Source organism: Schistocerca gregaria, chromosome 3, assembly GCF_023897955.1.
Source record: "Schistocerca gregaria isolate iqSchGreg1 chromosome 3, iqSchGreg1.2, whole genome shotgun sequence".
In the NCBI taxonomy this organism is placed as follows: domain Eukaryota; kingdom Metazoa; phylum Arthropoda; class Insecta; order Orthoptera; family Acrididae; genus Schistocerca; species Schistocerca gregaria.
This window is the reverse complement of record NC_064922.1, coordinates 630180130-630324308: the sequence shown is the minus strand read 5'-3', so window position 1 is coordinate 630324308 and position 144179 is coordinate 630180130. Positions and strand designations below refer to the sequence as shown.

The 144179-nt window shown below is 40.5% G+C and overlaps 4 protein-coding genes across 5 annotated transcripts; 2 read left to right on the top strand and 2 right to left on the bottom strand.

The window, feature by feature from the left end:
- The first annotated feature begins 18781 nt into the window (after positions 1 to 18781).
- LOC126356320 (EKC/KEOPS complex subunit TP53RK) lies at positions 18782 to 21460 on the top strand. 2 transcript variants are annotated; one of them, XM_050007286.1, is made up of 2 exons: positions 18782 to 19273; positions 19355 to 21460. In XM_050007286.1, exons 1-2 carry the CDS (start codon positions 19078 to 19080, stop codon positions 19861 to 19863), a joined length of 705 nt encoding a protein of 234 aa, XP_049863243.1. In that variant the 5' UTR covers positions 18782 to 19077; the 3' UTR covers positions 19864 to 21460. The 2 variants fall into 2 exon arrangements, with proteins under 2 accessions (XP_049863243.1, XP_049863242.1); XM_050007285.1 differs by having other exon boundaries at positions 18937 to 19273; positions 19340 to 21460.
- Positions 21461 to 76462: 55002 nt separating this feature from the next.
- Positions 76463 to 108241, bottom strand: LOC126356318 (dehydrogenase/reductase SDR family member 4). Its single transcript, XM_050007282.1, has 6 exons — positions 108099 to 108241; positions 107644 to 107899; positions 96101 to 96247; positions 95565 to 95699; positions 79999 to 80054; positions 76463 to 77232 (listed from the first exon to the last, which is right to left on the bottom strand). Exons 1-6 carry the CDS (start codon positions 108239 to 108241, stop codon positions 77118 to 77120), a joined length of 852 nt encoding a protein of 283 aa, XP_049863239.1. The 3' UTR covers positions 76463 to 77117.
- Positions 108242 to 108443: 202 nt separating this feature from the next.
- On the top strand, positions 108444 to 132257 carry LOC126356317 (ganglioside-induced differentiation-associated protein 1). The gene is made up of 5 exons (XM_050007281.1): positions 108444 to 108597; positions 108746 to 108938; positions 109013 to 109195; positions 109277 to 109477; positions 131796 to 132257. Exons 1-5 carry the CDS (start codon positions 108490 to 108492, stop codon positions 132101 to 132103), a joined length of 993 nt encoding a protein of 330 aa, XP_049863238.1. The 5' UTR covers positions 108444 to 108489; the 3' UTR covers positions 132104 to 132257.
- A 6354-nt stretch (positions 132258 to 138611) lies between these two features.
- Positions 138612 to 143325, bottom strand: LOC126356319 (acyl-coenzyme A diphosphatase FITM2). Its single transcript, XM_050007284.1, has one exon. The coding sequence runs from the start codon at positions 143323 to 143325 to the stop codon at positions 142195 to 142197; it is 1131 nt and encodes a 376-aa protein (XP_049863241.1). The 3' UTR covers positions 138612 to 142194.
- Positions 143326 to 144179: the final 854 nt, after the last annotated feature.

Below are 144179 nucleotides of genomic sequence, written 5' to 3'. Positions count from 1 at the left end.
AAAAGCGGAACTAACCGAATATGTATCCGTCAAAATCGACACGAAACAAAAACAAGTAGATTTGTTTCCTCATGTAATACAAGCTCAAAAGGACATACAGTGTTCCATAGCTATGATACCAGAAATTATAGAATCCCAAGATAATCTAAAGAAGCAATTTGATGAAGTGAAGGAAAAACAGAAGACAGTGGAACATAGAATGAATGTACTTGCAGGAAAGTTTCCAGAAATGACATTAGAACGGCAACAGTTTCCTTCGGAAACGATAGAAGAAACTGCGAAAGTAGCTTTACAGTCAATTCCGAGGAGAATTTTTTCAACAAAGGGTTAAAGGAAGTTAGTGAACAACTTGGCAAAGAGTTCTCGCGTTGGAAAGAAAATATAGATAGATCACTAAATGTCTCGCAGTAGGATTTAGAAACAGCGAGAAGCAGGAAACAAAATTCTCAATCTGCACGTGACATTCCACCCACGTCAAGATCCGATGTAGACAGAACTGGAACGTCACCAGTTAGATTCGATATAATGGATAGCCACAGGGAAAAGTACGAACAGGATGATTTTTGGAATCGTAGTACCGTTGAGGAGAAGATGATTAAACAGAGACAGTTTCAAATCTTTAACCCTGACAAAAAGAATGTTCATCCGGTAGTCTTTATTCGAAGTTTCAGAGGTCTATTTCCAAGATCTTGGACAAAATGGCAAAAGATTAGTTTTGTATCTGGATATATACAAGGATCAGGAGCATTGTGGGCATCCGAACAAACAACTTCTTGTAAATGTTATAAAGAATTTGAGCAGGCTTTTCTAGCAAAATATTTGTCTGCTGGAATACAAGAAAGACTTAGGCAGGAAGTTTTATATCCTGAGCCTTTCTCATTTTCTAGAGGACCTCTAAAGAGATATTTTGAGAAATACACTCCTGGAAATGGAAAAAAGAACACATTGACGCCGGTGTGTCAGACCCACCACACTTGCTCCGGACACTGCGAGAGGGCTGTACAAGCAGTACAAGCAATGATCACACGCACGGCACAGCGGACACACCAGGAACCGCGGTGTTGGCCGTCGAATGGCGCTAGCTGCGCAGCATTTGTGCACCGCCGCCGTCAGTGTCAGCCAGTTTGCCGTGGCATACGAAGCTCCATCGGAGTCTATAACACTGGTAGCATGCCGCGACAGCGTGGACGTGAACCGTATGTGCAGTTGACGGACTTTGAGCGAGGGCATATAGTGGGCATGCGGGAGGCCGGGTGGACGTACCGCCGAATTGCTCAACACGTGGGGCGTGAGGTCTCCACAGTACATCGATGTTGTCGCCAGTGGTCGGCGGAAGGTGCACGTGCCCGTCGACCTGGGACCGGACCGCAGCGACGCACGGATGCACGCCAAGACCGTAGGATCCTACGCAGTGCCGTAGGGGACCGCACCGCCACTTCCCAGCAAATTAGGGACACTGTTGCTCCTGGGGTATCGGCGAGGACCATTTGCAACCGTCTCCATGAAGCTGGGCTACGGTCCCGCACACCGTTAGGCCGTCTTCCGCTCACGCCCCAGCATCGTGCAGCCCGCCTCCAGTGGTGTCGCGACAGGAGTGAATGGAGGGACGAATGGAGACGTGTCGTCTTCAGCGATGAGAGTCGCTTCTGCCTTGGTGCCAATGATGGTCGTATGCGTGTTTGGCGCCGTGCAGGTGAGCGCCACAATCAGGACTGCATACGACCGAGGCACACAGGGCCAACACCCGGCATCATGGTGTGGGGAGCGATCTCCTACACTGGCTGTACACCTCTGGTGATCGTCGAGGGGACACTGAATAGTGCACGGTACATCCAAACCGTCATCGAACCCATCGTTCTACAATTCCTAGACCGGCAAGGGAACTTGCTGTTCCAACAGGACAATGCACGTCCGCATGTATCCCGTGCCACCCAACGTGCTCTAGAAGTTGTAAGTCAAGCAAGATCTGGCCAGCAAGATCTCCGGATCTGTCCCCCATTGAGCATGTTTGGGACTGGATGAAGCGTCGTCTCACACGGTCTGCACGTCCAGCACGAACGCTGGTCCAACTGAGGCGCCAGGTGGAAATGGCATGGCAAGCCGTTCCACAGGACTACATCCAGCATCTCTACGATCGTCGCCATGGGAGAATAGCAGCCTGCATTGCTGCGAAAGGTGGATATACACTGTACTAGTGCCGACATTGTGCATGCTCTGTTGCCTGTGTCTATGTGCCTGTGGTTCTGTCAGTGTGGTCATGTGATGTATCTGACCCCAGGAATGTGTCAATAAAGTTTCCCCTTCCTGGGAAAATGAATTCACGGTGTTCTTATTTCAATTTCCAGGAGTGTACATTAATAAATCTTTGTATTGGGATGTACAGATTCCTTCGCCGGATATATTTAGGATACTCAAGTCCAGACTACCCACCAGTATAAGGAATCAGCTGTTATATATAAATGATAAGGATGACTCATTTATGACTACGCTTGATCATATTGATATAATTGAGGAGGACAATAAAAGGCCAAGAGAAATGTCATATCAAAGAAGGGTAATAGAAGCGAATCTGAGCTGCAACTCAAACGGGAATGGCAGTAATGGTAGCAGTAACAATAATCATAACCAACTGCACTCTCCAAGGAGACTTAGAAATGGACAAAATGCAAACAATAATTATTACCATAATGGAAACTTTAGTAATGGTGCATCGAGGGGCTATTTTAGGAACAATTGGAATTTTAATCGATATAATCCAATCTACATCTACATCTACATCCATACTCTGCAAGCCACCTGACGGTGTGTGGCGGAGGGTACCCTGAGTACCCCTATCGGTTCTCCCTTCTATTCCAGTCTCGTATTGTTCGTGGAAATAAAGATTGTCGGTATGCCTCTGTGTGGACTTTAATCTCTCTGATTTTATCCTCATGGTCTCTTCGCGAGATATACATAGTAGGGAGCAATATACTGCTTGACTCTTCGGTGAAGGTATGTTCTCGAAACTTTAACAAAACCCTGTACCGAGCTACTGAGCGTCTCTCCTGCAGAGTCTTCCACTGGAGTTTATCTATCATCTCCGCAGAATTCAAGCAGTGGGCGAACAATGCATGGCAATGCATGGCAACACAGGACAGTTCTACCAACACCAGCAGAACAACACCAATAATTACATGAATCAAGCAAGATAATAAAGACCAAATTCACCATAACAACCGATAATCGCTGAAGTAGCTGAAGAGACAAATACCAATCGGACCAACAATCAGTCAAACAAAACGTGACCGCATCGTGCTCAGAGGAATGGTCAGGGGATCTGTTAGGGGTGAAACAGTAAAATTAAAATTGTTACGATACAATGATGGTGAGTTGTTGACTGAAGAGTTAACAAAGGATTTAATAACGTGTCATAATGACAGATCGAGTGTTCCGGTATCGGAAGTATTTGTTGAAATAGAGGAAGTTCCAACGAATGTGATATTAGACACTGCCGCTTCCGCCAATGTCATCTCAGGCACTCTTTTTAGGAGAATTATTAGGAAGAAGAAGGTACCGATTTTGCCGATACAGAACTGCAAAATCATCGGAGCTGTTGGCGCACGCTCTCCCAATGTCAAAATACAAACACAATTAGAGATGAAAATGGAAAATGTAGCAATAAAATGCATGTTCCTTGTAGTGGAGAAGTTATTAGTGGACTGTATTCTTGGTATTGGGAATATGCAAGAGTACGATTGTCAGATTGATTTTTTGGAAGGAATAGTTAAATTTAAATTAAATGGAGAAGAGATAGCACTGGATTTAAATAGAAAGGAAACTGTGCATGAGAAATATTGTTGTGATGCCATAATTCAATTAATTAACTCTACAAACGGTCGTTGGAAGGAGCTTTCAAAGGATTTGATGCAACAGGAGGTCTTTAACCAAAGAACAATGATAAAAGCTAGTGAATCATTATTTGTTAGAGGCATATGAAGAGATTTTTGATGAGAATTCAGGAATTAACAAACGGTATATTTGTCACCTACACGTGAAGCCACATCAGACGTACTGTTACATGCACTATCCGATCCTCTGCCGTTTAAAACAATCTGTTCAAAGAGAGATAAATAGAATGTTAGAATGGAACTTGATTGAGCCATTCCAAAACCTGTACAGATTAGCAGACTGCCGCAAAGCACGAGCCTGCAGAGAAGAAGAATCATCGCCTGATTTTATTCTAACAAGTAAAATTTCTGAATCATTTTGAGTGACTGAGCTATGACTGTTCCTATCATGAATGATTGATCGCTCGAACGAATTGAGAACTACATAGATAGGAGGAAAAATTACATTATATTTAACCATATTTTGGCTGTCCTTCTGTAGAAGCGCTTGCTTCTTCCATTTCCTTGCTCTTATTTACAAGCACTGCACTGACAGCGCGTTGTGAACAACTGAAGCTGACGATAAATGCCAACTGGCAACCTGCAGGACATGGTAATCCCATAACGGTCCCTGAGAGAGAGGATACGGCAAGAGTCGTGGTCATAAGGAATTTCAACTAGGAACCCCAAATAGAATTCACATTTGTAGAAAGTTTGCTATGATGAGTTACTTATTTGGGAAAAAGAAACACACAGAATAGAGGATGTACCACCAGCATGGTACCCGTACACCTCAGCCGCTGCGCTATGCTCACTGTATTGAAATAAGTGGAACGCTGCGGGTATAGGAGCTACACATAAAACAACAACACCGATTTTCTCGGAAAATGTGGGCATCACATGGAAAGCTTCTAGGACAGTTCACTCAACAACGTACATAAGAGTCATCAGAATCTACGATTAACTGGTCTGAAGGGTCCCTTGTAAGTCTAAATGCAAACCGCAACTAATGAACATCAGAATGAAACATTGGCAGCTAGTTGCAAACACATTATAGATGGCCTTCCAGTGCCTCAGTATTCAAATGGACTGCAGTTCAAATCCCAGTCGAGCCATCTGAATTTAAGCTTCCCTTAACCGTTTAAGGTGCAAGTCAGAACGATTCATTTCTAGATCCAGGCTTGTGTGATGTCCCTAATGGCATAATCATCGAAATTATGTTAAATCACGGATTTCTTTTTACAGTGTCTCCTCCACCACGAAAAACGTTTCTTCCAAAGTGAAACCTCTAATGTCATTTTGTCTTGATTTCGCCTGTTTATAATATTTTCCCCACAACCATGAAGCATTGACAACATTTGTATGGTACCGTACAACTCACACACACAAGTTACTGTCACCTACACTGAACAAGTACGCCTTCGCCATGAACAATGTTTCTTCCAAAGTGAAATCCTTACCGTTATTTTGTCATAATTTCACCTATTTATAATATTTTCGCCACAACCCGGAAGCATTAACACCATTTGTATGGTATGGTATACTGCACACACACTCATTACAGTCACCTACACTGAACAAGTACACTTACATATCATATTTCGCTAAGGAAAGGTACCTGCGAAAGCGAAGTATAGGGAAAATATTTCCAACTGGACAACTGAACCTGCCATACATTTCACTTTAAAATACCTTAAAGCATACAGTTCACATATAAAGTTGAAATACTTTTGGAATTGTATACAGTGTAATGAAACACGAAGTTCTTTTTATTGTCACTTTTAACACCAATATTAGAAAAAAAACAATGTATTGTATGACTGTGACCCTTTTTGTACTTGTGTAAATGCGACAGGGTAATTGTGTATGTATTGTTACTGCAGACCCTCATCTGTGATTTCGCCACATTGAAACTGTATTGGAAGCACTTCTGAACTTATATACAAATGGATCATGATGTGAACTCTGCTGACAACTTAATAACACATCTGAATCTAACTGTATCAAGAATGAATGTGAACGTTCAGCCTACTATTGTGAGCCACCAGAACATAGTGACTGAAAAGAAATACTGGACACCAGGCACCAGACATTATAACCCAATAATGAATGCCACTTTTACCAATAAATTGAATAACCTACTGCAATTAACATAAAACTAAATGAATGTACATTTAATTAACTAATTGCCTGGGTTTCATTAGAAAAAACTTAATAGATTTATAAGGTCCTGTAAAAATTTTTCTAAACTCAAAGGCAATTTACTTACATACAGGTTGTGTGCTGGAACAGGATGTATTATTAAATTTTAACTGGTCGAAATTTCACTAAATATTGTTGTTGCTGTGGCCATGTAAACGTTGGAAAATTACCTTGGTAGGTCCAACAGTTTGACTGGTTACACCAGAACGTACTTATCACTGGCCCATCCCCAGAACTTTTACATCTAGTGCTAATGCAAGCAGTTTATTTCATAACTGACTACCACAGAGCATGCCGAGCATAAATCAACTTAAGACCTTCAAGAGAAAACTGAAAGAACATTTCTTCTCTGAATGTTGATATAAAGTGAAGCAATATCTGCAGGAAAATTCATAGAACAAAGGTAAATTAAAAACTGCAAACGGTATAAAACACTTCTTCTTCATGTGGAAACCAACTTCCTGGGGAGGGGAAAAAAAGGAAGACCAACTACAGTGCTGAAATTACAGAAAGAGAGAATTTACAGCCTTTGTAAGTGAGAAACTGTGTTTTCGATGATGTGTATTTGTGTAAATATGATCTAAAAATAGTTTTTCAGTTTGTATAAATGTCTAAATATTTTTATAATGTATGTCATACTTACATAACTTGTATCTTTACTTTATGCCTACAAGGTTGTGGGTAAATTAGCATGGGATTATCATTGTTATGTATTACTAAATAATTTTGTTTTCTTTTTGTTTTATGTTGTATCTACAAAACATGGTTTTCAGGGTGCAACTTTATAGTCATGTTAGAAGCCTGTGGCCATTGTATGAAATTTCACATTTTAAATAATTTATAATATGAATCCCTGGTTGTTAATGACTATTTACCATCGTTATTATTTTCAAAAATTGTTATCAATCGTAAATTTATTACCAGTATATAACTTGCAACCTGACATGTCTAACATCATTGTAAAATATGATCTATGAACAAAATTATACAAGTATGACTATCGCCTATAATCCTACCATCGTTTAGAAGACGCCACTGAAGTTCTGTGCATTATTCATTTTGCATCTCCATATTTGGAGCTGGGTTTGACCCACAGTCCAGACTCCATTTTCCTGATAAAACTCAAAGTAAGGAAAATGTATAGGGTAGATCAGAGCTAAGCAGCTACACAACAATGACAGTTGCCAATAACAATACTACTACTACTAAGTAACTCTGTTAGTAGTAACTTAGTAGTAGTAGTAGTACTGTTATTAGCAGTAGCTGTACTAGAGGTAGGAGTGTGAGTAGTCAAACCTAATGCAAACAGACATTAATGAGAAACACTTCATAAACCTTGAAAGCAACTTGTACATATAAAACAAAACTTTCATCTTAAAGGCACTTAAATAAAGAATCAGATACATGCTCTTTCACTGATAAGAAATATACTATCAGATCATAATCATCCAAACATCCCTTGTAACGCAGAATTGACCCCTAGATGTTACTTAGAAGGGTTCGCCAATAAAAAAGGACGCCAGTAGAGGAGCAGTAACAGCAAAGTGGTCGGTGCGGAGAGCTCAGTGACTTCGAATGTGGAATGGTCAGAGGATGTCACCTGAGTAACAAATGCATCAGAGACAATTCAAACCATCTAAAGTTGTCGACTGTTAGTGACACGATTATGAAGTGTAAACACGAAGGAACAACCAGAGCTAAACCGAGACCAGGCACATGTTGAGACACGGCCATCGAGCATTGTGGAGAGTGATTGTGAAAAGTCGCTTGACATCAGTCGAAGAAACCACTCGTGAGTTTCAAAGTGCTACCATCAGTCCTGACAGCACAATGGCTGTAGATAGAAAGTTAAAAAGAATGAGTTACAATGGTCGAACACTTGCGAGCGACACTTGAGGCGCTGTAAAGAGTGACGTCAATGGATAAGAGATGACTGGAAACGAGTGATTTGGAGTGATGAATCACGCTGTGCCCTGTGGCAATCCAATGGAAACATTGCCCGCCATCATATGCAGTTTAGTGTAGTGCCTGCAGAGAAAGTGATGTTATGGTAACAGGGAGGGAGTGGGGAGGGGGATTGGTGGATAGCGTGTGGTTCCCTTTTTGCACTTAAGGAAACGCTATATGCCGAAGGATATGAGCACATTTTACAACATTGGGTAGTGTAGACAGTAGAGAAACAATTCGGAGACGATGATACTTTGTATCAGCATGGAAATGCGCCCACTCATAACTCAGCGTCGGCGAAGCAATTTTTTGTGGCCAACAACATTCCTGAAATGGACTGACCTGCCTGAATTCTCGACCTGAACCCAATGGAACACATTTGGGATGAGTTAGAACGTCGACTTCGCTGCAGACCGCAGCATCTGGCTCCTGAATAAGGTGGGCTGCCATCTTCCACAGACATTCAGACACCTCACTGAAAACGTCTGCAGAGTCCGAACTGTCATAAAAGCTAAGGACGAACACACACCGCATTATTGTCCATTAGTATGTACTGGAAACTTTTGATCAGATAGTGTACCAGTATGTATTTCGAATAGTGTACCAGTATGTATTTCGAATGGTCAGAAAAGACCGGCAGATTTTCAGTTCCAAAACTTTTGCATGCAGATCAGCGGAATAATTGTGGCAGATCCATGATGCTCTAAAGAAAAAGCAAAGAATTATCATGTCTAAGAAAGGCGATAGATATTACAAACTGGTGATGTTCAGTGAATGTTATATTTTTAATAGCTTTTACACTCATGAATTAATTATGTTGCCTACTTTTCATTGTTCACCATATGTCCCAAACCTCTACATGCTAATACTTCGGGTTTGCTTCATAAAATCGTGCTCCATTCACTTTCTTTGCAGTTAATTTGGGGGGGGGGAGGTGTAGTGGAGCATAAACAAGTAGTGTACCGATATGCAATTATCTTCAATAAGAATTTTACAACACCACAGGTAAGACCACGTAATATAGTAGTCCATGAGCTGTGGTGGTGCAGATAATCTCTTCAAAATTTATTTCTCCCACCAAACTAGCTCATAGATTTCCACAGTCTTTGTTGATATAGGTCACAAATAATGAAGATACTTCTACTGCACCAGTTGAACCTACAAGGAGCAATTTATTGTAGTTGACACACTATAGTGGAAGTTTACAATTAATGTTCTACTGCAATTTAAATTTCAACTGTGTTACTTTCAATGAACCACCATTTCATGTTGCGCTTTGAAGAATTTCTGACTTCTACATCTACATCCATACTCCGCAAGTCACCTGACGGTGTGTGGCGGAGGGTACCCTGAGTGCCTCTATCGGTTCTCACTTCTATTCCAGTCTCGTATTGTACTTGGAAAGAAGGATAGTCGGTATGCTTCTGTGTGGGCTTTAATCTCTCTGATTTTATCCTCATGGTCTCTTCGCGAGATATATGTAGGAGGAAGCAATATACTGCTTGACTCTTCGTTGAAGGTATGTTCTCGAAACTTCAACAAAAGCCCATACCGAGCTTCTGAGCGTCTCTCCTGCAGAGTCTTCCACTGGATTTTATCTATCATCTCCGTAAAGCTTTCCCGATTACTAAATGATCCTGTAACAAAGCGCGCTGCTCTCCACTGGATCTTCTCTATCTCTTCTCTCAACCCTATCTGGTACAGATGCCACACTGGTGAGCAATATTCAAGCAGTGGGCGAACAAGTGTAGTTTAACCTACTTCCTTTGTTTCCGGATTGCATTTCCTTAGGATTCTTCCAATGAACCTCAGTCTGGCATCTGCTTTCCCGACGATCAACTTTATATGATCATTCCATTTTAAATCACTCCTAATGCATACTCCCAGATAATTTATGGAATTAACTGCTTCCAGTTGCTGACCTGCTATTTTGTAGCTAAATGATAAGGGATCTATCTTTCTATGTATTCGCAGCACATTACACTTGTCTACATTGAGATTCAATTGCCATTCCCTGCACCATGAGTCAATTCGCTGCAAATCCTCCTGCATTTCAGTACAATTTTACATTGTTGCACATCTCTCGATACTCCACAGCATCATCTGCAAAAAGCCTCAGTGAACTTCCGATGTCATCCACCAGGTCATTTATCTATATGGTGAACAGCAACGGTCCTATGACACTCCCCTGCGGCACACCTGAAATCACTCTTACTTCAGAAGACTTCTCTCCATTGAGAATGACATGCTGTGTTCTGTTATCTAGGAACTCCTCAATCCAATTGATCTGATAGTCCATATGCTCTTACTTTGTTCATTAAACGACTGTGGTTGGTTGGTTTTCGGGGAAGGAGAACAGACAGCGTGGTCATCGGTCTCATCGGATTAGGGAAGGATAGGGAAGGAAGTCGGCTGTACCCTTTCAGAGGAACCATCCTGGCACTTGCCTGGAGTGATTTACGGAAATCACGGAAAACCTGAATCAGGATGGCCAGACGCGGGATTGAAACGTCGTCCTCCCGAATACGAGTCCAGTGTCTAACCACTAAGCCACCTCGCTCGGTTTAAACGACTGTGGGGAACTGTATCGAACGCCTTGCGGAAGTCAAGAAACACAGCATCTACTTGTGAACCCGTGTCTATGGCCTTCTGTGTCTCGTGGACGAGTAGCGCGAGCTGGGTTTCACACGACCGTCTTTTTCGAAACCCATGCTGATTCCTACAGACTAGATTTCTAGTTTCCAGAAAAGTCATTATACTCGATCATAATACGTGTTCCAAAATTCTACAACTGATCGACGTTAGAGATATAGGTCTATAGTTCTGCACATCTGTTTGACATCCCTTTTTGAAAACGGAGATGATCTGTGCCCTTTTCCAATCCTTTGGAACGCTTCGCTCTTCTAGAGACCTACAATACACCGGTGCAAGAAGGGGGCAAGTTCCTTCGCGTAATTTGTGTAAAATCGAACTGGTACCCCATCAGGTCCAGCGGCCTTTCCTCTTTTGAGCGATTTTAATTGTTTCTCTATCCCTCTGTCGTCTATTTCGATATCTACCATTTTGTCATCTGTGCGAAATCTAGAGAAGGAACTACAGTGCAGTCTTCCTCTGTGAAACAACTTCAGAAGAAGACATTTAGTCTGTCATCCTCTGTTTCAGTACCATTTTGGTCATAGAGTGTCTGGACATTTTGTTTCGATCCGCCTACCGCTTTGACATAAGACCAAAATTTCTTAGGATTTTCTGCCAAGTCAGTACATAGAACTTTAATTTCGAATTCATTGAACGCCTCTCGCATAGCCCTCCTCACACTACATTTCGCTTCGCGTAATTTTTGTTTTTCTGCAAGGCTTTGGCTATATTTATGTTTGCTGTGAAGTTCCCTTTGCTTCCACAGCAGTTTTCTAACTCGGTTGTTGTACCATGGTGGCTCTTTCCCATCCCTTACGATCTTGCTTGGCACATACTCGTCTAACGCATATTGTACGATGGTTTTGAACTTCGTCCACTGATCCTCAACACTATCTGTACTTGAGACAAAACTTTTGTGTTGAGCCATCAGGTACTTTGTAATCTGCTTTTTGTCACTTTTGCTAAACAGAAAAATCTTCCTACCTTTTTTAATATTTCTATTTACGGCTGAAATCATCGATGCAGTAACCGCTTTATGATAGCTGATTCCCTGTTCTGCATTAACTGTTTCAGATAGTTCGGATCTGTTTGTCACCAGAAGTTCTAATATGTTATCGCCACGAGTCGGTTCTCTGTTTAAGTGCACAAGTTAGTTTTCAGATAAAGCACTTAAAAAATTTCACTGGATTCTTTGTCCCTACTCGAAATATTTTCCAAATTATCCTTCAGGTGCTCAGCCACAACTGCTGCTGAGCCCGGAGGCGTATAGAGACATCCAGTTACCATGTCTGAGCCTCCTTTAACCGTGACCTTCACCCAAATCATTTCACATTTCGGATCTCCGTCAATTTCCTTCGATACCATTGCACTTCTTATCGCTATAAACACACATCCCCCTTCACTGTCCAGCCTGTCTCTGAGGTATACATTCCAATCTGAGTTTAGGATTTCATTACTGTTTACGTCTGGTTTCAGCCAACTTTCTGTCCCTAGTACTATATGGGCGTTGTGACCATTTGTTAATGAGAGCAGTTCTGGGACCTTTCCATAGATTCTCCTACAGTTTACTATTAGCACATTAATATTGTTATTCCCTGTTGCATTTTGCCTACTCCTACCTTGCCGCATCTCAGGAGGAGTCTTGTCGGGCCTAGGGAGGGAATTCTCTAACCTAAAAACCCCCATGTGCACTCCACACATACTCCGCCACTCTTGTAGCCGCTTCCGTCGTGTAGTGCACGCCTGATTTATTCAGGAGGACCCTACGTTTCTCCACCCGATAGCGGAGGTCGAGAAATTTGTACCCCAGCTCTCCTCAGAATCGTCTGAGCCTCTGGCTTAAACCGTCCACTCGGCTCCAAACCAGAGGACCGCGATCGGTTCTGGGAACGATACTACAAATAGTTAGCTCTGATTCCACCCCGCGAGCGAGGCTTTCCGCCTTCACCAATTCCGCCAACCGCCTGTATCAACTGAGGATGTCCTCTGAACCCAGACGGCAGGAGTCATTGGTGCTGACATGAGCAACAATTTGCACTCGGGTGCACCCAGTGCTCTCTTTCGCCGCCGGTAGGGCCTCCTCCACATCTCGGATGAGGCCCCCCGGCAAGCAGACAGAGTAAACACTGGCCTTCTTCCCCGACCTTTCCGATGTCCCTAAGAGGCTCCATCACTCACCTAACGTTGGAGCTTCCAATAACTAATAAACCCCTCCCCCCGTGTGCCTGCTTGGACCTTCTGAAGGAGCAGCCACATGTCCACTCACAGGCAGAGTGGGCGATGCCACACAGACAGCCTCCACATTTACCCTCCACCTCGTGCGCCGCAAACGCCGCTGAACCCGCCACTCCCCTCAGGGAGAGGGTGGCCCAACTGCGCCCAGTACCCGCGTAGATGTCTTGACAGCAAGGACAGTGGGTGAAGCATGTAACACCTGGGGTGTACCTTGCGACGCACCAGGCTCCCCACTGCCGCTACACTACGAGGCAGCAGCCTGAAGACGGCTGACCACGGCCACCAACACGCTCAGCTGTTCGCGAAGAGTGGCCAGCTCCTCCTGCGTCCGTACACAGCAGTCACACATCCTATCCATCCTAAGTAATCAATTTACTGAAGAGACTTAATCAACTTTTAACTAGACTGCTAATTCACTAAAGGAGGCTGATTATTGACTAAACTGTGATTGCTAGCCACTTCTTGTAGAAAACAATGAAAATAGCACTTTCTTGTCATCTTCTCTGACATCCATCATAATTGTCAGATTGATATTAATGGGTCATGTTCAGTTGTCTGGAGGTAATATCATGGTAGAAACTGCTCTCATAATCTTGTACAAAGATACAGGTTCATCTGAAGGTTGTGTTAGTGCTTTTATGGACGCTATAAAAAATACATTAAACTCACTGGATGTGTGTGACTATTTTGTTTAATGACGAATTTAAAATAGTGCATCATCAGATGAATCCCAGAAGTAATACATTGCACATCATAGTAGTTAACTGACCACTAAGAACAACAGAGACAGAAATCTGAGTACAATGTGAAGACACACAAAGGTTAAGGAGAACATATCATACATAGGTATAGAGACATTTATCTTATCTGTAAGACAATGTGAAACTGCATTATTATGGCGGTTTCGCCACTTAGGAAGACAACTAAGGTATTAGGTGGCAATACTGGTGAGTATTAATAACTAGGACTTAAAGAAAATTATTACAATCCCACGAAGAATGACAAAGATATGACTTTTAGGTCATGCATAATTACAAAACAAATTTACAAGAAATCAAAAACCGTATAACAACAACAGTCATAAACGGAAAATCAAATTTCATGTTGTAGGAAAGGGAAGCCGATAAGGGATCGAGTTCTACAATTTTTTAAATCATTTGTCAGAAGCGTAATGGGGACACACAAGCAATAACTTTCCTATCATTTAGTTATATTCAGATGGGGCCAACTTTTTATATGGACATGATTAACCAAATGCATCATGACCAAGAGTAAGTTTCTTGATTCTTTTCACTGTGAGTTACAGGTTGGTTCTGACAACTCAACTTTTACAAGTAAATGGTGAGTTCTGCTTTTATTGATAACAAGATGCACCACATGATGAACAAGTTGCTGACGATTTGCTGTCATCTTTGGGCTGAAAAGACAACTAACACATCTGGGTAATATATAGACTACTACATCATATCAACCCACATGAAATTCTCAGAATATTCACATGTCTGTTACTTATACAAGGCAAAGTAACTGGCCATCTTGATGGCTCTTACATATTTATGTTTTTTAATGCGCCTGTACGCATTTTGGCCACAGGCCCTACCAGAACCTGTCAGATAAACACAACCAATTAGATGTAACATTTCTACAACAATGCATTGTATGGAAACAGAATGACGTAATACCACACTTTAAAAAGAGTGATACACTGTATTTCGTCAATTACACATACACTTGTACCATGACTATTTCTGTTCCATGAGGCAGCCTGCTTTAAAAAACGTTCTGTTGCCATTAGATGATGTTAAAAGAAACAGGACTTGTCAATATTAATTACAGATAAAGCATACAGTAATACCATAAAAGTAAAAAAATAATTATTTGAATTTATCACATTTAAATTCAAATTAATGTCAACAAAATGAGAATACATTAAAAAAGTCTACAAAAAATAATGAAAAGGATTTGATACATTAAAAATTCAAAGTTTTGTTACATTTTCATCAAGTAGTCATTCCATAAAAATCAAAATGGACCATTGTGTTGGTAAAACATATAGCTATAACGTTATACATGGCAGAGAGTAATGTAATTTTATCCACACTGTAAGATATGTAAGGCTATATTTCAACCTCTTTTTATTTTTGTAAGTTGAGTATATAAAAACCAATGAATTTATATTAAAGACATAGCAAGACATTAAAATATCAACATAGAAAGAACTATAGACTTTGGTACTATCAGTGACACTGCAAAGATGGAGATATCTCCCACGGCCACAGTCAACACACACACGATGGACAACAGACAAGCAGACTCCTTAGCCCAGCCTGACCCATTCATGGCTCTCTTACACCAGCAGGTGATGGAAAATCTCAAATTATCAATTCAGTCTGAAACAATATTAAATTGCAGCAACTGAACAGAAAAAACCCTTTTGCATGTTGCACATGAAGTTTTATTTTTAGTTGACTTGTGCATCCAGACATGTTTCACGTTATTTATAAGGCAACTTCAGTGGTTACCCTGAAATATTGCACGATTTTTTCGTTTACACATATTGGTTTGCAGATTTTAAACACCTCATTGAAGATTTTTATAATAAAATGGAAAGGTACTTACAAATCAGCGTCTAAGTCAAGCAAAACAACTTTCTCTCATGTACCATCGGTTTGAAATTTTAGTTTTCTTTGTGCTAACTATTTTCGACATATACCACTGTAAAGGCCACTTTCTTTCTCTAGAGTGTTGCCAGCTTTCTCTTTTTTTGCTTTCAATAGTTTTGTGTTTGATTCTATTTATGTTGTTGTAAGTTTCACGTGTATGTGTGTGTGTGTGTGTGTGAGTGTGTGTGTACTCCTTTTATTTTTTTTATTTTTTTGTTTATTATTATTATTATTATTATTGCTTTTGTTGTTGTTGCTGCTATTGTTGTTTTTCTTTTTCATGATTTTGTAGTTAGGAGATAAATGGAAATGTGATCTTCTATTTGTAATTTCTGTCTATTTTAGCATCAGTGAGTGTAAATAGTTCGTGGTTACACATTGGGTCATTTAGTAGTAGCTTCCTCTCAGCCTTTGTTTAGTATACATGATAATTTCCATATAACATTAGAAGATGTTTTTCGTTATTTATTCTATTTACGTGACTTCCAGTCTTGTAGTAGGTTTGTGATTATTTTCTGTTAAATGTTGTGCAAAACTTGAATGGCTTGGCCTAAATTTATGTTGTCTTTGTATTGGGTGTCGAAAGTCCTGCTAGTTAGTCCTACATACCTTCCACAATATGTGCTGCACTGTAATTGGTATATTCCTGCTCTCTGGAAAATGACTATGCCTTTTGTTATTTTTGGAATGGTACTTTTGGACTCAAGTGTCTTTTTTTGAATACATTGTTTATGCATTACCCTTTGAAAATGTTTATTATTTTACTTGTGGATCTGCACTTGCACTCCACTGTGTACCATCTTGAACTTCTTCTTTGTTTTCATGTAGTCTTTTGTTGTTGTTATGTCTCTGTGTGTGCTAATTTGTGATGTGCTTTGTGTGTTGTCGTTTCTGTCTGTGTATCTATTGTGTTTATTGGCTGTATTTATTACTTAACTTTTTTATTTAATTTTGTGATTAGACTATTATTGTACACGTGTTTGTTGGTATTTGTTTGATAACATTTAGTTCTTTCTTGTCGTTTTCTGTACTGAGTGGTACAGAGTTGTCTTCAAAGTATGTATTTGATCAGGAAGTGCAAAATGGCTAAGTAGGAATGGCTAGAGGGCAAATGTAAAAATGTAGAACCATATATCACTAGGAGTAAGCTAGATATAGCCTACAGGAAAATTTAAGAGACCTTAGGAGAAAACAGAACCACCTGCATTAAGGTCAAGAGCTCAGATGGGAAAACAGTCCTAAGCAAAGGAGGGAAATAAGGTGGAAGGACTGTATAGAGGGTAATGGAGATGTACTTGAGGGCAATATTATGGTAATGAAAGAGGACATAGATGAAGATGAAATGGAAGATATGATACTGTGTGAAGAGTCTGACAGATCACTGAAAAACTTAAGCCAAAACAAGTCCCCAGGAGTAGACAACATTCCATTAGAACTACTGATAGCCTTGGGAGAGCCAGCCCTGACAAATCTTTACCATCTGGTGAGCAAGATGTATGAGGCTGGCGAAACACCCTCAGACTTCAAGAAGAATATAATAACTCCAATCCCAAAGAAAGCAGGTGTTGACAGATGTGAAAATTACCGAACTATCTTTTTAATGAGCCACAGCTGCAAAATACTAACTCGAATTCTTCACAGAAGAATGGAGAAACTGGTAGAGGCCAGCCTCGGAGAGGATCAGTTTGGATTCTGGAGAAACGTAGGAACATGGAAGGCAATACTGACCCTGCGACTTATCTTAAAAGATAGGTTAAGGAAAGGCAAACCTACATATCTAGCATTTGTAGAATTAGAGAAAGCTTTTGACAATGTTGACTGGAATATTCTGTTTCGAATTCTGAAGGTGCCAGGGGTAAAATACAGGGAGTGAAAGGCTATTTCCAGTTTGTATAGAAACCAGATGGCAGTTACAAGAGTTGAGGGGTATGAAAGGGAAGCAGTGGTTGAGAAGGAAGTTATATCCTATCTCTGATGTTATTCAATCTGTATATTTAGCAAGCAGTAAAGGAAACAAAAGAAAAATTTGGAGTAGGGATTAAAATCCATGGAGAAGAAAATTTTGAGGTTTGCCAATGTCATTGTAATTCTGTCAGCGACAGCAAAGGACCTGGAAGAGCAGTTAGTTGAATGGAATGGACAGTGTCTTGAAAGGATATAAGACGAACATCAACAAAAACAAAACGAGGATAATGGAATGTAGTCGAATTAAATAAGGTGATGATGAGATTAAATTAGATTAATACTTGTTCCATAGATCATGAATACGACACTTTGTAATGATGTGGAACGTGTCAGGGAATTAGATTAGGAAATGAGGCAATTAAAGTAGCAGATGAGTTTTGCTATTAGGGGAGCAAAATAACTGATGATGGTTGAAGTAGTTAGAATATAAAATGTAGACTGGCTATGGAAAGAAAAGCGTTTCTGAAGAAGAGAATTTTGTTTACATCTAGTATAGATTTAAGTGCCAGAAAGTCCTTTCTTAAAGTATTTGTGTGGAATGCATGCATGTATGGAAGTGAAAAATGTACGATAAATAGTTTAGAGAAGGTGACAATAGAAGCTTTGAAATTTGGTGCTATAGAAGAATGCTAAAGATTAGAACGGTAGTTCGCGTAACTAACGAGTAGGTACGGAACTGAATTGGGGATAAGAAAAAATTGTTATACAACCTGAATAAAAGAACATTAATAGGACACATTCTGTGGCATCAAGGGATCACCAATTTAGTACTGACAGAAAGGGGGCGGGGTGGGGGAGGGGGGAAAATCGTAGAGGGAGACCAAGAGAGGAATGCAGTGAGCATATTCTGAGAGGTTGCAGTAGTTACTTAGAGATGAAGAGGCTTGCATAGGATAGAGTAGCATGGAGAGCTGCATAAGACCAGACTTTGGACTGAAGAGCACAACAACAACATATCAACGAATACAATAAGATTCTAAAATCTTGAAAGAGTGGCGCGTATACAGATAATATTTATTTGCTAGCTGCTTGTTAGTTTGCCATTGCAGACAGCATTGTCGTCTCTGAATGCTATTTCTTTTATAAATGTGTTTCTATCCCTTGTTTTATCTATTTTCGGATCCAGCGTTTGGTTTTTGTCTTCCTTGTATTTAACTCTTGTCACAGCTCTAAGGCCATAAGCTAACTAAAACATTCATATCCGCCCATATGATTTCAGTTGACACCATATTGCAAGCTGTGCAACTACGTAGAGTTTGTGGCATCCTGTGTGAACGGTAGATCACGATGCCATTACAACAAGTCACAAGCTGTGGCGTCACTTCTGATGTGTGTCTGAACACGGATGTAGTCTGTGTAAAACTAAAGTTAAAACACAGAGGAGGATCTTTGGAATGAAATGCCAATCGCGAAAAGACTATCTTACGTGGTGTAGATCTTTGCCTAGAAGTGGAACTCGTGGGCACGTTTCAGTGTAATTGTTTATGTTTACATCTTGTTCAATTGATACGCTGTAGAATGTAGAGCGGCATACTTATTCACTTTCATGGATTACATGCTTTACCATGGGATTTGAGCAGCATTTTACGCTGATAAAGCAAGGGGCAGAGGCAAAACTTTATAGAGGCTCATATCTCGGAAAGCCTACAATAGTGAAGGAACGATTCAAGAAGAGTTACCGCCACCCCGATCTGGATGATTACCTAACAAAGGAAAGAATAAAAGGCGAAGCTCGAGCTAATCTCCGGTGTAAGATGGCAGGTATACAGTTGTGCTTTAAGTTTTTTATATTAAAAAAGACGATTCGCATTCACCTCGTTAAAACAGTTTGTTTAATTTCAGGTTTACGTACTCCAGCAATTTATTATGTGGATTTTGAAACCAGAAGAATATTCATGGAAGACCTCCATCATTGTGTGACTGCGAAAGATTTCATAACGAATTTACAAGAGAATGGATCATCTGTCGAACATACTCGTACGGTGCTAGGAAAACGGCTGACTGATTTAGCACATGAGATTGGGAAAACTATAGGTATTATGCACGCCAATAACATAATACACGGTGACCTAACTACCTCGAATATTCTTTTAAATAACGAAGGGACTATTGTGAACAGTTTGGTTTTAATAGACTTTGGTCTTAGTTACATAGAGTCAAATGCAGAGGATAAAGGTGTTGACTTATACGTGCTTGAAAGAGCAATAATCAGCACGCATCAAAACGCAGATTTATTTTTTCAAGAAGTAGTGAATGCATATAAAAAACAGAACAAGAAGCAATCTGCTGACGTTTTGAAGAAACTGGAAGATGTGCGAGCAAGAGGTCGAAAACGGACAATGGTTGGATAATTTCTGTTTGACGGTTAGAGCAAATTGCAGAACCCAAGAACAAGTAATGAGACAATGGTGGCCCTGTGTTGCTTTCCCAGTACTATACCAAGAAATAAAACTTGACATTGATGTAGGCTTATGTGGAAAACTTTGCTTCAAATATATAGAACTACAGTTGCAATTTGAAATATTGTAGTATTTCTGTGACGTATTACATTCCCCTGATTGAGTACCTGTAGTAGTTCCATTCAATATTCATATTCCATATCTATTACCTGGACAAGCTCCGTGACTAACCACTCCAACTAATAAAGTGGCTCGGTGATTAAGACACTGAACTCACATTTGGAAGTCATATATAATTGAAAACTAAAAGCCTCAGGCAGTCCAGATTTAGGAATTTTGTGGATTTCTGAAATATTTAAGGCAGCTGCTGTGATATTTATATTGATAAAGGCATATCGAATTTCCTTTCCCATCATTGTTCAGTCTAAGGTTGTGCACTGTCTTTATTGACCCTTGATGATACTTTCAATTGTAACCATTTGGCATTTCCACCTCTCCCCACAATAGCTTTAAATTTGTTGCTTTATAGTGCCTGAATTGCGTTTAGGGCTGAATTTAGATGTATTATAACTTGTCATTGACCCATTCTCATTGTTGATTATCTACTGATGATATCTTAATGGTCTCCTCCTATACTGCTCACTACTTCAACCTTATTTTATCTTATCATCACTTATGTGAATGCCAACTATCTCACAAAGTTTCACATTTCCAGGCTAATATGTATTGCTCCTGTAGGGACTGCAGAGACAGAGTTACAACATTTACAGAGGCATTTCAACAGTCATTCTTCCCAAGCTTCGTATTCAGTTGAAATGGAAAAAAACCTTAACATGTGGTACATTTCTCAGACGCTCTGCTGAGCAGCTTACAGTTGTTTGCATAGTGTATATATGTAGGTATAGGTGTAAGCTGCCACTACCTTGCTGGGGCCTTTTGAGCTGTTCTTAATCATGTCTCACCATCCTCACTCACCTGTTATTTCCATATTTTCTTTTCTGCAACTAACAGTTCTGAGGCTACTACATACAAATGTGAAGCCACACTGCCAAGAGAGAGAATAAATGTGAAAGTGCTGCAGATGTATGTGCTGATTTAAGTATTAGCATTCGAAAACTTAAAGTTCAATATTCAACACTGTTTGCCTATCTTACACGTGACACTACTTATGTGTTATATATGGTCATTGACTGCTCACTCCATAGATTATCAAATGAATTTAATATACCAATAGCTCATGTTTACAAGAAAATAAATTTGATGCTGAAATAATGATTTTGACAATCATAAATAAATTGTATACAGTTTAGTTATCACACAATCTACTACTGAATGACGTAGTTTGTTGATTAATTTTATTGTCATTATAATTATTGACCACCTCACAGATACCTTGCATAGCCCGTGAAATAGGGAGGTGAAATGATATGCAATTAAAACGATGTTGCAGATGAGCAAACATCGATGTCATCTACCAGCCCATTCAGATGTAGTTTTGCATCCAAGCAGTTCTGGCTGTCACTGAAATAAAAAAGGTGTTTATATTTTATTTCCTTATTTTTTTATAGTGTCAGTTTGCCTATCCCTTTAGCTGGCAGTTCTGATTCTCCTCATTTTGTAATTATATTGTTCCTGCCATACTTCACATATAGATGGCAAAAAATGTATACAATGTGTATGTCTGAAAAAAAATTATTGGCTGTGAACTCCTAAGGGCAAGTTTAATCTAATACTGAAAATCATTTTGTTCAAGATAACAGATTAAGACCTCTGAAACATTTTTGTACAAAGCTGGATAAGATGTGCAGTTTAAAAATTCTTGTGGCACAAAAATTGTGTATAAAAGCTAAATCAGACAAGTGTTTGGCATAACAGGTTATTTTGTGAAATAATTTTTGTTGAGAATTTTGTGAGACTGCACTTTTAAAGATAAACCAATGTTACAGGAAGGAACAGTATAACTGTTTCACAGAGGAAGACCACACTGAAGTTCCTTCTATAAATCCTCGCACAAACGAAAAAATGCCTGACATCGAAATAAGTGTCCAAGGAATAGAATAGCAACTGGAATCACTCAACAGAGGAAAGTCCACTGGACTTGACGGGATACCAATTCGTTTCTACACAGACAACGCGAAAGAATTTGCCCCCCTTCTAACAGCCTTGTACCGCAAGTCTCTAGAGGAAGGGAAGGTTCCAAATGATTGGAAAAGAGCACAGGTAGGGACCATTCAAGAAGGGTCGTCGAGCAGATGTGCAAAGCTATAGACCTATATCTCTGACATCGATCTGTTGTAGAATTTAAGAACATGTTTTTTGCTGGAGTATCATGTCATTTTTGGAAACCCAGAATCTACTCTGTAGGAATCAACATGGATTCTGGAAACAGCGATTGTGTGAGAATCGAACTCACTTTATTTGTTCATGAGACCCAGAAAATATTAGATACAGGCTCCCAGGTAATTGCTATTTTCTTTGACTTCTGGAAGGCGTTCGATACAGTTCCGCACTGTCGCCTGATAAACAAAGTAAGAGCCTACGGAATATCAGACCAGCTGTGTGGCTGGATTGAAGAGTTTTTAGCAAACAGAACACAGAATGTTGTTATCAATGGAGAGTCGTCTACAGACGTTAAAGTAACCTATGGGGTGCCACAGGGGAGTGTCATGGGACCATTGCTTTTCACAGTATATATAAATGACCTAGTGGATAGTGTCAGAAGTTCCATGCCACTTTTTGCGGATGATGCTGCAGTATACAGAGAAGTTGCAGCATTAGAAAATTGAAGCGAAATGCAGTAAGATCTACAGCGGGTAGGCACTTGGTGCAGGGAGTGGCAACTAACCGTTAAGATAGACAAATGTAATGTATTGTGAATACATAGAAAGAAGGATCGTTTATTGTATGATTATATGATAGCGGAACAAACACTGGTAGCAGTTACTTCTGTAAAATATCTGGGAGTATGCGTGCGGAACAATTTGAAGTGGAATGATCATATAAAATTAATTGTTGGGATAGCGGGTACCAGGTTGAGATTCTTTGGGAGAGTCCTTAGAAAACGTAGTCCATCAACAAAGGAGGTGTCTTACAAAACATTCGTTCGACCTATACTTGAGTATTGCTCATCAGTGTGGGATCTGTACCAGATTAGATTGACCTAGGAGATAGAGAAGATCCAAAGAAGAGCGGCGCGTTTCGTCACAGGGTTATTTGGTAACCGTGATAGCATTACGGATATGTTTAGCGAACTCAAGTGGCAGACTCTGCAAGAGAGGCACTCTGCATCGCGGTGTAGCTTGCTCGCCAGGTTTCGAGTGGGTGCGTTTATGGATGAGGTATCGAATATATTGCTTCCCCCTACTTATACCTCCCGAGGAGATCACGAATGTAAAATTAGAGGGATTCAAGTGCGCATGGAGGCTTTCAGACAATTGTTCTTCCCGCGAACCATATGCGATTGGAACAGAAAAGGGAGGTAATGACAGTGGCACGTAAAGTGCCCTCCGCCACACATCGTTGGGTCGCTTGCGGAGTATAAATGTAGATGAAGCAAAGCAAATTAAGTAAATCTTTTGCTTTTAGGGTAAGTAATACAAGAAAATATTGAAGAAGTGGAGAAAAAAAGTAAAACGAGGAGAGGATAAAGCCACTCTGGATCGAAAAGAACAGAGGCACATACAATGTGAAGGAAGCAGCATTAATTTCTTCTTACTTCAGTACCACTAAAACTAAGTCTCTCTAACAAGGGAACCACTTCTGACGAGGCTTAGGTATCCGAGTAATGAAGGAATTAGTATATTTCATCAAAATATACAAAGTATTAGGGATAAAGTTAGTGAGCTGCTTATAGATGTTGACTCTAAAATTATTGGTATATCTGAACACTTCTTAAATAAGGAGACAATTCAGAGGCTTCCTTTACCAGGATGCAGGTTGGCTGGCAGCTTTTTTAGGCGCTCTTTGCGGTGTGGGGGAGTAGCCATGTATGTGAAAAACGGCATCCCATTAGAGTCAATTGATGTTTCAAAGTACTGCACTGAAAAGATATTTGAATGTTGTGCAGGTGTGGTTAAATTTAATGGAGCTAAACTTTTAACTGTTGTTATTTATAGATCCCCAGACTGATTTCGCAACATTTTTGCTAAAGCTAGAGGAGGTTCTTGGTTCACTTTATAGGAAATACAAAAAGTTAGTGATATGCGGTGACTTCAGTATTAATTGTATAAGTGATTATGCAAGGAAAAGGATGCTGGTAGACCTCCTTAATTCATGTAATCTTATGCAAACTGTATTCTTTCCAACGAGAGTGCAAGGGAACAGTAGAACAACCATAGAGAACATTTTTGTTCATTCCTCATTACTAGAACGGCATTCTGTTACCAAAAAGGTGAATGGCCTTTCAGATCATGATGTGCAAATTATAACTCTAAAATATTTTTGTGCTGCAACACATGTAAAATATAGTTATCAACTGCATAGGAAAGCTGATCCAGTTGCTGTAGAGACCTTTGTAAGCCTTATCCATGGACAAGAGTGGCAAGATGTTTATAGCCCTGATACAGTAGATGTTAAATATAATGCTTTTCTCGTGCTCTTTGAAAGTTGCTTTCTGTTAGAACGTTCAAAATAGGGTACTAGCACAAACAGGCAGCTTTAGTGGCTGACTAGAGGGATAAGAATATCTTGTAGAACAAAGTGGCAATTATATCAAAACATTAGAAACAGTCAAAATCTAAATGCAGCAGCCCATTACAAACAGTATTGTAAGGTGCTTAAAAATGTTATTAGGAAGGCAAAAAGTAAGTGGTATGCAGATAGAATAGCTAAGTCGCACAATAAAATTAAAACCATATGGTCAGTCGTAAAGGAAGTGGCTGGTCTGCAGAGACAGGTCAAGGATATAGAATCAGTGCATAGTGGGAATGTTCGTGTTACTGATAAGTCGCATATATGTACAGTGTTTAATAATCACTTTCTGAATATAGTAGGTGAACTGAATAGAAACCTTGTCCCAACAGGGAATCATATAGCGCTCTTAGAATAAAGTGTTCCGAGACTGTTACCTGAAATGCTCCTCCATGATACTGACAAGAGGGAGATTGACTTAATAATTAAATCACTAAAGACCAAGAACTCTCATGGATATGATGGGGTATCTTGCAGAATACTGAAGTATTGCTCTGTGTATGTTAGCTCAGTACTTTGCCATATCTGTAACTTTTCCTTTAGGAGTGGTCGGTTTCCTGACCGATGAAAGTACTCTGTAGTGAAGCCACTTTATGAAAAGGGAGTCAGGGATAATGTTGACAACTTTAAACCTATTTCCATGCCATCGGTGTTTGCTAAAGTTATCGAGAAGGTTGTATATGCAAGGTTACTGGAGCATTTAGATTCACATAATTTGCTGTCAAATGTACAGTTTGGTTTTAGAAATGGTTTAACAACTGAAAATGTTATATTCTCTTTTCTCTGTGAAGTTTTGGACAGATTAAATAAAAGGTTGGGAACACTGGGTGTTTTCTTTGATTCAACGAAGGCTGTGTTGACCACAAAATATTACTGCAGAAGTTGGACCATTATGGAGTAAGGGGAGTAGCTTACAATTCATTACCTCTTACTTTAAGAACAGAAAGCAGAAGGTAATTCTCCGCAATATTGAGAGTGGTAGTGATGTTCAGTCCCAGTGGGGCACTGTTAAGTGGGGCGTTCCCCAAGGGTCGGTACTGGGACCACTGCTGTTTCTTATTTATATAAATGATATGCCTTCTAGTATTACAAGTGATTCAAAAATATTTCTGTTTGCTGGTGATACCAGCTTGGTAGTGAAGGATCTTGTGTGTAATATTGAAACAGTATCAAATAATGTAGTTCATGAAATAAGTTCATGACTTGCGGAAAACAATTTGATGCTAAATCACAGTAAGACTCAGATTTTACAGTTTCTAACTCACAATTCAACAAGAATTGATATTTTGATCAGACATAATGGGCATATTATAAGTGAGACAGAACAGTTCAAGTTCCTAGGCATTCGGATAGATAGTAAGCTGTTGTGGAAAGCCCATGTCCAGGATCTTGTTCAGAAACTAAATGCTGCTGTATTTATCATTAGAACAGTACCTGAAATAAGTGACAGTTCAATACGAAAAGTAGTCTACTTCGCATATTTTCATACGCCTATGTCATATGGTATCATTTTTTGGGATAATTCTTCTGATTCAAAAAGGGTATTTTTGGCTCAAAAACAGGCTGTTTGAGCTATATGTGGTGTAAGTTCGAGAACCTCTTGTCGACCCCTATTCAATAGTCTGGGAATTTTGACATTGCCCTCACAGTATATATTTTCTTTAATGTCGTTTGTTGTTAGCAATATTAGCCTATTCACAAGAGTTAGCAGCTTTCACTCACTTAATACTAGGCAGAAATCAAATCTGTATGTGGAATGCACTTCCTTGACTCTTGTGCAGAAAGGAGTGCAGTATTCTGCTGCATCCATTTTCAATAAGCTACCACAAGAACTCAAAAATCTTAGCAGTAGCCCAAAGTCTTTTAAGTCTAAACTGAAGAGTTTCCTCATGGCTCACTTCTTCAATTCAGTCGAGGAGATCCTGGAAGAGCTAAAAAATTAAGCGAATTCCAGTGTTACATTGTTGATTTTCTTTATTTAAACTTACGACTTGTCGCCTGGATATGTTTTTATATTTCATTTTATCTGTTTCTACTATCGTGTTGTAATTTCATGTAGTGACTCATTCCATGACCATGGAGATTTCTCCTTAATTTGGTCCCACGGAACAATAAATAAATAAATTAATTAATCAGGCCTGATGTGTTGTTTCCTACATGCTTTTCACCACCACCTCAATTTTTTTTTCTCCTTGCACTGAAATTAGCTGTCACAAACTGGAATTAATGCTTTTTTAATTAATTTATTATTAATTTCATCTGTGCTGCAACTGATTCTGATAGCCATAATGGAGGTAAAGCAATCTGTGTTCGTAGCATTCTGTAAGCTATACATGCCTCCTGGTGTTGCTAAATGACAAGCACATTGGGGAGCTTGGTCTTTAGTGACTTAAGGTTTGTCAAACCTTGAGGGGCTGGTCAGTGCTAGCAGTCATCTTTAACGCTGATCTCTGGTAATGGAACATTGTGTACGCCAAGGGCCAGGTGCCTTGGCTTAGCCAACTAGGTGCTCAGAATGGCACAAAAACCTACATGAGAAATTTAAAAGAGTATAACTGAAGGTGCTTACAGAATGGTTGACTAGTAAGCCAACATACACAGACTAGTCATACTACCTTTGTGAAATACAGTGACTGCCTTTTAAAGCATTTTATTATATATTTCAGCCTCGCGTGATACAAGACATATCATTAACAGTTTTGAGTTATTACAAAGTAATTGTCATATGATGTACTAAAAAGAATAAAAGCTTTCTTTTTAAACAGATAATCTTATTATTTGATAATAAGTCAAAACAAATAATACCACTTGTGTGACCTGAGGCTGAAATATTTTGTAAAAAAAAAAAAGAGGCAAAATTATTATTGGACAATCACTAGAGCATCTTCCCATACTTCAGTGTGTGTCAGGCTTGGCCAGATAGCACTTTCTGGGTTGCCATTTATTTATCTATCTTCTCGGAATACAATGTTTTCCAGTTTCTCAAATAAAAACACGACAGATAAGACAAGTGTCTGTGTAGGAGCAACAACATCCAATCAATTAGGAGTCCTTTTGAAATTCCACAAAAAAAGCTTCAGCTCGGAAAATAGTCTCTGGCTATAACAGAGCACAAAGTGTTTCATAATTTTTTGTTGTTGTTAGATGAGGGGTCATTTTAAAAATTATGTGTATGTTATAGTCTCCATTGCGTTATAGGCATAAAATTATTAAATTGTCCTCAAAGTGGATCACTTGTAGTAGAAAGAGCTACCAATTTTCAAGTTAGGCAAATACAAAATGGTAAAATAATTGTCGAGTATCTCATAGCTACAATGTTTCACCAAACTCATAGCTGTAGTAAAAGTGAAAGCGATTGTATCATGCAGAGAACTAATGCACATTGGCATCAAATAATATAAGATTCTTGTAGAATGAAAATAATAATGAAGGTGTGGAACACATATAAGCGGATCAGCAATGAGTTTGAGAATATCGTTGCATTCAATTCACCATCTCTGCCGCACCACGTAATGGTTGGTTTCGTACACCTTGGTTAGGCTTTATATTCCCATTCCCTTGTGCTGTTGCAAGTGTCAACATAATAAACACATTACCAGTGCAGGCTGTGTGTAACTAGTGTGGTCAAGCTGCAGATGAGACAAGAATGTTCTGTACTGTGCCGAGCAAGTGTGTAAACTTGGGGGTGGTTTAAGGCCCAAGGGATAAAACCTACTGCTTGGGGCATAAGGCTGATAGGGCTGCAACGATTGTAAGATTTCTATATAAGGCAAAGCACAATTAGTAGCAGCCACTTGGGGCACCAAGTTGAGAAGGGTGCAAGCATCCCAGTGGGAGATTTGTATATGGAGTGTATCAATATTAGTAGTGAAAACGCATATGAAAGTGTACAAGGAAAAAGGGAGCACCAAATCATAAGCTGCTTGTGGGGAAAAAATGTTAATGAATTGATGCTGGCTTGAAATTACAGATGCTACAAAGGAATTTCGTATTTTAAGCTGAGGAATTTTATAAGGTGTATATAATACCTTTGTGTGCAGAAGACAATAAATTGAAGAGTAAATTCCTTAACACAAGCCCCATCGACAAAAGTTGCTATGAATGCATCTGTATGCAAATTTTCATGTAAAGATGTGCCTCTAATCATCCCATCACCATCAAAGAAAGTAAGGGTAAAGTCTGCTCAAGGGAACCCAAAGTCTGTCTGCCATCTTCCTAATCATTACAATCTCCTCAACTTGGCAGGAAGATATTAGGGAGATGAATAACAAAACTGTTGCTGGTAAGATAGGTCTCACACTGCGGTTAAACTAAGGTATATTCAGGATATATGGGAAGGAGCAGAAGCAACTAGTACAAAGTAAGCCTTTGTGTTTGATATTAAAACAGTCATAGGCTGCACAATGTTGTTTAATAACTCAAGAATGATGCATTTCGCCTGATTAGGACATCATCAGGTTGTCTCCATATAACCTGCGGTGAGAAGCAGAAGCATTTTGTAATTAAAGCTTATAAAAACATTTTGCCGAACCAAAATTTATTTTTAGAAGGAAGAGCATTTCTTCAACTATTTTTCTACATACTTGTCCTATTGTTCAAACAGTTGTCATAGTGGGAAAACAACTTTCTATACCTTTTTGATAGAAAGATGTCAGTGAAAACAGCCTCTGGTGAACAACGTTTTTTTGTGTAATCATCACTGTCGAAGCACCTTCCTCCAAAATCATGCTTCTAGTTCAAGAACAAGTGGCAGCCAGAAGGTGCAACTTCAAGAACCTATCTTTCACACATGATACTGGTGATCTTGAACTGAAAGCTTTTATAGGCTTACTTATGTTCCCAGTAATCTTCAGATTCCCCCACAAATTGATAGATAATCTTTTATCAGTGGATGGAACTGGCCATGACAGTTTTTGCAGTGCTATGACTAACAAAAACTTTTTGTTTATACTGGCAGTTCCTCAGTTTGACAGCCAAGATGTCACAAAAGAAAGGAAAAGAGAAGAAGCAACTGTCATGATGTCAAACATTGTTTATCAGCTTTGTTGAGAACTGCCGGCAGTGTTACTCTCCAGGATGCACTGAGTTTGTTGATGAAATGCTTATGCCTTTCTGTAGTTGCTGCGGATTTCAGAAGTACATGCCAAGAAAATTTGTGAAGTATCAATTAAAGATTATGTATTTGACAGATACTAGAACCCTGCACTTTTAGATTGCCTATGTTTATTCAGGGAAAGACAGCTGCGAACAAAATCTCTCCACACAATTACAGAGATTGAGTATCCCCATACAATGTGTACTGAAGCTTACCAAGCCAGTCCACAAGTTTGCCAAAATATGACTGCAGGTAATTGGTTCAGCTCCCTGAAGTAGTCAACAAGCTTCAGAGAATAGATCTCATGTATGTAGGTATTATTAGGAAAATAAAAGAGAGGTGCTGCCACTGTTTCAACGAAGAAAGATACATGCAGAAAAGTCTTCTATTTATGGCTTCACAGGGAACATAACATTACTTTCTTGCATACAAAAGTAGTGATTTTGGTGTCTTCCATGCACCACTACACGACAGATGATCCAAATACTTGTGAGTCAGGGATAATTTCTTTTTATAATTTAACCAATGGTGGTATTATCAGGTTAGATCTGAAGAGTGCAAGCTATACTTCCAGCAAAACAACTCCTAAATGGCTAAACACCACTTTTTTCCAGGAAGTTTCACCATTTTTTTACCACTGTTGATGGCAGACACGATGTAAGCACTTTCATTCTTTGTAAAGCCTACTTTCATGTTCAGAAGATGACAGGACTCTATTTTATGAGAACTCTTGCAAAGTTGGTGGTGTATTCACAAAGGCATCTACATCTGCATCTTACACCTACATCAACACCCCACAAGCCACAGTACATAGTGGAGGGCACCATGTACCACTACTAGTCATTTCATTTCCTGTTCCACTCGCAAACAGAATGAGCGAAAAACAACTGTTTATGTGTCTCCATATGAGCTCTAATTTCTTGTATCTTATCTTCTTGGCCATTGAGTGCAGTGTGTGTTGAAGGCAATATAATTGTTTTGCAGTCAGGTTAAAATGCCTGTTCTGTAAATTTTCTGTAGAATGTTGCCTTTTCTCCAGGGATTCTGATTTGATTTCCCGAAGGTTCTCTGTAACACTTGCATATTGTTTGAACCTACCAGTAACAGATCTAGCAGCACTCCTCTGAATTGCTTCCATGTCTTCCTTTAATCCGACCTGGTACAGATCCTGAACTCTCGAGCAGTACTAAGAATAGGTCGCACTAGTGTTCTCTAGGCAGTATCCTTTACAGATGAACCACACTTCCCTAGCATTCTCCCAAGAAACTGAAGTTGACCATTGGCCTTTCCTACCACAATCCTCACATGCTCATTCCATTTTATATCACTTTGAAAAATTATGCCCAGGTATTTAAATGACATGACTGTGTTGAGAAGGACACTACTAATGCTGTATCCAAAAATCCTTATGAACTTACATTTTTCTACATTTAGAGCTAGCTGCTATTCTTCACACCAACTAGAAATTTTGTGTAAGTCATCTTGTATCATCCTATAGTCACTCACTTTCGATACCTTACCATACACCACAGCTTCATCAGCAAACAACCACAGACTGCTGCCCTCACTGTCTACCAAATCATTTATGAATATAGAGAATAACAGCAGTCCTAACACACTTCCCTGGGGCATTCCTGAAAATACCCTTGTCTCTGACAAACATTCACCATTGAGAACAATATACTGGGTTCTATAACTTAAGAAGTCTCCAAACCATTCACATATTCGTGAACATATTCCATATGATCACACCTTTAACAGTTGTGTCAAATTCTTTCCAGAAATCTAGATGTATGGAATCTGCCTGTTGCCCTTCATTGATAGTTTGCAGTATACCATATGAGGAAAGGGCAAACTGCGTCTTGTGCAAGTGATGCTTTCTAAAAACATGCTGATATGTGGACATAAGCTACTCCATCTCAAGAAAATTTGTTATATTCACGTTAGAGACCTGAACACCCTGTGTTTTTTTTAGACTAGTAAAATGTGGTACTTTCGTGCCCATTAACCAAAGAAAAGAACAAAGTACCCATGCCAAAACCAATCTGCTTAGAGTGCACAAAACAAATTTATGGAAAGTGTTCTGCTAATAAATGAGAAACATAATACATGTGTATTTCATAAATTTGTAATATGCATCATACATTATTGTATTTTGAAACTGTTGTTCCATTTAGCATTCAAGTACTTAAGGAAGAAACAATGGTATATTATGTGACAAGGAAAATTGCTGCCTCTAATGAACTTTTGAAAATTAACATCAAAATGTGAATTTACCCTTGAATTTTTTCAACAATCTGGTTTTTATTTCTAATTCTTGGTTGTTTATGAAAGAATTGCAAAGCATATGATAAGTAATTAAAAGTCTTATTTCTAGATTTTTCAGAAGTGCAGTCAAGTCAAAGTCTTCTGAACTTGTGTATTCTCTGTATTTTTTCTTAGTTATTAACATTTTACTCTGTGTGTATTCTTTTGCTATCATATGTTTGAAAATATAAGATGTAAATATAGAGTTCAGTAAATAACATAAAAGGTAAGACAATATTGTATAATTCAACAGTAAACTTATAGGGTCTGACAGATACCATGATACCGATTAAAGATTAAGAATCATTCTCCAGCCCAATTCTGTCTCACCTATGCTCATTATTTATACAGGGGTTAAAACCCCTATTTATATAGGGGTTAAAACCCATCAACACAGGTTTGCCCCCATGTTGAATATGTTTTTAAAGTAATCTTTCTCAATGGGGTATAACAACATTTGTTGACAGATTTTATTTTCTCTCTATACTTCTCCATTTATGGAAATGTCGCTGTTATGGCTAGTTGAGATCTACCTCTTCATCTACATTTACATCTATACTCTGCAAACCATTATGAGGTTCATGGCAGAGGGTACATCCGATTGTATCCTGTTACATTCATGTATGAAGTGTGGGAAGAGTGATTGTCTGAATGCCCCTGTGTGTGCAGTAATTATCCTAATCTTATCCTCACAATCCCTATGTGAGCAATACCTGCTTTACCCATGACTGAACCTATGTGATTATTCAATTTCATATCCAAACAAAGTGTTACACCCAGGTATGAGTTGGCCAATTCCAACAGTGACTCACTGATGTTGCAGTCATAGGATAGTATGTTGTTGTGTTGTTTTTTTTTTAGTGCAAAATATTCCATTTCTGGACATTCAGTTCAAGTTGCCAATCTCTGCACCACGTTGAAATCTTATCAAGATATGACTGAATATTTATGCAGCTTCTTTCAGATAGTACTTTAGTATAGATAACTGAATCATCTGCAAAAAGCCTGATTTTACTATCAATATTGTATAGTTACTTCTACATCTGACGAGGACTCTCCATCCAAGATAACATGCTATATCCTCCATACCAAAAAGTCCTCAATCCAGTCACAAATTTCACTTGATACCCCATATGGTCAAACAATTGACAATAATCACACGTTTGGTACTGAGCCAAATGCTTTTCTGAAAGCAAGAAATACTGCATCTAGCCAGTTGCCTTCATCCAAAGCTTTCAGTATGTCATGTGAGAAAAGTGTGAGTTGGGTTTCACTTGATCAACGTTACTGAAATCCATGCTGGTTAGCACTGAGAAGGTCGTTCTGTTCAAGATATCTCATTATATTTGAGCTCAGAATAAGTCCTAAGATTCAACAACTAATTGATGTCAAGGATATTGGATGGTAGTTTTGTAGGTCACTTCTACTGCCCTTCCCAAAGACAGGTGTGACCTCTGTCTTTTTTCAGCAACTGGGCACAGTCTTTTGTTTGAGGGATCTACAACAGATTGTAGTTAGAAGAGGGACTAACTCCGCCACAAATTCAGTATAGGATTCCATTGGGGCCTGGAGCTCTGTTCAATTTTAACAATTTCAAGTTTCCTCACCATCACTGACACTAATTCTTATTTCATTCATTTTTCAGTGGTACTAGGATTAAATGGGGCAATTCTCCTGAGATTTCCTTTGTAAAGGAATGTTTGAAAACAGCTAAGCATTTCATCTTTTGCTTTGCTACCCTCAGTTTCAGTTCCTGTCTCATTCACTAGGGACTGGACACTAACTTTGGTGCCACTAACAGCCTCTACATATAACCAGAATTTCGTTGGGTTCTACAAAAGATCACTTGACAATGTGCTGCTATGGTAATCACTGACAACAGCATGCATCACTCTCTTGCAGCCAAATGTGTTTCATTAAGCATCTCTCGATCTATAGCCCTATGCTTTGTTTTATACCTATTATACAGTAATCTCTGCTTCTTTAGACGTTTCTTTACAGTGACTGTATACCATGGAAGGCCCCTCCATAGTGAACCGTTCTACTATGTGCATATCTGTCCAGTGTATGGCGAGCTATTCTTTTAAACCTGAGCCAGAGTTTCTCTACATACTCCTACCCTGTGCTGAAAATTTCAAGTTCCTCATTAAGAAATGACATTATTGATTTATTATCTAGTTTACCAAACATGTATATCTTTCTGCTCGTTTTACTTGTCCCTTGTACAGTCACATTCATTTCAGTTTTGGAGGATAGTTTAATGAAAGCTGCATCTTCACACACCAACTGAAAGCATATCATTGGTTGCACTTACATCTGGTGGCTCTTGTATTTCATGCAGCAATTAGTAAGGTAATGATGCATGTAGGTAACTTAAAACACCAATCCTTCCCTGTGAATTTCCCTGAAACCTAAGATTAACAATTTTGTCCACAAACACCAAGTTTACCAAGAGCTTGTTCAGCTTGTTGTATAAAGTACACCTTGAGGAAATGAATCTTGATTTGAGATTGTCTGTTAACAATGATAAAAATAAATGTCTTTCTTATGGAAGATATTTCTTGTTTGTGTTGTTGTTGTTGTTGTTATTGTCATCATCAGTCCGACATCTGATTTGCTGCAGCTCTCCACTCTATTTTGTGCAACTTTTATAGTTTGCACAGCTACTGCACCCTACCTCCATTTCAGCCTGCTTCCTATTTTCAAGTTTCAGTCTCCCTCTACAATTTTTATCTCCCTCCTCCTTCCACACTACCTTCAGCAACTAACAAACTATTCTTTGGTACCTCAGGATGTGTCCTATCAAATTACTTTTAGTTAAGTTGTGCCATAAAGCACTTCTCAACCCAATTCACACTTCATTAGTCATTAGATTTACTCATATCTTCAACACTCTTCTGTAACAAAACATCTCAAAAGATTGTAAATGTTTGTTGTCTATCCTGTTTGTCGCTCACATTCACTTCAATATAAGCCACACTCATAACAAGTACTTGTAGGAAAGACTTCCTAACACTAAAATTTATTGATAAGGTACTGGCACATTGTAGCCACACACTTTGACTGCCCAACCACAGGTTACTGATGCAGAAGTCAGCATTTTAATAAATTACTGGTTACAGACAAACTGCTATGTGCACAGTGTCTTGATGATGATCATCATCATCAGCATTAAAAGACAGAAAAAATAAAAGATACAATAAGCAGTGAAGCAAGTTTATTTAATTAGAAGCTGCATAACTACAAACTGACAAAATAGAGAGTGAAGTTTTAATGAAAGTGAAGTTTTAATGAGGTCAGGGTTCCTGAATGTCACTAGGATTTTTCAAGAACAGGATGTCTTCTGATTTGAATATTTAACAAACTAACAGGTTATTTAAACAGAAGTACAAATTGTTTAAAACAGAAAAATCAGGGCTACAAAACTCATTTTAAAACTGGAATATTATGGAATGCAAAAATGTTAAAAACAAATAACTTTTAAAATATTAAGGTTTCAACAAAAGGAATACATTTTCTTGAAGCAGCTGAATGAGAGTTTTCAAATAAGCTACTTCAATCTAGGAACAAAAAGTTTTCTGTGTTACTGAATCTTGACATTCACACAGTTTGCATATATAATTAACCATGAATATTTCTTTAAATAACAAGCTTCTGTAATAACTAAATATACTATTGTCACCACCAACTGAAAAACTATATTCTGAAATATAAAATTTAGTGAAATAACGATTGAATAAGAAGTTAGTTATATCACATGGCTATCATATATGTACTATTAATGAAAGAAATATTGATATCAGGAGTAGAATAATTCCACCTTGCTCTATTACAAGCCATCTTATCTTCAGCAGTCTTCTGTAGCACCACATTTAAGGAGGTTCTGTTCTCATTTATTCTCTGTATCATCCATTTTTCACTGTCATAAGAGGCTATACTTTTAACAATAACTTCACAGAAGCCTTTGAGGGAGAAGTTCGGGTTGGTTACACCAAACAAAGCCCATTTAGCATTAGTTCATTTATTCACCTAAACACATGCGAATTCATAACGATGCTGGTATCAACCTCATCGGCACCATATAGAACATCCCCCCCCCCCGTGCAGTACAGAGTACTCTTGAGTGTCAGGGGGGCGGAGTGCAGGAGCCGGACCACAGTCAGCTTGACAGCATCATTGGGGAGCTGTGTGGGTAGATGTTGTGAAGGAAGTCGTTGAACCAAGCCGGGCGTCGTACTGGGCATGCTGGTCGTGTGGCGAACAGGTAGGCCAGCGGTTTGCAGGTGGAATGGAGCGACGACGACAATGTCTCCGGTGGGCGTGGAAAACACACGAAGCATGTCGACCTGGACGGGCGGGAGGAGAACACATTTCACCAGTTGGCAGGGAATGGTGGGGGTTGTGTCATGAGCTCTGGATGAATAGAAACACACGACGAACAGTGCATAATCACACAGTATTATTGAGATGTCGTGGATTATGTCTGGGGGGACAGGCACAAACACCTCGAGTGAGGGCACGTTCAAGATGGGGGGGCGTGAGAAACCTCGACAGTGCGTGGCAGGTGGTGGTGGAGAGGTCGAAGGGACAGACAAAGGGCCCTGTAGCGAGGGTGTGATCGTAGGTATGCTCGATTTGGGAAGCATGTGACCACTCGACGGAGTGCGTCAGAACGGAGTAGGGGGTGAGGTTGGAGGACAGCTCAACAATTGGAACTGGAAGTCACTCGACAGAGTGTGTGAGACCAGCGTAGAGAGTGAGGTTGGAGGAGAGGTAGACGATTGGAGCTCGATCAAATGTGTAAGTCCGACATGGAGGGAGTGATCGGAGCGTCATGAGCCACGTCAGTGAGTGGCATGATTGTGGCCTGAAGGGGGAGGGGGGGGTAGAAGAAGGCTCGACATGAACGGGCTTAAGTCTGTTGAGAGAGACTATAACAGCTGAATCTTTCATCTGGATGTCATAGGTGTTGGCTGAGCGCCGGAGAACTCAGTATGGGCCGGTATATGGAGGTTCGAGGGGAGCACGGACAGTGTCACCTCAGAGCATGACGTACTTGCAATTGTCCAGAGATTTCGGGACGTGAACCTTAGGGCAGGAATGGCTGGCGGGCGGAGGGGTATGGAGGTTGATGAAGTGGTGTCTGATGCGGTCAATGAAGGAAGGTAAGTCAAACTGAGGGAGAGAAGCAGAAGGGCTCACAAGTATGGCAGGGAGAACAATGTTCTGGCCATATACGAACTCGGCTATGGTGCCTTTGAGGTCTTCCTTACGGATCATATGAATCCCGAGTAGCACAAGGGGAAGGGCTTCCATCCATAGAGAGTCGTGGCATTGAACAGCCACCTTGAGAGTGTGCTGCCAGTGCTCGACTAGCCCGGTACTTTGTGGATGATATACTGTGGTATGGATGCGCCGGATGCCGCAAATGTTACAAATCCCGTTGAACAGGGCCAACTCAAATTGTCTGCCATGGTCAGTCGTGATGATAGATGGATATCCGAAACGCGATACCCATGACTTGACGAAAGCTCGAGCAACAGTTTCTGCCGTAATATTGGGGAGGGGGGTCATCCTCGACCCAGCAACTTGTTTGGTCAATAGAAGAGAGAACATTATCAAAGCCATTAGAGGGGGAGAGAGGGCCGACAATGGCAATATGAATATGCTGGAAACGCCCAGAAGGGATTGAAAAGGAGCCGAGGGGGGTGGGGGGTGAAGTGTGCTTGTGTACTTTTCAGCTTTGGCATGCGACACAGGAGCGTGCCCATTGCTGGCAGTCCTAGTTGACATTTTTCCACACAAAGCTCTCCTCTACGAGGCGTGCGGACACACGAACACCGGGGAAGGCTAAATTATGTAATGTGTTGAAGACAGCTCGACAGAGCATGGTTGGAATGAGGAGGCGTAACGTGCCCATACTGTCATCGCACCAGGTCTCACCAGAAATGACAGGGAAGGTGGTGTGGACGAAGTGTAGTGAAGAAATAGTCTGAAATCAGGTTTTGTGTTTCCTCATTGGCGGGTTGGAGGTTAAGCAGTTCAGAGAGGTCTAGCAGCAAATGTACAGCATCGACTCATGAAAGGAAATCAGCAATTATATTGTCAGCAAACTTTATGTGTCTGACATCGATGGTGAACTGAGATATGAAGTCCATGTATCTGAAGCGGCAAGGAGGCATGTCAGCTGGCAGGTTTGTAATGGTCCATTAAAACATAGAAAGGACGACCCTCAACGTCAGTCTTAAAATGCTTGCTCGCTTCGTAGACCACAAGCAACTCCCTGTCCAATGCGGAATATTTCCGTTGAACATTGGTGAGCTTGCGCAAGAAGAACTGCAGAGTCGAAGTTTGGCCGTCGATTGCCTGGGTGACGACAGCACCGATGGCAGTATCGCTCGCATCTGTGGTTATGAAAAGCTTCACATGGGGATGAGGATGCGCGATGGTGCAGGCCTCGGCAAGAAGATTTTTGAGGGCAGTGAAAGAGTCAGTCATAGCAGGGGTCCATGGAACAGGCCAGAATGCAGAAGTGTTGATGCCTGCCAAGGCATCCGTCAGTGGAGCCTGAATCTCCACAGCCCGAGGTAGATGTTGGAGATAATAATTAACCGTCCCCAGAAAGCGCCAGAGCTCTTTGAATGATGAAGGTCTGGGTGGGTTTAGTATTGTTTGTACTTTCTCGGGGGGTGGTGAAATGCCGTCGGCAGAGACCCGAAAACCAAGAAAAGTGACAGCGGGTTGATGTAGCTGCAATTTGTCCTGGTTGGTCTCAATGCCTGCTGCCGTGAGAGTGTTCATAACAGTTTGCACATGTCGAATGTTGTCCTCGATGGATGAGCTGAACACAAGAATGACATCAAGATATGCAAAGCAGAATTTTAGTTCAAATAGCACTTCATCGATGAAGCGTTGCCAGGTCTGGGTTGCGTTTTTCAGACCGAAGGGCATGAATCGAAATGAAAATAACCCGATTGGGGTGGTGATTGCATGAATCGAAACGAAAATAACCCGATCGGGGTGGTGATTGCTGTCTTCTTGATGTCTTCAGGTGTCATGGGGATCTGGTGGTATGCCCGTTTGCAATCAGTGACAGAGAACGTGGTCGCACCTGCGAGGGAACTGGTAAAGTTGGCAATGTTGGGTATGGGGTAGGTGTCCATAATTGCTTGTGCGTTTAGTCGACAGTAGTTTCCGCACATGCACCAGGACCCATCTTTCGTGGGTGTCATATGTATGGGTGTAGACCAGCTACTGGTAGAGGGTTCACTGACGCCGGAGCTTAGTAGTTCAGAAATCTGATTTTTAAGGTCAGAGAGGTGCTCAGCACAAAGTCGACCTGGTTTACTGGAGATCAGGGGACCTGGCGTGAGGCGAAGCTTGTGAACCGTGCCATAGGTGACGACTGAAATGCTTCCGGCAGCACGGGAGGCAGTTTGTTTGCAATGTGGGGCAGGTGAGGCGTGGTCGTGGTGTTCGGAGCCACTTGGCGGATCCAATGGGAGCCGAGGGGAGTCAAGGTGACAAGATGGCCGCCGGCCCGAAGCAGTGGCACTGTGGTTGGGTGAGCTCAGTAGAGCTCATAAGCCGTTAGTGAGTCCATTATCCGAGGGCGCGGCCTGTGGCAGCACGGTCATGGGCGAAACGCTTGGCGTGAATGCACTGTTTATGTTGTCAGTGGCAGTCGCACGGCGGCGCGCAGGGGCCAAAGTTGCATAGTTTGAGGTACTGTCCGCAAGGGGCGGGCTAGGAGCCATCAGTTCAAGAACACGTGACACTCGTCGCGTATGCAAACTTGTGTCAAACCTAGTGTCAAATGCTGCCGTGTTAGGAGGGTGTGGCCCTCCAGAACTGTCAGTACATATTTTCTTGTCCCCCTGTGGGTTAGGGGGTTAGAATAGGCCTGCGGTATTCCTGCCTGTCGTAAGAGGCGACTAAAAGGAGTCTCAAACTTTTCAGCCTTATATGATGGTCCCCTGTTGGGTTTGACCTCCATCTCTCAAAATTTTCCGAAGAGCGAGCCAATTGGGGAAGGGCGCCTTACTTGGTGCATTGTGTCCATCTTGCGATCAGACCTTTCGCCAGCTTATACACCGTTGAACTGCAGTCCTGTCTGCTCTCCATCTCTTGGGCATGACTGTTTCTGCGTGCAGATAACACCTTGCACTGTGCAGTGCCTCTTCCTGCACCGACGGCGACCATGGACCACATGTTACCTAACATCCAGCACGGTAGCCAGTCCGTTGTGGTGGGGCCGCCATGTACCCTGTTGGTTGTAGCCCCCTGACAAAAAAGGGATTGCTCTACTGATGCCTGCGCCGTTAACTCCCCACGTATGCCAAGGAGTAGATGCCTATCCTCCTGGGGTATCGGGACTCCCGGCAACGGCCATCCTGCCATGTGGCTCTTGCCGTGGCAGGGTGGCGCCCGTGGGGAGGGCCCTTGGTCGGAGTAGGTGGCATCAGGGCAGATGACCCGCAATGAAGCGTGGTACATCGTCTCTTGCTGGTGGCCAGCCGCCAGCAGTCTCTAAGCGTTCTCGGGCTCAGTTTAACGCTCAGAAGTACGATCTGAAAACGTTCCCCTCCCTGGCCACACCGTGGGAGGAACGTAAGTCTCAGGATGGCAGTAGCAGTTATTCGCCCTGCTTCTTAGTTTGTACGAGGGTTGATGGGGAGTCTTTTCTCTCCACAAAGCCTCAGTTCTTCGTCGAGCACTTAGAGGACAAGTTTGGGGAGGTGGAGGGCTTGTCAAAAATGCGCTCTGGGTCAGTCCTGATACAAACGGCATTCTCTGCCCAGTCACTACGGTTACTCGCTTGTGACAAGTTGGGGGATGTTGCCGTTACGATCACACCCCATAAGAGTTTAAATATGGTCCAGGGAGTTATTTACCATAGGGATGTTCTTTTGCAGTCTGATGAAGAGCTGCGCACCAATTTAGAGCGCCGAGGTGTAGATTTCGTCCGGCATGTTCATCGGGGTCCAAAGGAAAATCAGATTGCTACCGGTGCCTTCATCTTGGCCTTCGAAGGGGATACATTACCAGAAAAAGTCAAGGTGATGGTCTACCGATGTGACGTTAAGCCCTATATCCCTCCCCCGATGTGGTGCTGGAAGTTCGGCCATATGTCTTCTCGCTGCACTTCCAGCCTCACATGTCGAGATTGCGGACGCCCATCAAATCCCAATACTCCATGTGCCCCGCCTCCCATCTGTGTCAACTGCGGGGAGCACCATTCACCTTGCTCGCCAGACTGCCGAATTTTCCAGAAAGAGCATAAAATCATGGAATACAAGACACTCGACCGACTAACCTATACTGAGGCCAAGAGGAAATACGACCGACTCCATCCTGTGAGAATGACATCTCCCTACGCTGCTGCTACAACACCTGTACTAGCCCCGTCTGTTTCTCCAATTGTGGCCGGATTGACGAGTAGTAAAACTCCTCCTGCCCCCTCGCCAGTGGGGGGGCTCTACCCACCAGGTTGCTCATGCGCCACATACCTCAGGAGCAACACCATCCCACCCATCGGGGACGCCCATCACCACTTCTAAGCCCGAGAAGTGTCCAACTTCTTCGGCTTCTTATGCTCGCAAGGGGTCCCTTGGGTCCCTCCCTTCCCAGGTTTCCGCCAGCGAGAAGCCTGACGACCGACTATGGCGTAAGTGCCCGCAATCAGCTGGTCGTAGGGCTTCACGATCCTCCTCTGTCCCGGAGACTGAATTGGTGAAGCCCTCCCAGCCGGTGCGACCCAAGGAACGGCGTGAGAAACCCAAGAAGAGCTCTCAGCCCAAGGAACTCGCGGTGGCAGCCATCCCACCGCAACCTTCCAGCTCTGCGTCTGAGGATGCGGTGGAGATTCTGGCATCTGCTGAGGACCTCGATCTCGCCGGTCCATCAGACGCCATGGAAAGCACTATCACAGGTGCTAAATCGGAGGCAGCAGGTGACCCAGCGGCGTAATCTCCCTTCCCAGTCCCGTCAAGCCTTTCTCAGCCATGGACAACACCATCCTCCAGTGGAACTGCAGCGGTTTCTTCCACCATCTAGCTGAGCTCCGCCAACTTATCAGCCTTCACCCTTTCCTCTGCAGTAAACTTGGTTTCCGGCAATGTGAACCCCCGCCCTCCATGGCTATCGGGGTTATTATAAGAACCAGGCAGCTTATGAAAGGGTGTCTGGTGGCGTCTGCATCTGTCCTGAACTCTCTTCACAGCGAGTCTGTACCTCTCCACACACCTTTAGAGGCTGTCGCTGTTCGGGTGTGGACGCCACAGGCTGTTACCGTCTGCAGTCCTTACCTTCCACCGGATGGTGATGTCGCGCAGCATGTCCTGGCTGCTCTGATAGCTCAATTGCCTCCACTTTTCCTGTTACTGGGCGACTTTAACGCCCATAACCATCTGTGGGGTGGGTCAGTGGCAACAGGTCGAGACGCCATCGTTGAGCATTTATTGGCGCAGCTCGATCTCTCGATCTTAAATGATGGTGCCTTCACACACTTCAGTGTGGCGCGTAGCACATACTCCGCCATTGACCTTTCCATCTGTAGCCCTAGCCTCTTACCGTCTGTCCAATGGAGAGTGCATGACGACCTGTGTGGTAGTGACCACTTTCCGATCTTTTTGTCACTGCCACAGCGTCAGTCTTCTGGGCGCCCTAGCAGATAGGCTATGAATCAGGCTGACTGGGACTTGTTCTCCTCCACTGCCGCTATTGAGCCTCTCTCTAACGATGCCATTGATGCAGTGGTTCAATCGGTCACCACCGGCATCGTTACTGCCGCCGAATCTGCCATTGCCCGTTCTTCTGGGTCCCTTCGGCGGCGGACTGTGGCTTGGTGGTCGCCTGAGATCGCTGAAGCGATTAAATCTCGCTGGCGGGCGCTCCAGCGTCACAAGCGACATCCCTCAATCTACCACCTTATCGCCTTCAAACGGCTGCGTGCGCGAGCCCGGTGCATTATCCGCCAACGCAAGCAGGAGTGCTGGGAGCGGTATGTGTCCACCATTGGCCCCCATGTCACTCCATCGCAGGTCTGGGCCAAGATTCGCCGCCTCTATGGCTATCGGACCCCTGTCAGTGTCCCTGCGCTCTCACTGAATGGAGCAGTTTGTACTGACTCCGACGTCATTGCAAACCGCTTGGCAGAGCACTTTGCTATGAATTCCGCTTCTGCCAACTACCCCTTGGGCTTCCGCTCCATTAAGGAGCGGATAGAACGTCGGAGTCTTTCTTTTCGCACTCACCATCCTGAATTGTACAATGTTCCATTCAGTGAGTGGGAATTTCGAAGTGCCCTCGCCGCTTGTCCTGATACCTCTCCTGGGCCAGATAGCATCCACTCTCAGATGCTGAAACACCTTTCAGTGGACTGCCAGCGACGCCTCCTCGATCTTTACAACCGCATTTGGGTCGAGGGTGAGTTTCTGTCGCAATGGCGGGAAAGTCTTGTTGTCCCCATTCTGAAACCAGGGAAGAACCCTTTGGAGGTGGACAGCTACCGTCCCATTAGCCTCACCAACGTTCTTTGCAAGTTGCTTGAACGGATGGTGAGCCGGCGCTTGAATTGGGCACTGGAGTCTCGAGGCCTTCTGGCTCCGTCTCAGGGTGGGTTCCGTAAAGGCCGCTCTGCCGCCGACAATCTGGTGAGCCTGGAGTCGGCCATTCGTACTGCCTTTGCCCGCCGTCAGCATCTGGTTGCTGTATTTTTCGACATGCGGAAGGCGTATGATACGACATGGCGTCATCACATCCTTTCTACGCTTCATGGATGGGGTCTTCGGGGCCCTCTGCCGATCTATATCAGCAATTTTCTGTCGTATCGTACCTTCTGCGTGCACGTCGCGGCCTCATATAGTTCCTCCCAAGTCCAGCAGAACGGTGTGCCACAGGGTTCTGTTCTCAGTGTGTGTCTGTTTTTAATAGCTATTAACGGGCTCGCTGCGGCCGTGGGAAATACTGTCTCCGCTTCCCTGTATGCTGACGACTTCCGCCTTTACTACAGCTCTATTGGCATTGCAGCTGCTGAACGTCAGCTACAGGGCGCAATCCGCAAGGCGCAGTCTTGGGCTGTAGCGCATGGTTTTCAGTTTTCCGCAGCCAAGACCTGTGTTATGCATTTCTGCCGGCGACGCACTGTTCACCCGGAGCCGCGGCTTTATCTTGACGCCGAGCTTCTTAAAGTGGTGGAGTCACATAGGTTTTTGGGGATGGTTTTTGATGCCCGGTTGACTTGGCTGCCTCATATTCGGCAGCTTAAACAGGCGTGTTGGCGACATCTAAATGCTATGCGATGCCTGAGCCACACCAGGTGGGGCGCCGACCGATCTACTCTCCTACGACTTTACCAGGCGTTAATCCAGTCCCGTCTGGACTACGGGAGTCTGGCTTATGGCTCAGCATCCCCATCTGCGTTGCGGGTGCTGGACCCAATCCTCCATAGCGGGATACGCCTTGCCACTGGTGCCTTCCGAACCAGCCCTGTGGACAGCATACTTGTGGAGGCAGGTGTCCCTCCACTGCGGTTACGACGCCAACAATTACTGGCTGCTTATGCTGCCCATGTTTTTAGCTTGCCCGGGCATCCAAATTATCGTGTCCTCTTCCCGCAGTCAGTCGTTCATCTGCCAGAACGTCGGCCCCGGTTGGGTTGTCCGATCACCATACATGTCAAACAGCTTCTTTCCTGGCTTGGGTGTTTCCCTGTTCCACCTCCTTTCCGGGCCGCTCTGCGTACACCCCCGTGGTGTGTGCCTCGCCCTTGCCTTCAGCTCGACTTGGCACATGGCCCGACGCACTCAGTCCCTCCGGAGGCCTTCTGACGCCGCTTGTATTCCATCCTAGCCACGTATCAGGGCTCTGGCATTGTCTACACCGACGGTTCGATGGTTGCTGGTCTAGTCGGTTATGCACTAACTCTAGGGGACCATCCTGAACAACGTTTGTTGCCGGCTGGCTGCAGTGTTTACACTGCTGAGCTGGTCGCCATCTTTCGTGCCCTAGAGTATATCCACTCCTGCTCAGGTGAGTCCTTCATTATCTGTAGCGATTCCCTGAGCGGTTTACAAGCTCTCGACCAGTGTTTCCCTCGTTCTCGTCTGGTGATGGCTATCCAGGAGTCCCTGCATACTCTCGCCCGTAGCGGCAGGTCTGTGGTCTTTGTTTGGACCCCAGGCCATGTTGGTATACCCGGCAATTAAACTGTTGACCGCCTGGCGAAAGAGGCCACCAGTGCGCCATCTCTGGAGATTGGCCTCCTGGCAGCTGATTTGCGGGCAGTCTTACGCCGCAAAGTTCTCTCGTTTTGGGATGCTGAATGGCGCGGTCTGACCACCCCTAACAAACTCCGTGCCGTCAAGGACACGACGACTGTGTGGCGGTCATCCCATGCGAGCCAACTGCAGGGACTCAGTCGTCCTTTGTCGGCTCCGCATTGGCCACACCCGACTCACGCACAATTATTTACTGTGTCGTGAGGATCCCCCTCTTTGTCGTTGTGGGGCGTCCTTGACGGTGGTCCATATTCTGTCGGAGTGCGCCCTTTTAACTGTGCTCAGGCAGACTTTTGCAATGCCTGACACGCTCTCTGCTCTTTTATCAGATGACTCTGCCATGGTGGACTTGGTTTTGTGTTTTATTCGGGCAGGGGGATTTTATCCTTTAATCTGAGTGGTTTTTTTTAAGTGTTGATTCTGGCTTTTAGCCTCTGATTTTAAACTGAGTTTTTAAAGCGTTCTTGGTTGGCTTTTCCTCTTTTTCTCTACGGTCGGCCAACCACCGTCACACTGTGTGTTTTAATTTGTTTTGTCCGGTCTCTGTCAGAGTATTTCATGTCCTGTTTCGTCTGCTGTCTTTCCTGTTGTTCGTTTTTTATTCTCTTCGGGTGGTTTTAGTTTTTATGGAACAAGGGACCGATGACCATAGTAGTCTGGTCCCTTTAATCCCACAAACCAACCAACCATATTTTCTTGATAGCACAGTTGCGAGGGGTAGTGGAAGGTAAACACATGGACGCTCGATTGCTGGGATTGCAAGCAGATTCGGCGCACTTACTGACCTTGCTTTGTCCTTGCTGTAGTGTCTGTAATTCCTTTGCTGCAATGGAGAGCTGGAACTGTGTTTCATGGAGCCAGAGGGAGAGCTTGAAGTTTGCATAGGCGAGCGACGTGTTCAAGCTCAACAAGGCACTTGTGCATGATTTCTTGTAACGTCGTCGACAGAGACGAGCATGTACGGGAGAGATGAGCATGGACCAATGTGTCACAGAGGGGAGAGGGAGAGGGGGTTGCTCGACAGAGCACAGGGGCAGTGAGTCTTGGACGGATGATGAAACACGGTGTTTCGCACTAGGTCCGGTGAAAGTTTGTGGTGTTGCAAGAAGTCAATGCCTAGTATAGGTTTGTCAATTTCACACACTAAAAACGTCCACTCGAGTTTGCGGAGGGTGAGATGACGTGGGAAGTTGAAAAATGGTTCAAATGCCTCTGAGCACTATGGGACTTAACATCTATGGTCATCAGTCCCCTAGAACTTAGAACTACTTAAACCTAACTAACCTAAGGACATCACACAACACCCAGTCATCAAGAGGCAGAGAAAATCCCTGACCCTGCCGGGAATCGAACCCGGGAACGTGGGCGTGGGAAGCGAGAACGCTACCACACGACCACAAGCTGCAGACATGGGAAGTTGAACCCGAGCATTGTAGTTCAGTTGAATTCACGGCTTGCAGTGAAGTATGATGAGGGTGGATGTTCGACGACGCTAAGGACGTAGGCAGCAGTGAAACATTTGCGTCTGTGTCCACTAGGAAAAGCTATTCTGACGAAAATGTCTTTAATGTAGAGTCGTCTGCAATTATGCGGTCGTTCCCGGACAGAATGGAGCACTGGGGGGTGCCTGTCATGTGCGCAGGAGGTGGCACCCAGACTTACCTGCGGTTGACGTTTAGGAAGTAGCACGGTGGTCTGCAGTTCCGTGCCGCCTCACCAAACCGTGTGTGGAAGTAACACTGTGGGTAGTGCGGTTGCATTTCTTGCGGAAAGTTCGTTGCCAGTGGCGGTGGCTGAGGTTCGGTGGCCGCAGCAGGTTCACTTGCAGGAGAGGGCGTGACCATGGGCAGAGCTGGTGACGTCCCAGTTGTTTGTGTACTGCTTCCCAGAGCGAGCGGAACGGTCAACACAGTACGGTCCTGGCCGCGTCCGGCCACAGGGCGATGAACCTGAACCTGAGACTTGTCAGGTAGGCAGTGGCTGGTGAAATAGAGCAGTGATGCATCATGTAGCTTGTCAGCAATTGTCATTCCTTGTTTGACAGGTTCAGGAAACCTTTGAGCCAGAGCAAAGCGGATGTGAGGAGATAGTTTAACTGATCACATGGTGAGGAGAACTGTCAGAGAATAGATCAGCGCTGACCAGGGCACGTAGCTGTCTCCAGAGCTGGGAAGGTTTGTCATTGCCTAGTTGCTCGACATGGAGCGCTTACTGTATTGCTGCCCCTCAGTTGAGCGTGCAAGGCGATGTAGAACTGTCTTTTTGGCTAGAGTGTACCAGGTAGATGAATCCGGGGTGTCGACCAGGTCAGCAATCAAGCCCTCCTGGTCGTGCAGGTGAGTGATGAGGCACAGAAACCTGGTTGACTTATCGAGTTTGTAATGGTCAAACACTTTGTCTACAATTTTGAACCAGGTTGTTGCTCTGTCGGGATTAAATGGCGGCAGCGTCGGTGAGCATTGTAGAATGTTCAGGGGAACAGGTTGAGTTGAGTTCGTTGGGGCACTGCCTGAATCGAGCTGTTCTTGCTGTAGTATTTCAGGAGAGTGTGCCTCCAGAGGATGTGGCAATGACAGCTGTTCGAGTGGCAGCGTGAAGGTGACACAATGTATTTGAGCGCAATCCATCGTGATGTGGAAGGCCATCGTGATGTGGAAGGCAGACACGGGTGAGGCACCGTAATGCGTCGATTGCAATTGAGGGAGCTCAACACATTGCAGGTGTGTTCGGATTGACACATCGCAGAAGATCAAAGCGGATGAGGCACCGAGATGTGCTGAGAACGATAGCAGAAGCTTGACTGGAGCCGGTGTGGGGGCGACGGGTGAGAAAAAGTTCAAAGTTTGAGAACGCATGTTAGTCTGTAGAAAGCTCGACGTATGATCAGAGCCAGGGCCACGTGTGTTGCAGGGAGGCTGCGGAGGTGCGGGCTGTCCAGAAGCACAGTGTGGGAAATGATGTCAAACGTGGGACGGAATGTGTGAATGTTCACTGTTCATAATCACTTCACTCAAAACGGTGCGCAGATAAAGTGAATGTTGTGGCACAAAACACTGAGGCATAGCAGTAGGGCAGAGGTGGAGGTCAGGAACAGATAACAAGTTATTGTTCCTGTTACAGGCCAAGGTATCAAAGTAGGAAGGCACATACTGATGCTCAACCGAGTCAGGTGCGGGTGTGGTCAGATACTGAGGAGGTAGACCTGTGAACAAAGCAGTTCTGGCCATGTGGCAGGTATCCACATGGTACTGCATGGATTGGGGCATGGCAAATCGTTGTCCTGGCAGTAGTAGGTTGTTCTCTTCTTCAGAAACAATTTGCAGAAATTGGCATTGGTTCCACACTGCACAGCGTTTGATAGCCGGAGTTGTGCGCACTCCTAATCTGACTTATTGTTGCAAGCTCGAAAACGTCTGGCGAAATCAGCAGAATCATTGAGTGAGAGGCATCATGTTGCAGTCCTGGCGGGTGTACATCGCCCACAACACGATGCATGTCGATCACAAAATCCGGCGCTCGGCCAAAGTCATTGTTCAAATGCTGTGTCGATGTAATACACGCGAAAATAACCGACACGGAGGTCGCGAACACAGCAAAATGGCGAAAACGGAAGACGTTACAACTCGGGGTCACCAGTGAGGGAGAAGTTCAGGTTGGTTACACCAAACAACACCCATTTAGCAGTAGTTCATTTATTCACCTAAACACATGCAAGGCTCACAAAGAACTGAACATGGCGGAACAGCCCAAAGACAATGCTCAGAGTCCAAAGACGATGCTTAGAGTCCAAAGACGAATGCATATCGATGCTGGTGTCGACTTATCGGCGCCACAACTTCATATCAAATTTGTGTTTGACGTTCACAAATTTCTCTTCTTCAGAAACAATTTTATTGCTGTTGCAGGTCTGAATTTTGTATTGTCTCTACTTCGTCCAGTGTCAATTACGTTCCTAATCAAAAAGCTCATCTACTACTTTCTGTGACTCATTTTCTAATCCAATAATCTTAGCATCTCTTAAACTAATTTGATTACATTCCATTACCCTTGTTTTGCCTTTGTTGATGTTCATCTTAGATCCTTCTTTCAAGACACTGTTCAAGGTGTTCAACTGCTTTTCTAAGTCCTTTCCTGTCTCTGACTGAATAACAATATCATCAGCAAACTTCATAGATTTATTTCTTCTTTCTTAACTTCAATTCCTTACCAAATTTCTTCTTAGCTTCCTTTAACACCTGCTCAAGGTACATATTGAATGGAATTGAGGATAAGCTACAAACCTGTCTCATTCCCTTCTTAACTATTACTTGCAATTCATTTCAGTAACTCTTGTACAAGCAGTTTGGTTTCTGTAGTTGTTGATAACCATTCAGTCCATTATTTCATCCCTTCTATCTTTGGAATTTCAGAGAATGTATTCCAATCACCATTGTCAGAAGCTTTCTATAAATCTATAGATGTGAAAAATGTAGGTTTGCCCTTCTTCAACCTATGTTCTAGGATAAGTTTTACGGTAAGCATTGCCTTGCATCTTCCTACATTTCTCCATAATCGAGACTGATCATCCTCACAATCAGCTTCCAGCAGTTTTCCATTCTTTTATAAATAATTCACACCAATATCACACGCTTCCTGAATTCTGAGGGTATTTTGCCTGTAACATATACACTGCCTGAGAAGAAAAGTGAATCATCAGGAAGGGGAGGAGGGAATGAAATGAAACTTCATGGGGCAAGAGGGTATGTGAAGTTATTTGAGAAATTACAAAATCAAGTCAAATTTACAAAGAACTTGGCAGAATGAGTCCACTTATCAGTATGGCATTTCATACTCTCTGATATGGATGCAGGCTAACTCATTTGGGAAGCATGTCAAAACTGTTGCATCCTCTCGTGAGGCAAAATGGCACACATCTATTGTAACAGTCATTGATATCCTGGAGACTGGTACTGGAATGGTCCCACACATGTTCTATCAGGGTAGATCTGTGGATCTGGTTGTCTACAAGAGTACCTCAACATCACAAAGGGAGTTCATACAAACACGCACCATTTGTGAACAAGCATGTCCTGTTGAGAAATGGTACCACAATATTGTCACATGAGAGGTAACATGTAAGGATGCAAGATGTCTGTGATATACTTTGGTGGCCTCAGAGTTCTCTCTGTCAGTCCTATTGTACCCTATGGCTCCCTACCATTACACCATTAGTTAGCCACTGTACCTTTGCAAAACATTAGCTGGAACAATACCTGCTGACGATGATCATCCAGGATTTTGCAGAACCACAGTTCATTGCTGACCACAATGCAGTGTCAATAATCAGCAGTTCATGCTTTTCAGTCATGACACCACTTGAAATACAGCCATTTGTGTTGTGGTGTTAACAGCAGCCTAAAAATCTCATGGTAATTCCCTGGTCTGGCTGTTGTTAGTCTCCAACCAATGATTTTGGTTGACTTAATGTTGCAAGGAATCCATAACTTGTTCTCAGATGACAAGCACGGATGTGTAGGGATTGTGATATGCTTGGTGCACAACATGGTGACCCTCCTCATGGTTATCACCCATATTCAACTTGAACCTTGACTATGAGTATGTCTGTTTCCATGTTTCCCAGCAGTTCAACAAAGGGCTGCTGTAATGTATCTGAATGCTCTATAAATGTGGATATTGAATGATTTGAACAACCAGCCAAATGGGGACCCTCAATGAGTCCCTTTTTGAACTATGTCAGGTGCTGATAATGCTGCCTCATATGAGCATTTGGCATATTCATGTCCTTTGCAGTGATCATTCAACACATGACACGGTTAACGGCCTTTATATACCATTTGATGCCAGATAACAACACCAAACACTTGATGACTGTTCTATCTGTCGTAGAGAATTGCAGCTCTAATCATTTACATACCCATCGATGGTGTGCACTTGTACAAAGTTACGTTGACATCTCACTATGTCTTCTCGGTGCTTCAGTTTTTTGTCAGTCATTGTATCTCCACATCAGGTGGAATAATTTTGTCATGGCTGGCCCTTCCAAGGATCTCAGTAATTCTGAGGGAATGTCATCTACTCCAGGATCCAATCTCTCTGTCAAATTCATCTCATAGTGTAGTATCTTCCATTTAATTTTCACCTGCTTCCCCTTCTTCTTTTATAATCTTCTCCTCTAGTTTTTTTGTTTACCTTATACAGACACACTATGTATTACTTTCAGCTTTCCCATCTTTGCTTATTACCGGCTTGCCATCTGAGCTATTGATATTCATACAGCTGCTTTTCTTAACTCCAAAGGTCTCTTCAATTTTCCTAAAGGCAACATTTATCTTTTCTGTAGTTGTACAAGTTTCTATACCCTTGAGCCATTCCTGCTTAGCCATTTTCATTGCCTGTTAAACTTATTTTTTAGGAGTCATTGTTCCCTTTCATCTGCTTGATTTGGTGCATTTTTATTTTTTCTCCTTTCATCAATTAAATTCAATATCTCCTGTCTTATCCAGGGATTTATATTAGGCATTATATTTTTGTCTATGTCATCATCTGATGCCCTTACTGTTTCATTTCTCAAAGCCCCTACTTTGGCCTCTATTGTAATCAATTCCACCATTTCAACATTTGCTACTTAATTCTCCCTCTGAAACTGCCTACCACCTCTTGGTTCTTTCAATGTATCCATGCCCCATCTCCTTTAATTCCCTACCTTTTTATAATTTTGTAAGTTTTAAGCTGCAGTTCATAACCAGTCAATTATGTTTGGAGACAATATCTGTCCCTGGAAATGTTTTGCAGTTTAAATTATGGTTTGAAAATCCCACTCTTATGATAACCAATCTGAAGCCTCCCTGTGTATTCCACATTTACAACCTCCTCTCAGATTCTTAAGCCAGGCCTATGTATCGACTTGACAGAAAATTCTAGGAAGTTCTGGTCTTACGTTAAATCAGTAAGTGGCTCGAAACAGCATATCCAGACACTCCGGAATGATGATGGCATTGAAACAGAGGATGACACGCGTAAAGCTGAAATACTAAACACCTTTTTCCAAAGCTGTTTCACAGAGGAAGATCGCACTGCAGTTCCTTCTCTAAATCCTCACACAAACGAAAAAATGGCTGACATTGACATAAGTGTCCAAGGAATAGAAAAGCAACTGGAATCACTCAACAGAGGAAAGTCCACTGGACCTGACGGGATACCAATTCGATTCTACACAGAGTACGCGAAAGAGCTTGCTCCCCTTCTAACAGCCGTGTACCGTAATTCTCTAGAGGTACGGAAGGTTCCAAATGATTGGAAAAGAGCACAGGTAGTCCCAGTCTTCAAGAAGGGTCGTCAAGCAGATGCGCAAAACTATAGACCTATATCTCTGACATCGATCTGTTGTAGAATTTTAGAACATGTTTTTTGCTCGATTATCATGTCGTTTTTGGAAACCCAGAATCTACTCTTTAGGAATCAACATGGATTCCGGAAACAGCGATAGTGTGAGGCCCAACTCGCTTTATTTGTTCATAAGACCCAGAAAATATTAGATATAGGCTCCCAGGTAGATGCTATTTTCCTTGGCTTCCGGAAGGCGTTTGATACAGTTCCGCACTGTCGTCTGATAAACAAAGTAAGAGCCTACGGAATATCAGACCAGCTGTGTGGTTGGATTGAAGAGTTTTTAGGAAACAAAACACAGCATGTTGTTATCAATGGAGAGACGTCTACAGACGTTAAAGTAACCTATGGGGTGCCACAGGGGAGTGTTATGGGACATTTGCTTTTCCCGATGTATATAAAATGACCTAGTAGATAGTGTCGGAAGTTCCATGCGGCTTTTCGCGGATGATGCTGTAGTATACAGAGAAGTAGAAGCATTAGAAAATTGCAGTGAACTGCAGGAAGATCTGCAGCGGATAGGCACTTGATGCAGGGAGTGCCAACTGACCCTTAACATAGACAAATGTAATGTATTGCAAATACATAGAAAGAAGGATCCTTTATTGTATGATTATATGATAGGAGAACTAACACCGGTAGCAGTTACTTCTGTAAAATATCTGGGAGTATGCTTGTGGAACAATTTGAAGTGGAATGATCATATAAAATTAATTGTTGGTAAGGCGGGTACCAGGTTCAGATTCATTAGAAAATGTAGTCCATAAACAAAGCAGGTGGCTTACAAATCACTCGTTCGACCTATATTTGAGTATTGCTCATCAGTGTGGGATCCGTACCAGATCGGGTTGACGGAGGAGATAGAGAAGATCCAAAGAAGAGCGGCGCGGTGCGTCACAGGGTTATTTGGTAAGCGTGATAGCGTTATGGAGATGTTTAGCAAACTCAAGTGGCAGACTCTGCAAGAGAGGCGCTCTGCATCGCGGTGTAGCTTGCTCGTCAGGTTTCGAGAGGGTGCGTTTCTGGATGAGGTATCGGGTATATTGCTTCCCCCTACTTGTACCTCCCGAGGAGATCACGAATGTAAAATTAGATAGATTTGAGTGCGCATGGAGGCTTTCAGACAGTCGTTCTTCCCGCGAACCATATGCGACTGGAACAGAAAAGGGAGGAAATGACAGTGGCATGTAAAGTGCCCTCCGCCACACACCGTTGGTTGGCTTGCGGAGTATAAATGTAGATGTAGATGTAGATGTACCACTGATTCAATTATGCTCTGTGCAAAATTCTACCAGATGGTATCCATTTTCATTCCTTTCCCCAATTCATATTCTCCTACTATTTACCCTTCTCTCCTATTTTTTACTATCAAACTCCAATTGTCCAGAGAATTAAGTTTTTCATCATCCTTAACTATCTAAATCATTTCCTTTATCATATCATGCATTCTCTCAATGTCTTCATCATCTTCAGAGCTAGCTGACATATCAATTTGTACTACTGTGGTGACTGTGGGCTTCTTATCTATCTTGGCTACAGTAATGCTTTCACAATGCTGCTGAAAATACCATGTGCAACTACTCACAAAGGTCCAGTGTGGACTGTAATTACTATATTACAACAAAATGCAGTAGATGTGCTAATGCATTAATGAGGAATCGATTTACACTGGAAAAAACATCAGTTCTAATTGTGGAGACCAGGAGGAACTCTGGCACTGTATGCTATTTGTATGACAGTATGACATCCATGCTGTCCTTTGACAAGTCATAATGATATTGAACATCATGGCTATGAAGAAAAGAGAGCATATACTGTTAATGAAACTGTTTTATGTGAATGTAGCAATTACATTGCTGCATTGAAAGATTATCACCATATGAAAGGTCTGAGGTGAGGCCTGATGTAATTAAATGTTTTACAGTAGGTGGTAATGAAGTTTGAAAACACAGGTGAGCTTGGTGTGGCACCTGGAAGAGGAAGGCATCCTGTCCCAGTGGAAGTTATCAATGAGGTTGCTGTCAGTGTAACTGATTATGAAGCTCATGCCCCAGGTCCAGCTAGAGCTTGTGCAGTGCAACAAGAATTGTTCATCCGTGGCCAACAGTATGGCAAGATTTGCAGTCTATTTTACACTGGTACCAGTACAATGTCCAGATGCTGCATCAATTGAAGCCTCACAATCTGCAGCAACATTGTGGTTTCTGGCACAGATCTAAGTGGATGACATGTGGCCTGGCAATATTCTATGGAGTGAAAAGGGGCATTTTACACTACAGGGTACAGTGAACACACAGAACTGCCAAATTTGGGGTACTGTTAAACTTCGTGTTGTGTATGACGAGCCATTCCACTTGCAATATTAGACTGTGTGATGTGGATTCACATCCACCTTTATTCTCAGTCCATTCTTCTTTGAAGAGAATATACCCAGAGGACCTGTCAGGTGAACTGTGATGTCTGCATAAGAGGCCTCCTCCTGCAGCAAGTGATATCTGCTTTGGAGTAGCACAACTGTGTGGAAACCACTGTTTTCACGCAAGATAGGGCAACTCCTTATGTTACTCACCCAGTGAAAAATCTGCTTAATGCAACCTTCCACTAATGTTTTATCTAGAGGTTTTCCAGATGCAAGATAACCTGATATGAATCTATATGACTTTTGGTTCTGGGGATATCTAAAAGAACGCATTTACCAGGGACACATTAGGTCTCTACCTGATCTGAAGGGCAGTATACAGGAAGTTGCTCAACTTCCTCTGGAACTGCTACAAGTAACTGTTGATCACATTGTTTTATGAATTTAGCTTCTTGTCAATGTCTCCAGTGCTCATACTGAACAAATTGTATAAAGTTTGCTGATACATCTCTCAAGCCAAAAGCCTCCAAAAAAATCGCATGACATGAGCCGACCAATATGGCAACATCCTCAACAAATTCTCTTATGGTAATTTGATGATTTTCTAAACCAATTTTCTTCACAGCTTCAATGTTATCATCTGTTGTTGATGTGCTTGGGCGTTAAGAGCGAGGTTCGTCATTGGCATCTTCTCAGCCATCATGGAAGAGCTAGTACCTCTTGTACACACTTTTTTTTTTTACAGCAGAATTTACTTACGCAAAATCTGATGCAAATTCTTTGCTCCATTTCTTATAATAATCAGAAATCGTCGAGCACAGTAAAACACATCTAATCTTTCTATCTGTCAAAAATAAACGAAGTTTGCTGTACACTTGAAACTGTGAACATATGTTCAGGACATGTGTACCAACATAGCAAAAGAAAAATCAATAATTGAATGTACATTTCCAGGATGAAATTTTCACTCTGCAGCAGAGTGTGTGCCGATATGAAACATCCTGGCAGATTAAAACTGTGTGCCGGATCGAGACTCGAACTCGGGACATTTGACCGTTTGCAGGAAAGTGCTGTACCAACTGAGCTACCTAAGCACGACTCATGCCCCGTCCTCACAGCTTTAATTCTGCCAGTACTTCATCTCCTACCTTCCAAATTTTGCAGAAGCTCTACTGCATAGCTTGCAGAACTAGCACTCCTGGAAGAAAGGATATTGTGAAGACATGGCTTAGCCACAGCCTACGAGATGCTTCCAGAATAAAATTTTCATTCTGCAGTGGAGTGAGCACTGAAACTTCCTGGCAGATTAAAACTGTGTGCCGGACTGTGACTCGAACTTGGGACCTTTGCCTATTGCGAGCAAGTGCTCTACCAACGTACGTTGCCCACACAGTTTGAAAAGGCACCTTACTTTTTGAACAGCCCTCGTACAAGTGAGCATCTGCTCTCAAAGGCATAAAAAACCAGAATGAGTGACTTAAAGATACCACATTCATCACTGTTCTTTTCTTTTACTAACCTAAATTGCCTATATTGATACTTTTAATTGTTCCATTGCCTCTTGCTGGATGGTAGTCCCCACTAAGACACCCCCCCCCCCCCCCCTTTCCTGCAGAGAAGAGCATTGGGAAAGGTGTCACCAATGATAGGTATGCAAATAGCGTTAGGAAATGAGGTATCTTGCAAAAAACACATATGCTAAACTAGAAAACACATAGCAAAATGATAACTGAAAAAGTGAAAATGTCCATAACGCATATAAGTAGTACAGTTCATACATATTGAAACAGAATATATATATAAATAAAATAGAAAGAAACTTCCACATGGGAAAAATATATTAAAAACAAAGATTCCAAGACTTACCAAGCGGGAAAGCGCCGGCAGACAGGCACAATGAACAAAACACACAAACACACACACAGAATTACTAGCTTTCGCAACCGATGGTTGCTTCTTCAGGAAGGAGAGGGAAAGACGAAAGGAAGTGGGTTTTAAGGGAGAGGGTAAGGAGTCAAGGAGTCATTCCAATCCCGGGAGCGGAAAGACTTCCCTTAGGGGGAAAAAAAGGACAGGTGTACACTCGTACACACACACACACACACACACACACACACACACACACACACACACACACACATCCATTCGCACATACACAGACACAAGCAGACATATTTAAAGGCAAAGAGTAAGGGCAGAGATGTCAATCGAGGCGGAAGTACAGAGGCAAAGAGGTTGTTGAAAGACAGGTGAGGTATGAGCGGCAGCAACTTGAAATTAGCGAAGGTTGAGGCCTGGCGGATATCGAGAAGAGAGGATATACTGAAAGGCGAGTTCCCATCTCCGGAGTTCGGATAGGTTGGTGTTGGTGGGAAGTATCCAGATAACTCGGACGGTGTAACACTGTGCCAAGATGTGCTGGCCGTGCACCAAGGCATGTTTAGCCACAGGGTGATCCTCATTACCAACAAACACTGTCTGCCTGTGTCCATTCATGCGAATGGACAGCTTGTTGCTGGTCATTCCCACATAGAAAGCGTCACAGTGCAGGCAGGTCAGTTGGTAAATCACGTGGGTGCTTTCACACGTGGCTCTCCCTTTGATCGTGTACACCTTCCGGGTTACAGGACTGGAGTAGGTGGTGGTGGGAGGGTGCATAGGACAGGTTTTACACCAGGGGCGGTTGCAAGGGTAGGAACCAGAGGGTAGGGAAGGTGGTTTGGGGATTTCATAGGGATGAACCAAGAGGTTACGAAGGTTAGGTGGATGGCGGAAAAACACTCTTGGTGGAGTGGGGAGGATTTAATGAAGGATGGATCTCATTTCGGGGCAGGATTTTAGGAAGTCGTATCCCTGCTGGAGAGCCACATTCAAGGTCTGATCCAGTCCCGGGAAGTATTCTGTTACAAGTGGGACACTTTTTGGGGTTCTTCTGTGAGAGGTTCTGGGTTTGAGGGGATGAGGAAGTGGCTCTGGTTATCTGCTTCTGTACCAGGTTGGGAGGGTAGTTGCGGGATGCGAAAGCTGTTTTCAGGTTGTTGGTGTAATGGTCGAGGGATTCAGGACTGGAGCAGATTCGTTTGCCACGAAGGCCTAGGCTGTAGGGAAGGGACCGTTTGATATGGAATGGGTGGCAGCTGTCATAATGGAGGTACTGTTGCTTGTTGGGGGGTTTGATGTGGACGGATGTGTGAAGCTGGCCATTAGACAGATGGAGGTCAACGTCTAGGAAAGTGGTATGGGATTTGGCGTAGGACCAGGTGAATCTGATGGAACCAAAGGAGTTGAGGTTGGAGAGGAAATTCTGGAGTTGTTCTTCACTGTGAGTCCAGATCATGAAGATGTCATCAATAAATCTGTACCAAACTTTGTGTTGGCAGGCTTGGGTAACCAAGAAGGCTTCCTCTAAGCGACCCATAAATAGGTTGGCATACGAGGGGGCCATCCTGGTACCCATGGCTGTTCCCTTTAATTGTTGGTATGTCTGGCCTTCAAAAGTGAAGAAGTTGTGGGTCAGGATGAAGCTGGCTAAGGTGACGAGGAAAGAGGTTTTAGGTAGGGTGGCAGGTGATCGGCGTGAAAGGAAGTGCTCCATTGCAGCGAGGCCCTGGACGTGCGGGATATTCGTGTATAGGGAAGTGGCATCAATGGTTACAAGGATGGTTTCCGGGGGTAACAGACTGGGTACGGATTCCAGGCGTTCGAGAAAGTGGTTGGTGTCTTTGATGAAGGATGGGAGACTGCATGTAATGGGTTGAAGGTGTTGATCTACGTAGGCAGAGATACGTTCTGTGGGGGCTTGGTAACCAGCTACAATGGGGCGGCCAGGATGTTTGGGTTTGTGAATTTTAGGAAGTAGGTAGAAGGTAGGAGTGTGAGGTGTCGGTGGGGTCAGGAGTTTGATGGAGTCAGGTGAAAGGTTTTGTAGGGGGCCTAAGGTTCTGAGGATTCCTTGAAGCTCCACCTGGACATCAGGAATGGGATTACCTTGGCAAACTTTGTATGTAGAGTTGTCTGAAAGCTGACGCAGTCCCTCAGCCACATACTCCCGACGATCAAGTACCACGGTCGTGGAACCCTTGTCAGCCGGAAGAATGATGATGGATCGGTCAGCTTTCAGGTCACGGATAGCTTGGGCTTCGGCTGTGGTGATGTTGGGAGTAGGATTAAGGTTTTTCAAGAAAGATTGAGAGGCAAGGCTGGAAGTGAGAAATTCCTGGAAGGAATAGATTCCAAGACTTACCAAGCGGGAAAGCGCCGGCAGACAGGCACATGAACAAAACACACAAACACACACACAGAATTACTAGCTTTCGCAGCCGATGGTTGCTTCTTCAGGAAGGAGAGGGTGTCCCATTTATCTTGACCACCCTAAATAATTGTTTGTCCAGATGCAAATTACAAAATGTTTCAAGTAAATGTTCTTTAGCCATCAGGGAGACATCTATCAGCGTGATTGCCTTCGTTGTAGCTTTGTTTTTTACAAAGATATGAAGAGCGGTATGATTTTATTTAAATGGCACCCTGGATTTTTATCTGGTAATTCATTTCCTTTCCTAAAAACCTATTCAAAAATTTATCACAGTGTACCATTCACTGAAACACAACACTATTAATTACATCATACAACATTGACGTTGACACTCCCAGTGCTTAGTGCAGGTACTCAGGGTAATGGAACACATTCAAGTGCTGACATTGACAGAGGACAAATGTAAACATAAGTAGAATGCACACACATCATTCCATCAACCATCATCAGTTGAAGAGTTGCATGAGAAGAATGTACACCAACGAAGAGAATGTAGAAATGCTACTCATCTATGGGGAATGTAAGTTAGCACAACAGTAATTGCAATACTGTTTTCTTATGTATGGGTACATTTTGTACAGTAGTTTAGTCCTTTTAAATACTGTTGTGTATAGTAGGCAAAAAGTAAAGGCTGTCCTTCCTACAAACTGCTTTGATATAACATTTCTTTTATTGTTGTGGTTGAAAGTAGGCAAAATGCTATGCAGGTAGTGGAACTGTTCAGAGAGCAATGTCCTGACAAGAACCCACCTTCCCGGTGGATATTTTCTCATCTTGTTGTGACACTTCCGGAAATGGGAAGTTTCAACCCACGACTAAGCAATCATCAAAGCACTCACACAGAAGAAACTGCATAAGTTACTGTTCTCGCTCCCGTTGCTATGAATCCACATGTGAGCACACAACGGCTTGAACATGAGATTGGCATTCCTAAAACCAGTGTACATCATATTCTTACACGTCACCAGTTCCATCCTTACCATGTACACCTACATCAAGAATTGCATAGGAATGCTTTCCAGAATCACGTACAGTTCTGTCAGTGGGCACAGCAATAAATCTTCAACAACCCAAACTTCTTCTCCAATGTTCTATTTACCAGTGAATGTTCCTTTTCAAACAAAGGAACATGCATTATTGGTCTAGCAACAACCCATGATGGCCTAGGTGGAACATTAGCATCAGTGGAGAGTTAACGTCTGGTGTGGAATGCTTGATACTACAATTATTGGCTCTTATTTCGTCAATGGTTGTCTAAGCAGCACAGCATATGCCAACTTCCTCAGATGAATTCTTCCTCCTCTTCTGGATGAAGTGCTGCTAAGAATCAGAATGCTTATGTGTTATGAACACGATGAATGTCCAGCGCATAATACCTTGTGTGCACATCGTGTCCTGAACCGAAGGTATCCTGCCTCTGGACTTTTTTCTTTGGGGGTGCATCAAAGACGTTGTCTTTCACGATACTCCAACAACTCCAGAGGACATGCAGGAATGTATTGTGATTGCTTGTAATTCTCTTCAGTAGGCAACACTGGAAGCAGTAAATAATTCTTTCATTCAATGAGAGTACCAGTGTATCAGTGTCCAGGCTCACAACTTTGAGCACCTTTGAATGTTCTGCTCCTGGAGAGTCAAAGTCAATTTTGTGTTATGTTTTTTCATTTGTTTTGTGGCAACTCCAGAAAGTTAACGAGTTTGTGATTCCGAGCTTCAAGTCAATGTTGTGTTATGTAATTAATAATGGTGGGTTTCATTGAATGGTACTCTGTGATACATTTTTGAATGGGTTTTTAGAAGAGGAAATGGATTGCCAAATAAAAAATACAGGTTACTATTTTAAAAAAGTCATACCACTGTTCATATCTTTGTAAAAAACAAAGCTACAGTAAAGGCAATCATGCTGATTGATGTCCACCTGACAGCTAAAGAACATTTGTTTGAAACATTTTGTAATTTGCATCTGGACAAAGAGTTATTTAGGGTGGTTAAGATAAATGGATGCCCTGTATAGAATACTGTAGGATATGTATGTAGTTCTCACAAGTACTAACTGCATATGTGGCAGCACACAAGAGAAACGGTTGAGTTTGTTACCAGTCACATTCTGGACTGTAAAGCAAATAATTAAGTTATATGTGAAAAAAGGAAGATTAACTGAAAACACTATATGTCTTAGACTTATCACAAGTGCTTATGCTAATCTGCATGAAAGAAATATTGTATGATGAATAACATTAAACTTAACATTACAGTTAGTGGTCAAAATTTTAAGGATTGAAGTTAAACAGAAACAAATATGTTACAATTAACACCAGAAAATCCACTGGAAAACCCACAATTACTTCTCCTTCAAATGCATTACCTACAAACAAATCCGGGGTATAGCTATGCACACACACATGGGACCATCCTATGCCAACCTATTCATGGACCATCTAGAGGAATCCTTTCTGAACATCCAGAGTTCTAATCCCCTCACTGGGTTCAGATTCACAGATAAAATCTTTTGTGATCTGGATGAGGACACCCTATCCACATTCCTCCAGAACCTCAACTACTTCTCCCCCATTTGCTTCGCCCGGTCCTACTCAATCCAAAAAGCCACCTTCCTACATGTTGACCTCCACCTCAAAGATGGCTGCATCAGTACCTCCGTTCATATCAAACCTGCTAACCACCAGCTATACTTCCACTTCGAGAGCTGCCACCCATTCCATACCAAGAAGACCCTTACATACAGCCTAGCCACCTGTGGTCATCACATATGTAGTGACGAGCGGGCCCTCTTGGAATATACCAAGAGTCTCACTGAAGCCTTTATAGACCGTAATTATCTTCCCAACATTCTACAAAAGCAAATCTCCCGTGCCTTATCTTTCCAGTCTCCCACCACCTCCCGAAGTCCCATTGTCCAGCCACAGAGGAGCATTTCTTCATACCGCATTACCAGCCAGGACTGGAGCAACTGAATTTCATTCTCTGTCAGGGTTTCAACTACAACTCATTGTGCCCTGAAATGAGAAATGTCCTGCCCACTATCCTCCCCACCCCTCCCACAGTGGTATTCTGCTGTCCACCGAATCTACACAATATGCTCGTCCATCCCTATACAACCCTGCTCCCAACCTCTTACCTCATAGCTTATACCGTTGTAATAGACCTAGATTCAAGACGTGTCCCATCCTTCCACCACCACCTACTCCAGTCCAGTCACAAACAACACCTATCCCATCAAAGGGAGGGCTACCTGTGAAACCAGTCATGTGATCTACAAGCTTAGTTGCAACCACTGTGCTGCATTCTATGTGGACATGACAATCAACAAGTTGCTTGTCCTCATGAATGGCCACTGACAAACTGTGGCCAAGAAACAGGTGGACCACCCTCCTGTGAGCATGCTGCCAAACATGACATCCTTCATTTCAATGACTGCATCACAGCCTGTGCCATATGGATCCTTCCCACCAACACCAGCTTTTCTGAACTGCGCAGGTGGGAACTTTCTCTGCAATATATCCTACATTCCCATAACCCTCCTGGTCTCAACCTTGGTTAGTTAAGTCCTCACCCATCCAGCCCCTTCCCTGTTCCCATTCCAGCACTACACAGCCCTCATTCCACCATCACACCCAGTCTTTCTACTTCTCTCCTTTTCCGCTACTCCCCCCTCCCCACTTCTCCCCTGCCCACAACTAAGCTGCAGCACTTCACTGTCCACCACCCCTACCCTACTATTCCTCCCCCTCGCCACCCTAGCCTCCTCTTTACCCCCACCCAGTTGCCACTCCCATCATACACTGAGTCTTTTTGTTGTGCCTATCTACAGCTCAGCACCTCTGCTTTATGGAGAGTCTCAACTTTACTTTTCACAATTTTGCTACAGTTAACACTGTCATTATAAGAATATAAAAACACTAGATATACTGTAAGCAATGCTAAGAAAAATTATGTGAAAAATGTGAAAAACACTGCCTCATCTGTGAAGAAATCTTTGAGTTGTGGAAGTAAGGCAGAGTGGCCAGCTGATATGCGACAGCGGGAATGTAGACAGGGAGTCTGGCCTGGAAGAGAGTTGGGTGGCTGCCTCAGCTGTCTCCCTATGTTGTGTTGGGCTGGAGAACAGGTTCAGCTGTGGATCATCAGTGCTGCAAGGCAGGATATTGTTGAAACAGTCAAGCTCTGAATGCAACACACCTGCAGGTTTGATTTTGTTTATTGAAGCTGTAGCGCATTTGTTGTGGAGAAGTATATTGAATGTACGTGGCTGAAGTGACCCTCTTATAGTGTTGTCTCGTAACATTACATACTTGCACATCAATATGTCCTTGTGTACAAAATCTTTCAGTATTCCATGACACTGTGGAGGCAGCCTATCAGTGCTACAGATGTGCTGTGTGACTTGTTGGGCTATTTCTGGAGTTCAGTTGTACTAGATAAAACCTAGAGTCAATAAAGATCAATGGAAGTGTCAATTTTTCAACATATAGGATCTCTGACAGTGAAGTTTGCAGACCTTTCTTAAAGGCACTGCGGACACCAAGAAGTACCCATGGAAGGGGCTCCGACCTCTGTCCGCCATGACAAATCAGCAATGCTTTGAGTGTGCGGTGCCACTGCTCCACCAACCCATTGCTCTGTGGTTAGCAAGCGATGGTGTGAAAGTGTTTAATTTCACAGAGGATGCACAATTCCTTGAATAGTGCTGCCCAAATTTGCTTGCCTTAGTCCATCATTACTGTTGCAGGGCAACCGAATCGTGTGATCTGTAACTGCACAAAGGCCTTAGCTTTCGTATCAGCTGTGATGTCCAGTATTGGCATTATCTTAACCCTTCGTGTGACTCTGTCAACAGCTGACAGAATGTACTTGTAACTGCCAGAATCTGGAAGGGGTCCTACTGATTCCAAATGTACATGCTGCAATCTACTTGCCAGAACATTGAGATGGCTAATCTCCACACTAGCATGCTACCCAGTTTGTAGTGTTGGCATGCAGTCTACATACAAGTTCAGCACTTACACACATGTTTAATGTCTATCCAAACAAAACAGTCTGTTTGTTTATTTTTGTGGGGCGGAGGATGCCCAGATGAAACAAACTGTGAGGATTATCAAATACAAGTCTTCTCATTTGAGGCAAAAAGGGTAGCCAGACTTTTGCTGTTGATATGTTGCACCAAACTTCTTTGAGTGAACTGGAAAGGAGATGGTGCTCAGACTTCTGGTTTGTCAAGGAGACCTGCAGAAGGTCTTTGATTTGAGCAACCATCTCCTGTGCTGAAGCAAGTTCATTGTAATCAACACACACTAAAAGAGAGTTGATTTTCAAGAAAAAGTCTGCCACTTTGTTGTTGGCCCCTTAAATATCGTGCACATCTGTTGTAAATTGACTCACATAGTCAACATTGAGAAAATGATATGGTGGGCAGCCTTTCCCAGGATTCTGTATGGTCTCTGTTAGTGATCTGTGAAAATAATGAGGGGCGTACCTCCCACTTCCGAAATGAAACAATGTATCGCCTCATTCACTGCTAACAGCTTTCTGTTAAATGCTGACCATTTCTGCTATGACTCCTCCAGTTTCTGAAAAGAAAACCATAATTATTGTTGGACCCTATCTGCTAGCTATTGCAACACCATGCCTATGACTGACTCACTCACATCAGTGGTAATAGATAATGGGGCATCAGTTACAGGGTGCACTAAAGTCACAGCTTGTCGGAGGGACAGTTTGATGTTATTGAAGACCTTAAGCATTTTCGAAGCCCACATCAGCATTTTCCTACCATGTTAGTTTCTCCCACCAGTGTGTCCATCAGTGGTACTTTGATAGCTGCCTGCAACAGGTGTTGCCTATAGAAGCTGATGGTTCCCAAGAACTGACTCAATTCTTTGTATGTTTGTGGCTGGAGAAGAGATTGAAACAGTGCTGTTATCTCTGATGCCCTAGGAATGTGATTTTGTCCAGGTGTAGCTGGCATTTGTCCATATTGATTTCCATGCTGTCATGATCCAGGGTATCTAACATAGAAAGCAAGTGTACCTCGTGATCTGCTGGATTTGACGAAAAAGCAAAACGTCATCAAAGTATGAATTACAAAAAGCAAAATGTCTTAAAATTGTATCAATAAAACACAGCCATGTTTATGTGGCAGTTTTGAGGCCAGAGGGTGTGAAATAATAAGTATCTTAGGCATGTTCTCTGGTAAACCTTCTTGAAACTCCTGCCAACGCACTGAAAAATCCAGAATGTTCAGAATAGGGTGCCTGGCTGGAACCATTTGTGCATTTAGTGAACAATAGTTCAAAAATGGTTCACTCTGAGCACTATGGGACTCAACTGCTGTGGTCACTAGTCCCCTAGAACTTAGAACTACTTAAACCTAACTAACCTAAGGACATCACACACATCCATGCCCGAGGCAGGATTCGAACCTGCGACCGTAGCAGTCGCACGGCTCAGGACTACGCGCCTAGAACCGCAAGACCACCGCGGCTGGCTGAACAATAGTCCACACTCATTCCATGATATCTGTCCTTTTTAAGAACCAAACATATGGGCAAAGCCCATGTACCGTTTGATGGTGTCACAGTCTCTGCACTGGGTAATTTGTCCACAATTTTCTTTGCTTGCACCAAGCCTTATAATGAACAGAGGAACCCAGCATCATAATGATGCACTGCCTCATCATTCACACTGCATTTGGTCAAATGTTCACATTTTTCAGTAGTGTCACTTGTCACACACATGGAGGTGGCATGTACTAATTCAGCCAAGTAAGCAACTTGTAGCTGGAGTGGAGCCTGATGTGCCTAGCGCAAGCCGCCACCTCAGTCTGGTAATAACAGGGATGTGAGCAACTGCGTGCATTGTTTCCAAAGTGTGAGTGGTATATACACAATTGGTGTTGTGTTGAAGCCATGTCACGTGAAGTGCTGCAGTCATCTTAGGGAGCAGCTGATTTAGGCTAAAGTTCAGTGTTCTGCTTTGTGTGTCCTTGGAAGTGTTTGCGGCTGTCCTGATGACGGGTCTGTGTGGTGCTGCAGTAGCCCCCTCTTATCTGGGAGCAACAAGTGAAACATGGACGATAATTAGTTTGGACAAGAAGAGAATAGAAGCTTTTGAAATGTGGTGCTGCAGAAGAATGCTGAAGATAAGATGGGTAGATCACGTAACTAATGAGGACGTATTGAACAGAATTGGGGAGAAGAGGAGTTTCTGGCACAACTTAACAAGAAGAAGGGACTAGTTGGTAGGCATGTTCTGAGGCATCAAGGGATCACAAATTTAGCATTGGAGGGCAGCGTGGAGGGTAAAAATCATAGAGGGAGACCAAGAGATGAATACACTAAGCACATTCAGACGGATGTAGGTTGCAGTAAGTGCTGGGAGATGAAGAAGGTTGCACGGGATAGAGTAGCGTGGAGAGCTGCATCAAACCAGTCTCAGGACTGAAGACAACAACAACATAGTTCTCACATGGAACTCCTATTATTGGCATAGTCTGTACCTTGCATTGTGATGCCACTTTTGTGTTTTAGTTCCATTTGATTGTGATCACCAGGCAGGAGAATGTCCAGCAAAGCAATAGTCAGTGCATGTTTTTACATAAGTTGCCGAAAAAATGGGTGGTCAGGAATGGTCACCATTGTTGCGGTAGCACTTGAGTGGTGTAAAACTCCAAATGGGAAGAATAAATTGCTGCACTAAGGGGTCACAACTGTACATAACCCATTATAGGGCTTGTACTGAATGAAGTGCTAGCTGTTATAAACAGTAAATAATGATTTTATTGCACTTATGTCTAGCCAATATACACATGAGCATCTACTCTCAAAGTCATACAAAACCAGAACGAATGACTATTAAAGATAACGTCATCACTGTTCTTTCGTTTTATTACCTTACACTATATTGTTCTGTTGCTTCTTGCTGGCGGGAGGGGGGGAGGGTAGTGGAAGACCCACATTGGTATGGTACTCTTGTGTTTATCACATACAACTAGACTACTTTAAGGCGGCATAAAAAATTATTCCACAGATTAAGTTTGCACTAGTCATATATTGCTAGACAGCAAAATTCCATTGATATTGTGGGAAGTGCCGATTTTGGACAGTGATCAAGAATGCATATATTATTCTTTTACTGACTGGCTGGGTTTGTCTTGTTACATTTACTCTTATTTCCAGTTTGAAAGTTGTCTATTTGCTGTTGGTTGTTCAACTGCACTCTGATTAATCAAGTGAATAAACCTTGTTAACTGGAGTTTATGCACGTCTCTGTATATTTATGGCTGAAATTAAGGAAGCTACGTACATCATAGTGGCCCAAAAATTACAAGAAAAAGCAGAAGCCTCAAACTATGCAAGCTATGCACAGAGTGAAACACTGACTTAAGACACCTAAAAGAGAGATACAAAAGCAGACAAGGGATCTGCAAAATCGAATTTTGACATGAGACAACATGAGTTTATACCAACATATGTTTCGAATTTTGACATGAGACAACATGAGTTTATACCAACATATGTTGAATATGACAGACAGTTTGTTCACTTTGAGTCTAACATGGTTTCCACTTCAGAGAGGAAAACACACACACACACACACACACACACACACACACACACACAAATACCCAAGTTCCTGCTGGAGAAGCCTGAAATATGGTTCATAATGCTAGATTCGGCATTTATGCAAAACAGTGTTACTAGCGATTATACTGAGTTATCTGTGGCACTTAACAGCTTAGGTGCCTAGGTCCTCAAAACTGTGGGACTTTACTTTGAAACCACCCTCATAACAATGGTTCCTCCAATTGGAGGACACTATGGCCAAACAGATATGTAAATCGTAGGAATGATGAATGCAACCAGTGCTTCATTTGGGCAGATCGGTGATAGAATGCCACATGAATTCTGGTGACATCTGAGGAGCACTGTGGAAGAGGAAGCAATGTTAGATGAAACACAACAGTAAGTGTGGCTAACACAACTTTTGCTTTCAGTGAAAATGGTGGTGTTGATGTGTGGGGAGACCGAGATTAATTCTGTGCTTGCTAAAGCAGGCAAAATGTACTCTATAATAAGCCAGGAAAATAACTCGGCAGTGAAAGGTAGTTAGCAACCTCAACATTGGAGAGGCTGCAGCTACATGGCATGAGCAACAGATGAGTAGCTCCGAAATTTGAAGTACCTAATGGATGCAATTCAGAAACAGTTGTTGGCACTGGCAATAAATAAGAGGATGTGCACAAGAAAAGGTAAAGGAGAGGGGTATGCATCTGGTCAGCAGAATCAGACAGCCACATTGTACAAGGAGGACAAAATCACCAGATTTTTTGGTATCACAATTATTTTGGTGTTTTGGCGATCAGGCCACGAGATGCACATCATGCTGCACATTCTTGAACGGTCTCAGTGGCCTGCAGTGGACCTCACACATCTATAAGAGCACCAAAATGTATATGCCACAGTTTCCACTGATTTCGCAGACACAGTTGGTGATTTAATCAGAAGTAGCCAAGACCCAGCACTCAAGATTGGTTACAATTATTCGTGACAAATTGACTGCATCCACACAAACAGTGAAGAAAGCATGCCTCCTCATATTATCACATCATTTGCATGGGAAAGACAGAGAGGCACACTGTTGCTACTTTATTGATTCGGGTTGAAGTGTAAGTGTGCTGCCATTGAGGAAAGTAAGTCCACAGCGACAGGTGCAAGTTGTTAAATCCTGCCTAGTCATCAAATGTGTGGTGTCTAGCTTTCTCGGATTGCTAGACAACATTCAAACAAATTGTATTAATGAGTTCTATAATAAAATGAAAAAATACAATACTTACATCTGTGTTACACAGCTGTGTTACAAGCAAAGAGCAACAGAAAAAAATTGAAATCTCTTCAGTATAACAATTTCCTAAGCCCATGTTACATAGACACTACAAGTGAGTGATTAGAGTTGATGCTTCTGTCCAAGTTGCTACTCTTGAAGCTGCTGTACAACTGGGCCGCAAGCAGTTGGGCATGGCACTTACGCCCTCTTTGCATATGGGCCGCTACTGTTGCACTGCCATCCTGGAGAGGGGTCGGTCAGCGTGCAATTGGCTGACATCTTCTCGCAGTCCTCTCTGCTCTATCGGTCCTGATTGGTGTGCCGGCACTTTACTTTGTGCCATAACACAACTCTCAGCCTTATGACAGCCCTCAAACTTATGGTGAGTGTGAAGCAAAAGTGGACATTGGCTTGAGTAAAATGTTCGAATGGAGGTTCATACTGGCAGATCTTGGTGAACAAATATTAGATGCACACTTCATACACCACCAGCGACTGAAAATAAAGCTAAGTATGCCATGAAGTAAAATGGATAATAAAGTGTTAGCAAGCACTATTTGCAGAAATGCTAACAATGCCATCATCTCACCCTAGTTTGATCAGTCCAGAAGCTAGACAAGAGGTTGCAGGCCAATTACAGGAAGTATTGCATATCACAGTGCTTCCCCTTAAGGTGACACATAAGCAACTGGTCTCTCGACAGATATGGAGCCTAGCACCCAACCATTTCTACAGCAAGATGGACTGCAACACAGCTTGTAACCAGGTTCTGATCACAGAAGAAGATATTCCCAAAACTGATATGATAATGCCTTTTGATCTCTCCAAATATCTATGCATACCATTTGGTTTAGGGAACACAGCTCAAGTATGGCAGAGTTTGCAGACAAAGTACTAAGGGGCTTGGATGTCTGCTTCGCCCACCTTGGCGATGTATTCATATTTTCAGCAACAACTGAATTACACGAGAAACACCTTAAGGTAGTGTTCAACAGGATACATAAATATGGTATGGTGATAAATGAGGCAAAACGTGTTCTGCACCAGGAACAGGTGACATTCCTCAATCATACAGTCTCACTTGCCTGTATTTCTCACCTTAAAGAAAAGGTAGAGCTCATTATGAATATTCCTTGGCTGACAGATTGTCAGCAATTAAGAACATTCCTAGGAATGGTCAACTCTTACTGATGGTACCTACCCGGAGCAGCAGAGATGCAGGTGCCGCTGACAGAAGCACTGGCAGATAACGACTGCCATGATGACCACAACGCAACATGGCTTTGAAAAGGTAAGGCTTAGTTTGTAAAAACAATCCTCTTGTCCCCACCCAGTCCATAATGCGCCATTACCAACAATGGTAAATCCCAGGCATCGGCATCTACATCTGCATCTATATCCATACTCTGCAAGCCACCTGACAGTGTGTGGTGGAGGGTACCTTGAGTACCTCTATCAGTTCTCCCTTCTATTCCAGTCTCGTATTGTTCGTGAAAAGAAGGATTGTCAGTATGCTTCTGTGTGGGCTCTAATCTCTCTGATTTTATCCTCATGGTCTCTTCGCGAGATATACGTTGGAGGGAGCAATATACTGCTTGACTCTTCAGTGAAGGTATGTTCTTGAAACTTCAACAAAAGCCCGTACCAAGCTACTGAGCGTATCTCCTGCAGAGTCGCCCACTGGAATTTATCTATCATCTCCGTAAAGCTTTCGCGATTACTAAATGATTCTGTAACAAAGCACGCTGCTCTCCGTTGGATCTTCTCTATCTCTTCTATCAACCCTATCTGGTACGGATCCCACACTACTGAGCAGTATTCAAGCAGTGGGCGAACAAGCGTACTGTAACCTACATCCTTTGTTTTCTGATTGCATTTCCTTAGGATTCTTCCAATGAATCTCAGTCTGGCATCTGCTTTACCAATGATCAACTTTATATGATCATTCCATTTTAAATCACTCTTAATGCGTACTCCCAGATAATTTATGGAATTAACTGCTTCCAGTTGCTGACCTGCTATATTGTAGCTAAATGATAAGGGATCTATCTTTCTATGTATTCGCAGCACAGGCTTTTGGGGCAGCTCTCCATGAGTATGTCGCAAATAGTTGATCTAGGGGTAGTGTTTCTGACTAACAATCAAAATATCCTCGGTTCCAGGTTCGAACCCATCCACTGCTTAAATTTTGAATAAAAGTCATCAGCAATTGATACTGAAGGCTTCCAGGTAAGAAGTCACTCTCATTCTTTTAACAGATGCACATTCGCATTTCACAGTCTTTTACTTCCACTTTTCACGACCCCCCCATATACACATTTAATGTGGCCAGTGCACTATTGTTTAACTTTTGATAAACCTCTTTAATAGTTTTCAGGTGAATATCCACATACTGTTACAATAGTTTCCTGTTGAATATCCAAGAGCAGTAAAAACACAACCACATAATTTAGAGTTCTTTCAGAATAATCAGGTATGTATGGAGCACTGTCATTGTTTTCACACATGGCCTAATTGTGTAACACTTATTTCTCAGTTAAGTTAAAGCATTGTTGTTGTTCTATCCAACACAGGTTTCTCATCTGAAACTCGACTGTGGACTGACTGTCTTGTGACCAAAAATTGGGCCCTTATATATCCTCACGATAATAGGTACTGAAACTACACATTGTTTGAAGTTAAATTAACAGAAATTACAATTAAAACTTAACTCAATCAATTAACTGTATACATTGAAAAAGTGGTTCTTAACAAATTTCATTATGCAAACAATACTTTTGACAAAACTGTTAATTACTTCAGAATTAATTAAGGACTGAATTTGCTAACATGTTTCTGAGCAGAGCCAAATAGATACTTTAAGAATACTATTAGTTGTTCCTCCAAATGTTTATACTTAGTACAGAATTTACATTTGTTTATAAGTCAACAGTAGAATTTAAGTTATGAATCAATTACCGATTTCACCCTATAAAGGAAGATACTAACGAGAAACGGTCAAAAATAAATTGCAAAATCAATTACATACATGAAACTGAGCACAAATCAGATCTGATGTTATATTCTTTAAAACTGAGAGTCAACCTCTCTCTTTTTTGAAAATGCAGAGTATACTCATATATGTTAAGGCTAATTAGCTAAAAGTGAAAAAATGAAATTTAAGGAGGCAGATGGCAAAACAAGAGGGGAAGTAAAATTATCCCATCTTGCTTCATCACAAGCTTTGTCAAAGTGGAACTGACAGAGCTTCAGGGTACTCTCTTGCCACTAGGGTTGGAAACTGCCCCTAAAAGGCAAAAGAATCAGCAATGATCAATGGTTTGAGGATGCAGAAGGCAATGGAAACCACTGCATTAGACACACACAACTTGATACAAGACATGCAGCCTGTAATTGAAAAATTGTCATAATGATCTTTCCATTGGCAAAAGATTTCAGATTAGCCCCTACTTGGATCTCTGAGAGGTGAATGCCGAGGTGGAGGTGGCCATGAGAAAAAGATGGAATAACCAATGATGGGCATAACATTGTATGATTTAGAGCACAGAACGTCAGAACTCTAAACACAGTAGAAATAGCAAAAGCTCAATATAGATGTAGTGGGGGTTGGTGAAGTGAAATGGAATGAAGATAAGAACTTACTACCAGACAAATATATGATAATATTAACATCAGCAGAAAATGATGTGATGGGAGTAGGACTTGTTATGAATAGGAAAGTAGGGCAGAGAGTGAGCCACTGTGAACATTTCAGTGAGCAAAAATGACAATAATAGTTTAGTTGTACATGTCAGTGTCACAGCAGCATGTAAAAGACTAAAGAGAGTATATAAGAGTATAGAACACTTAATTCAGAATGTAAAGGGAAATGAAAATTTAATAGTCATGGAGGGCTGCAAAGCAGTTGTAGGTGAAAGAATGGGAGAAAAAGTTACTGCAGAATATTGGTTTGGCAGTAGGAATGAGAAAGGTGAAAGACTAATTGAGTACTGCAATAAATTTCATGTGGTAATAGTGAATATTCTGTTCATGAATCACAAGAAAAGGAGATTACTTCCAAAAGACGGGAAGATATGGGAAGGTTCCAACTGGCTTACATTCCAAAATCAGATATGATTTAGCAATGATGAAGAGTAGACTGAAGTTCAAGAGAATTGTCTGAAACAATCAGTGTGGAAGGAAGTGGGATACTGAAGTATTGAGGAATGACAAGACATAGTCAAAATTCACTGTGGATGTGGATAATGGGATAAGGAACAATAGAGTAGACAGCTCGGTTGATTATTGGACAGTTCTAAAGAGGCCAATCAGAGATGTTGGATAGACAGACATGGGTACAAGGAAAGTAAATCTGAGGAAACCTTGGGTAACAGATGAAACACATCATTTAATCAACAAAAGAAGGAAATACAAAAATGTCAAGGAAAAAACAGGAATAAAGCAATGTGAATCCCTTAGGAATGAAATAAATAGCAAACTCTGTTCAGCCAAGGCTAAATGGCTGCGGGAAAGTGTGAAGTAATCAAAAAGGAAATGATCCTCAGGAGACTGACTCAGCATATAGAAAGCTCAAAACAAGTTTCGGTGAAATTAACAGCAAAGCTGGTAACATTAAGAGTTCCAAAGGAATTCCACAGTTAAACACAGTTAGATGGAAAGAGTAGACTGAAGATCTCTATTAGGGAGAGGATTTCTCTGATGATGTATTCGAAGAAGAAATTGGAGATGGTGGGGATGACATTGGGAATCAAGTATTAGAGTCAGAATTTAAAAGAGCTCTGGATGACTTGAGTTCAAATGAGGCAAAAAGGATAGATAAGATAACATTCCATTGGAAGATCTAAAATCATTGCTGAAAGTAGCAACCAAACAACTATTCAGGTTGGTGTGCAGAACCTATGAGACTGGCGATGTACCATCAGACATTTGGAAAGTATCATCTACACAATTCCAAAGATAGTAAGGGCAGAAAAGTGTGAAAACTATCACACAATCAAGTTAACAGCTCATGTATCCAAGCTGCTGACAACAATAATTTAGAGAAGAATGGGAGAGAAAATTGAGTATTTGTTAGATGACAGTCAGTTTGGCTTTGAGAAAGGTAAAGGTACCAGAGAGGCAGTTCTCACATGGTGCTTCATAATGAAAGCAAGATTGAATAAAAATCAAGACGGGCTATGTACGAGAACCAAGAGGCAACAATAAGATTGGAGGACAAACAATGAAGTGCTCAGATTAAAAAGGGTGTAAGACAGAGATGCAGTCTTTCACCCATACTGTTCAATTTGTACACCAAAGAAGCAATGGCGGAAATAAATGAAAGGTACAAGAGTGGGATTAAAATTCAGGATGAAAGGATTTCAAACATAAGATTCGCTGATGACATTGCTACCCTCAGATAATGTGAAGAAGAATTACAGGATCTGTTGGATGGAAGCAGCAGTCTAATGAGTACAAAATATGGACTGAGAGTAAACTGCAAAAGGCAAAGTTGATAATATGTAGCAGATACGAGAATAGTGAGAAGCTTAACATCAAAATGTCTACTGATCTCAAACATTAAATAATAATTTGAGAATGAAGTTTCTGTGGAGCACGGCATTGCATGGTGGTGGATCACGAGAATGTTAAAAATCAGATGGACAGGTTCTCTGCAGAATCGGCAAAGGAAGAAGCATACGGAAAACACTGACAAGAAGAAGGGGCAGTATGATTGCACAGGTTGTAAGGCATCAGGGAATAACCACCATGGTTCTAGAGGGAGACTTTCAGAAGGTAAAAGGAGGTGGAGGGTAAAAACGTAGGGAAAGGCAGAGATTTGAATACATTCAGCAAATAATTGAGGACATAAGGTGGTAGTGCTACTCTGACATGAAGAGGTTAGTGCAGGAGAGTAATTCATGGTGGGCCACATCAAACCAGTCAGAAGACTAAAGACAAAAGACAGAAGACAGAAGCTGACAGAGGCTCAGACTAATTGGTGTGCACACGATCAAGGGCTACTGCTGATTTATGAAGTTGTAAGAAACTTTCACCCTTATCTTGATGCTATACCATTTACAGTCTACACAGTTCATAAGCCAATGACTTTCCTTTCACCCCAGCAGTTCTACCAGCTACAGTTTATTGGTCAATTCATAACAAACATATTTTTTTCAAAAAACAGTACAATTTCTTTACTTATAAATTACAATCAACTTACAGAGGATATTTGGGAGACACTTCAATAGCTCTTTAGTTCAAACAAATGTGGTTGCTAGGCACAACGAACCTGGTTTGGTGCGACATGTCTGGACCCCTACCTAGACCATTCATGCCCAAAACACAACAAACAGTAATTTTTCACACCATTCACAATTTCTCCCATACCAGAGAAAAAGCCACTATTTAACTGATGACACAGAAAAATGTGTGGCCCGCTATTAAAAAAGATGGTTGCCAGTTGTCAACAATGCAAAGTTGGCTGACAAGTTAACAAGCCAGAGAGTGAATTATTATCCTTTTGTTGGTCTGCAGATCATGGTTATAGGAGAGCCTCTGATTACGACTCGCATATGCTGCATTCTGGTGACTACACCAACAGAGGGAGCTGGTGACTTACTTTTGTTTATTTATTTATTTGGCTTACTTCCATAGTTATCTTATCAATCCTGTTATTTGGTTAGCTTGTTCTTGTCTGTATTGTATTTTTTTTTTGTCTAAAATCACTGCAAAAGTATCTCAGAATCATAGTCTCACTTTTTCTTTATAACAATTTTAAAATTTAATTTATTCATGTTTTAATTTTTTACATTTTATCATGATAAGAACCTCATGAGCCCACTACAGATTTAACCTATTGTATTTTAATTTTATTGCATTTTTCACAATTATAAAATTAACAAATATGAATAAGCTTATAATGGTGACATCTAACATGCCTATGACACAAATGTATTTTGAGGTTACTGTACCTCAGTTTAATTCCAACAGTAGCACTGGTAACAGAATAACTCTGCTGGCAATGTGGCCTAGTTCACTCCACATTTTAAATATGTGTGATGAAGCTAACATGAATCTGTATTTCATGATGATGTCACTATGACTTATTCATATTAGAGCAAGTTACCTTACCATACTTTAAGCACGTTTCCAGTCTATGAAAGTAACATCTTTCATTATGGCATATTTTATTATTTTGAGATATAAACTGTCCAATAGTTGTATTTATTTTCTCATGTTTTGCTGCAAATCTGAAGATGGTCATTGCTGACTGAAACCAATAGTCTGAGGACCAAAAAGTGTTATGATCATTGGAAATGAAAGAAATTTATTCTAAATCTCCCCTGTATGGTGAGAACCAATCTATCTTTTTTATATTACATCCTGGATTTTTCACTATTTGTAAGTGCAATTTTTTTTTACATAAGGTAAGAAAATAGATCCCTGGAACAGCGGAAAAAGACTAAAACTTTTTGATATCAAGAAGAAATATAGCTGTATGTAGATACCAAACAAAATTACAGGAACTCATAGGTAATTCATTACATTTAGATCTCATGTGTGTGTCAATTTTCCACCAGTTTTCAAGTTAAGGATAGTACTGCCATAAATGTTTTAGTTGAAAATTAGTCTTTAATACAATTATAATGGCAAGATTTGTTCATTTAATTCAATGTTTCACTATACTGTCATGGTTACATATATACATTACTAATACATATGTCCAATTCCATACACCCAGTTTCTAAAATTTACGAAGTAATCACTGAATTTACAAAATAATCACTGCTTCACATACACTCACGATTTAAAAAAATATTGCACTGAGACATTTTTATAAACATTAACCCTGACTGACACAAACTCCTTTATATCCTCAAAAAATGGAGATTTTAATGTACCATTCACCCTCAATAATATCATACAGTTGTAAAGTACAGTCTTTCACATTGTATGTTATAATCTTGATGGCATTCCACCAGAAGCAATTATAGTTTCTCCTGTTATGTAAGAGGCATCCTCAGAACACAGAAATGATACAATTCCAGATATCTCATCAGGATGTGCAAGTCTGAAACAAAAGATCAAAATCTGTTTTGTAACTTATTTTTCAAAACAGTGTTACAAAGGGGAATATGGCTTAATGATTTTTTTTCCAGAGAATGCAATAATTTATACAGTTCACTGTGTAGTGTCCTTGCAAATAGCAATTTCTGGTTCTTGTTATGACTGCTGTCTCAATAATGCAGCAATTGGGATGTTTTAAATAGCTCCATTATCCACTGATTGCACTCAACTGTTTTATAAATAATTTTGGATGACAAACTTGCACATTTAAAAATAAGGATGAGTCAAAACAGATGCCAGGTTAGGTGATTCCAGAAGTAAACTGAATAATTTACATTTAATAAAGTTCTGTGTTATTTTTCCTTTGCACTGTTCTATTATTTATTTTGTTCTTGACAAAAACATTGTTTCTATAATTTTAAAAAAGTAAAAAGATAAATATTAAATTTGTACATATGTAGTTCTAATTTTTTTGTATGTAAAATGAAGAATAAGTTGTTGTCGAGTTTGCCGCATTGTTTACTTTCTCAGACGTTCATGAAATTGCAAGACATTCATGAAATTTCAAGGCCTACATTTCCCTATTGGTGGTCCTAAACATGCACTAAAAGTGTTGCATTCAACAAAAATATCCAAATTAAGAATGGTTCCCAGTTTGGTTCAGCCCTAACATTGGTTGCCACATTGGCAGCTTTAGTATAAATTTTGACACTTATTTTCTCAAGCTGCTCCTAAACTAATGACGTGTCCCTCATCGAACCATGCAATTTCCCATGCTTTCATTACTGGGAACCAAATCTAGTTTATGAATAATTAGTGACAATAGCTATCACCTATGGATTAGAGATTAGATTAGACTAGTACTTGTTCCACAGATCATGAATACGACACTTCGTAATGATGTGGAACGTGTCAGGTTAATAAAAGGTGTCTATACAAGATATTACATTAGACAAAATATTACATGACACTCAATATATTTTTTTTATTTTTTGGTGGTGTTGGGAAATTACCCACTTACTATATCAAAAAATTCATCTAATGAGTAGAAGGAGTTGCCATTAATAAATTCTTTTAATTTCCTTTTAAATGCTATATGACTATCTGTCAGACTTTTGATGCTATTAGGTACGTGACCAAAGACTTTTGTGGCAGCATAATTTGCCCCCTTCTGAGCCATAGTTAGATTTAACCTTGAGCAGTGAAGATCATCCTTTCTCCTAGTGTTGTAGCCATGTACACTGCTATTACTTTTGAATTCATTCGGATTGTTAATAAAAAATTTCGTAAGTGAATATATATATTGTGAGGCTACAGTGAAGATTTCTAGCTCTTTAAATAAGTGTCTGCAGGATGATCTTGGACGAGCTCCAGCAATTATTCTGATTACATGCTTTTGTGCAATGGACACTCTTTTACTCAATGATGAGTTACCCCAAAATATGATGCCATACGAAAGCAGAAAATAAAAATAGGTGTTGTAAGCTAATTTACTCGGATAGATATCGCCAAAATTTGCAATGGCCCTAATAGCATAAGTAACTGAACTCAAACATTTCAGCAGATCCTCAGTGTGTTTTATCCAGTTCAACCCCTCATCAATGCATACACCTAGAAATTTTGAATATTCTACCTTAGCTACCGATTTCTGATCGAAGTCTATTTATTAATGGGGTCATTCCATTTACTGTGTGGAACTGTACATACTGTGTTTTGTCAAAGTTTAATGAGAGCCCATTTGCAGAGAACCACTTAATGATTTTCTGAAAAACATTGTTTACAATTTCAGCAGTTAATTCTTGTCTGTCGGGTGTGATAGCTATACCTGTATCATGGGCAAAAAGTACCAGCTTTGCATCTTCGTGAATATAGAATGGCAAGTCATTAATATATATTAAGAATAGCAGAGGACCCAAGACCAAACCTTGCAGCACCCCATTCTTGATTGTTCCCCAGTTTGAAAAATCACCAGTTTTTGCATATTATGTGAACTGTTTATTTCAACTTTCTGCAATCTTCCAGTTAGGTATGATTTAAACCATTTGAGCACCGTCCCATTCATACCACAGTACTTGAGCTTATCTAGAAGTATTCCATGATTTACACAATCAAAAGCCTTTGATAGATCACAAAAAATCCCAACGGGTGACTTCTGGTTACTCAGAGCATTTAATATTTCATTAGTGAAAGTATATACAGCATTTTCCATTGAAAAACCCTTCCAGAAACCAAACTGGAAGTATTCATTCTGTTGAATACAATTCTTTCATCTTCATATTAGCTGAATGACCAATTTTTTGTCCCTCATGTGTTGTCTAGTTGACATTCTAACAGCTAGTAAACAGAAAGCTAAACCAACTCCCTATGACCATAAACATCTCCAGATCTGTCCCCAATAGCACGTACAGGGGATCAGCTCAAATGTCAACTCTGCCCCAGTGCAAACATCAAGGATATCAAGACAAAGTTACAAACAGTTGTGGGCCAGCTTTCCTCACAAAAACATACTGCAGCTTCACGACACCTTACCCACCCAAATCAATCCATGTGTTCAGGCCAGAGAGGGTGCAACGTCACATTGATAAAGTGAGCTCATACTGCCAAATTGTTTGTAAATTTGACTTGATTTTGTAATTGCTGGAATAATTCATATTCTCTCCACCCATGAAGTATCATTCCATTTCCTCCTAGCCTACTGGGTACTTCTTTGTTTTCAGGCATTATATATTAATACATCTAGATTCCAAAATTGTAGTATTGTCAAACATACCTCCTCATTGGGATCTGTGAAAGTGTAATTTCATTGGTTTCTTCACTTTCATAAAGCTGCAACAAATTCACAAAACAATTGTCAAAGTCATTGTTCTTGTTACATTACATAAATTCTAGAATATGATACAAAGCAATGAAAGTAAATACAGCCAAGAACATATAAAACATACATTTAAAATACACTGGTACACTTGTGTGCAAAATTTAAGGTCAAAAGTAACTTTTGAATGATGTTTCACTGCCAAGTAATATACCTTGAGGAAACTTGGACCATACGTAAAAAGAATTGCTACAGTATAGTATGAAAGGTAACTGAAAGCAGTACACAAAAGATGGACAGAAATGACATTTATATTGAAAGACAATAATTATGCTGAAGTCACAGTGGTCCATGATGGTGGGGCATCACTCTCAATAGGGTGCTTGATCACCGCATACTGCAGTGCATGCTTTGCAATGTGCTTCCATTTTTAAACATAAGGCTGGTAAAGTTTTATTGTTATGGGGGATTCCATTCCTCCAAGGTGGTGGTGGTGGTTAGTGTTTGACGTCCCGTCGACAACGAGGTCATTAGAGACGGAGCGCAAGCTTGGGGTAGGGAAGGATTGGGAAGGAAATCAGCCGTGCCCTTTCATGGGAACCATCCCGGCATTTGCCTGAAACGATTTAGGGAAATCACGGAAAACCTAAATCAGGATGGCCGGAGACGGGATTGAACCGTTGTCCTCCCGAATGCGAGTCCAGTGTGCTAACCACTGCGCCACCTCGCTCGGTCAATTCCTCCAACAGCATGTTTGAGAACTTATTGATGGTTATTGTCATATGTGGACATGCTGCAATACATCTGCACAACACATCCCACACAAGCAACATGGGATTTAAGTTGAGGGGGGGTGGGGGGGTGGGGGGTGGGGGGGCAGGCAGTCCAGTCCATTCGCTAAACATCCTCTACTTCTAAGAGAGCCTCCAAGCCTCCATCTATACTGTTCGATATGGTCATGCATTGTCATCCATAAAAATTAAGTTAGGGTCAAATGCACTCCTGCAAAGATGCACACAGGAAAAGAGTACAGTGTCACAATAAAGTTGATCAATCAACGTACCGTGGGGGTCAGTATTCTCATGCAACATTCTGCCTTAAACTTTCTGGCAGATTACAACTGTGTGCCAGACCGAGACTTGAACTCGGGACCTTTGCCTTTCATGGGCAAGTGCTCTACAGAAGAGCTTCTGTGAAGTTTGGAAGGTAGGTGACGAGGTACTGGTGGAAATAAAGGTGTGAGGCTGGGTCATGAGTCATGCTTGGGTAGCTCAGTCGGTAGAGCACTTGCCCATGAAAAGCAAAGGTCCCGAGTTCGAGTCTCGGTATGGCACACAGTTTTAATCTGCCAGGAAGTTTCATATCAGTGCATACTTCGCTGTAGAGTGAAAATCTCATTCTGGAAACATTAAGCCCTCTCACACCATAACACCTGGGTCACGAAACTGCTCATGTTCAACAATGCTGAATGTACTTTTATTTGGCGAAAGCTCATCCACATGTAGCAATGACCATCTAGCAGCTGTCAACCACACTGGTGGAGGAATGGAATACCCTACCACAAGAAGTCATCAACCTTGTGATCAGCATGGTAGCATGTTGCAGGGCATACATTGTAGTCTGTCGTGATCGTACACCCTATTACAAGTTATGTCCCATCTTTTGTAATGTCCAGGGGATCATCATGAATCACGGTGAGTTCACTGTAATTATCATTTTTTAATAAAAATGTCATTTCTGTTATCTCACTACATGTTTCTTTCAATTACCTTCTGCAGTATGCTACAGCAAGTGTCATCAAGGTATGTGAAGATGTGTGTACACTAGCAAGAAACTTTTGCAATTAACGTCCACAAGGAGTTGGTTATGTGTTTACATTAGAACAAAAACTTACTCAAGTTTACTTCTGCAAGTTAATTACAGGAACTTGCTGCAAGTCCTTCCAGAAGTGTTTCCAGTAGAGTTGCACTGCGAGCTTGGCAAATAGAAGTCTACAGTGTTGTGCTCAAAAACAAAGCAGCTGCCCCATTGTTGTTTTATTATTATTATTATTGAAGAAAAATCATTATGAAAAACATAACTAAGAAACAAAATGAATATTTGGGTAAAGAAATTTACACAGAGGCATACATATTTAATTTATCAAGAAACACTGTTGGATGAAATAAAATCAGATGACTTTGCTCAGATTATCAACTTTCTGAGAATGTTGTACGCTAGTTTCAGGCATCTCTTGTCTACTTTACAATTAAATATTTGAAAGCTGGCTACAAAAATGTGGCAAGCTGTACAACCAAGAGATGGGCTTTTAATTACTCTTTTCTCAAACATTATTTATTAACTTTATTACAAATGTAATGTATTTATGTTTATGGTAATATAAAACAAAGTCTTCAAATTTTAGCTATCTGAGCTGCTATTCTCCTTCTCCTTCTGGCGAAACAAAGTAATCTGTAAATTAATTTCGTACTTGTTGGCTGTGGTGGCCAATTATATATGTTTAGGGGTTTCCAAGGGTACATTTGCTTTGGATCATCTGTCTTTGCACCGTTATCCTTCCCAACACTGATATTTTCATATTCGAATTGAACAAACAAATTTCTGCAAGTTAAAAATTTCCAGTAACTGGCAAGTTCAACAGATACTTACAGCAAGATGCAAGAAACTGTTTCCTCTAACTTACGGAACCTACTTCTGTAAGTTTCATCAACTTGCAGAGGTCGACTTGCTGGTGGTATTTTTCATGTCAAACAAATTTCAGAAGTAGCTTCAGCAAGTGACTTACAAACAGTTTACTTATATTGGACACAAGTCTTTACTCGGCAGTGAAACATCAGTGTACATTTTTAAACATTTAACTGTCTTTCTATATGTGAATGTTTAAGTACCATTGCACCTACTTCTAGGTTTGAAGAAAACACTAAGATTCAGTTCACTTGAGTATAATGTCAACATAATGGTAGTTGTGGGGTGAATGGATGGAATGCTATGGTGCATGGACTAAATTAAGCAGTTCCTACCAAGAACAAAGTTTAAAGTCATGAAAAGTTACTTTTTTTCCCATCTGTAATGCCCTTAGCGAAACGGAAATTGCAAAGCAACACCTGCAGTTATACAGGCAGTGTGAAAGTTCATAATATGCACCTTCAACTGAAAGTGTGGCAACTATCAGATGACAGCAGTAACTGCCCTACTTGCAGTTGTTTGGAGCAGAATATTCATACGTACAAGTAATTTCAAATTATGTACAATGTTAAAGATAAATACACAGAAAACTGATACAATGTGGAAGTTTGGGAAAGTCTTTTGTTGTTGAGACATAACGACTGAAGAAATCAAAGATAAGAAGAAGAAAATAATGGTATGGGATGACATTTGCTGTGCATTGTTTCCAAATGTCACAGAACATATAAATGCAAAAAAAGTTTATAGGCATGGATTTCCTTATCAACAACTTATTATGCTGTAGGATTCCACTGGAATAAGTAAACAATTGCCATTTATTTTCTCCACACTAACAATGCATTTCTTCCCTCTCACCAGAGGAGCATCATCAACAATGAGTTTTGAACAATGCTTAAATTGCTCTCATTGTTAGTAGCCCAATCAATAAGAGCCAAAAAAAAGCATTGGTGTGTGTGCATGTGTGTATGTAGCTGAGGGGAGGGGGGTTAAAAGTCACTTTTCTATGTTTTTTCTTGAATAACTGGAAAACTGTGGTTTCCAGTAAAAATGTTTCCCGGTGCAAAATTAAACTTTGTTAAATTTCATACAAAAAAAAGTCTTATTCAGTTTTTCTCTAGGACTAATAGTTTCTGTGCTGCAAGGTATGGAAAAATCACAGATTATTAATAATAGTGTCTTAATGGTATCAAATTAATGTTAATTGAAGTTTATAAGAAAAAGCATGACATGTGTACCACGTCTAAGTGCAGTAGAGCCATATTAAGAGATAAATTGTGTTCTGGGGGTTTGGGTGTAAAAGGAAGAAGGAGGGGAGGTGGGGGGGGGGGGGGGTAGAAGCATGGGGGAATGTCGGCATGCAGCTTCCTGCATCGTAGGTCTGCAGACTGAAGAGTGTTATTTCAGGAAAAGCTACCTTCCCCACCACCCCTCTGCCACACACCGTCAGGTGGCTTGCATAGTATGGATGTAGATGTAGAAAAATGCTGCTCGCTTCTCAGGTTAGAGACAGACCACACTGCCCCAGCGTGCATTCTGGCCTCGAGATGCTGAAGTTGGTGGTCACGTGTGTGTGTGTGTGTGTGAGAGAGAGAGAGAGAGAGAGAGAGAGAGAGAGAGAGAGAGAGAGTGAGTGTGTGTTTACTGACAAAGGCTGTGGCCAAAAGCTGTATGTGAGTGTCTTTTAATCATGCCAACCTGCAACTTAACACGTCTTCTTTACAGTCAGTAGCAATCTATCTTTTCCTACATTGTTAATTTATAGGTGTGATGTTCCAGTAACCATTGTGATGTTGGTGGGATAGGGATTGGACTGGTAACGTACAAGCTTGTTGCTGTCTATTGTTAATAGCATACTGTAAAAACATGTAATTGTGTTGTAGTCACTTGGTGGTGAATTAATGAATGTACAGAAAGTTACTGCACTTTGCTCACCGTTAATTTTGTTACATGCACTTTGCTCATCATTAATTCTGTTATTCACAGATTGTAAAAACCTCTTCCATTCGAGAATTGCTGGCACTTGTAGAGTGGGCCACAATGACAATGAGTGGATCCACTTTCAATGGCAGTGGTGAGGCGGATACTCTGGTTCCCATTAAGTCACAGAAGTTAAGAACCACTGAGCATGGCCAGTCCTTGGATGGTGACAGTCCAGGTATGCTATATGATGCTGGCCAGAAGAAGGGACAGGATGTGGTGGCCAAAAGTCCTGGATCTACAGTCTTTGTATCAATGTCTTGGATTTTATTCCAAATCTCTCTGCAGTATCACATGAAGTGAGGGCATGCAACACTATTGGTGGTGATAAATCTGTTGGATGCTGACATTAAAACTCGGTAGGCCCCTTGGTGCTCCAATACGAACATGACATTTCACTACATAACACCATTCCAGTCATCTACACTTAACAGACACACTTATCACACACAGCTCTCACACATCACAAAGGATAGGTAGGTGTGGGTGTGAAGATACGAAAAACCTTTCCAGTTAGGTGGCTGAACCTGCTTTTTGGAGTCTCCCGATCGTTCATACTATAAGACTTAATTTTAGGGGTGCCACTGTAGTAACCTGCTGGTTACTACACCTAACACCCACAGCAGTTGGATTACAAGTGTAGTGCATGCCAACATTCAAATGGTGCACCCACAACTACCAAGGCAACTGCCAGATGCAGCCTGGTCACTCACCACTGCCACAAGGTCTACTGTGCATGTGCTGCACCACACCAGTGACACCTAATGTGGATAGTGTCTTCATAAGGACATTCACTAGCTCCAGGGCCCTTGGTTGTTAAATGTGTTTGAGACATGTAAACTACTTTCACTGTTAGCTAACTAGTTGTTATTTACTTAGTTACCTGGTCCATAGATCATTTGAACAATTATTTTATTGAAATGATGTGGAATGAATCAGTATTCTTGTTGATATTGCTCTATGAACCAATAAATTGTACCTCTTACCACTGTGGGTTTCCTTGTGCTACCAGTTAGAACACAGGTGGTGACAATGCGCATCAAATTTTCACGTATTTCAGATTTTGTGGTTTTTCTGCCACTTGTCTCTCATTGGAGCTTTTACACTGGTCATTTCTGCAACAATGACACACACACAGAGCTGTGGTGGAATGATTGTTGACTATGTTCTCCCAGGTTCAGCTGCTGGTTGTTCACCTACTGCTGTAGCCCCCCCCCCCCCCCCCCCCCACCACCACCCAATAATGAATCCACAGAAGATTGGAACACTTACAACAAGCAGTTTTTACCAACATTCCATGGCATTCCAGGTGGTGGACACAAAGACCTGTAAGGCTCTTTCTTCACTGTGGAGACCACTTAGTATGTATCACTTAATGTGAAAGTCAGTTCCTCTGCAAGAACCAGTCACTTTCTTTTGATGATATGTGTCACTTGCTGTCCTCCTGTGAATACAAACATACGCACATGGCCACTGAACATGTCGAATTCTACCAATGTCGCTAACAGCTGCAACAGCTTGGGCGGACAAGCTTCACAGTCTCAGTCGTACTGGTCATGGCTAAGTCTCAGGAGTCTTATGCAGAACCTATGGTCAGACATGCAATTATTTGTTCAGCCCCAGATAAGAAGGTGCGCCAACATGCCTTTCAGTTTAAAGACCTTACGTTAAATCAGGTTTCAAATTTTGCACTTTTGTTATATGTCTCCACGCTGCAGGCCACCAATTAGAGGCATTTTTTGGTAATGGGAACAGTGAATGCCACTTCCTTTGTGACCTCTTGTTTCGTACAGCACAAGGACGGTCCACCACAAGCACTGGGCATCTTGCTGAATGTAAAAGGAGAGGTTACATAGCAGCATTATTTCAATCTTAATCCCCCCCCCCCCTTTCCTTCTTTCCCACTGCAAGAATCTATGGACATCGACACTCAGCTGTTTCGCCATCATGTTCATTGTTGTCTGCAGACCAGAACAAACTTTTCACTCAAATGAGGGTGATGGATAAGCCACTAATCCTACAAGGCAACAAGGGGGCCACTGTGTCCCTGTTCAACTCATAGACGTATGCCACGCTAGGGTCCCCATCATTGGTATGCCTCAAGCAACACTTGGTAAGCTATTACAAACAGCAGATTCCTAATCTCCACTGACTCACATGCACACAGTTTCATCAACGTGTTCATTGTTGTCTGCAGGCAAGAAAAATTTTTCACTGAAATGCTGGGGATGGATAAGCCATTAATCCTACATGCCATAATTTGCTTAATATCATAGGGAGTGATTAGACTGATCTGCTCAAGTAATCATAAAGAAGCTGTTCTGTGAGCTTCACTTCTGTTATGACTTCAATATCTCTACTAATTCATGATTTACGGCTGACTTAGTTTAAGAATCAGTTGTCCATCCTGTTACATACCAGGTGGTTAATGATGCAAGTACTGAAAATTAATTTGGGTCAGATGCCTTTTCATATTTTGGTTTCTTATTGTGGATGCAGCACATCTGGTGTCACATCAAGTGCCTTATCATGAACTGGATTCCTTACATGCTGAGTTTTCGGATCTCTCTCTCTCTCTCTCTCTCTCTCTCTCTCTCTCTCTCTCTCTCTCTCTCTTTTCTTTTTTGCCCCCAACTGGTGACCAGTAGCTTTATGTGACCAGTTTAAGATGGAGCTGAATTGCTTCATGTCATTTGGAGTTATCAGACTAATTTCCTTAAGAGAGTGGCCATGCCTTAGTGATCATAAAGTAGCTAAGCTGGCTGGGGGTCAATTCTTTTCAAAAATCGACATGGCCAAAAATCTCATTCAGATTCCGTTTGATGAAGCATCAAAACAGTTGCTTGTGGCTAACATGCCTTTCAGCCTCCATCAGTATTAATGGCTAATGTTTGGGGTCCCTAGTGTGCCTGCCATATTCTACATTTTTTCAGAACAAGTGATGACAATTGTCCTTCATTGCATTATCTATATTCAAGATATTGTTGTGACAGATGATCACCTATGTAACCTCCATTCTCTGTTTACTATTCTATAGGCCATGTGTCTCAAATGCAATCTCACTGTCACACTTTTCCCAGCCTTCGTGCATTTTTCTGGATCATGAAATTTCCCAGCAGGCCACGTGACTAATAGAGCATGTCACTGCCATTATAGGTTTGCCCGATCTATCTAATCTATGAGAATCTCAGCAAAGTGTGTACTATCGCAAGTTTAATTCCAAAGTGCCTACTATCATCTATCCCTTGTACCTGTTGCTTCAGAAAGTGCTCCTTTTGTTTGGTCTGCAGCCTGTGAGCATGCTTTTATGTGGTTTAATGATAGCCTTTGCTGCGTGTCATGTCTTGCAACATTTCAACCTTGCAACCATCTGTTTTTTGCTATGTATATGTCTCAGTATGCAGTGGGGGCAGCCTTATGTCTTTGTATCAAAAACACTCATCTTGGCTCGGAAGCCTTATTCTCCAGAGGAAAAACAAACTCTTGCTATTGTCGATGCCTTAAAAAATTTTACGTGTTCTTGTATGGTTCAAAATTTTATTTGAATTGACAATTTTTTAAGGCTTCCTCTGCAGACAATGGCATTCACCATATCACGATGCCTACTTACATTCACAATTGAACAGCAAGGTGGACTGGCTTGTTTCAGACACAGATATGCAAGTATGTAGATTTCCTGGCCGAGGAGGCTCTCACATTTTTTTAAGCTGTTACAGAATGCTGTCAACTGGGGCCAAGAGTCCCACTGAGCTCCTGCACGCCATCAGCTGTGGATGCTGCTCAACTTCTTGCTGCGAGGCAGGTGCCACCAACAGTGCCGGTTTTGTCAACATTAGGCCCAGAATGGCAGGCTGAGCCAGGGCACTTGGATGGCACTGTCACTGGATTCCAAATATAGTCTGCAGCCAGTGTGATCCCCTGGTGGCCACGTCTTCATGGTTCACACCAAAGCTCAACTAGTGGCACTTCACCAAAACTAGTTGCATCCCAGAATGAGTGCAGAGCTCCTCCATTATGCTCTGGACCCAGTGTCTCATTTTTCATTGGTCCTGACCACTCTGAGGGGTCAAGCAGGCCTGATTGTGCCCACCTACCCAGTGGTTAGGGTTCTGTCAACACCAATGGTAGGTTTGCTTCCTGCAGCCGGTGCTGGCACCTCCTACTGTGCTCAGCAGGTGCTGCTGTCAGCGGGGACAAAAATCAGATCTTCATCGCCAAAGCTCCTCTCCAGTCTGGTGCCATCACTGCCCTTATCGATGCTCCTTGTCATGGACTCTGTTGCCCAAGTAGCTCTCACCTTCCAGTGGTCCTGTCCACCAGTTGCCCTGGGCTCTGCATGCGCGGCCTTGATCCACTCAATTTTGCCTGTATGCAGTGGTCCAGGTGGATCAGCAAATTCTCATACTTTTGGTTGCCTCTCCTGACACCGTCAAGGATGTTACAGACATCTCTTCAGTCACAGTATTGTGTACAGCAATGCATAGTCTTTCCCCCTGCAAGAAAGGAGTATAGTAACCCACTGGTTACTGCCTGCAGCAGACATAAATCGGGTGACTATGGCAAGTGCAGTGCATGTCAAGATTAAAACAGAAAAGGTGTCTGCTCACCAACTGCTGTCGTCAGGTTTTCAATGCACAAGCAGCAGCACACCAGTAACACCTGATGTGGATAGTGCCTTTTATAAGAGCGTCCTCAGGCCTCCAGACCCTCAGTTGTTAAATGGGTTTGACATGTGCAAAATACTTTCACTGGATTTTTGTTGATGTGTTCCTAGTTTGCACACATACCACATATAAAAAATGTGTCGCCCGCTGTGGTTGAGTAAATGTGTCTGATGAACAGTAATTTTCTATAATGATTTTCTTGACTGATGTTGAAATATAACTCCCACTTGATATTCTTACGTTGCAATGGGAGGCAATTCAAGCCTCTGGACCTCTTCAGAGGTCGGGTAAGCTAAGGCATTTGAGCCATCTCATTGTGTGAAACGTATTCCAGCCAGTGTTACATTTGCGACAGGCTCCACAGTGTGGTAAGCAGTTGACAGCTCCAGATGCTGAACATTTTTACATAAAGCTCACACAACAGCTTCAAATAAGTACTCACTTAGTGAACTGAAAATAACTTCAATGTATAAACATGAGCTCAGTGAAGTAATTTGGTCTGCTCACATAAGAGAACAGGGCAGGAAATGCTGGGGAGGTATAGTCTGTCAGTAACCTGAAAAGCAAGAAGCACTCATGGTGGAGAAGGTAGCCTTTTCCTGAAGAACACTACAGATGCCGACAGGATGAGTAGGAATCAGTTTGCCCTATAGCAATGTGTAGAGATTTACTTACCTTCTGTGCATGTGTGTTTCTTGCAATAGTAATTCATAATTGTATTAAATGTAGTGTTAATACATTTTGTGCAAAATAAACACCCCCCCCCCCCCCCCTAGAATGTCTGTGCACTGTGTCGCCAGTGATTCATAAGGCACAATGCGGAGAGTTGGTGGAAGTTTATGAAAACCCTGTAGTTGCTTCTTGTGATGTGGTTTTTTTATTTACGACGTCCAATGGGACCAATCAGGAGAGTATGGAAGATGAGGCTGCACAGTGATTTCATGTCTTGTGCAATAGTCTCACACCAAGTAGGATGAATGTGCAGGTGTATTATTGTGATACAAGAGCCGTGAATTGTATCGCCACATTTCAGGTCTTTTCTTCTCACATTTTCTCATAGGCATCACAAACATGTCCCGTTAGTACCACCAATTAATAGTTTGTCCCTGTGGCACAAATTCATGAAGAACTAATCCTTCAAAGTCAAAGAAAACTATCAGCATGGCTTTGACAATTGACCTGACCTGATGAGCTTCTTTTTGGTCTTGTAGAACCTTTCCCAGGCCACTGTGACGATTGAACCTTGGTCTCAACATCCTAACCATAGACCCACATCTTGTCACCAGTTAGGATTCTCTAAAGGAACATCTCATATTCACTGAGCAATAAACTTTGCAAACTGGCTGCAATCAGGATGAGACCAGTGCCTTGTAAATATGAAGAAGAGTTGCATGAACACAGAGAGTGGTAAGCCTTCACATACAGTTAGTCCTTAGTTGATGAACAGGCAGCAGCCACAGCAGCTTTTCATCAAAGAGGTGTTGCAAAAATCAAGACAGTTCAACATGTCCAACCACTGGGTACTCAAGTAAGTTCTGGGTCAGGATGGACAGTGGTATGACAAAAGTAATGCATGAATTATGTTTTTGTGAGGAAGAACTGAAAGCCATGGTAATGGTTCCAAGGGAAAGCCTTTAGGTGGTGCCTTGGAGCTGGTTTATGCCAAGGCTACAGAGTGGAAGCTATACTAAATACAAAAGTCATTGACACATCGTGCGGGTGTGACCAGCGGTCCTATGGATGTCACTAGCCCATTAATAACAATGAGGAAGAGTGTGACACATACCATGGCACTGTACAAGATGCATTCAGGACATGGAGTATTGGGGAGGTACCTAATAAGGATTATGGTACTTCTTATCTCGTGAGAGACAAACCGTTATCTCTTCGTACCCATGGGGAGCTGAGTGATGTACCAACTCTAACCTGAAACAACTGGTGGGATAAAGGCCGATGGATAAAAATCAGTATGGAGCTTTGAAAGCTCACCATGAAGGGTAAGTAAAATTTGATGGTGCCAGTCAACATGTACATTAAAGAAGACAGCAACTTGGCACTTAGAAAGAGCATCTCAGAGTGATGTCTCCAACCTAATCAAACGGCCAACTGTTCATCGTCCCTTCCTGAAACCAAAATGCCCCTGTGATTTGAAAAACAGCCTAACCATCCTTTCAAGCACTTTGCAGAATACAATGATGAGGTTAAGTGGCTGGAAGCTGTCAATAAACGTAGGGTTTTTTACTGGTTTATGGACTGGGACTAGTACTATTTGACTATTGTAAATGGAAAGCACTTTTTACCCCAATACAGTAGAAGACCATGAGTAAAGGACTTTGAATAATATGCAGTTGTTGGATCATCTGATTATGAATTGTACCAGAGCCTGAGGCCCTATAGTATGACAGGTCAAGAGCCTGAAGCAGGTCCAATTTCAGTGAGAAGTTCATTATATAAATTTGCATAATGGGGGTGAAGATTAGAGAGATTTCTTCAACTGTGTTTGAAAGGTAGACAGGTACCAAGAGAACACTGACATTGTCACAAAGTGGGATGTTGAGTGTTCAGCAAGAACTGATGCACTGGTTCAAATACTACCATGAAGAAAGAGACCCAGAACAGTTGTTGATCTTTGGTGGCCCAAAATACTATGGAGTTTGGCCCGTACCTGGGATGAAGAGGAATATGTTTCCTTGGAGTAAACATAGGACTGCCAGAATTGCTTCTTACCATGTATAATTAGACAACAAGCTTTACAAGAAGCCCCTTAAAAGTGAGGAGGAGGTTGTGCAAAGAGACCATTTGACAATCCTAAATACCTGTTGTAATGTTTTTGGTCCACCATGGCACCAGCCAGTGGTTGAGCAGGCCTGTAGAAAGAGGAACAGCTGTTCCAGCACCACATATGATCGCATCAGAGATATATTCCACTACCTTACTGATGCAATCTGACACAGATGGAGTGCAGGCGACAGCAGGGATATACAACTGTCAATTGTTTCTCAAAGAGCCCGACATGGCAAATGGTCCAGCATGCACTGACAACGAAGTGATATAATCACCAGAAAGTGATCACAGTCACAAGGATCACCACTGTAGCGAAGCAATGAGATTTGGGGGATAAGATCATAAAGTTACAAAGTGGGTCGTATGTACACTTGAAAGACAAATGCCTGAAATGCTGTCATTTAAAATACGGATTGGGGGTAAGAAATACTGCTTCACATTGCAGCAGTCACACATGATTTTGACATTTCCTGGAAGCAAATTCCGCTCAAAAGAAGGTCAATGTGTCGGTGTTTACCCTGTTGTCTGTCGGACCTTGAAGTGGGTCCCTCACTTCTCTAAGTGTTTCACAGTTGTTTGTCGATCTGCAGCATTAGATCTTGGAGGAAAGTTAATCCCTGTATCATGTTGAGGTTCTTTTGGGGCATGATGGGAACAGGTGTGTCACCATGTTGTTAACAACTGTATGACACTGACCCCACACCTGGTCAGGCTGCCTGATGGGTATTAGGTGATGTTTTCTGCACAGCCCGCATGGTAATCAAAATATGTGGTGTAAAATAAGAGAACACAGCAGGAGAAGCCAGAATCAATGTCCTGTGAGCAAGCTAGGTTGTCATCAGAATATCTATCGTAGACAGTAAGTCTGAGAAAATAAATAGTGAGAGAGTAAAGGACGATGTACTGCAATGGCTTGCGGTCCATAATCATCACACACACACACACACACTTAAACAGTTGCGAGCTCCACAATTATTGGAAAGCCCATGACTGTATGAATACATTTATTTTTCATGATGGGTCCACATTTTCCACTACCAGTCAATTTTAACTACTGTTTTATTGTGCTAAGCATAACGCACTTTAAGACTTACTTTGTTTCCAAGCTTTTAATACTCATATTTTCATATTAAGCTGGTAATGCATGTGTTTCTCATGATCAAAATACTGTATTATCATTATGCTTAGCCTTTGTTTCAAACATATCAGATTTTTGGACTTCAAGAATTCACTCACTCACACCATCAGCAAGCAACGTAAGTAAAATGTCTACTCAGAACAAATGTATACACTGTAGATGAAATAAAAGAAGATAAAAATGAATCTCTCAAAAAAGAGTGCAATTTCACACACTCTCCATCCAGCTACAAAATGAATTTTGCTATGTTAGATGCATTTAGTATGCAGTGAAGGATAACCTTAAATTCAACAATATAAGTACACAATAATTACAATTTTCACCACATACTTCTAGAAAAAATTACCAAAGGTTACTTAATATTGAAGCATCACAAAAAAGTATGCCCAATGTTGAGAAAACAGCATATCATTATCAAGCTGGGGTGTCAGACTGTAAGATAGGGGAAAAAAAGTTAAAATCACATTTTACGGATCTTAAAAAATCTCATACTGCAAAACATAACTTTTCCTTTTTCTTATTGTCTGCCTATACATGTTTCATCCACTATGTGTTGTCTTCGGTGGGTCTCAATTGTATATCTGAAATGTTTGGATTTCACATGGTCACCTGCTGTTATGCACTTTATGAATTGACAACATGTGTTTTTTTCGCATATTGTGCAACGACATTCATTAACAACGGCACATAACAACAACAAAAAAAACTACTTTTGGAAACTGATATAACTTTGCTTCACTGACATAAACAATTATTTTCATAGAGGTACAGCACAAACATAAAAATCCTTAGTACTTAGCTTTCTCCCACCACACAGTTACCACAACACCTAGCGAATGCATGATTTCCGGTTTGCAGGCTATTGTGGTATTGGGAATGTACAGAAATGCATCATAGATGGCTGTAGCTGAAAATGACTATTAGAAAGGAATGCCTTTCTCTTCCCACACTCATATTATATTACATTTACCTGAAACTTCCCCTCTCTGTTAGTTTATCCTAAACTGATTTTATTTGGCTATATTTACAGCATCAGAGTCATAAAATAATTTAAAACTTCCAACATCCTGGACACACAAACATGGCATTTATTTGTTCAGTTATTGATAATACTTTGCGTAAGACCTAAAATATTATAAACGAGAAACAGATCAATCATATCAATGTTATTTAAAGTAGAGAGTGCACATGATATGAATGGAGTAAGAATAACATGAATGTTACACTTATAAGAAAAATCAAACAATGGAAAACCCAGGATGGAATAACGACAATGTTATGAATACATACATTGCTGTTCATCATATAGAGGAGACACTGAGCTGCTGGCAGGCACAACAAAAATACTGCTATACATTTAAGGTTATGGATAAAAAAAGCCTTCTTCTAATGCAGAAAACACACACACACACACACACACACACACACACACACACACACAACCACTGTTCCTGGACACGGGGGCTGGACTGTATATACCAACTCTGCCTCGTGGAAAAGCAATTAGTGGGTTGTGGGGGTAAGGAGGATGCTGGGGCACAATGAGGAAAGGATAGCAGAAATGGGATGGGGGAAGTTGTAGTGCTGCAATATATCCTGTTTTCCTGTAACCCTCTCTGGCTCCAACCTTCATCAGACTGTCTTTCACCCACCTATCCCCTTCCCAGCTCCCACTCCAGCCCCACACAGTTTTCTATTCCAACAACGCACCCACCAATGTTTTTCCCCTCCTCTCCTATCTGCTCCTCTGCTTCACCCCCTCCCCCCCCCCCCCCCAAAAAAAAAAAAAATCCATCTGAAAACTCCTAACTACACTGAGCAGCTGTATTGTGTCTCTACCATGTCCCTACATGTTTCCCATGCTTACTCTGCTATCCCTCCCCCTCTCTGTCAGACTCTCCTCCTTACCCCTACCACCCATAGATTGTTTTCCACCAGGCAAAACTGTATATGGCCAAAGACAATGGTTGTGTTGTGTTGTGTTGTGTTGTGTGTGTGTGTGTGTGTGTGTTCTACTTTTAGAGGAAGACCTTTCAGCTGAATGCTCAAATGTATAGCAGTCTTCTTGTTGTGCCTGTCTGTAACTCAACTTCTGTTCTATATGGTGAGTAGCAGACATCCCTTTCATAATATTGCACTTATATGGAAGTTTTATATTATTAAGAGATGCATTTACAAGGAATGTTTTTATTATTAAGACACATAACTTAAAAAAGACACATTTTCTGATAATGACAACTATCATATTTGCACACAGAACTTTCGCAAATACTTACAGCGCTTGAAAATCTTGTTTTAACAATTCCTGGTGCAACACAATTCACTCTGATATTATCTTTTGCCAAATCTACTGAAGCAGCCTTTGTCAGACCCAGAAGAGCAGTTTTGCTAACAGAGTATGCTCCCAGCAACTGAAATGAAATGCAATTCATAACCCAGCACAAGCCACATTTATCGCTTTATAATTTCAGACAAAATTAAAACAGATCAAAATTTTTCAGTCTTAAATGTTTCTTCACTCCTTCCCCAAAATTTAAATTTTCCTTTATTTTACACAGATCATATTCTGTGTCTACTAAAGTTAACCTCAAACCTGAAGTCTATTTTATTGTTCAAGTGTATACACAGTGCTTAAAAAACAGGTTGAGTTTTTGCGATCTTGTAATTATTTCGTGTTAACTGTTTTGGCTTGTGTGCAAAAGACTGAACATAACTTTAACATGAGTATTATACAGCAAATACAAAGCATGATGAAATGAGACTGTGAACTTGTGAATATACAGATCATAACAATCACTATTCAATTACTTACACCTAGAGGTTGATATCCAGCAATGGATGATATATAAATTATTGATCCTCCACCTCTCTTTCTTAAGTAAGGCAATGCTTCTTTTGATAGCAGAAATGCAGCTTTCACATTAACTTCAAATATTTTGTCCCATACTTCCTCAGGGCACTGAAATAATGGTAAAGAATTTTTAAATAACAGTTGCATAAAACCATAATAATATAAAGTCATATACACATTACTATGCCTGGAAGCTGTGAAGGGAAAAAAAAGCATTACATACAAATAATAATTTGATTAATCATCATAATACTTTTGCTATAGGATCAGCAAGTGATAAATACAAAAAAAAAACTGATAATTCTTACATAAAGTCATACCCATTTTTTCCCCTCAGACTGCTATCTGGGCTGTGCTTTCCTAAAAAATCTAATTCCTTCAGAAACAACAGTTGATTAAGATGATCATTATCTTGGTATTTTTTTCACTTTCTGTGGTGCTTCAGTAAGAGCGATTTGTACCAGGCAGATGTCAATGAATTCTGCATCTTTATTTGGGCATTAATAGTTAATACTCTAACTTTCCTCAAACCACCTTATCTTTTCCCAAATATTATTTTGTGGGCTATCCTTGTTGATGGAGATGCAGAATTTTCTCCATTTCTCTCTTTTCTTCCCTTCAGCACTCTTTTCATCCTTGTTTGTGCCTTCATGAGGAAGACATAATCTGTGGTCATGTTTTATGTATTCATAATGCTCCTTTACATTGCTGTACAACTTCTGCACATTCATTGTCATGCAACTTCTGTGACATTCTCATAGGCTGGTGGAATGTCTTAAGTCATTATTTGTCTGGAAGTTGTTCACTTTCTGTGTAATTTCTCACGTAGTCTTTTACCCATCTGTCTTCTCTGTATTTCATCTTTGCCTTGGAATTATCATTTGTATTTAAGGTGAAGGTGTTCCTACAGTATTTAATGCAGGCATGTAGTCTAAGCCTGGGGTACATACAATTTCTTTCTGTCTTGCTTCAATACAATTAGTTGGCTGGCCATGATTATGTGTATTACTGACAGTGTTTTTGTCATTCTTTGTACATTTAGTGGAAAACCACCATCATGTATAATCATTGTTTGTTTTTCCAATAACGTTTTGATAACTTTGACTACTCGGCCTTCCTTTCTATATGAATATAAAAATGACAGCTTCCTCTGCTACAATCATTACTTCTCCATGAGGTGATACTTATTTAGTAGTGTCAACTCTTTTCTTTATATTTTGTTGGTATTTCCACCATCTGTATGTTTTAATCCCCTAAGTCTAATTCAGTGACCACAAACAAGAGATGGACATTATGCCCAGATGTAACTAATAATCAATGAAAACATCTCATATTATGTTGGTGCATATGTTCATAGCACTTTTGCTTCACATGTCGGTATTCCAGTTACTATGGGTTTATTTATCGATGGTCATTTTTTATTTGTAGTTCACTGTTGTCATGAGAGTTTACATACTGTCATTTGTGGATAATGAATGGAGCTATGTTTGCTAAAAATGGAGTGCCAAGTGAAGAAATTGGAGCATTTCTGACATATTCTTCTGTTTGATTTCAATAGTGGGGTGACAGCAGTGGAGGCAGCCAGAAACATTTTCTGTGCATACGGGGATAATGCCATTTGACAGAGCAAGTCCCGAAAATGATATTCTTATTTTAAGGAGGATTTTTTTCACATTAGTAACTCTTCACATTCAGGAAGACCTTCAGGGTTTGATGAAGATTGTTCAAACGCATTAATCCACAACAGTGTACTAAAAAACTGGCAAATGTGATGAACTGTGATCATTCCACCATCACACAGCATTTGCACGCAATGGGGAAGGTTCAAAAATTGAGTGTATGTATACCGCATGCTCTAAGTCAAAAATCAAGGAAATTGGCATGTGGCCATATGTACACCTCTGCTTGTCATCGACTGGCTTGTGAACAACACTTATCATTCCTATCCTGTATTCTCACTGGTGATGAGAAATGGTGTCTTTAACCTAAAATAAGGAAAAGAAAGGAATGGTTGAGCCATAATAAAGTAGTTAACTCCCTGTACAAAGACCCCACTTCCACAAAAGATAATGTTGTGCATCTGTTGGAATAATACCTTAAACTGATTGTAACCATCACTGCTGACATTTATCGTAAACAACTCAGATGTCTTGCACAAGCAATCCAAGAACAATGACCGGAGTTGGGGACGTCAATCTACATCCACTTTATTCGCCTCATCCCTGCCTCAGATTTTCACCTTTTCCACCTTCCACTGAACAACCTTCAAAGAACTTTCTTCACAGATGAAAATGCACTCCAAACATGGCTCGACAAGTTCTTCACCTAAAAACAATGTGATTTCTGAAAGTTAACCCACTGTTGGCAGCCTGTTGTAAATTGTGAAGGAGAATATGTACTTTCTGTTATGGGTATCTGCTGTGTTTATTAAAATTAGGGAAAAATGCTATGAACTTAAGCACCAACCTAATACAAAGCACAAAGGGCTCCAAAAAAATCCCTACCTCAATAGTAATAAACTGAAGAAACTGCAAAAAGATGGGAATTTAAGGAGATGGGACCTGGATAAACTGAAAGAACCAGGGGTTGTACAGAGTTTCAGGGAGAGCATAAGAGAACAGTTGACAGGAATGGGGGAAAGAAATACAGTAGAAGAAGAATGGATAGCTTTGAGGGATGAAATAGTGAAGGCAGCAGAGGATCAAATAGGTAAAAAGACGAGGGCTAGTAGAAACCCTTGGGTAACAGAAGAAATATTGAATTTAATTGATGAAAGGAGAAAATATAAAAATGCAGTAAATGAAGCAGGCAAAAACGAATACAAATGTCTCAAAAATGAGATCGACAGGAATTGCAAAATGGCTAAGCAGGGATGGCTAGAGGATAAATGTAAGGATGTAGAGGCTTATCTCACTAGGGGTACGATAGATACTGCCTACAGGAAAATTAAAGGGACCTTTGGAGAAAGGAGAACCACTTGCATGAATATCAAGAGCTTTGATGAAAACCCAGTTCTAAGCAAAGAAGGGAAAGCAGAAAGGCGGAAGGAGTATATAGGGCGAAGTACTATAGGACAATATATTGGAAATGGAAGAGGATGTAGATGAAGATAAAATGGGAGATATGATACTGCGTGAAGAGTTTGACAGAGCACTGAAAGACCTGAGTCGAAACAAGGCCCCCGCAATAGACAACATTCCATTAGAAACTGACAGCCTTGGGAGAGCCAGTCTTGACAAAACTCTACCAGCTGGTGAGCAAGATGTATGAGACAGGCGAAATACCCTCAGACTTCAAGAAGAATACAATAGTTCCAATCCCAAAGAAAGCAGGTGGTGACAGATGTGAAAATTACCGAACTATCAGTTTAATAAGTCACGGCTGCAAAATACTAATGCGTATTCTTTACAGACGAATGGGAAAACTAGTAGAAGCCGACCTCGGGGAAGATCAGTTTGGATTCCGTAGAAATGTTGGAACACGTGAGGCAATAGTGACCCTATGACTTATTTTAGAAGCTGGATTAAGGAAAGATAAACCTACGTTTCTAGCATTTGTAGACTTAAAGAAAGCTTTTGACAATGTTGATTGGAATACTCTCTTTCAAATTCTGAAGGCAGCAGGGGTAAAATACAGGGAGCAAAAAGCTATTTACAATTTGTACAGAAATCAGACGGCAGTTATAAGAGTCAGGGGGCATGAAAGGGAAGCAGTGGTTGGGAAGGGATGAGACAGGGTTGTAGCCTATCCCCATTGTTATTCAATCTGTATACTGAGCAAGCAATAAAGAAAACAAAAGAAAAGTTCGGAGTAGGTGTTAAATTCCATGGAGAAGAAATAAAAACTTTGAGGTTCACCGGTAACATTGTCATTCTGTCAGACACAGCAAAGGACTTGGAAGAGCAGTTGAGCGGAATGGACAGTGTCTTGAAAGGAGGGTATAAGATGAACATCAACAAAAGCAAAACGAGGGTAATGGAATGTAGTCGAATTAAGTCAGGTGATGCTGAGGGAACTAGATTAGAAAATGAGGCAATTAAAGTAGTAAAGGAGTTTTGCTATTTGGGGAGCAAAATAACTGATGATGGTCGAAGTAGAGAGGATATAAAATGTAGACTGGCAATGGCAAGGAAAGCGTTTCTGAAGAAGAAAAATTTGTTAACATTGAGAATAAATTTAAATGTCAGGAAGTCGTTTCTGAAAGTATTTGTATGGAGTGTAGCCATGTATGGAAGTGAAACGTGGACGATAAATAGTTTAGACAAGAAGAGAATAGAAGCTTTCGAAATGTGGTGTTACAGAAGAATGCTGAAGATTAGATGGGTAGATCACATAACTAATGAGGAGGTATTGAATAGAATTGGGGAGAAGAGAAGCTTGTGACACAACTTGACTAGAAGAAGAGATTGGTTGGTAGGACATGTTCCGAGACATCGAGGGATCACCTATTTAGTACTGGAGGGCAGCATGGAGAGTAAAACTCGTAGAGGGAGACCAAGAGATGAATACACTAAGCAGATTCAGAAGGATGTAGGCTGCAGTAGGTACTGGGAGATGAAGAAGCTTGCACAGGATAGAGTAGCATGGAGAGCTGCATCAAACCAGTCTCAGGACTGAAGACCACAACAACAACAATAGTAATACTTAAGTTCATGCACACATGTTTTAAGAAATATCTACACAGGATAAATTTGCAACCCACTGCAGTGTGTAAATCAAGTGACAAAGAAAACACTGCGAATCAATCATTCCTCCAACGTCCAGGACAAAAATTGTTAGTGTGTCAGTGAAAAGTTATTAACACCTACTTATAAGAGCTCTACAGAAGAGCAAGTAGAAGAACTATGGTTCAGCTTTAAATGAGTAGTTTACCAGGCACTTCAAAGGCATGTACAAGAAGTTCATGACATGGGGGACCCCCCATGTCATACAATCACCATAAAGAAATAGGGACCACTATATAATAGGTGTTGAATAAAGCATAGATCTATATGCAGATAGTGTCAGTGGCACAAAAATTAGTGTCCAACGGCTCATCGACAAGATGGGAACTGAAATTGTAGCTACCATACCAAAATCGTAAACTCTGAACTCCATTTTTAAATGTTCCTTTGCACAGGAAAAGCCAGAAATATTGTCCTTGTTTAATTCCCCCAGCACTATGAAGCTGGGCCAACTAGATATCAGTGTTATAGGCATTGAGAAACAGCTGAAACTGCTAAAATTAAACAACGCTCCAGGGCATGATGGAATCCCTATCTGTTTCTATACAGAATTTATGGCTGAGTTAGCCCCTCTTTTAACCACAAATAAGGAAGATTGGAGCAGGATGTTACACAGGTTGGTTTCATCAGTCTCAGTTGCTGCTGCTTGCTAGCAGTCTAAACTCAAATCACAGTATGATCACAATATTTTGAGCAAAGGGGACACAGTTTCTAGTTTTTGCTGACAGTTTCCTGGATTTATTTTTTTCTGTTTATGAAACTGTAGATATTCATTTTTTTAATATAATTAACTCTCATTATTCACTATGTATTCAATGAAGTATATATACCGATTACATTCCATTACTGTATAAAGGTTGCACAACATTATTCTGTAGTAACATTGAGGCCTGTTTTCTCAGCTCATATTTTGTCTGAACTGTCTGTTCGGGTTTGGTTGTTAAAAAATTTGTGGTTGGCTGCCAAGTTTGACAATCCAGGCAGGCCTTTTTTATGACTTTTTTCAGATGAAGATATTGATAAATCAATAAAAATGGACAGACTAAGAAGAGTTTCTTCCATACATCATGCTTGCAACAGTGACAAAGGTAAAATGGGAGAGATTATCAACTTATAAAGCTGCAGCTAATAAAATTAATAATCAAAATTTAACAAGAACTGTAAGAAGATTCCTCAAAATGAGATTGTCAATGAAAAGATAGGTCAGCCTTGAATCACTATTTGCTAATTTCCAAAAAGAGAAAGTTTTTTCCAATGGTAACAAGAAAGAACCATGTTTTTCAATCATCCACAGTTTACTAAAGATTAACTCCAAAATAAATCAAAACACTGGATTACAATCTGTCCATGGTACATTCTATTAAATTTCCTAAATCTTGGTAGGATAATGGGTTTGCTGGAGGCGAATAGTTCACCGACTTTTGAACATGGCACCCCACTAAAGATTACTAGCTCAACACGAGCTTCTAGTTTCAGCCAAACAAATTTCAAACCTTTTTTTCATTAATTTGACAACAGCTCTTAGGCAACATAGTTTCACTCTCACAAAATTTACAATATGGACAAAACAGGTTTCACATCAGTGTACAGGCCAGTTAGAGCAGTTGCTAACAGCAAAGCTAAGGATAAATGATTCCATTGTATAGAATGCAAAATGTGGGCTTATGACTTATGTACCCCATGACCACACATCCAATGGGAATGCACTTGAAGTGACTAGACTTACTATGTAAGTAATTTTCTTAAGTATTTATTTAAATTATTATTTTGGTGTCTACAATGGTCTCGATTATGTATTAGTGCTCTATGACTAACATTGTTTGATTTTTCTATTCTTCATATATTTTTTCTTAAATAAATAATTTGGTTTTGCCCATCCAAATAACACATGCCAACCAAATTCAACATTTATGGCAACCAACTTGGAGTCTGGGCAGGCTGTTACAAAAATTTACTTCGAGAGAACTTTTTTTTTTTTTTTTTTTTTTTTTTTTTTAATATTAAATGTTGCTATAGCCTCAAGTACAAAATTACAGCCAAGGATACACTAATGATACCAAGATAAACTATAAACACTACCTCTTGAAAAATTGAAAATTATGAATTGTGAGACCTTGATCTGTGCTCCCGTTCCAATGATCCTTCCAACAAAAAGCCACATCCAGTTGTTGGAAGAAAGCACAGGTCACACTAGTCTATAAAGAGGGTGGTATAAGTGATCCACAAAATTACCATTCAATACCCTTGGAACCTATTTATTGCAGAATCTTATAACATACCATGAGCTCTATTGGAACGAGGTATCTCAAATAGAATGGCGTCCATACCAACCAGTATGGATTCCGAAACATCGATTACATGAAAGTCAACTCTCAGTTTTCTCAGTGACATTCTGAAAGCCACAGACTAAGGCATTAGACAGATGCACTATTTCTTGACTTCCAAAAACCATTTGATCAGTTCCAAATCTACACTTCTTATGAAAATTAGGATCATATGGGGTATCAAGTAAAACTTGTAATTGGAGTGATAATTTTTTTTCATAGACAGGGAGCAGCACATTATCTTGAATGCAGAGTCATTGAAAGATTTAGAAGTAACTTCAAATGTAACCCAGGGAAGGCTGTTGGGACCCTCGCTGTACAAGTTGTATATGAATGACCCGGCAGATAATATTTACAACAACCTCAGCATTTTTGCAGAATATGTGATTACATACAATGAATTACCATCTGAAAAAAGTTCCTCAAACATTCTATCAGATTTCGATACAATTTCAAAGTGATGCAAAGAGTGGAATTTTGCTTTCAGTGTTCAAAAATGTAAAATTGTGCACTTCACAAAATTAAAAATAAAATATCCTATGACTACAACATAAATGAATCACAATGGAACTGATCAATTCATACAAATATCTGGTTGTAGCAAATTGTAAGGATATGAACTAAACAATTACATAGGCCCAGCAGGTGGCAAAAGTTGATTCATTGGTAGAATACTATTGCAGTGTAATCAGTTTAGAAAAGAGATTGCTTACAAAATACTCAGGCAACCCACCCTAGAGTACTGTTAAAGTGTGTGTAATATATACCACACAGGACTAACAGGGGATTGGACATATACAAAGAAGAACAGCACAAATGGTCATGAATTTGTTTTGTAACGCCCCAAGGGCAGAAACCCCAATTAACAAACTTTGTGGAAACTTAAAGTAGGGAAGTGAGTCATCTTGACAGTGACGGCAACTATTGACAGTAAAATCTACACTGGTAATATTTTGATTAACACCTATATTATTCAAATACTGAGAATAGCATGCAAAAAGTGGAGATAAAAGGAAAGGAATACCGCAGATTCTTTATCAAACATCTATAGAATAAATTCAAAATCATATGAACGAAGGTTAAATCCAAGAAACTAATTCAGTCAATGATAACATTTATCATGGAAGAGAGTTGTAGCCACATTGAAAAGGAAATTCAATGCGACTACAGTGCAACTCAGATATGGAAATGTTCAGTTAGTTAGTTGCTCTTAAGTCGCTCTAGAGTTCTTTTGCAATAGTTGTCTGGATGTGAACACTATTAGATTGTTTCAGTTTTGGAAGTTAGATAATTTGTGTGGTAGAGACTGAAGTATTGCTCAGTCATTCGACTGATGAAAGTTAATCTTTACTGTTCTCAACACGATGGTATAGTAAGACGAGTGTTAAGGCTTCAATTGGTGTATCGGACTTAGCCTTGATACTGATGAACAGTTACAAACCTTGAGAGCAATGGATCAAAAACAGAAAAATGACTTGTAGTCTTGAGTAGGACACAATAAAATGAAGACACAAAGAAAGGCAAGTACGCCGATCAGTCAAAAGTTGTCATCAGCGTCACGATCACTGAACTGAACAGAAGTTAATCTTGAATGGCATATCAGTGTGCGTTTGTCGTAGGGACAAACAATTAATTACAGGAAGAACAACAAAATCTGAGTCAAAAGGTAAATCTTACATATCACCTAGCTCTTTAAACATTTTAAGTCACTAAGTGAGCACATCAATAATGGACAGTGGAGAGTGATTCGTATAAACCAGTATTACAGCATATTTTGAAAAAAAACATTTGCTCCAACGTAAGTTATATCTGGAGTTACGTCAGACCTTGTTAATAACTGGACATAGCAACGGAATAGAAGACCATAAGTTTACATTCTCGCTACGTATGACGTGAAAAATGACGGTAATGATGAAATCAAGAATCAAGATTTTATTTCATCACGGAACTAACTGGGGATAAAAATAAAAATAAACAATGGTAGTTTACCAGTTCGCGCAAACTGAGAAGACTGTTGTGGACAGATAAGAGAATATTTCTAAACCATGCGAGGAGTTGTGTTCTTATGAGAGTTACAGGTGCTATTCGACATCACACCGACAGGGAAGAAACTCGTTGCGAATCACGTCTCTACCCAGCGAATGAAGGAGGAGGGAAGGGATGACACAGTTTGACCCATCAAAGGGTCTCATGGAGATCCTGAAAAACCTGAACTGGCAGGTGTTTTAAGGCAGATGCAAACCATGCCTTAAAAACCTGCATACAAAGCTTCAAGAACCAACATTAAGTGAGATTAATCCAGGAATATACTACAACCCCCTATGTACTGCTCTCATAGAGATATGAAAGAAAAGTTTAGATTTTTGGTGTGTGTGTGTGTGTGTGTGTGTGTGTTTGTTTGTTTTCGAGCTTACAGGTAGGAGGAAATCTATAAAATGGCACTCTTACACTCCCTCCCTTCTCTCTCAAATTGATCACACAATCACTCTTATCTCAGATGTGCTAAGACGACAGTGAAAAAGTAAAAGGTGCTATACATGAGATTAAAACACAAGTACGACGAGAAAGGAGACGAAACAAAGGCACGGAAATATCAGTAATTGACCACTAACAAAATGCATGGGTGAGCCACTCGCCCTGTTAACACATTAAAACCACCACCTTAAAATCTTGGGAAAATGTTGGACAATTCATAAAACTTAAAAACTCTAACCACATTCGTTTGAACATTATCTAAAATAGAGGGCAGATCTGTCAGCATATCTTCCAGTGCCTGCTGGTTGGAATATAAAAAATACAATTTAGGACTAATTACAGTTTGCACAGAGGTGCTTTAGCATTCATTCTCCTAGAAACGACTTTTTCACTCTGTAGTAGGGAGCACTTATCCACAAAAAGCAAAGTTACCAGGTTCACGTCCCAGTCTGTCACACATTTAATATCTCAGGAAGTTTCGGTCATCCCTTTTGTGCTCCATATGAGAACAGAATGAGAAACTGCTCTAACAACTCTTACAATACCCGTCATCCCCAGGTAACAGTGTCATTGGTCTGGCTGACCTCCTCACCACAATGACAATGAGTGAGGTACGTCATCGATGTGCTAAGAAGAAGACTGATACAATGGATAGTACCCTCTGACGTACACTTCTTAATTGTTTGAAAAGTATGAATGTAGTTGTAGAGTCACAACAGGGATATTTGGAACAAAACTAGTGTATGAATTTCAAAGGGAAACAGAAATACCTTGCCATCCTCCAACTGCTTTTTTTCATGTAGGGCAGAATAAGATTCCTTTAATCACTGAAGTACAATTACTGTATGTATAATTTTGCATTCTGGTACTTAAACCTTCAAAGATGATTTAATAAATGTTGTGATCTTCGTCGTCATCACAGAATGCAGCTCATAAATGATGAAAGTAATATTATTATATGGCACTAATAGTCACAAATTTTAATTGACGTACTGGTAGTTTAGGTAGCATTACAAATGATCATCTCTGAAAGAGCAGCGTTATTATACTAAGCATTAGCTGTTTGTATTGGTGTTATTTTTAAATGCAATCACTTCAAAGCTAGACAATTTTATCTTCATGTACCTTCTTATGACTCACAAATCAAGTGAGATATCCAAACTTGTACTGACCCATACAAACTGAGCTACAACCTCTGTGGCTAGAGTTGCTGATGTCCTTGTGCTTTCTGCCAATATGTAAAGCAGAAATGAAGAAAGGTAATTCACAAATGTATGTCTCAAAAATAATTTGTATGTGACTGTCTTGGTACTCTCTCCATGCTAATAAACAAATATTTGTTGGTGTGAGTGGCCAATGTCATCTAATGGTATTTCGTGAATTTATGGAACTGACACTGTTGCTGCACATGGTTTGATTATTCTCAAAGCAGCAAGATTGTTAGCCTCTGATTCCTGAATTCAATCACTGCAATTTTTTTGAGTTTGCTTTCTTCTTGTGAACATTGTTAATCTGAGTAACTGGCTTTAGTTGTTAACAGATCAAAACCTGTTGTGAGTGCCTTGACTTCGACCATCCCATCCCCCTTCGTAACGTCTGCCCAGTACCATTTTGGATGAAGAACCAGATATGAAAATAGTTCTCTTTTTAGGTATACACATTATATTCGTCCCAATTTTATTACAGAGGCTTTTAACTTTTGTCATTATAATTACTACTAGCTTTACATTTTAATAACTGTAATCAGAATGGAACATGAGCATATAGAAACAATTGTGAATCATAGCATTCCTTTTTTTTAATGACAATCTTAGATAGTACTCACAGATATAACAAGTATCAGTCATACATAATTAAATCTAAAATAGAAGTAATGTGGTAATCAAGTGGTAGGGTCTACTACATACAGCTAGATCTGTTTTTAGCATATATGTGCAGTAAACCATACTTGTATATTACACAATGTCTAAAATTTCTTTACCTCTAGAACTTGGCTCACAGTTGGATTTACAGCTGCATTTGAGACGATTATATCAATTCCACCAAAATTTGAATCTGCCACTTGCAGCAAGTTCTGCCTGTCACTTGCTTTCGCGACATGGCAAGTAACACCTGTAACTGTATGTCCCTCAGCTTTGAGTTTCGCAACTGCATTGTCAACATTGTTTTGCTTTCTACTGCTTACAACCACTTTGGCTCCCTCTCTTGCCAGGCGCTTGGCGATGGCAAATCCAATGCTAAACACGACAAAGAAATTGTCAAAGGCTGAATGACCGAAGAAGTTGGCTACCTAACGTTATAATGATATGACATCGTGTAATTAAATGATGGAGTTCGTAACAAACAAAATTTTATGAGAAATTTTTCGTGACAAACGGCTCTCACTGTATGTGAACCGAAAGAAACAGTTCCTCGTAATAGTACGAAATTTCTTACCCGTCTGTCGAGGCCGTGACAACTGCAACTTTTCCCTTTAATTTACCATCAGAATGGCCCATTGCTGCGGTACGGTTGAAATGTATAGTCGGACTGTATACGTTTCGGAGGGAATTATAGCTACGAATTGCCGACCTCCACATTACTTCACACTTTCATTCAGGTTAGGTTACCTACGCGATAATTCCGTGTAGGGTCCATGGATCAACTTCACGTCTATCAGCAATTGGTACTGCTGCAGACAGATAAAGCAGAGAACTTTGTTACCCATGATGTGTTTTGAAGCCGGGAGCTAAAATTTGTTTACATATACCGAGAAACAGTAGTTCATGTGCTTATTACGTCACAATAAGGTGTCTGAACTCTGAAGAGAGGTGTTAATCTCGCGAACATGAAAGCAATGACCATCGATGAAGAACAAAGTAGTGGTTCTAAAACAAATGGAAAAGGAAATGGACTTTTGTTGTACTATCACCATTACTCATTTTATTCCCAAAAGGTATGTTCTTATATTCCGTTAATAATAATAGTTTGATGTTGATGTGTAAATGAGATAGGTTTCTGTAACTTTGTTTGCCTACCATGTATCATACGTAAAAGTTATCTGATTTCTGTGTTTCGGTTTTTTAATGTTACTATGAATATAGGTTCTAATGGCACTGTATGAGAAGAAATTACCATTCAAATCCAGCATCGTCAACATTACCAAAGGAGAACAGTTCGAGCCATGGTTTTTGCACATAAATCCAAGAGGGGAAATACCAGTATTGCAAGACGGCGTGAAAATAATTCCTGATTCAGGAAGAATATTAGACTATTTGGAGGACAACTTTAGTAATGGCAAGTTTGTACGACAAGAAAACTACAACGAAAACAAAATCATCAGTTTTCGTAACTTTCATTTTCATTTCTAGGTGATACACGACGACTTATACCATTGGATCAAGGACCCGAAGTTCGTCAGAAGGTTATTCATTTTAGGTCAGTTATAGACCAATTACCATCAGGGGCAATTACCTTGGGATCATTTTTTCATCCTCAGTATTCTCAGAAACCAAAACTACCATTCATACAGCCAGTAAGAAGAATGTTACAATGTAAGATAGTCATTAAGTTAAATTGAAACAAGACAAATGAGAAGAACCACAGTAATTGTCATTGTATTACTGACATTTCAGCTGCAGAGAAGAACAGCTGCATGACTCTTAGATATCATGCAGAGAAGAATCCTGAGTCTCGTGATGTCCTCCTGCAGAAAGCAAAGGCTCAAGAAATTAAACATGAGAAATTACTTGTCCAGGATGAGTATCAGAAGCTCCTCGATCAAGTAGACTCGGTGTTGTCTGAAGTGGAAAACGAACTCGCATCGCATGCTGATAGTAAGTGTTTCACATTGTTAATGTGTACTTCACCTTTCTGCTTTCTGACAGGCTGCTTCTTTATGGGATATAAGAACACAGTAGGTTTGTAGAACATTTTAGCATTATTAGTTCTTTTGTGCATTGTTCTACATGGTAATGGAAATCATATTGCACAAAAGTTACATTACTTTTAATCCTACAGAATATATTAAAGACGTTAATATTTGCATATGCTTGCAGGAAAAGTGTTTGCCTTTTGTGTAGTGCTTAAATGGCAATGTTGGTTACCCTCTCCTCTCTCCTCCTGAAATCATGGTTATGATGATAGACTGATCTGTATAACAGCTCAAGGTGTAGGTTAGGGTGGAAGTTGACAATTTGGTCAAGAGTTGACGAAGCCAAAGAATGTGAAAGCAGAAAATCTGGTTGTGGTGACAATTTGACTGGTAGCTAAGCTTTATGTTTACATCCACACCACATTGAAAATTGCGAGGTGGGTTCAATATGTAATTTTTATCAAGCACAGCTGTGTGCGTTGCAACAACAGTACGTTTTAGACTTCGTATTCAATTGAGATTGTCTGCATATAATCACAATTCATTTGCAAAGAAAATACTCAGCACATGGCAATCATTCTCTTCAAATCAAAGTTTATGGAACCCCTTGAAATAATAAGAAAGTAATCTCACATGTGTCTTGTCATTAATAAGTGCTGAATACTCGTGGTAGAGAACATAAATTTCTGTTTTAGAATATTTTGCGCAGTAGCCACAACTTCTATGTAAATCGCAAGTTGTTTGATTTAGAAACTTGTGCACTAGTAGTTTGTTTTCATACAGTTTGTGAACATTAAAGTTACATTCAATTGTGACTAAGTTAATTAACAGATACTGCAGTTAAGAGAGTGCTTAGTTCTTGTTGTAAGTGGAAATTATTAACTTCTTACATTATATCATAACTTGAAGTGCTAATCAGTAGGCCTAATTTTTGTGATTCATAAATAACGAACGTTCATGTAGTTTAATATGTGTTAAGTGATTTAATTCTATGTTTAAATATGTAATCGGTGTTCCAATGCATGGCTGTAGCCATAGGACAGTCAGATAGGGAACAGTATGTGTTGATTGTGGGTTGGGATTTCACTTGGATGACTGTAATGGGGAACTTAATGGGGTTCTCCCATGGAAATGTACGTTCTGCAAACAAGAGTGTTTGGAAGGTAGGAGACGAGGTACTGGCAGAAGTAAAGCTGTGAGTACCGGGCTTGAGTCATGCTTCGGTAGCTCAGTTGGTAGAGCACTTGCCCGCGAAAGGCAAAGGTCCCGAGTTCGAGTCTCGGTCGGGCACACAGTTTTAATCTGCCAGGAAGTTTCATATCAGCGCACACTCCGCTGCAGAGTGAAAATCTTATTCAAGAGTGTCACTGATCAGTGCTCTTCACACTGAATTAGAACATAAAAATTTGAACTAGATAGTTTGAAGAGGGAAAAAGATTGTGGGAACTTGGTAAAGGTAACAAGCAAATTCTTCATTTACATCTTAGCTTACTTTATCAAATAAATTTCATGTGTTACCTGAAACAGGAGGGGAAGAGCATCACCCATCTGTAGGACACATTAGGGTGCAGCACACTTGTAGCAAAGAAACTAAGTGTATGTTAGCACCAAAAGAGAGTAGGAAGAAAAGAGTTTTGCTGATAGGTAGCAGCCATGGGAGGAGTGTAACCAAGATGGTACAGGACAAATTAGGAAAAGGGTACCAGTTCACAAGTATTGTGAGGCCAAGTGCTAGTCTTAGCCAGGTGACAGAGGAAATGAGGAATTTGTACAGATATTTTGGCAAAGAGTATCAGATTATTGTAGGACGTTATGATTATGTGGACGTAATAGTGTCGTGACCAACCATGGGTTAACATTGTTATGAACTGTGTGAACACATAATTGATCAGTCTGATGGTGACTGAAATGAAATATCATATGAGTGCAGTGCCTGTTGCTACAATTGAGAGATTGGGATATTTGGTCTACACCTGAATAGGAAAGGGAAAGATAGGCTGGCTGACCTTTCTGCAGGTAACATATGGGGAGGAGGGGCACACCATCACGCAAAGCAACCTCCTCATATAGTTAGTCAAGAATGACAGAGGTTGAGTTTAGGGTTGTTGTGCACACATACGTCACATATTCTCCAACAGCCAATAAACATTCAGTAGTGTTCTGCGCACTCTGCTGTGCATGCCATAACTAATGACAGCATTAAACATGATCATAGTGAGTTGTGTAGTGAATTCCGACTCCACTTGTTGCGAATTGTCATCACTGATTGTGGTGGTAAGTGATAAATTGTGCATAACCAAGTTAGAGACATGATTTGTATGATATACACTTTCTTCAAGTGGAAAGCATGTGCATGCGTGAACCGCAACTGTCGCTTGGAATTGTCAACAATGCAATCCTCGCCCGTGCTTTGATGTATGTGAACTGCTGTCATTCGTGGATCGGACTACAGTCTCAGAGAGGAAGCCTTTTTAGGTCAGAATCAGGATTCAAGCACTCTGTTGTGAATGAAGTCAGAATAACAGAAGAGCCCCACAGAATGTTTAAGAATGCATGGAAAAGTAAGGTTAGCTTATTTCATCAAAATATTAGAGGACTGAGTAATAAGGTAGAACAACTCCTTGTTTGTTTGGAAAATTTAGAGAGCTCTGAAAAGGGACATCCTGTACCCAGCTGAGCACCACATAATCACCACAGGGATAAAGTTACACATAAAAGATTACACTCAGGCATCTTACTCTTGTAAAACTGATGTGGGAAAAGGAGTTGTCACATATATTAAGACAAAATACAAGTTCAGAAACGTAGAGACAAGTAGATTTTGCAGTGATCAGCATGTAGAATTGCGTGACTTACTTTGACTTAATTCCTTTGGCCCCTATGGGGGCATAGGGCATCCAGGAGAACTCGCCATCCGTCTCTGTCTTTTGCCTTTTGCCTCAGTTCTGCCCAGGTCTTACCAACTCTTTTTGCTTCCCCTTCCACTGCCCTCTTCCATGTGCCCCTTGGTCTTCCTCTCTTCCTTCTTCCCTGGGTATTCCATTCCAATGCTTTTTTCTCGATGGCTCCATCTGGTTTTCTCAAGGTGTGCCCCAACCAGCCCCACTTTCTCTCTCGTATCTGGTCTTCTATAGGTATCTGGTTTATTATTCGCCAGAGCTCCTCATTACATATTTTTTCTGGCCACCAGATATTCATGATGTGTCGGAGACATCTATTTATGAAGGTTTGTAACTGGGTTGTTATCTTTTTATCCATTTTCCAGCTTTCACTGGCGTGCAGGACAGCCATCACGTTTGTATTAAAAATACGGATTTTTGTTTTGTATGTGATATTTCTATTTTTCCGTATTGGATACAATGTGCGTTTCTAATGCGGTTTTTCACGTCATCTCCAGCTCCACCATCTTCCGCCACTATACTACCCAGATACAGGAATGAGTTGACAGTCTCCACTCGCTGCTCACCTATTAACAGGGGCACCTCCATGTTCCCTGAATTTACTCTCATTTCCTTTGTTTTGCCTGTATTTATCTTGAGGCCAGCAGTCTCTGCTTTTTCTTTCAGCAAGTTTATTTTAGCTTGCATATCAGTCAGCCTTGGAGCTAATAAAACTATGTTGTCTGCAAAATCCAAATTCTCCAGACGTTCGTGGATCCCCCACTGGATTCCTCGTCTCGTGCCTGCTGTGACTCTTCCCATAACAGAGTCTAGAATGAGTAGAAAAAGTGTTGGTGACAAAATGCAACCCTGCCGGACTCCAGTTGTTACTTTTATGGGTTCTGTCATATTTCCCTTGTGGAGTATGCAGCGTTCATAGCCATTATATAGCTTTTTTATGATGTTTAAGATCTTCTGTGGTACGCCATACTTCCGCAACATCTGCCCGAGCACTTTATGTTTCACGGAATCAAAGGCCTTTTGAAAATCAATGAATGACAGGTACATGGTTGCTTGGAATTCTTTGCTTTGCTCTAAGATGATCCTAAGAGTGTTAATAAGATCAACACAGCTGCATTGTGCCCTAAAACTGGCCTGTTCTTTACTCAGTCGCTTTTCAAGGGGTTCTTTAATTCTTTTTAAAATAACTCTGGTGAGGACCTTACTGGGCACTGACAACAATGTAATACCACGCCAGTTGTTACAATCTGACAAATTTCCCTTTTTTGGGAGCTTTACCACCAAGCCATAGAATTGCATACTTGTGAATTAATAATGAAAATTAGTTCTTATAATTTTTCGTGACTGTATGTAGATCCTCACTAGGAAATTGTGAACTCTTCACGAGGAATCTCGATGCATCACTGTGCTATCTGTCAGATAGCAGCAAGCAGTTAATAGACTGCAGTGACTTCAGTGTAGATTTTCTAAAGGATTCTGATAGGAAAAAAGTAATCTGGAAACCTATTTGGATCCTACAATTTGATCTCAGTAATTAACTTTCCATCACGGGTGGATAAAGGCAGTAAACCCTAATAGATAATGAACCAAATACTAACATCAAAATTACTCTGTTCCATGGTAATTTCACAGCATTATTTGATGAGAGCTTTCTGCATACACTAACCAGAAACGACAACAAATTGTCATGTGTTAAAAAATGGGTGACTAGGGAGATTAAAGTATATTGTGAAATGAAAAAGAAAATGTACCTGTTCGCAAGAACTACTAGAGATCCTGCAGTAGAAGCACACTACAAAAATTACTCAGACGTTGTTAGGAAAAATTATTTTTAAAAAATCAGGGACCTGGGAAGTAATACCAGAAATCAATAATTCCAAAAGCAGTTTAAGGCTGTATGGAATGTAGTGAAATGAGAGACAGGACAACAAGTCACAGAACTGGATGACATTGCTATTGAACTGAAAGGAAGGGCTATAAATGATAAGTCACAGGTAGCAAATATACTTAATAATCATTTCTTAAATATAGTAGGTAGATACAGTATATTGGTGTAAGAATCATGAAAGAAGGTCGTATACGTGGAAGAGGACTGGAGACAGTGGAAGGTTTCAGATAGATTATATAATGGGTAGGCTGATTTGGGAACCAGGTTTTAAAATGAAAGACAATTCCAGGGGCAGATGTGGACTCTGACCACAATCTATTGGTTGTCAGCTGTAGATTAAAACTGAAGAAACTGCAAAAAGGTGGGAATTTAAGGAGATGAGACCTGTATAAACTGAAAGAACCAGAGGTTCTGGAGAGTTTCAGAGAGAGCATTAGGCAATGATTGACAAGAACATGGGAAATAAATACAGTAGAAGGAGAATGGGTAGCTTTCAGAGATGAAACAGTGAAGGCAGCAGAGAATCAAGTAGGTAAAAACACATGGGCTAATAGAAATCCTTGGGTAACAGAAGAAATATGGAATTTAATTGATGAAACAAGAAAATATAAAAATACAGTAATTGAAGCAGGCAAAAAGGACTATAAATGTCTCAAAATGAGATTGTCAGGAAGTCCAAAATGGCTAAGCAGGGATGGCTAGAGGACAAATGTAAGGATGTAGAGGCATATTTCAGTAGGGGTAAGTTAGATACTGCCTATAGGAAACTTAAAGGCACCTTCGGAGGAAAGATAGCCACTTGTATGGCAAGAGCTCAGATGGAAACCAGTTCTAAGCCAAGTAGGGAAGGCAGAAAGGTGGAAGGAGTATATAGAGGGTCTATACAAGGGCGATGTACTTGTGAGCACTATTATGGAGATGGAAGAGGATGTAGATGAAATCGGAGATATGATACTGTGTGAAGATTTTGACAGAGCACTGAAAGACGTAAGTTGAAAAAGGGCCATGACAAAACTCTTATCATCCAGTGAGCAAGCTGTGTGAGACAGGTGAAATATTCTCAGACTTAAAGAAGAATATATTAATTCCAATCGCAAAGAAAGCAGATGTTGACAGGTGTGAAATATTGGAACTATCAGTTTGATAAGTCACGCCTGCAAAATACTAACATGAATTCTTTACAGACGAGTGGAAAAACAGGTAGAAGCTGACCTCAGGGACGATCAGTTTGGTTTCCATAGAAATGTTGAAACACATGAGGCAATACTGACTCAATGACTTATCTTAGAAGATTGGTTAAGGAAAGGCAAACCTGCATTTCTAGCATTTGTAGACTTACAGAAAGCTTTTGACAATGGTGACTGGAATACTCTTTCAAACTCTGCAGGTGGTAGGGGTCAAATACGTCAAATACAGGGAGTGAAAGGCTATTTACAATTTTTACAGAAACCAGATGGCAGTTATAAAGAGTTGAAGGGCATGAATTGGAAGTAGTGGTTGGGAAGGGAATGAGACAGAATTGTAGCCAACACCAGTGTTATTCAATCTGTATATTGAGCCAGCAGTAAAGGAAACAAAAGAAAAATTTGGAGTAGGAATTAAAATCCATGGAAATAAATAAAAATTTTGAGGTTTGCTGTTGACATTGTAATTCTGTCAGAGACAGCAAAGGACCTGGAAGAGCAGTTGAACGGAATGGACAGTGTCTTGAAAGGAGGATATAAGATGAACATACATAAAAGCAAAATGAGGATAATGGAATGTAGTCAAATTAGATCAGGTGATCTGAATGAATTAGGTTAGGAAATGAGACACTTAAAGAAGTAGATGAGTTTTGCTATTTGGGAAGAAAAATAACTGATGAAGGTCAGAGTAGAGAGGACATTAAGTGTAGACTGGCAATGGCAATGAAAGTGTTTCTGAAGAAGAGAAGTTTGTTAATATCGAGTATAGATTTAAGTGTCAGGAAGTGTTTTCTGAAAGTATTTGTATGGAGTATAGCCATGTGTGGAAGTGAAATATGGACGATAAACAGTTTAGACAAGAAGAGAATAGAAGCTTCCAAAATGTGGTGCTACAGGAGAATGCTGAAGATTAGATGGGCAGGTCATGTAACTAATGAGGAGGTACTGAATAGAATTGTGGAGAGGAGGAATTTGTGACACAACTTGCTTAGAATAAGGGATCGATTGGTAGGACATGTTCTGAGGCATCAGTGGATCACCAGTTTAGTATTAGAGGGTAAAAATAGTAGAGGGAGACAAAGAGACGACTACACTAAGCAGATTCAGAAGGATGTAGGTTGCAGTGGGTGCTTGGACATGAAGCAGCTCAAACAGGATAGAGTAGCATGGAGAGCTGCATAAACCAGTCTCAGGACTGAAGACAACAACACAACAGTAGAAAGCATAAAGGCAAACATTTCAACTGAAAAATCACAGCAGTACACTGAAAAAGTAAGTCATAAAATTCGATCATATGCATTTATCATCAACTACTTCTTCTAAAATTAAGAAAGTTATACATTCTCTCAAAAATAAAAGCACATTTTGTTTTGACGGTGTTTCCCATAGAATACTAAAGATTTGTTCTCATATAATAAGCCTGATCTTATATGAAGTATGTAATGCACCACTAACATGTGGCATTTTTCTAGAGAGGCTGATACATATAATTGTTAAACCCCTCTTTAAGAAAGGAAATAAGACAGGTGTCAATAACTATCGATCCATTTCACTGCTGAAATAATTTTCAAATTTTTGAAATGATGATGTACTCTAGCCTAGTATCTCACCTTGGCAACAATAATACCCTGAGCAAATCACAGTTTGGATTTCAGAAGAGATGTCCAACTGAGAATATCCACACAACGAATTTTACAAGAAGTAAATAATAAAATAGAACCTATTGAAGGCATCTGACTGTGTGAATCACAGTATTCTCGTAGATAAGTTGAAATTTTATGAGCTTGATGGTGTAGCCAAAGGAATGCAGAAAGTTGTACTTAGCAGTTCAGTCAATGTAGTCCCAGGACGTAATTCTGATTGGGGAGAAAGCACATATGGAGTTCCCTAAGGCTCTGTGCTAGGTCCATTATTTTTCATCGTATATGTAAAAGATCATCCGTCTAATATACAAGAAGCAGAAGTACTTCTTTTTGCAGATGACACTAGTGTTGTAATCAGTCCAAGCATATGTACAGCAGCAGCAGCAGAAGAAATGGTAAACAGTTTTCTTGATAGTATAATTGACTGGTCTTCTGAGAATACGCTCACCCTCAATTTTAAAAAGACACAGCTTATTAGGTTTTGCACATGTGGGCCTACTACACATGGTGATGAAATAATAAATAGAGTGGAAACATCAAAATTCTTAGGTGTCCATATTTATGACAATTTAAAGTGGAAAACACACATTTTTGAACTCCTAAAACAACTTAGTTCAGCAAAGTTTGTACTTAGAATCATTGCAAATTTTGGGGAGAGACAAATCAGTATGTTGACATATTTTCATTTAATAATGTCATGTGGGATAATGTTCTGACATAACTCATCTTCATTGCTCATAAATGTACTGTAAGAATAATACGTGGTGCTCGCTCATGATTGTCGTGTATTTAAGGAGCTGGGCATTCTGACTACCGTTTCACGTATATTTATTCCCTCATGAAGTTTGTTTTAAATAATCCATTGCAGTTTGAAAGGAACAATAGTGTACATAATTACAATACCAAAAGGAAAAATTGCATACATTACTCCACATTTATATATTAAAAACAAAGATTCCAAGACTTACCAAGCGGGAAAGCGCTGGCAGACAGGCACATGAACAAAACACACACACAGAATTACGAGCTTTCGCAACTGGCAGTTGCTTCGTCAGGAAAGAGGGAAGGAGAGGGAAAAATGAAAGGATGTGGGTTTTAAGGGAGAGGGTAAGGAGTCATTCCAATCCCGGGAGCGGAAAGACTTCCCTTAGGGGAAAAAAAGGACAGGTGTACACTCGCACACACTCGCATTCCCGGGATTGGAATGACTCCTTACCCTCTCCCTTAAAACCCACATCCTTTCATTTTTCCCTCTCCTTCCCTCTTTCCTGACGAAGCAACTGCCAGTTGCGAAAGCTCGTAATTCTGTGTGTGTGTTTGTGTGTTTTGTTCATGTGCCTGTCTGCCAGCGCTTTCCCGCTTGGTAAGTCTTGGAATCTTTGTTTTTAATATATTTTTCCCATGTGGAAGTTTCTTTCTGTTTTATTTACTCCACATTTAGGTTGTCTTTGACAGGGGAAAATTTTTACAACTTACTCAGTGATATGAAATGTCTGACAGAGATCAAAGTAAAATTCTACGACAAACTGAAAATGTTTTGTGGTGGGAGCTTCTTCTGTTTCATAGAATTTTTATTATTGTAATGTGTAAAAAGTGGTGCGTAGAAGCTACCTACTCATATATGTATATTTAATAATAATAATAATAATAATAATAATAATAATAATAATAATAATAATAAATACAAAAACTTACAAATGTTTGACATGTAGCCATATTTAGAAATTAATTTGCAATGTGAATGTGAGATGACTCGCTCCAAATCATTAAGATTAATTGTGCAGATGATACATGGAACTAACTTGAACCACCATACTGAGGGTCCTTTGTGGACCCCCATGTTGTCTTTCATATTGTCCATTATTTTGCCCTCTGAAAATGGTGCACCACAGCAACAAACACTGCCAATGTCATGTGGTTTGCAAATAATTTTGATCACCTTGTGCTCAACAGTCATTTCATGTTAATATTAATAAGAACCACCACAGCCGTATTAAGGCATGTTTATTTTGTCACAATTAGTTTTGTTCAATGACTATCATCAGATGAAGCTGCCAACACTCTCGTTACTGAGTTATCATACATGACCAAACGTCTTGTGTAACACTCAAGGTACAATTTGGAGTATGGCAAACACAAAACACTCGTGTCAATCACCTGGTAGAAGTTAACTGTTCGCTGTGCTTCTGTTGGGCAATCGACAGAGCATTTGTGTGCATTCACTGTTACGTAAGACAATTAGACTTTATTCAGTCGTGATAATGGGTGCAATTGTGTGAGAATTTGTCAAGAAGACTGTTGGTAGTGGTACCTGATGATGATCATTGAATGAAATTGGTTATCATGTAATAAATCAACGTTAGTATAGCTACGATTGTTCTTAATATCATCATGCTGTTTGATTGTATATTACATTTGAATGTGGGACTTATAAGTGAGGTAATAATAAGTTATTTACTTCACCTTCTAGCCCTAATTCAGAGAAAAGATGTAGTCAAAATAATCGTACTTTGGCTTCTCATGGTCTAAGATGGCATAGATGTATGCAGAGTAAGTTATATGCCTGGTTTTTTGTCTGTTTTTGAAAACACACAGTCTCCCATTACTAGATTTCTTGTCTAAACACTTTTTGACTTGTATAGGCCATCAATAAAGGATACTTACATTACTGAAATCCGAAAACTAGTTAATTAGATATTGCAGAACTATCATTGACTACTTATACAGCTTGTCATAATTTGTTGTTGAAGTACATTATGACAATTTATCCAGCCAGCCAATTATTGAAAATCCTACAAAACTTAACCAGCTCCACTTCTGCATCAATTTAACTCTGTTTTTCAACTGAAATTCACTTTGTCTACTCTAGATTCCAAGTCACATACCTAGAAGTATGTCTTTATCCAAAATTCATAGTATCCTTGTCAAAGCATACGATAGTCCCAAACCACCATCGCTACCCCAAGGTTCCTGTAACTGTTCCCACTGTTAAACCTGCCCCGAGCATTCACACTCTACCACTTTCTCTAGCCCCATAACTAACAAATACTGCAACATTAAAGGCAGACCAACAAAGGAAACTATTCATGTTTTGTGAGCTGATGTGTTTTCTGCAGTACTTTTTATATAGAGATGACCAGCTTCAAACTTGCAGAACACAGGAATAATTCTCAGAATAACTGTCTACTTGAGGATATCCGGTATCTAGTGTGCTTTGCAGTATAATTCAAGAGCCTGAATGCCTACTATACCATGTGGGCCGTTTTCTCCTCCCACCACCAGTAGACTTCTCATACTCTTAACAGTTCCTCAAAGTCTTTCCAACATATTGTCTCACCCCGCAGCCTCCTTGGCCCAATGTCCATTAGTCTAACACCAGTAGTCCTTTCCTATATTAGTGTTTGTTCAAACTCTCTCTTATTTTTGTTATTTACTTATTTAATCCTTCCCCTATTTTTCGTTATAATTTAATCAACCTTTACTATTAACCCTTTCACTTCTGTAGTAATCAAACTCAAGTCACCTGCTTACTTGTGGACATATCTTTGACGTCCTGCTCTCTGCACATTTTTTCCTGCACCTTTGCTTCCTTTTGTCATCATAAATGGTTGGTCCCTCATAACCTGAAGTCAGAGTGACACACAGTCCCCTCCTTACCCCCCCCCCCCCCCTTTCCCCATTTGCATTCCCAATATCCCTGACTACAGTCAAATGATTGACAGCTGCTGCAAATAGGTATGTTGGGATAGCTCCTGAGAACTGTGTAGAGGTACCTCAAGTACTATTCTTTCCCATGGATCCTGCCTCCTCTGCAGAAAGTAGAGGCTCTGTAATTACCTGTCCACTTGACTGTAGGTGGCATGACAATAGCAGATATAGGTGTTCTGTACAAGGCGGAGTGACCAGGCAGGACACAGGGTGTTGTACCGATCCCCCTAACCAACAAGTTTGAGGAGCTGTCTGTCACTGAAACTGAACTAGTGGGCGCACTTCACCTGTTTTGGGGAAATCTGCCTTGTTTGGTGTCAGGTGGAAGCAAACGCAAAAGAGTGGGAGTCTATCAGACATTTGGTGAATGATGGTAGCTCTTAGGGAAATGGTAGCAAGGGATAGGAAAGGGCACCAGTTGCACTCAGTATGTATGCCTGGGGGCCTCATTCAGCTTGTTGAAGAGGCTATTCCAGCAGCCATTGAGGGAACATGGCGCAACCAACTGCAAATTGAGGCGCACGTTGGAGCAAATGATGCCTGTCGCCTAAACTACGAGGTCATTCTTGGGTCATTCCAGCGACTGGCAGAGAAGGTTGAGAAGACAAGCCTTGCATGTGGAGTTTCCATTAACCTTTCAATTTTACAATATTATCCCTAGAACTGATTGTGGCCCTTTGGTTCTGAGTCAAGTGGAAGCACTGAACCAAAGACTTTGAAGGTTCTGTGACAAGCTAGGCTGCAACTTCCTGGACTTGTGCCAGAGGGTTGAGTACTGTAGGGTCCCCCTAAATAGGTCAGGTGTGCACTACACATCAGGGGCTGTTACTCAGGTATCTCACAGTGTGTGGGGTGCACACAAGGGTTTTTTAAATAGGGCGACTCTCCATCCAATCCAGATAACGATAGCTGTAGGAAACCCAAAAGTATCCGTGTAAGATCGAAAGAAATGCCTCTCACAAATGAGAGTATTAAATCCTAATGGTAAGCTGCTGAAGCATTCGCAACAAAATACCAGAGTACATAATACTAGGTACAGAAAGCTGGTTGAAACCTGAAATTGCCGACTGGTGTGGCTGAGCAGTTCTAGGCGCTTCAGTCTGGACGCTACTGCTACAGTTGCAGCATGCCTTGGGCATGGATGTGTGTGATGTCGTTAGGTTAGTTAGGTTTAAGTAGTTCTAAGTCTTGGAGACTGATGAACTCTGGTGTTAAGTGCTCAGAGATAAACCTGAAATTAGTAGCAGTGAGATCTTCGGGGGCACATTTTTAATGTATATGGGCTGGGCTTAAAATGATAATTGGGTCCTTCTATCACCCACCAGACTCCTCTCCTGATGTAGCTGAAAACTTGAGAGAAAACCTCAGTTCACTTGTACCTAAGTTCACCAGTCATAATATAATCATCAGTGGAAAATTACAGTTTTGGTAGTGGTGGGCATGATAAGAAAACGTATGAAACTTTACTAAATGCTTTGTCTGAAAACTGCCTAGAACATATTAGTCAGAACCCTCCTCTTTGAGGACGTCTAATCGAAACTGCTGTCAGTGACTGTGACACAGTTGTGAAAAGATGAGTGAAATAAGTGTCACTGTCAGTGTCAGTGGTGTTGAGAAACATCTGAAACTGTTAAAACTGAACAAAGCTCCAGACCCCAATAGAATCCGTGACAGAATTTATTCTGAATTTGTAGCTCAGTTGTCCCCTCTTCTAACTATAATCTAATGTAGAGACCTCAAACAGAAAACTGTGCCTTCAAAAAAGATGCAGGCACATCTGTCTACAAGGAGGTTAGTAGAAGTGATCCACAAAACTACTGTCCAATATCCTTGACATCAATTTGTTGTAGAATCTTGGAACATATTCTGAGCTTAATCATAATGAGTTATCGTGAACAGAATGACCTCCTCAATGCCAACCAGCATGGATTTAAAAAACATTGACCATGTGATACCTGACTCTCACTTTTCTCACATGGCATATTGAAAGCTTTGGGTCAAGGCAACCATGTAGATGTAGTGTTTCTTGATTTCCAAAAATCATTTGACTTATTACCACACCTACACTTATTGTCAAAAGTATAATCATGTCCTGTCAGGAAGGTCCCAGTTCGTAGTAATAGACTGCAAATCATCGAGTAAAACTGAAGTGATATCAGGTGTTCTCCAGGGAAGTGTCCTGGGACCTCTGCTGTTCCTGATCTATATAAATGACCTGGGTGACAATCTGAGCAGTTCTCCTGGGTTGTTCGCAGATGATGCTGTAATTTACCTTCTAGTAAGGTCATCCGATAACCAGTATCAGTTGCAAAGCGATTTAGAAAAGATTGCTGTATGGTGTGGAAGGTGGCAGTTGACGCTAAATAACGAAAAGTGTGAGGTGATCCACATGAATTCCAAATGAAATCCGTTGGAATTCGATTACTTGATAAATAGTACAATTCTCAAGGCTGTCAATTCAACTAAGTACCTGGGTGTTAAAATTACGAACAACTTCAGTTGGAAAGACCACATAGATAATATTGTGGGGAAGGCGAGCCAAAGGTTGCGTTTCATTGGCAGGACACATAGAAGATGCAACAAGTCCACTAAAGAGACAGCTTACACTACACTTGTTCGTCCTCTGTTAGAATATTGCTGCGCGGTGTGGGATCCTTACCAGGCGGGACTGACGGAGGACATCGAAAGGGTGCAAAAAAGGGCAGCTCATTTTGTATTATCACGTAGTAGGGGAGAGAGAGTGTCAGATATGATACGCGAGTTGGGATGGAAGTCATTACAGCAAATAAGTTTTTCGTCGTGGCGAGATCTATTTACGAAATTTCAGTCACCAGCTTTCTCTTCGGAATGCGAAAATATTTTGTTGAGCCCAACCTACATAGGTAGGAATGATCATCAAAATAAAATAAGAGAAATCAGAGCTCGAACAGGAAGGTTTGGGTGTTCGTTTTTCCCGCGCACTGTTCGGGAGTGGAATGGTAGAGAGATAGTATGATTGTGGTTCAACGAACCCTCTGCCAAGCACTTACATGTGAATTGCAGAGTAGTCATGTAGATGTCGATGAGTGAAATTTGTGATCGGAATGAGAACTTTTTAGTGGGAAGGACACAGCGTGTTATCTTTGCTGGAGAGTCATCATCAGATGTAGACGTAACTTTGAGTGTGCCATAGGGAAGTGTGTTTGGAGCCTTGCTGTGCATATTATACATCTCTTTATCTGACTGTGTATTGGCTCTCAGGTGATTGATGAAGGGCATTTGGAATGGACGACTGCTTACATTGCTGTATAGGAGGAGATCCATTAAGTCCTTTGATTTCTTTTCTGAAATGGGTATGAATGGCATCAGAAATAGGTGCAAGTTTTGGCATAGACAAGAGTCAAGTTTTCTTTCTGTTCAGATCTATCATCTTGAATGGTTCTTCTGATGAGTAACTGTGTCTGTAGGAGACAATTCCTGGCATACCTGAGTGATACTTCATCCATTTCATCTTGTTCCAAACAATAGGATTCCCTTCTGCGTTAATTTTTTGTGTGCAGATAATGACCTCTCATACAAGTCTTTAAAGTTGTAGAAGTCCTTTTGTTCCAGCTCTATGTCAGTTATGGGTGGCTTTTGGGGAACCACGCGTATTAATTATGCCCAGCCTCTTGGCAGTTCTACTTCAACAGTTGTTGTTTCCTTTGTCTTCTCAATGGCTGTGTGAACTGAGTCAGCTTCCAAGTGAGTATGTCCAACTTCAAGAAACTTGTGGTTGATTTCAAAATGTCTTCACTGAATCATGAATTCTTCCACTGCTCCCAGAAACATGATGGCAATAAAAATATTTCTGTCTTGTCTGGTACACGAATTGCTGTACAGGTGTACCTCAACAATTTCCTTGGCCAGTATATTCAAATAACCATATAGACAATGACGTGTTTGTCACATTTTGCACAAGTGTCAGTCTTCGGTTTGTGGAAGCTAAGATTGAAACAGGGTACAAAAACTGTTCGATAACACGCTTCACACCTTTGGTTTGGCAAAATTCTTGATAGAGCCGATACATTGCTGAAATACTCAAGTCTGGAGATACATCTACATCCATACTCCGCAAGCCACATGAATGTGTGCGGTGGAGGGTACTTTGAGTACCTCTATCTGTTCTCCCTTCTGTTCCAGCGTCGTATTGTTCGGGGAAAGAAGGATTGTCGGTATGCTTCTGTGTGGGCTCTAACCTCTCTGATTTTATCCTCATGGTCTCTTTGCGAGATATACGTAGGAGGGAGCAATATACTGCTTGACTCTTCGGTGAGGTATATTCTCAAAACTTCAACAAAAGCCCCTACTGAGCGTCTCTCCTGCAAAGTCTTCTGCTAGAGTTTATCTATCATCTCCGTAAAGCTTTCACGATTACTAAATGATCCTGTAAAAAAGCGCGCTGCTCTCCACTGGATCTTCTCTATCTCTTCTATCAACCCTGTCTGGTACAGATCCCACACTGGTGAGCAATATTCAAGCAGTGGGCAAACAAGTTTAGTGTAACCTACTTCCTTTGTTTCCGGATTTCATTTCCTTAGGAGTCTTCCAGTGAATCTCAGTCTGGCATCTGCTTTACCGACGATCAACCTTATATGATCATTCCATTTTAAATCACTCCTAATGCGTACTCCCAGATAATTTATGGAATTAACTGCTTCCAGTTGCTGACCTGCTATATTGTAGCTAAATGATAAAGGATCTTTCTTTCTATGTATTTGCAGCACATTACACTTGTCTGCATTGAGATTTGATTGCCATTCCCTACACCATGCGTCAATTCGTTGCAGGTACTCCTGCATTTCAGTACAATTTTCCATTGTTACAACCTCTCAATATACTACAGCATCATCCGCAAAAAGCCTCGGTCAACTTCTGATGTTATCCACGAGGTAATTTATGTTTATTGTGAATAGCAACGGTCCTACGACATTCCCCTGCGACACACCTGGAATCACTCTTACTTCGGAGGACTTCTCTCCATTGAGAATGACATGTTGCATTCTATTATCTACGAACTCTTCAAGCCAATCACACAATTGGTCTGATAGTCCATATGCTCTTACTTTGTTCATTAAACAACTGTGGGGAACTGTATCGAATGCCTTGCGGAAGTCAAGAAACACAGCATCTACCTGGGAGCCCGTGTCTATGGCTGTCTGAGTCTCATGGACAAATAGCACGAGTTGAGTTTCACACGATCGTCTTTTTTGAAACCCATGCTGATTCCTACAGAGTAGATTTCTAGTCTCCAGAAAAGTCATTATACTCGAACATAATACGTGTTCCAAAATTCTACAACTGATCGACATTAGAGATACAGGTCTATAGTTTTGCACATCTGTTTGATGTCCCTTCTTGAGAATGGGGATGACCTGTGCCCTTTTCCAATCCTTTGGAATGCTACGCTCTTCTAGAGACCTACGGTATACCGCTGCAAGAAGGGGGGTAAGTTCCTTCACGTACTCTGTGTAAAATCGAACTGGTATCCCATCAAGTCCAGCAGCCTTTCCTTTTTTGAGCAATTTTAATTGTTTCTCTATCCCTCTGTCGTCTATTTTGATATCTACCATTTTGTCAACTGTGCGACAATCTAGATAAGGAAGCACAGTGCAGTCTTCCTCTGTGAAACAGCTTTGGAAAAAGACATTTAGTATTTCGGCCTTTAGTCTGTCATCCTCTGTTTCAGTACCATTTTGGTCACAGAGTGTCTGGACATTTTGTTTTGATCCACCTACTGCTTTGACATAAGACCAAAATTTCTTAGGATTTTCTGCCAAGTCAGTACATAGAACTTTACTTTTGAATTCATTGAACGCCTCTCACATAGCCGTCCTCACACATTTCACTTCGCATAATTTTTGTTTGTCTACAAGGCTTTGGCTATGTTTATGTTTGGTGTGAAGTTCCCTTTACTTCCGCAGCAGTTTTCTAACTCGGTTGTTGTACCACGGTGGCTCTTTTCCATCTCTTATGATCTTGCTTGGCACATACTCATCTAATGCATATTGTACGATGGTTTTGAACTTTGTCCATTGATCCTCAACACTATCTGTACTTGAGATAAAACTTTTGTGTTGAGCCCTCAAGTACTCTGAAATCTGCTTTTTGTCACTTTTCCTAACAGAAAAATTTTCCTACCTTTTTTAATATTTCTGTTTACGGCTGAAATCATCGATTCAGTAATCGCTTTATGATCACTGATTCCCAGTTCTGCATTAACTGTTTCAAATAGTTCAGGTCTGTTTGTCACCAAAAGGTCTAATATGTTATCGCCACAAGTTGGTTCTCTGTTTAACTACTCAAGGTAGTTTTCAGATAATGCATTTAAAAAAACTTCACTGGATTCTCTCCCAGTCTATATCTGACAAATTAAAATCTCCACCCAGAACTATAACATGGTCGGGAAATCTACTCAAAATATTTTCCAAATTTTCCTTCAGCTGCTCTGCCACAGCAGCTGCTGAGCCAGGGGGCCTACAGAGACATCCAATTACCATGCTTGAGCCCGCTTTAACAGTGACCACCCATATTATTTCACATTTCGGATCTCCGTCAATTAATATCTTTTAGAAGAATGAGATCGAGAATAATGGCTTTCATAAGAAGGAACCGTGTTAATTTGTTCCTTTATTAAAAGATTGTCGTCAGATGGAACTTTCGGATGATTAAAATGTTTACCACGTCCATCTTCAAAACAGACTCCTCCTCCAGAGCCCCATCTTTTGTCCACAATTATTCTTGCCTTCTTTTGTGTTAAATGTACTAAGGTACATATTCTGACATACTTCTATATTAGTCGCCAAAGAAGAACTAAAGAAAGTATTTCCTGGAATATTTTCACCTGCTTGCAGTTCATTCAGGTTTGTGCCTTAAATGCTTCACATGTTTCATTTCGTCAGACACATGATTAGCTATGAACTGATTTTGAGCTTCTGGGGACAATTTGTAATATTCTATTAACATTTTCTCTTTCTCATCGTCATTTACTTTTCCTCCGCAATTTTTTCTGCACTTTAGCAGGTATAACTTTTCCTTTCTACATCACATATTCCTTTCCTGTAGTTTTCAGCTCTTTCCTCCAATTTCTTTCGAATAAATTTTCGTTTCGCTTTCTTTTCCTGGATGAATCCTGTGATCACATTTGTTCCTCCCCCTTGTACTGAACTTTGTTGTCTCATTGCCAGGCTACTATTGAATTAGATCAATTTCTTCAGTCTTGGAGATCTTTTAACGGTCTTTCGTACAGCTATATTCCCTATGTCATTGCTTTCATCACTAATTTCACCTCCAGTTGGAACATATTCATCAGAATCTTCAAATATATCTTCATCAGAAATCACATATGCCAATAATGACGAACATTAATTTCCTTCTGTGCTGGTACTGGGATAACCATCAAGAAAATAAAAGCGAAATCAATTTAATAGGTGGTTGATAATATTTTAGACTGGCATCAAGTAGAGATACAAGTCAATTTATGGTCTTGCATTGGAAAAATTAGGGACAAATGCTCCTGATACCAGTATATTTTAGTAAACTTACCTTCCAGGCAAAGTGACGACTTCAGCGGTGATATTTCAGGTGCAGTTTGTTCCTCAAGCTCTTCCACATCACCTCTGTGGAACATGATGTTTGTACCCACCAAGACTGTCTAGACTCCTCTCTAACAATGTATCGAATGGTTAGGGGAATTGTTAAAGGAACAACTCTTATTATTGTGTATTCCCGCCAGATTTAAGTCCAATCTCACAGCATTGTATAAATTGTTGAAACCATCTGTCAACAAAAAAGGCCAATGTCGACATTGGCCCTTCTTACAACAAATGTAAAATAAGAGGGAGGGCTAATGTCAAGATTGGCCCCTTTATGCTGATTGGAAACTTGATAAAACACTTTTTTGGGGCTTATATCTTAAAACCCCAGTATCTCACCCGGTGTGGCTTAGACATTGGCCGTTTTAACATTATGAAGAGCATGTGAAATTATATGGCGTACACCAATAAAACCAGTTTTCACAAATATTGACATTGGCCCTTTTAGAACCAAGCCACAGATTTAGTCAGATCATGATAAGGTTTCAACATGGTACAGAGATCGGCAACTTGTTCTAAATGTCCAGAAATGTAAAATTTTGCACTTCACAAAATGAAAAAAAACATAGTAGCCTATGAATATAACATCAGTTAATCACAGTTAGAATCAGCCAACTCCTACAGATACCTGAATGTAACATTTTGCAGGGATGTGAAATGGAATGATCACATAGGTTTAGATACTGGTAAAGCAGGTTGTAGACTTTGGTTTATCGGTAGAATATTGGGGAAGTGCAATCAGTCCAAAAGAAATTGCTTACAAATCACTCGTGCAATCCATCCTAGCATACTGCCCAAGTGTGTGGGATCTGTACGGGATATGACTATCAGAGGATATTGAATTTATACCAAAAGGGGAGCATGAATGGTCACAGGTTTATTTAATCCATGGAAGAAAGTCAGAGAGATACTAAAGGAACTGAAGTGGTAGACTCTTGAAGACAAACTTAAACAATCCCAAGAAAATCTGTTAACAAAGTTTCAAGAACCAGCTTTAAATGATTCCTCTAGGGATATACTACAACTCCCTACTCACACAGTGATCATGACGATAAGGTTAGAATACTTACTGCACACACACACACACAGGCATTCAATCAATCATTCTTCCCATGCTCCATACATGAATAGAACAGGAAGAAACCCTAATGGTATAATGGGACATACCCTCCACCATGCGCCTCATGGTGGATGTGGATGGAAGGACATCTGCATCTCCTGAACATTAAAACCAGCCAGTTTGATGTGATAAATAAATTTTAAAAAACTTTGAACTGAACTTTCCATTTTATTCAGATAGCCAACTCTTGAACTGTTAATAGTCACATTAAAATCATAGTTACACAGAAGGTAAGTTCTGGTAATGCATTTCAAAATGGAAAAAGTTCTGATTGGAATGTTTTTAGTTGTTTGCTGAGTTGCTTGGTAACTGTGCAATGTAACACCTGCCAGAATTGGAACAGCACAAATAGTTTACAGAAGACCAGGAAAGGGATGATAAATGTCATACTACTTGACCTTTGATGGCAGGGAGTTACAAAATAATCCAGAAACTCATAAACCTTGTGCATGGTTGACATTTGAGCGTAGAATGGTCATAGACCTGGTGAACATTAATAGAGAATCAGTAAACAACTTTTGCATGATGTCTTGAATGCGGTAAAAGTATGTGGAAACAATGTTCCCAGAAGGATAAAAACAACTGTAAAAAGTCTGCTCTGTCACCTTGAAATGAACAACTGAAAACACAGACTTTCTATAAACACCCAGTCAGTCAGTTGGAAGATACCGAATTGATCAGTTGGAATACTCCCTCCCCTCCCCCTTTTCTCTCCATACCCCATGCATCCTGAGTTTTACCGTTGTCATCTGAAGATGGTGCTAGGTTGTACTTCTTATTTTCATTGTTTCATACATTTGCTATTTTGTTGTTAACCTATTACTTTGTAAGCAGTCAGTCAACACAATGTGTGTACAAAATACAATTTATGTATGCGTAATTTGTTTCGTCTGTAGATCCAAAATTTACACTTCATTGGCAGTGCTGGATGATCCAGTGTTCTCATCTCTTTCTTACCCCATTTTCTTCAAGAAAGTGAAACTTATTTTTGAGAGTATCAGTTAGCAACATCATTGTTTCTTTATGAAATCAATACGCGCCATCTTCAGAAATTATACACACAGCCTACTAGGTAAGATTTCATAATTTTAGACTTCTCAAAGTTGTTTGAAATGGATCACATTGTTAGCTAAGAAAGATATGAGTATAAATAATGGGTTAGTTGAGGCATTGAGTACTCAACAGGCATATAAATAAGACTGGAAATATTACTAAGCCTTCAGACAGTGCCTTTCAGAGCCAACTAATACAAAATAGTATCCTCGCACAAAAACACATATTACATCCTAACTACGTTGTCTTGCCTGACTACACTGCTCCTCCACTATAGCTCAATCTGGTAAGGCGTTGCAATGGGAGGAGGAGACAGTGAAGAGGAAGGTGTTAGTGTAAAATGAGTAAAGCATGGGACATTGTTGGAGATAGCCACCATCAGAGAATGAGGCCAGGAGAATTGTGGGGGTGGACGGCATGTTGTAAGGACAGTTTTCAGCTATATAGTTCAGAGAAGCTGGCTTTGAGAGGGAGGACCCATATGGGGCAGGCTTTGAAGCATCCAGAAAAGTTGAATGTGTTGGACTTGGCAGCATATTCTGCAACTGTACAGTAAACTCTTGGTCTAGGCTGCAGCTTCTCAGCATTCATTCATTCATTTGGATGAGGATGGAGGGGATCGGTTGGTTGACAGTCATGCCCACATGAAAGGCTGCACCGGAGTTAAGGTAAAGCTCCTTATCATACTTCTGACAATATCCTTGTCTCTGCTAAACACTCACAGTCCAAGACAACAGTTTGCGTTCTATTACTTAACAAGTCTTTGAGCCACTTACATATCTGGGAACCTATTACATAGCCCAGACCTTTAACAGTCTGCAGTGGGTCACTGTGTCGAATGCTTTCCACAAATCTACGAATATGTTTCTGCCTGTTTCCTTTCACCCATGGTGTGCAAGATATCATGTAAGAAAAGGGCAAACTGAATTGCATATGAGTGATGCTTTCTTTGCAAATAGAAACTTTTCTGTCTGAGGGAAATTTGTTTTTTCAGTCCTGATTGATAAAGACAACATTGTAAGATCCTCTGCATCTTTGTTATTAGAGCTACATTTTTTTTACTTGCCAGTATCTATGAACAACAACATATCATGTATTAGTGGAATTTGTTGTCTTCTAAGGATGTGGTTTGCAGTACATAGATAATAAGTGCAGTTTTTTTTTGTCACAGGTAAGGAAGAATGGTGGTTGTGCTGTGCTCAGTTTACTGTGGCAGACATCACACTCTCAGTATTACTGGACCGACTGTATAGGCTTGGCCTGGAGGAGTATTTCTGGGCAAATGGTAAAAAGTCGCACATTTCAAAGTATTATGAACGTGTCCAAAAGCAAGAATCATTTAGGAAAACAGTGCCTTCATTGTTGTTTCATTTGAAGATGTTGTTGACAATGCAAGCACCAACTTTCATTGGTATTGGTGTTGTCACTGCTGTGGCAATTGTCATTGGTGGTATTTTATTTTTCAGGAAGACTGCATAGTGTATAAATTTTCTAGCTATTTCAGACAGGATATATATTTTGTATGTCTTTATGTGTATGTTACAGATCATTCCTGACTCAGAAATGTTAAAGTTGAATGTTAGTCTTGTAGAAGTCAGTTGGATACTTAATTAAATTTGTGTGTCGGTCTTAATAGTTACGGAGTACTTGTTGTGTGTTAATGTCTTCCACAGAGAATGCAGAGCAGTGACACATGAATAACCTAGAATTGTTTGTGTATATACATATTGTGAGATTAGATGTGGCTGTGGTTATTTATTGCATGTGAAGCAAGAATTCAATTTCACCGAAGAAAAGTTTTGAAATGTCTGCCAGAGGTGCTTTTAATGCATCATTGAAGCTGTCTCCATTTTGAGTGTATGAATATTTTTAAAACTCAAGACAGACATTCTTAAGATATTTTGGTCACCTACATTCAAAGTTTGTACAAAGAAGAACATTGTCTTGTAATTTTCAGAAAAGGTCATGTTCATCACTATTTGATGTGGATGTTTTGTAGGGAGTAATGTTTGTGCACATCATTGACAGGTCTTTTCAATATTGCCACATTGTGGTGCAGTTGTAGAGTGGAATATGTTATTCAGTCAAAGTGTGAACACACTCTGAACACTTGAAAGTGACCTGTTAATTCAGTGACATCAACTTGTGATAATACTTACTTAAGAGATTAATATTATGATGGCAGTTAGTTTGTGCTTTTCTCGTTATTCAAACATGATCTGTTTCCTGCAATGCATAGAAAGATAATACACAAGAAGCAAGCAATCCTATGTATGTAAAGCAGCACATTCCTCCTCTGTAAACAAATACAGCACCTGTTCTGTGATTTTGGCAGAAATGCACAAATTTGTATTGAGTTTTAATATTATGTAAAAAAAAACTAAATAATTTGCAAGTTTCTAACAAGGCTAGTCTGCATTTGACTGTATTTAGCATTCTGTGTCGATCTTGCACCTTGAATTTGCAATTTATTTCCTTGAAAATTGTACGTGTTGCATTACTACAATTAATTATTGCCCCCCCCCCCCCCCCCTTCCCCCCAAAGTATTGTGATTAACTTCCCATGATGATATTGTGGACTTCAAAGTTCCTTATTACTTGCTGCTGGAAACAGAAACATAGGAAATTTGTAAGTCACTCTCAGTATTTATAATACATGAAGTTCAATTGTAATCAGTTTTGAAATAAGCTAGATATGTATTCCAAGAGCAGCCATCAAATTGTCAGAACTGATGTGCCAAACAAGCATGCCATATCATAATTTAATGCGTGTAAATCTGCTCAGTAGTTACATATGAATGTATCCAGACTGATAAACATAAAATTTTAAGTATAGCAGTGTCTCATAAACAAGAGAATGGAAATGCTTTAATAACTGGCATTGGTAATATTTAAAAGATGGTTTAAAACAGATTTTTTGTGCATTTCTGCATCATGTTGAAATTTGTCATTTTATTGTGATCCATCTTCTGTTACTTATATAGATTAAGTATTTTGGTTTCAATGGATTGCTGCTTAGAATGACATGGCACAATTTTAGCCAGATCTCAAACTTCAGCTGGTGACAGACCATATAAATATAATTCAACAGAAAATACACATTCCATTGATGTGATTGTGTAGCTATTTTCATAATGTGCCTTTGCTCAAATGTGAATCTCAAAAGATTTTCTTGTAAAAGTGCCTTAATGTTTGTTAATAAAATGTTTCAGTAAAAGTGTGCTGAGTCTGCTTTTTTTAAAGTGACTGGTGAAGTATGCATCATGAAGGCAAATTGCAAAGTAGTCTTTTTTCCTTTTTTATTTTTGACAAATGAAAATGATTAAGCAGAGCAAAAGTCCATGATGAGCACCAGAATAGGGGCAGAGCAGTGAGCATTGAAACTGAGAAAGTACCAGTTTCAGTAGATGAGAGTACTGCTGATGAAACTGAAATAGAATTAATCATAAGTCACTGTTCTGTGTACAAATTGTACCTCACTACTCAACAGTCAAATTTTGAAACAACAATAGTTTATCTTTGCAGCACTACAGATCATTCCACACCAGTGCTATAAATGTAAACTCCATTCACTGGTCCTGGCGGGCCCATTAATATTGTCTGACTGCTACATCATCCTGTGCCAGTGCCGTCATTGGATGCAATATGGAGGGACATGGCTTGTTAGTTTTTGTGATCTGCAGCTGCTACTACTTAGTCAAGTAGTTCCTCAATTGGTATCATGAGGCTGAGTGCACCATATTCCAGCCCTCCCACCAAGGAAAAATCACTCACTGTACTGGGAACTGAACCCTGGTCCTCTGCACATTAGTCAGTTCCATTGATTACTCAGCTATGGAGGCAGACACACCATTGCTTTCCTAAGAATGTATCAGAAGTTAATGAAGTCCAAATTTATGTTCAGTCAGTCTCATAGAATAAACCCACAAATCATCTTGGGGTGTAAAGAAACCACTGACCAGACAGCAGAAAGCATCAACTCAAAAGGCATACGCGAAAGAGAATGCAAACTTGCAACATTTTGGAAAAAGATCCTACACACACACACACACACAATGCCAGGATTGCAGTTCAGCAGGTGGACTAGGATGGTGTGGGGTTTGTTGGGTGGGATAGGTAGAGGGGGGGGGGGGGGGGTAGAGGCAGTAAGTAAGAAGATGGGCTGGAGAAGGGTAGTTAGCAGCTGAGAGGGAGGTAGCAGTATTTGTGCTGGCTAGGAAAGCAGGAGGGAGGGGTGACATGTGCAAGAGCTAAGCATGTGATACTCAAGTGCCTGAGCCATTGAGGTTCAGCACACAATGAAAATAACTTGGAAATGCTTGGGAGGGTGTGAAATCATTGGATAGAGGGCCTGGGGACAGCTGATTACTGGAGATTTGGCCAGGATGATTATACGGGTGTGAAGCACGTGCATTCTACATAGTTCAGAAAAGCTGCTGTTTGAGAGGATGACCCAGATGGCACAGGTTGTGAAGCACTCAATGAACTTGGGCATGTTGTGCCTCTGGGTGGTCCACTACAGTAGTTCATATATGGCATGGCTGCTTTCACAGTTGGTACCACCCATGCTGCTCAACACATGCTTACTCTCTCCCACAGCCACATCTTTCCCAACAATTACCTTAATGTACCTCACTAACCTGCAGATATGGAAACAGTTGGGATTGAGCACCCAGAGAGAATTGCCATGTGTGAATTGTATGCGTTTTCTATTTTGGAAGGAGGGCCTTGTCTGAGAGCTTAATATTTTTGCACTCTTTTTCATTGCGCCTGTCTTCCGCTCAGTGCCTGCTCTATGTGGTGACTAGCAATCTATCTGTTTCATACTGTTGTTTATGAAATAATTTGTAGAGCAGTCAGTAAGATATTAAGTTTCTTTGGATTTGGTAGAATTCCTAAAGCCTTGTCTTGTAACTGCAGTAAACTCGTTTTTGCACCTGAATGTTCAAAGAGGAGGTGAAGTCGAGAAGTAAATTACTTTTTTTCCTTATATTGTGGTTGCGTACAAAGTGGTTGTGGCAAGAAATTCATTCACCACGAACAGCATATGCTAAAGGATACTGGATTTAAATGATCAGACAGGAAAGTCATCCAGGATCCTTCACCAATGAAGACATATTAGCAAAATGGAATGGGGGAGGAAACTAACAACGAAACATCAGTTTATGAGATTAGAAAACTCTAGTTTCCTGTATAAAGTGACTATCAGTTTTCTTAAGAGTAGAGGGAAAAATCTGCAGGACACACATTTTCATTTATCTGTACAACTTACTATATTGAAGAAGTGATGTGAATTTATTACATAAATATGTCCAATTTACTTATTATTCTACAAGTATTTCTAAACATTTGTTGCAGAAAAAGTATTCTACATACACTAGTGTTCTCGATGGCCAAACAGCACAAATTCTGGAAGCCAAATAAATCTATATTATAGAGGAGGATGCCAAATACTGAGGTGTAAAAAAAGTTTGGGGACGATGAAAGTACCCAGAACAGTCAAAGCTGACTATGTCCTACCTAGTCACAAAAACTTGCAGTGACATTTGAGTGAGCTTACTGGCCTCTGTTTTCAACGGCACACACAAATACAATTTCCCTTTCATTTTATGCTTCAATACAACTTCTGTCAGAATTGCAATAAATATGCTTTCACACTGTAACTGAACTGAGTGCGCTCACCATCCTTGTTCCAGCAGTAACTTTTTAAATTACTTTTTGCACTTACAACCGAAGGTTCAGCTGCCTTTGTGTCATGCCAATACTATTGTCTCACCCGTTGTGGTGGTTGCAGATCATATTTAGATATGCTATCCTTTATCCCCAAAAAGGAATAAACTACAATTTGTGTGTACTGCAACTATAACAGCTATTTGCCAATCACCTTAAATGGCTATGTCATACAGTAAGTTACAACCTGTAAAATGCTGAGGTACCAGTGTGACAACAAACAACACCTGTGCTGTCTGTTCACTTGTACATACAGTTTGTCTGTCTCAGTAAACACCAGGTGATCAAAGAGTCAGTATAAATTTGAAAACTGGATAAATCACGGAATAATGTAGATATAGAGGTAAAAATTGACACGCTTGGAATGACATGGGGTTTTATTAGAACTAAAAAAAATCAAACGTTCAAAAAATGTCTGACAGATGGGCTTCATCTGATCAGAATAACAATAATTAGCATGACAAAGCAAAGATGATGATCTTTACGGGAAATGCTCAATATGTCCATCATTCCACAACAATTGTTGCAGTCGAGGAATAATGTTGTGAACAACACTGTAAAACATGTCCAGAGTTATGGTGAGGCATTGGTGTCAGAGGTCTTTCAGCATCCCTAGAGATGTCTGTTGATCATGATACAGTTACGACTTCAGGTAACCCCAAAGCCAATAATCACACGAACTGAGGTCTGGGGAACTGGGAGGCCAAGCATGATGAAAGTAGTGGCTGAGCACACGATCTTCACCAAACGACGAGCGCGCAAGAGATCTTTCAAGCGTCTAGCAATATGGGGTGGTTTTTTTAAAATTATTTTTTGTTCTAATAAAACCCCATGTCATTCAAAGCATGTGTGTCCATTTTTACCTCTATGTACATTATTCTGTGGTTGACTAAGTTTTCAAATTTATACAGAGTTTTTGATCACCTTGTATTTCTCTGGTTTTACATGGCTATAGGTTAAGAACTATTTTTTTTATTCGAAGTATCCTGCTCTTTCAAAGCTAGTTTTACAATTAGTGCAAGTGCTGCTGAAACATTGTGAAAAACGATAAGAATACCAGAAACAGAATACACTGAGGATCGGAAGACAACATGGTAATGAAGAGAAAATGGACTAAGATGGTGGCAAGCAAATGAAACTATTTCATAGAAACCATCTTGGTACATGCATTAAGTGACATGAAACAAAGTATAAATCTGGAAGACTGATTAGGTATTTGAGCTGAATTGTACACATGGTCTATGGAACATCTAACTATTCCCTTTAATGCAAGTGCAGTGCCTGAACAGCTCACCTCACTTAGTAACCTCAAATAAGGTATATAAAGCCAGTGTATGCATTGAATGAAAGAATGTCTTGCAATTATACATCAGGATGAATGCATGGCATAACTCAGTGGAAGATAATGTTTATTCAAATTCTGCTATAAAAAGTAAATGATAAAACACTAATGTTCAGAAGTACCGCTGTCAATTATGAATCACCAGTTTAAATAGTGAAATGTGTGCATAAATCCAAATGAAGCTATACTCTAGGACAATGATCATCCGAATCAGAAGAGAAATTATGTCCAGTGAAAATGTGCACACTGAACTGGCACAATTGTTTGTTGATGAAGCTAGATAAGATTTTGCATAAAGTCAGCTACAGCATGATAAGACAGACACCAGCATCAAAAAATTAAAACAATGGCAATAACTTGTAAATAAAACATCTGGCCATACAGGATGTGCACAAGGATTGTTCTCCATAGGGAGGAAATCTATCCCAGAACACTGGAACAAATTGCCAAGCTCTCATCTTGGTACTTTAAAGCAATTGCGCACAATCAATTTACATATGACTAACTTAATGCTGTCGAGTTACTTTGAAGAATCTCCCTCAGCATTGTTAACAAGCAACACAGGTATCACTATTTGTGGATATATTTTTCCCACAACTGTTTCTTATTCTCATTTGATTTATTACTTTGCGTTAAATTTGAGTCCAAAACTTCAGTTAACAGTGATTCAGAAAATTGGCCCATTCTTCACACATACAGATTTATGTTTGCAGCACTAGTCCACACATCCTTTTTAAAGTCTCAAAGGGAAACATAATAGTCAATCTCAAAACCAATTCTGTTTGTTTGAATACAAAGCTGTGAATATGTAGTGTGAGGTCAGGTGTGTGTGCTCTGTAGTTGAAGAGCAGTGTTCATATTCAGTTTAGGCAAATATAAACAAATGGACACAAACTGTAGATGTAATGTACACAGTTAACATAGAAAAGTATATATTTTAACAATCCTTAAAATACATTTTTGTTAAGAAAAACACATCACAGATATACATTTTATGTATTTCACATTTTGCTATTTGTTTCCTGGCTTCTATCTGGGCAACATTACCACTGGTACGAAGTTTAATAATTTGTACTGCCTTAATAAAAGGTTCACAGCCTTCACATAATGGAATAAAATTTCAAATTGAGATAGAGAGCCTACAGTACACAAAATTTTGCTTTATTTCATAAGTATACTGTGAGAAAATTTAAAACTTAGTTCAGCTGCCTGCAAAACACACATTTCATCTGAATTCTCAACTTCATCTTACCACCATAGCATTTTTCAAACATACATTAAAAATGGAAACCTAAAGTCAGAACAGAAATACATTCAATAGAAATAAATAAAAAAAAAAATTGACGACATTGGCTAAAGTTAAATTGCAATTCTGAAAGACATTTAATACAATTTCTCAACAGCGTATTGGCTGAAAGGATTTGAACATACCTCAAAAACAAAACACACAAGAGCACAAAAGTTTCTCTGGCTCTCACTCAGACATTTTCAAATTCCCACTGATACTGTAATCTAAATTACTGTTAAAACATTACATGTATATGGCAAAAACTTCAATATTGAATTGTTTAAAGGAATAGGTGGTGGTGGTGGTTAGTGTTTAACGTCCCGTCGACGAGGTCATTAGAGACGGAGCGCAAGCTCGGGTTAGGGAAGGAAATCGGCCATGCCCTTTCAAAGGAACCATCCCGGCATTTGCCTGAAACGATGTAGGGAAATCACGGAAAACCTAAATCAGGATGGCCGGAGACGGGATTGAACCGTCGTCCTCCCGAATGCGAGTCCAGTGTGCTAACCACTGCGCCACCTCGCTCGGTTTAAAGGAATAGATTAGTATTTCATAACAATAAGATAATAGTAACACCAATCTTGCAGTAAACCTAAGTCTTTGCATACAACTGAGTTAATTTATTCGTCCCCCTCCCATTAAGTAAACATTATCTAGAAAACAACGGAGACAGATTTGAATGTTACAAAAACTGAAGAGTGAACACACAGTGAGAAATTACACTGATGCTTAAAGTTATAACAAGCCAAAATAATTTTCAAAAGTAGGGTCTGTCAACATACATACACAAACACAGAATTTATGAATCATTAGAGAAAACATTTATGGACAGTATACAGTAATTCAGATTACGATAAGGATAGCTATGAGAAAAATGAAGTGTGGCTACAGTTCCCACATACCAGGTCAGTAAGGCCCATCAGTACTGGATGCAAACCTTGACCTGTGGCATAATGATGTGGTCATTACAGGTGCAGACAGAAATAGAAGACTACAGTGACATTTTTTCTTTCATTATTACCTTTTGGAATGTAGGTTCTGGTGTCACGACTTCTCTCACACTACCCTTACATCTCAGTTAAATTGTAAAACTAAGTTGGAAGTTGAAAAGCCAACCAATGTGGTCTTATGAGATAAACTACAATTCTCCTTATATGAGTATTTTACACACTGGATTTTGATGGTGATATGGATCAACACGGACAGATCATTTCCAGCAACTTCAGCATTTCAAAGATACCAAATGCGCGGGTCATTTACGTCAATGCAAATATGACTATACTCATCCAAAACTTGGAAATACAGTTCAGGCAGCTTAAAATTATCTCTTTTTCCCTGAAGGACTGTACAAGAGTAGATATCACATAACCCAAGTCTTAAAAGCACACATTACCAAAATTTTTATAAAAAGGAATTTTCATTAAAAGTGTTAACTCTGAGGCACAAGTCCATCAAATACAAACTGCTGTCTATTCATGCTACTGGCATATGTGGTCCCCACAGAATTGACCCCATTTCCAGTTAGGGATTATTATGATGTCATAATGCAAAGTTTGTGTCAGTGGCTATATTCCAATTAAACTTAATTTTGGGACTGACGAATTGCAGTTGTGGAGAGCAGTGTTGGTTGTGTGCAGCCAATCATACTTTACAAGGCAATATATGAAACCTGCATTACAGGCAACACAACAAGCACTAGGCACTCAACTACTATTGGATGGCAGAGGGCCACTACCACTTGACTCACTGGAATGTCAAACAAAATAATTTTAATCAGAATACAACAATGCTGCCAGTCTTCTTTAAAAAATCAGTACAAATCGAATGAACCCTTTGGACGCAATGATAATTGCAACAGACATACTGTGTATATTCTACAAAGGAAGGAAACTGGTGCCTGTGAGAGGCTGTTTTGACTGAAGTGTTCAACACCAGACAATCACAGAAATCATCTAACCATATGTAAAATTTAACTAGAAAGTCAGATTGAGAGGCAGTGCAATTTCAATATAAAAAGAAATGGGAGCAATTTGCTGCTGTTTCATCATCTATCAAAGAACACCAGTGCAACAAAACTCATAAGGTAAGGACTGAATACAGCAATGGCAACACAAATTCTTTTTGTGTCAAACAGTCATCAACTGAAAAAGAGATATTTGTGCTCTTATTTCCAAATAAATAAAACGATCATGACAAAGTAATCGTTACTTTCAGTGGGAAACATCTTTAAAAAAGCCATCTCAAATTTCTACAATTATAAATAACATTCCATTCCAAAAATTGGTTTCCTGCATGAAAAAAATTAGGTGCCTTTAAGACAGACCAAGAGAATAGTAACCTCAAAAGAAGTATTTATGTTATCTCCCTTTTGGTTATAGCTTCTACAGTAAAATTTTGGGAAAAATGTCATAGATTTTACAAAACACACATGATCATCCTTGTAAATAAACTACAACGATACAAGTTTTGTACATGAGTACCATTCAGTATCAAAACTGAACTGATAGCTCCTCAGTGACTGTCACATTATAAAATTCAGTTACACATTACTATTAGACTACATTTCCAAAAAAAAATCTGTGGAAACAGAGAGCTCTGAGAAAAAGACTTCCAAAACACAGAGATATAGAGTAACATGTCATTTGCTGGTTACTTCTGTCCTATACCAAGCAGAAACATTACAAACAGGTAACAGAAGGATAGTAAAAATATGGACAGATACTTTAGCAAGGAAATACCACTTCTTAAATGAAATCCATGGTATCTTATGTTGATAATTACCACTGATGGGTTATACATTCTACCAATAAAAAAAATTCTTGATGAATATCGCTTATAAATACTGTATAAACAAATATTTACCACAGGTTATCATGAATCTTAATTAGCAGCATCATAAACGTATCTGAATACCTATTTCACACAGGATTTCTAACAGAAAAGTGAAGCAGTAATTGCATTGCAAATGAGGTACCACATCGAAAATTAATCACTCTGATACAAGAGTGCATTCAATTTTATTATTATTATTATTATTTTTTTTTTTTTTTTTTACAGATGTCCTAAATTTAATGCCTGCTTCACTGAAATAATCAATGATCAACAATTTTTTACTTTTCCAGAGCTCTCCCTCCGATGCTAACAAGTAGGAGAAGTTGTGCAGGTAACTAATTGTTCAGCAGGTCATTCAGAAGTGGACACCTACATGTGTCAGAGCTGAGTTTTCACAGATGAAGACTGATCTTCATTTTGTTGACATTCTTCCTCTACATTTCTTGCTGCATATAAAGGCATCCCCATAAACCTGGGTATATCATTTTTCACATTTGTTGTTGATGATCTTTTGTTTAATGGAACACTTCTGTTTACATTTAAATCTCTGTATTTAAACAGTCCTTCACCAGGTAAGTTGCGCATTAAAGTATATAAATACCTATAGGTCACAAACCACATAAGAATTGCTATAGCACCGCTGATGAACTTTTCAATCATTATATGATAATAAAGAATTGTGCTCACCAGCATAACATCCCACAAGACACTTAACGTAGTCATTCCAATAAATAAGGAACGTATATAGGGCGTAAATTTTTGGTATGACTCTTTCAAACGCAGAAACTCAACTTCTGTCAACAACCTCAATGGGCTATTGCTGACAGACGCATCACTGTTGCTTCTTGCGTGTTCTTCATTCCGTATCAAGTCGCGTATTCCTTCCCATCCGATTATAGCTCTCGCTTCTTCAATCAACACTAGATTGCTATAAATCAATATAAATGCATGCCCTGATAAATCAAACCCATACCAACTTCCACCTGCTCCCAGGCATACTGATTTCGAGCTGTGTTTCTTTGGATTGCACCTTCCATAATTTGATTCTATGTAACTGAAAGTATTAACCCAGAAAAACCAACAGCACGTGGATATACCAAGTCTCATTAAGTGTTTCAGGACAAGCTCTCGCTTACCACAACAATAAGTGTAACTTGTCAAAATGAGAAATGGAAAAGCTACGAGGAGCGTCCATCCCCAACCGAGTTTCACGAAATAAACATTAAACACATTCGCAGAACTCGAAAAGTACGAGCGTGGAAAAGGTAATATGTCGGCTATGAGTGAAAGGAGAAATAAACAACCACCATACACAGCCACCTTAATGCTTGTATCTACAAACAAAGTCTTCCTGCAAACATGAAGCACCATCATCAGTAGGACGTTGCATATCGACGAAGGCTCTGGTAGAGGCTTCCTTCCCCTTGCTTCAAAGGAATAACTTTCCTGAGGCCTGAAGTTAAGTCTCGACCCTGCATTTTGATGCAATGGGCGCCTTCTCGTTGCCATGATTGAATATTACACATCTACATGATACTGCATTCTGCAATGTTATAAGTACAACCAAAGATATTATCCAAACATTACTTCGTGCAAAGCAAAGATGTTAAACTTCCCTCTTCGTTCAAAAATATTATATCACAGATAGACTCTTCCTCGTTCAATTAAACTGGACTTAAGGTCGAAAAGAGTACCCAGGAGTAGACGACATTCCGTCAGAACTACTGACAGCCTTGAGATTCTTCCATCTGACGTATTGGAATTTGCGCAGCTGAATCGGAATATCCTCTTTACAACTTTCCTGTTTACAGCTTTACAGTACCTTTCCTTTGGGTCTCTGCAATATTTGCTCACTGCATTGGTGGCAAAAACAATGTCGGGTCCTGACGTTTGAGACAAATATAACAGACTCCCTACTGCTTCTAAATAAGGAACATTGTTGTCACATTCCACATCAGTCTCATTTACACTTAACTTCACTCCTACTTCCATTGGAGTATTTACGGGTTTGCAATCACTCATGCCAAATTTCTTTAATATTTTTTCCGTGTATGATGATTGACTTATGCTCAGTTCTTGTCTTTCTTCGTCCTTAGTAATCTGCAAACCTAAATAACGTTTGACTTCTCCCAAATCATGCACCTTATACTTGGTTTGCAGCTGTTACTTGAAAATTCTCATTTGGCCTTCACTTTCAGTCAGGATAAAGAAATCGTCCGCCCATATCGCCATTATTATTATTTCTTCTTTTCTCCCTTTATAGTAAATGCTGGGATCTGCCTTGGATTGCTTCATATTCATATTTATTAGACATCGATTCCAGCAACGTCCACATTGTTTAAGTCCATAAATACTTTTTCTCA

What these genes read in the sequence shown, in the direction of transcription:
- LOC126356320 (XM_050007285.1), top strand. Translation starts at nt 19,078, where the DNA reads ATGGGATTTGAGCAGCATTTTACGCTGATAAAGCAAGGGGCAGAGGCA. An exon ending in TCTCCGGTGTAAGATGGCAG is followed by an intron (nt 19,274 to 19,339) that starts GTATACAGTTGT and finishes TCGTTAAAACAG; the next exon opens with TTTGTTTAATTTCAGGTTTA.
- LOC126356318 (XM_050007282.1), bottom strand. Translation starts at nt 108,241, where the DNA reads ATGTGGAGGTCGGCAATTCGTAGCTATAATTCCCTCCGAAACGTATAC. An exon ending in GTCACGGCCTCGACAGACGG is followed by an intron (nt 107,900 to 108,098) that starts GTAAGAAATTTC and finishes TGTCGTGTTTAG; the next exon opens with CATTGGATTTGCCATCGCCA. An exon ending in AAACAAGATTTTCAAGCGCT is followed by an intron (nt 80,055 to 95,564) that starts GTAAGTATTTGC and finishes AATTTGTTGCAG; the next exon opens with CTTTATGAAAGTGAAGAAAC.
- LOC126356317 (XM_050007281.1), top strand. Translation starts at nt 108,490, where the DNA reads ATGAAAGCAATGACCATCGATGAAGAACAAAGTAGTGGTTCTAAAACA. An exon ending in ACTCATTTTATTCCCAAAAG is followed by an intron (nt 108,598 to 108,745) that starts GTATGTTCTTAT and finishes CTATGAATATAG; the next exon opens with GTTCTAATGGCACTGTATGA. An exon ending in ACTCGCATCGCATGCTGATA is followed by an intron (nt 109,478 to 131,795) that starts GTAAGTGTTTCA and finishes TTTTTGTCACAG; the next exon opens with GTAAGGAAGAATGGTGGTTG.
- LOC126356319 (XM_050007284.1), bottom strand. Translation starts at nt 143,325, where the DNA reads ATGGCAACGAGAAGGCGCCCATTGCATCAAAATGCAGGGTCGAGACTT.